The sequence below is a fragment of the Staurois parvus genome, unplaced genomic scaffold, assembly GCF_062004578.1.
Source record: "Staurois parvus isolate SC_StPar_1 unplaced genomic scaffold, SC_StPar_1.0 ptg000374l, whole genome shotgun sequence".
NCBI classification, from domain to species: domain Eukaryota; kingdom Metazoa; phylum Chordata; class Amphibia; order Anura; family Ranidae; genus Staurois; species Staurois parvus.
In genome coordinates this window covers 1,118,816-1,262,994 of record NW_028318170.1, presented here as the reverse complement: position 1 = coordinate 1,262,994, position 144,179 = coordinate 1,118,816, and the positions used below count along the sequence as shown (strand labels likewise).

The 144,179-nt window shown below is 44.3% G+C and overlaps 2 protein-coding genes and 1 pseudogene across 3 annotated transcripts; all 3 read left to right on the top strand.

The window, feature by feature from the left end:
* Window positions 1–29,271: 29,271 nt before the first annotated feature.
* LOC149456155 (NACHT, LRR and PYD domains-containing protein 3-like) lies at window positions 29,272–38,503 on the top strand. 2 transcript variants are annotated; one of them, XM_089685387.1, is made up of 3 exons: window positions 29,272–29,307; window positions 31,324–33,055; window positions 38,197–38,503. In XM_089685387.1, exons 1-3 carry the CDS (start codon window positions 29,286–29,288, stop codon window positions 38,321–38,323), a joined length of 1,881 nt encoding a protein of 626 aa, XP_089541513.1. In that variant the 5' UTR covers window positions 29,272–29,285; the 3' UTR covers window positions 38,324–38,503. The 2 variants fall into 2 exon arrangements, with proteins under 2 accessions (XP_089541513.1, XP_089541512.1); XM_089685386.1 differs by lacking the exon at window positions 38,197–38,503 and having other exon boundaries at window positions 29,277–29,307; window positions 31,324–33,059.
* A 7,347-nt stretch (window positions 38,504–45,850) lies between these two features.
* Window positions 45,851–107,677, top strand: LOC149456154 (NACHT, LRR and PYD domains-containing protein 3-like). Its single transcript, XM_089685370.1, has 8 exons — window positions 45,851–45,903; window positions 47,158–47,328; window positions 64,460–64,630; window positions 89,521–89,691; window positions 92,213–92,401; window positions 102,007–102,061; window positions 106,904–106,958; window positions 107,583–107,677. Exons 1-8 carry the CDS (start codon window positions 45,851–45,853, stop codon window positions 107,675–107,677), a joined length of 960 nt encoding a protein of 319 aa, XP_089541496.1.
* Window positions 107,678–135,263: 27,586 nt separating this feature from the next.
* On the top strand, window positions 135,264–136,833 carry LOC149456153 (E3 ubiquitin-protein ligase TRIM39-like; annotated as a pseudogene).
* The last annotated feature ends 7,346 nt before the right edge of the window (window positions 136,834–144,179 follow it).

The window sequence follows — 144,179 nt, the reverse complement described above, 5'->3', positions numbered from 1 at the left end:
TTAGTGGCTAATTTGCCAGGAAAAGGTGTAAAGTACACTTTAATGGGTAGGATATATGTGCGTTCCTTCAGCAAACTCTATCTCTGTCTGTCTGTCCCTCCGTCTATCTATTATGCTTCGCACACGGGGACAAGTAGTTGCCACTGGTCCCTTGTTGTTGCCCCAACCTTACAAGCCTCCCAACCCTTCTGACACACTCTAGTTTCAGACATATTCAGCACAGACAACAGCACCTCTATAATGGATGAGAAGGACAAATTATTATACAACAAATACTGTACTGAACAAACATTGAACAAATGGTTCAGGATGAGTTTCACGACAACTCACAAATCTCCCTCAAAGAATCATTTTGAAACTCATTTTTTATCTATTACTCAGGTATTTCACATCACAGCCCCCATATCACAGCTCCCTCCTCTCACCTCACAGCCCCCTATATCACAGCTCCCTCCTCTCACATCACAGCCCCCCATATCACAGCTCCCTCCTCTCACAGTCCCCATATCACATTCCCTTCCTCTCACCTCACAGCCCCCCATATCACAGCTCCCTCCTCTCACATCACAGCCCCCCATATCACAGCTCCCTCCTCTCACAGCCCCCCATATCACATTCCCTTCCTCTCACCTCACAGCCCCCCATATCACAGCTCCCTCCTCTCACATCACAGCCCCCCATATCACAGCTCCCTCCTCTCACCTCACAGCCCCCATATCACAGCTCCCTCCTCTCACCTCACAGTCACCATATCACAGCTCCCTCCTCTCACCTCACAGCCCCCATATCACAGCTCCCTCCTCTCACCTCACAGCCTCCCATATCACAGCTCCCTCCTCTCACCTCACAGCCTACCTTATCACAGCTCCCTCCTCTCACCTCACAGTCCTCATATCACAGCTCCCTCCTCTCACCTCACAGCCCCCCATATCACAGCTCCCTCCTCTCACCTCACAGCCCCCATATCACAGCTCCCTCCTCTCACCTCACAGCCCCCCATATCACAGCTCCCTCCTCTCACCTCACAGCCCCCCATATCACAGCTCCCTCCTCTCACCTCACAGCTCCCCATATCACAGCTCCCTCCTCTCACCTCACAGCCCCTCATATCACAGCTCCCTCCTCTCACCTCACAGCCCCCCATATCACAGCTCCCTCCTCTCACCTCACAGCCCCTCATATCAAAGCTCCCTCCTCTCACCTCACAGCCCCCCATATCACATCCCTCTCCTTTCACAGCCCCCCATATCACATCTCCCCCTCTCACCTCACAGTCCCCCATATCACAGCTCCCTCCTCTCACCTCACAGCCCCCCATATCACAGCTCCCTCCTCTCACCTCACAGCCCCCCATATCACAGCTCCCTCCTCTCACCTCACAGCCCCCCAAATCACAGCTCCCTCCTCTTAACCTCACAGCCCCCCATATCATAGCTCCCTCTTCTCACATCACAGCCCCCCATATCACAGCTCTCCTCACATCACAGCCCCCTATATCACAGCTCCCCCTCTAACATCACAGCCCCCCATATCACAGCTCCTGTCAGGAATCTGGGTATGACCAGAAATGTGTGGACTGACACAGGGAAACGCAGACTTCAGGTATGATATAATAACAATATAATTATTATTAGCCACCCAGATATATAACGCACAGTGAACAAACCAACCTTCCACTAATCTTAGTATGTGCAGGAACACAGGTGTAGTCAGGGCTGGAGAGGTGGAAGGGTCAGGCCGGCCGTAGGGTTCAGTAACGACCGTCTGGTGGTACCTCTAGCGGTCCCCAGGGCAGCATTCCTCAGGGCGCGGAGTCTAAGTCCCAGTCTGCTTATTCACCAGGGCCCTTGATGGTGGGGATGGACTTGGAGCAGACAGGAACCAGGTCACGGCCCCTGAGTACACCTGCTCGTGGTAGAGGGATCCGTCAGGAGGTGTGTGCAGGTAGAAAGCCTGATGTGAAGAGGCAGAAGGTGTGAGTAGGGACGGCTGGATCCGTGCAGGATGGATGGATGGCAGAATAGTTAGCGTGGTCAGGCGGGCCAGGTCAGCAACGTGCGGGCAGCAAGGTACCGAAGGAGCAGGTAGAGAATGGTCAGGGTCACAAGCTGGGTTCAGTAACTCACGGGCAGCGCGGTACAGAGGATCAGGAAGAGAATGGTCAGGGTCACAAGCCAGGTTCAGTAACTCACGGGCAGCACGGTACAGAGGATCAGGCAGCAGGATGGTCAGGCAAGCCAGGGGTTAAACAGGAGACGGTAAGCAGAGGTCAGGATCAGGCAGGGTCGGCAACAAATCAGACAGGCGGAGGACCAGGAACACAGGATACAAGATACAGGGGCTCATGGGAAACATACACCAAGGCACTGACTGCAGGTCTAGCCATTCCTTAAATACACCTCCTGCAGTCAGCTTCAGGTGTTTGGCTGATTGCAGGAGTGAGCCTCTGGTTGCTGAGAGCACCCGCTGGCCAGCCCGGGTACTGCAGCCCACAAGGCAGGTGAGTCCCACCACCATTGGCCGAGTCCATTCCTGACAGCTCCCTCCTCTCACCTCACAGCCGCCCATATCACAGCTCCCCCTCTAACATCACTGCCCCTCATATCACAGCTCCCCCTCTAACATCACAGCCACCCATATCACAGCTCCCTCCTCTCACCTCACAGCCCCCCATATCACAGCTCCCTCCTCTCACCTCACAGCCCCCCATATCACAGCTCCCTCATCTCACCTCACAGCCCCCCATATCACAGCTCCCCCTCTAACATCACTGCCCTCCATATCACAGCTCCCCCTCTAACATCACAGCCCCCATATCACAGCTCCCTCCTCTCACCTCACAGCCGCCCATATCACAGCTCCCCCTCTAACATCACTGCCCCTCATATCACAGCTCCCTCCTCTCACCTCACAGCCGCCCATATCACAGCTCCCCCTCTAACATCACAGCCCCTCATATCACAGCTCCCTCCTCTCACCTCACAGCCGCCCATATCACAGCTCCCCCTCAAACATCACAGCCACCCATATCACAGCTCCCTCCTCTCACCTTACAGCTCCCCATATCACAGCTCCCTCCTCTCACCTCACAGCGCCCCATATCACAGCTCCCTCATCTTACCTCACAGCCCCCATATCACAGCTCCCCCTCTAACATCACAGCCCCCATATCACAGCTCTCTCCTCTCACCTCACATCCCCCCATATCACAGCTCCTTCCTCTCACCTCACAGCCCCCCATATCACAGCCCCCTCCTCTCAGCTCACAGCCCCCCATATCACAGCTCCCTCCTGTCACCTCACAGCCCCCCATATCACAGCCCCCTCCTCTCACCTCACAGCTCCCCATATCACAGCTCCCTCCTCTCACCTCACATCCCCCCATATCACAGCTCCCTCCTCTCACCTCACAGCCCCCCATATCACAGCTCCCTCCTCTCACCTCACAGGCCTAATATCACAGCCCCCCATATCACAGCTCCCTCCTCTCACATCACAGCCCCCCATATCACAGCTCCCTCCTCTCACCTCACAGCCCCCCATATCACAGCTCCCTCCTCTCACCTCACAGTCCCCCATATCACAGCTCCCTCCTCTCACATCACAGCCCCCCATATCACAGCTCCCTCCTCTCACCTCACAGCCCCCCATATCACAGCTCCCTCCTCTCACCTCTCACTCCCCCATATCACAGCTCCCTCCTCTCACCTCACAGCCCCCCATATCACAGCTCTCCTCACATTACAGCACCCCAGTATTATATATCCCCGTCTCAAATCACAACAACCTCCTATCACAGCCCCCCACTTCACAGCTCCTCCCCCTCATGTCACAGCCCTCCATTTCTCAGCCCCTCAATTCACAGCTCCTCCCTCCCACTTCCCCATACCTAAACACATTGTGGAGGGCAGGGGGGTGCCAGGGTGGACACTGTGTTGTCTTTGCCGCTGCTATTGAGATCACAGTGGGGGTGGGGGAGGTTGGAGGCAGGAACTCCTCTTCTGGATGTTCTGGGTTGCCTCCGCTGAGCTCAGAGATTGGATGAGAAGCATAGGGGGTTTCCACTGAGGGTGGAAGCTGCCCAACTTTTCCTGGTAAAAAGGAGTGACCAGGTGCATTCAGGTGGTGGGTCCTTCTTTCCATTCCTCCTGCCCTCTTCCCTGCTGGGGTTCAGCAGCGGCCATGGCGGAGGAGTGCATGCAGGACGGGGGTGGTGGGAGGAGGGAAGTCCACTAAGGCTGCTGGGTGATTTGGCCGCGGTTCGGACAGGACTGTCACTTGGTCCATGTTCGGACCGTGGTCCACCATTTGGTGATGCCTGCTCTATAGTCTAGCTGAGATGAAAAATGGGAGCTTGCATAATTCCAACAGTCCTGAAGTGCTCGGGATGCTCATGGATTTCTGACAGTTGTCAGAGGCTGAGTCCCAGAAATTAGGATTCATCACGGACAGCTGAGCTTTTGGTTTTGTAACCATGCAGGATGGCTGGCTAACTGCCGCTGGTAACAACAGTACCACTGGGTGAGGCCATGGGGCATAATTCTGTCCACAGTGATGATCCCCTACCTCCTCCCACCTCCTCCAGCTCAGGACTTCTAAATGATTTGATGCCAGGAAATCTTGTAATGCCCACCTCTTTCCGTGATTGGTCGGTACTCTGGGGGGACATGGCCTGTCAAGGGGTGATCGCGGCAGCCCTCCTTTAGCTGTTGTCATCAGAAGGTACCAGCTGACAGAGTGCTTTCTCCTGACGATCGATGACAGGGACCAGACAGCTCCTGCAGGGACCATGCATGTTTTCCTCCACAGTGTGCTGCACTGACACTTGATGAGTAGCCATAGACAGAGAGCAGCTGGAAGATGATAGGGTTCTGCCTGTATGTCAGAGCCAAGTAAACACTGTCTCTGTGCCTCCATCCTGTCTCAGAGCTGTCAATGCATGTTGGAAGTTGTAGTCCCATAGGCTAATCTACCTGAGTAAAAAATAGTGTGAGCTTGTGAGCTGTTATGTGAATGATAAATCTTACCGAGTGCTAATTGTGAATGGCCTGCACCTAACACATACTCATCCTAGTGTGCCAACAAATCTAAATACCTCAATGTGCCGCGCTTCACTTACAATGACATGATGTGTGTATCCAATTGCTGCTATTTCTAATGTATATCCAAATAAATTGAATGAAATAAAATCAGGATAAATGATTCAACCAATATGTGCACCCAATTGCTGCTAATTATAATACATATCTAAATAAATGAAAAAGTGAATCAACCAACAATTTCCAACAGCAATGTCCATATAATTGTTACAATGGTCCAAAGAAAAGTCCATATATGGATTCCTTCAAACGCGCATATTTCACTTTAAAGTATAATATCTTGTGCTTAAAAAATATTATGTGTGAAAAACGTGCATGAACGCGCTCCCCCACCCCCACTGGTGGTGCACTCACCTCAAATATATGACCAAACCATTAAGTAAGGTCATAGAACACTTGTGTCCCTTTAAATGGGCCAGAGTGTGGATGGGATGGTATCCTGCTGTTTGGGGTCCTCCTCCACTCCAATGATAAGCTCCCCTTCCAGGGTGGTTAATGTAGAGGAATACACAAGTGATCTCCTCCGCCGTGCCTTTTATAGAGAATACACAGGAACGGTGGAGGAGATCACCGCACTAAGATCACTTGTGTATGATTTTGAACCTGGTGGAACTGCTCCAAGTCCACGGGTTGGTCAGACGTGTGTATTTACCAGCAGATGAAGACCGTGGAAAAGGAAGAATAGTTATTATTGGTGGAGCTGATCCTGGTTGGTGCTTCTCTGATGCTCACATTATAAATATGGGAGGTTCCAGGGGCATTTCACACTTAGGGGAGGGGCTTTGATGTCACAAGGCTCGATGGTTCCACACTGACACCAGCTGGCAATCTTAGGGTTTTCACCTGGGAAAAAAATCTGGAGGACGCATTTTGTGCACAAAGCGGTTTATATACAGAGTATATGTCAGTGCATTACTTTTATTAATAAAACAGTTTTTAAAGGATAATACACTATGATTTGATTCATTCCTCTACATTACCACCATGGAAGGGGAGCTTATCATTGCAGTGGAGGAGGACCCCAAACAGCAGGATACCATCCCATCAACACTCTGGCCCATTTAAAGGGACACAAGCAAAAGGGCGCATGCGTGGCCGGCTCCTGGATGTACGCTCTGCACTGAGAGCTCCGTCCACCCGCCAGCAATAACGCGGCACATACCGGCCCAGGGAGACAACAACCCCACAGTGACCTCCCTAAAGGGTGCCCGCACCTCTCCGGACATGCCCCGCAGGAGGAAAGCCACGGGGCAGCCGGGGAAACTCACTCAATTCTTCCCGGCCGTCAGGCTGGGAATCCAAGACGGCGCCAGCTGCAGCATCCAGGGAGACAGCAGGAGACCTGAGGGGGACTACACTGCCCAGCAAGCAGATACCAGGCTGTGGCAATCCCTATATCCAGGGGACCCTGTGAGTTGTCACCCCCATTATCCCCCACAACTAGCAGCCCAGCCAAGTCTCGACCACGACTTGACCAGGACCCTGACCCCTCATTCCAGGCCCTAAACCTCCCACCTCAGCCACTTCACACAGTATTGCCTGACATAGATTAATTTCCTGTGTCAGACCAGCCGCTGATGGAAATTTTCATGAAAAATATGCTGACCTCACTGCGACAAACCTTACATAACGACATCTCCACATCGCTAAGTCAAATCACTAATGCGGTACAACGACAGGAACGCAGAATACATCACATTGAAATTAACATGGGAGATGTAATAACAGCACATAATGATTTGATTGATGCTCACGCGGATCATTCATCTGACATCGAACAAATCAACCTAAAATTAGCTGACTTGGAAGATCGATCGTGCTGTAACAACATCAAATTCAGAGGAATCCCTGAATCAGTTACTAGCGAGACGCTGTTACCTTACTTACAGCAATATATCAAACTCCTTATCCCATCAATTCCTGACCTGGAGCTGGCGATTGATCGAGCCCACCGGCTACCAAAACCTTCATTTTTGTCAGCATCTATTCCAAGAGATGTATTGGCCCGCATACATTTCTACTACATTAAAGAAAAAATCATGACGGCTGCCAGGAATCCACCTCCGCTCCCTCCATCACATGCAAATCTCCGACTGTATGCGGATCTATCCAAAGCCACACTCCTCAACAGGAAAAAAATGATTTCCATTACCAAAGCTCTGAGAAACCACGGTAAACCACGGTATATCGTACCAATGGGGTTTCCCCACAAAGCTAACAGTACGGCAACAAGGCAGGATCTTTACGATCAAAACCCTGGAAGCAGGCCTGGATCTACTCAAAGCCTGGAACATCCTACCCGCGGATGCACAGGAAACTGCACCTACCTCCACCCAACACATGGAGGCATCATAATCATTAAAGCGACATACTCCATGCTCAGGCATACCCATACCTCCCCCCAGAGGCCACTTTTCAGCACACCATTTTCTGGCGATCGGCCAAAACCCGATGATACTTGTTCTACATTTTTTCAGTTAGCATGACCCCTTCAGTGGTCAAAGCCCGTTCAAACCCCCCAGTTCTCAAGTAGCAGTGGAAGCTACTTGGTCTACTTGCATTTTCCGCAAGTGTTTTTTTATTGTTCTCTGTGTCCCTACCTTCCCCCTGCCAAGGCACCGCCAGCTACCCACCTACACCCCAAGATTCGAAAACCTTGCATATCTCTGGAATACTCACTCTAACTCTCTAATCGAGCCTAACCCATACTACAACAATTTCACCACTTTCCCTCTCAAAGAGACACCTACTGAACCATGATTCCTTCAAACAACAACCCAACTAATTCTATACCTGGAAAAAGTACGTTCCAATGATTAATATCACATCTCTTAATGTACGAGGCCTAAACTCTCCGTTCAAGAGATCGATGCTTGCCAAAGAAGCCTGGAAATCCCAAGCCGACATACTTTTTATACAAGAATCCCACTTCGCTACAGAAAAAAAACCCAAATTATATCTCCACCGCTTCACCCAAATATTTATGGCAACCAACATCAAGAAAAAGAATGGAGTTAGTACTGCCATTAATGACTATTTCATTCCGCCTCATTTCAAAAACAGCCGATCCAAAAGGACGCTACCACATCCTAGTATGCCAGATAAATGACAAAACCTACACCTTAGTGAACGTCTACGTCCCGAACAGCAAACAGATGCATTTCTACCACAAGCTTTACAAGGTCGTTGCACGCCACAAACAAGGCAGACTTATTATTGGTGGAGACTTTAACGTCATGAACAACCCACTTCTAGATTCATCCTCCAGCCAAAGACCCACCAAACTTAACTTCAATCACTTCCTGCATGACCGTGATCTGTACGACATCTGGAGATGCCAACATGGCACTGAGAGAGACTATACATACTACTCCCCTCCTCATCTTTCATACTTGAGAATCAACTTTTTCGTTACTGACAAATGGACCCTACAACATGTAACGTCGTCAAAAATTGGCACTATAACTTGGTCTGACCACGCTCCAATCAACATATCCTTAGACAGCAATCAACGCTCGGCAATCCTGCCCATATGGAGACTAAATTCTCCAATCCTGAAAAATACAGAGAATCAGAAACATCTACTAGAAGCCCATAATCTTTTCTTTGACATAAATTCCACCCCTGATATCTCTATTACTACACTTTGGTCAACAAACAAAGCTTACATGAGAGGTATCCTCATACAACTAAACTCCCTTATTAACAGACAACGCTCCCAACAAATTGACCAATTACTGACTTCCATCCAATTAAACGAAGAGATCAACAAAAAAAAACCAAATCCCTCCACATCCGCGGCCCTAAACCTAGACAGAAACAAATTACGCACCATCTTACTCCACAACTACGATATTAACCTCCAAAAAACAAAATCCAAATTTTACGCTCTTAGTAACAAGGTAAACTCACTTTTAACTAAAACCATTAAACAAAAACGACTCAAGACCAAAATCCTCACAATCCAACACCCCACAACACACCCCACTAACAAACCCACAGGATATAGCCAACGCTTTTGCATCGTATTACCAAACACTATATAATATAAAAGATGACCCAAATACAACCCAACCAACAAATTTGTCCATTGAGAATTTTCTATCTAACACCAACTTACCCCAAATTACCCAGTCTCAACTCAAATCTCTCTCCGAGCCAATTTCTCTCATGGAAATTGAAAAAAACATAAAAACCCTCCCCTTAAACAAATCACCAGGGAATGATGGCTTTACAAACTAATTTTACAAAACGTTTGTACCCAACCTTACGCCACATCTATCTGCCCTATACAATCATGTTGCCTCTAAAGGGGAATTTCCCTCCGACATGCTCCAATCAATAATCACCACTATCCCAAAACCGGGCAAAGATCCCCAACTGGTCCAGAACTACAGACCGATCTCACTTCTCAACACAGACATAAAAATATACGCCAAAATAATCGCTCAACGACTGCTCCCTCATTTACCTACACTGATCCACCCAGATCAGGTGGGATTTATACCAGGTAGACAAGCCCCAGATGCTACTAGATGAATTATATTCCTTCTACACCATCTCAAATCTAATAAGCGACCCTCCCTCCTCCTATCGTTAGATGCGTAAAAAGCATTCGACAGAATACATTGGCAATTTATGACACTTACACTCCAAAAATTTGGAATAACGGATTGGATGCTATCGGCAATTCTATCCCTCTACTCCTATCCTTCTGCCAAAGTCCTAACCAACGGCACACTCTCACAACCTTTCTCTATATCTAACGGAACCAGACAGGGTTGTCCACTATCCCCCATAATTTTTGCCTTACTTATTGAACCATTAGCATCCAACCTTAGAAATGACCCGAATTTCACGGGATTCACTCTTCTCCAAAAGGAACACAAAATTAGTCTCTTCGCAGGCGACATTATCCTAATGGTCACAAATCCCTATAAGTCGCTTCAATCAATACGTACCCATATCCATAAATATACGGCAGTCTCATATTACAAACTCAACAAACCCATAATCTATATTGAACCTTTATACACCTACTGTAACCCAAAACTTTCTCTCTATACATTTCCCGTTCACATGGGAAACACACAGCATCCCTTATCTGGGGATCAAAGTCACCGCTTCTACCAATCAGCTTTACACCAATAACTTCAAACCATTACTTGAAACTATCCCACAGGAGCTCAAAAACCTTCGCACAACCACTTTATCTACACTAGGCAGAATAGCAACCTTAAAAATGTGCATACTTCCCAAAATACTCTACATTTTCCGTACACTCCCTATCCCGGTTCCCTGCACCTTCTTTTCTAAACTACAAGCAACACTAAACAAATTCTTATGGAACTCAAAAAGACCCAGATGTACCACGAATCTCCTCATAAGTCCACCCTCCTGGGGAGAAGCTGGACTCCCACACCTAAAATCGTATTATCAAGCTGTCCTATTGGACCAGATTTTTTTCTGGTGGCACCCTACCACTGAGAAAACTTGGTCCACTATGGAAATGTCCCTGTTTCTACCACACAAAATAACAGACATGTTATTCATACCCCAAACAGCTCAACCTAAACCTCTACACAAACACCCCTGCATACAAGCCTCCTTAATTGCCTGGCTTGACTTTTTAACTCACAACCAGCTAAACAAAAACACCCTGCAAATCCCTACCCCACTATCTTCCCTACACTCCATCATTCCTCAACTAAACCTAACAATGTGGAAAGCTTCTGGTTTACTTCATATCCAGGACATCTACACTAAACATAAACTAGACTCATTCCCTACTATTCAAAAGAAATCCCATGTCCCAGACAAAGAACAATTTACATACATGTGAATAGCCCACGTACTACATAAAACAAATTTACCATTTGAAGTAAAAATCCCTGTAACTGCACACCAATTCTTTCATAAGTCAAACCACCCAAAGAAAGGAATCTCAACTTTCTACACAACTATAATTGGAACACTAATCACCACATACACCACTTCAATAACCAACTGGGAAAAAAATCTTCTCCAATCAACAACTCCACACACCTGGGAAAAAGCATTCACCACCACCTTCAAAGCCTCGAAATGTAGCTCCCACTGGGAGACATTCCTGAAAATCCTTCACCAATGGTACCTAACTCCTGCCAAATTATCCTTATACTACCCTCAACATTCACAAGCCTGTTGGAGACACTGCGGAGAAACAGGTTCACTTCTTCACCTACTCTGGGCATGAAAGTCCCTCAAATCCTATTGGAACAAGGTTTTTCAGATAGTCTCCTCAATCACAGAAACACAGGTAACCCCAAATCCAGCACTAGCTCTCCTTCACATCGGAATTGATAAATACCCCACAAACTCACGCATCATCATTATCCACACTCTAGCAAAAATTAATATTACCAAATTATGGCGATCCACCACCACTCCCCTTCTGTCACACCTCATATCCGACCTTAATCTCCAATGTGAGATGGAAAGAAGAATAGCCCTTCACAACTCCTCCTACCACAAATTTACGATTCAATGGTCTCGATGGTTAAAAAACCCCAATTGCTCAATACATTGATGGCTAATAAATACCGCTCTAACATCCCCTATACCCACTGAAATGGTGCCTCCCCCCCCACCCTGTGTTTTCTCTCTACCTACATTTTACTAATGCACCAACATGGTTTACATTACACCAAGCATACCTCTCATGTATATAAGAAGAGGACCCCTAGGTCCCCGGCCAAATAGTGGGGATCTTCCATCTTTTCTCTTTCATGCAATGCTCTTCCCAAATGTGAACCTTCTCATGTTGATGTTTGTATACCCTCACTTGTATGTTAAAATCCTTCAATAAAAATATTTGAATATAAAGGGACACAAGCATTCTATGACCTTACTTAACGGTTTGGTCATATATTTGAGGCAAGCTCACAACCGGTGGGGGTGGGGGAGCGCGTTCATGCAAGTTTTTCGCACTAAATATGTTTTAAGAAGCACGGAATATTATACTTTAAAGTGAAATATGCGCGTTTGAAGGAATCCATATATGGACTTTTCTTTGGACCGTTTTAACAATCGTATGGACATTGCTGTTGGAAATTGTTATTGGTTGATTCACTTTTTCATTTATTTTTATATGTGTTATAATTAGTAGCAATTGGATGCACATATTGGTTGATTCATTTATCCTGATTTTATTTTATTCAATTTATTTGGATATGCATTAGAAAGAGCAGCAATTGGATATACATATCATTTCATAATAAGTGAAGCGCGGCACATTGAGGTATTTAGGCCAATCTACGTGGTTGTTCATGTTAAGGAATGCAGTCCATATGACTGCTGAGGGGGGAGGGTGATGTGACGACCATACAGCTGCTGAGGGGGGAGGGTGATGTGAGGACCATACAGCTGCTGAGGGGGGAGGGTGATGTGAGGACCATACAGCTGCTGAGGGGGGAGGGTGATGTGAGGACCATACAGCTGCTGAGGGGGGAGGGTGATGTGAGGACCATACAGCTGCTGAGGGGGGAGGGTGATGTGACGACCATACAGCTGCTGAGGGGGAAGGGTGATGTGAGGACCATACAGCTGCTGAGGGGGGAGGGTGATGTGAGGACCATACAGCTGCTGAGGGGGGAGGGTGATGTGAGGACCATACAGCTGCTGAGGGGGGGAGGGTGATGTGAGGACCATACAGCTGCTGAGGGGGGAAGGGTGATGTGAGGACCATACAGCTGCTGAGGGGGGAGGGTGATGTGAGGACCATACAGCTGCTGAGGGGGGGAAGGGTGATGTGAGGACCATACAACTGCTGAGGGGGGAGGGTGATGTGAGGACCATACAGCTGCTGAGGATGGCTCTCCTGCAGACCACTGCAAGTAGCGGCGTGCAGGCAACTGATTTAGAGTTTCCCACCATATAATACCTTCTCACTTTATTACACAGGACTTCTGCCACCAACAAACCCTTCAGGCTATTATATGACCGGTCAATGTCACATAGAATTTTACACATATTTTATGTATTTTCAGCGTCTGGCCTCATTCATTCACACGGTACTCATCAATGTGTACCCCATGTGAGGGCCATGTCCCTGCTGACAGCTGAACATATAAAGAACTGCAGGCATTGCGCAGCAATTAAAAATAAAAAGAGAAATGCATGCCCCCCCATTCATACCAAGCCCTTTAGGTCTGGTATGGATTTTGAGGGGAACCCCCTCAAAAAAGGGGCCCCCCAGATCCCGACCCTCCCTATGGGAATGAGTATGGGGTACATGGTACCGCTACTCATTTACAAGAAAAAAAAGTGTAGTATAAAAATGACAGAAGACCTGCATTGGTGCAGTAAAAGCTTCTTTCTGGCACTTTGACCAAACAGTTCATTTTTGTTCAAGTATCACCGTATTGTACTCCTTAAAAACAACCACACCATCTTTTTCCAAAGCAGCCTGTATTTCTTTTGAGGTTTCCTGTGGGTTTTTCTTTGAATCCCAGGCAATTCTTCTGTCATTTATGGGTACAATCTTTCTTGGTCTACCTGACCTTGGCTTGGTATCATGAGATCCCCGAACATTTCACTTCTTAATAGGCGATTGAACAGTACTGATTGGCATATTCAAGGCTTTGGACATCTTTATATGTCCTTTTCCATTTTTATAAAGTTCTATTACCTTGTTACACAGGACTTTTGACAGTTCTTTTCTGATCCCCATGGCTCAGTATCTAGCCCAGTCAGTGCTTCCATGTAAGAGCTAACACACTCATTGACTATTTATATGCTGACACTAATTGCAATTTAAAAAGCCACAGATGTGGGACATTAACCTCTAATTGGCATTTTAACCCGTGTGTGTCACCTTGTGTGTCTGTACCAAGGCCGAACATTACAGGGGAGGGAAACTTCTGATCCGGGGGCGGAGACTTCTGATCGGGGGCGGAGACTTCTGATCCGGGCCATTTGGGTGATCTCTGTTATCATTATGATTTAAAAAGGAGCCAAACTATTTGATAATAAACGGCTTTATATGATTATCATCCTTCAGTAAAAGAACATTTTTTGGCATGATCAGTCATATTTTCAATATCAATGCCAAAATTTCACAATTTCTGTCAAGGTATGTAAACTTTTGAGCACAACTGAAACTGTTTGAACAGCCAATGGACCAACCTGCCCACCAGATGTTACTCTAAGACTAGATGTCCTTATGTTAGGTCTTCTGGGAATAAAATACTTTTATTCAATGCAATCCTATAGGAGATACCTCAGTTTTATCCTGAGATTAACTTAAATGTTATTTTCCGTTTAGGATTGTGACATGGGGGTAGTTAGCTCCCGTGGTAGATGCGTTTGTACAGTGAGTCCACAGCAGACAGTAACTATAGTTGAGGGGCTGGCAGCACACTTTTATTACAGAAGTCCAACCAAGAGTCCAACCTACAGTCCATCCTACAGTCCAACCTACAGTCCATCCCACAGTCCAACCCAGAGTCCAACCTAGAGTCCATCCTAGGGTTATTCACCAGCAACAATACAAATGGAAATGCTAGCCCACCTTGTGTATAAAACTGACCAGCAGACTCCTGCCTGTCAGGTGGAAGCATTCGGGGGCTGCACTGCCATCCAATTGCTTCCACACATCTCTGATAATGGTGCTTACCCCCACGCATGCTCCCACCATGTGTCCCAGGCTCTGTCCATCTGTGGACCCTAGACCCACATAGAGGGTGTCGCCAGGTAGAGGGGAGGGTGGGCAGTGAAAACATATCCACTCTCCTTACCTCCTTGTTGCTGACCCGGAAAGCAGCGTGTATGACATCACTTCCGGTTCCCCCTGTCCCTTTCCCCAGTTACGTAGCCGGGAAGGAATGTATTACAATATGATGTGGGGCACAGAGGAGACATGCAGGGTCATTTATTGCATTTGCCCTAAAATTCACTTTTTTTTTACTGAAATTTTGGTTTCCTAGACCTTTCCGATAATATCGTGTGACATAAAAAAATTGTAGCTACCACTATTTTATTCTCCAGGGTGTCTGCTTTCAGAAAATATATAATATTTGGGATTATATCTAGACTTCAGGCCTAGCATGATTTTTGAAACGTGTGCAAAATTGGCAAAAACGGCTCTGGCACAGACAAGGTGAAGCTGGTGACCCAGACCACAGGTTCTCCAATGTAAACGGCTTCACTCTGCAGCACACGGCTCCTCGGGCCTTCGTCTTCAGGTCTTTGTCTCTGGTAGACCATCATGCTCCGGCTGCCCCATGCAGCCTCTCTGACTCCTGCAGAGGGATTGGATCAGGATTGGACGGGAGACCTCCTGTCTCTCTTGGGTGGAGCACTGACCTCTGATTCTGACTCTAAGAAGCCAGCTCACACTGGTGAGCCATCAGTGTGCAAATTTCTGCAAAACCCGGCCTAGACTCCCATCTTGCACAGTGGCATGTCCTCGCCCTTCCAGAGGGTATATACAGTAGTTATATTCCTGGGGTGTGTGTGCCATTATTTATATTAATCTTTGGTGTATTATAGGGTTGTCACCTCATCCCTTTAACCCCTCCCCCTCCAGAGGATCCCCCCCTTTCTGACCAGGCCATTTTTTGCAATACGGCGCTGCATTACTTTAACTGACAATTGCGCGGTCATGGAACGCTGCACCCAAATAAAATGTATGTCCTTTTTCCCAAAAATAGAGCTTTCTTTTGTTGGTATTCCATTGCCTGTGCATTTTTACTTTTTGCGCTCGAAACAAAAAAAACGACAATTTAAAAAAAAACACAATATTTTTTTTTTTTGCTATAAAACATGTCCAGTAAAAAAAATATATAAATCAAATTATGTCATAAATTTAGGCCAAAATGTATTCTGCTCCGTGTCTTTGCTAAAAAAATCCCAAAATGTGCAAATGAATTGGTTTACGTGAAAGTTATAGTGTTTGCAAATGGCGGTATATATACTGGAATGTTTTTTAAAACATTTTATACTAGTAATAAAGGCAATTAACAACTTACAGCGGGACTGTGGTAAGCATTTTGACAATGGGGGGGGAACTGACTGTCACTGACATCCGCAGTGACACCAATACAGTGATCAATGCTAAAAAAAAGCCCTGACACTGTACTATTAGCTCTGGGCAGGATGGGATTAACATCTGGGGCCATCAAAGGGTTAACTGTGTGCTGGGAGTGTTTTACTAGGGGGACATTCTATGCAGAGCAAAACAAAGCAGCATGCTGGAGCTGACAGGGGAGAGATCTGTGTTGTTTACATACAGCCCTCTCCCCTGTCACTGTTCCCCGGCAATCACTGGGTGCCGGTGGGGAATCTCTGGCTGGGATCTGGTGATAGACAGCCATAGCCACCAATGGCAGCACATGTAGGGCAGTGCATGCACGTGTCCCCTACCCATAAATGCAAAATATATGGAATTTTGCACAGCCCTGCCGCCCTGTAGCAGTATTTGTGCTATAGGGTGGGGGGGGAGTGGTACTGAACACATGAATTACACGGGTTCTGTGGCTGATTAAGGTGGTAATCTCACCTGGTGCCTTATCTGAATGAAATGATCCTCAGAACCCGTGTAATAATGATGTGTCCGGGTTGGGTGCAGGGATGAGGTGGTAACCCTCCTGTATTATCATCTTCACTGGTTTCTGCCTACCCACAGTACATTTACTGGGGGAGCTCCGCACCAGGAGGCTGGATCTCGTACATGTATGTCATCTAGCCTGTTCTGGGTTGTCAGTGGCTACAATGGGATTCTCTCAGCAGGTCTGGCTGTAGCCAATCACAGCACAGAGTCCTGTGGTTACAAACACACAGAACTCTGTGCACCGATCAGCAGTGTGGCTGTTACAGGCAGATCTGTAAGTCAAAGCAGCACATAGGAAGCACATTATACCTGGTAGGCACACAGTAAACCCTTTTGATTGGCCCTTGCTGTTAACCCCTTCCCAGTCAGTGACATTAGTACAGTGATAGTGTACAGTACTGTATCTGATCACTGTTTCAGTGTCACTAGTGATGTCAGTGTCAGTTATTGTACCTCTGGTGTTATGGGAGGACCATTCTAACCCATTGTGTGCTGGAGTCAATGTGTCCTTGTAACTAATTGCTTTCCTTTCACAGCCGACTCTCAGGGTCTGTTTAGATTTAATATGTGTAACATGTGGGGGACATATCCGTATACTGTACCGTATACTCTGGGCTGCAGGTATACACACAGATCCCACCCATTAAAGTGTACTGAACACCTTTTCCTGAAAAAGTGGCCACTGAAGTGCCAAGAGACATGATGATGATGATGTCTTAACCTGTTTTTACGATCAGTAAATACCGACCTTCCTGAAGAATCCACTTGGCTATAAATGGTACAGATTTGTGACACCTAAAAGTACGAGTCTGTATAAATTGTGGCCCTAAACAGGGTAAAATTCTGTGACCCTGATATACCAATCAGATGAATGCCTACTGAGCTCCTAGTTTTCCCCCCACCCCGCACCCCCCCACCCTCTCTATCATGACCAACAATGCCACCATCAGTCCCACCCCGCAAGCCAAAGTCCTAGGTGTCACTCTAGACTCAGACCTGTCCTTCCAACCCCATGTCCAATCACTGGCAAACTCATGCAGGCTCCACCTCCGTAATATCTCCAAGATACGTTCGCTCCTAACCCCAGACACTACTCAACAACTCCTTCACTCCCTTATTATCTCACATCTGGACTACTGCAACTCCTTCCTCACCGGCCTACCTCATCGCAGACTATCCCCGCTTCAGTCTATCCTGAACTCAGCTGCCAGACTCATCCACCTTACCAACCGCTCCGCTTCTGCCATCCCCCTCTGTCATTCCCTCCACTGGCCTCCACCCCCCTCTGTCATTCCCTCCACTGGCCTCCACTCAGTGTCCTCCACCCCCCTCTGTCATTCCCTCCACTCAGTGTCCTCCACCCCCCTCTGTCATTCCCTCCACTGGCCTCCACCCCCTCTGTCATTCCCTCCACTGGCTCCCGATTGCCCAACGCATTAAGTTCAAACTACTAATACTGACATACAAAGCCATTCATGACGATGTCCCAAACTACCTCACTGACCTGATACCCAAATACCACCCAACCCGTAATCTTCGCTCCTCACAAGACCTCCTACTTTTTAGTTCCCTTGTCTCCACCTACCACACCCGACTGCAGGACTTCTCCAGGACTTCCCCCATCCACTGGAACTCACTACCCCAATCCATCAGTCTGTCACCTACCCTCCTCACCTTTAGGCGCACCCGGAAAACCCACCTCTTCAGGAAAGCCTACCCCACCCTCACCTAACAACTGATCTCCTCCACTCCATCCCCCACAGCCACTTCCTCCTGTACCACTATCCCCTCCCTCCTAGATTGTAAGCTCGAAAGAGCAGGGCCCTCGATCCCCTCGTGTATTGTATTGTTACTGTATTGTCTCATGTACTGTCCCCACTATAATGTACAGTGCTCAGCAAACCTTTCTGGAGCTATATAAATACTGTATAATAATAATAATAATGTTAGGATGAAGGTTCTGATTGACCTTCAGAGTTATGGGTTGTAAATGACAGAAGTCCATCCAGTTCAGATCTTCTCTGATTGGACAACCAGGTAGCCAATCGTTATTCACATAAGAGAACAAATTCCTTCTTATTGGTTCTGTTCATCGCACCACAAATTAGTTTATGATTGTTTATGCTCCTTCCAGGTGATATCATCTCGGGTCATCTCCTGATGTCATGGCGACCTCATCCTCCTCCTCACAAGGTATGACTGCTGATCCTGACAATCCTTTCCAATGGTTTCCTCCATCTCACATCTCCAGAGATTGGAATTAGATGATCGAACATCTTATGTCTCTGTAGTCTGGACATTTCCTGTAGACATCTGGTCAGTCCTCCCATTAGAAGAGTTCAGGAACTTTCATCAATTCCACAATCACATTCCTGTGTCTTCAGATTTTATTTATCATTGATGGAAATGATCTTCTGAGATGGCCCAGTGATCCATAATGACTGGATGACCCCAAATGTTTTTCCCCAAAGAGGAATTCTTTGTCTATAATCCTAAGGAGGACACAGCCCCGTATTTCATGGCACATAATTCTGGGAGATTTGGGGTAATCGGAGTTCTTAGTTCACACTGATCAGAAACATTTTTATGGTGGTAGCATATTTTTAAAGGATGTATGCATTCTTTTTGTTTACTATAGAAAAATCAATAAACGTGATGTTTAAAATGGTCATCCCTACATATACTGTACATTAGGTGGTCTATATATAAAATATGTATACTGAGTTTGTGTCATTTGCACAGCCATCACTAATAATCCCCATAATGTGTCTAATAGGTTTACTTCCTATGATCATCAGCTCCATCTAGTGGCCATATTACAGTATTTGCTTGAAATGCCTTAACTAGTAAGATATGACATTTTGGCCACTCGATGGAGCTGATGATGAAAGTGTAGCGATCCCCCCGAAGGGGCTGCTTAAGTTTGTTCACTCGGCCACTCTGCCTCCCAACCCCAAGAACTGTCTCAGCCCCAACTGACACACCTGACAATAGTGAAGTACAAGGACCAATGAAAAGCACACACGGTATAATAAAACACAGAGATCAGCTTTACTGTAAGACCTCTATGGGAAGTAATAAAAATTAACAACAGGTATACGTTCGGTGAATCAAGAGAACAGCAAATACTGAGACCAAAAGCAATATAACTCACCTTTTACACTCAGGCTGCTTTCAGAGGATTCCAACCGTGAATAACCCCAAGAGCAGAGACAACACTTAAATGGCGCCCTCAAAGTGTATTTAACTCCTCTACATAAACTCAGCTCTATGATGTCCAAGCAGGAGGAGAGCAGAATGACTCTCTGTTGTGTCAGACTTCTCCCTTCTAACCCCCGACACCACAAGCCCAATAGGCAAACACTGCGCCCAAATGATGCTTAATAGCTACTTTCCAAGGTAAACTATTCTCTCCCACACACCATGCAATATAGAGGCCTGACTACGCATGCGTGTGCCCGTATGGCACCAGTAACTTCAGTCTCTTGGTAACAGGATGAATCTTGGGATCTTCAGCGAGACACTTTCATTGGTGCACTTAAACTCCTTACACACTTAAAGTATAATTGTAATCCCGCGGCAGGATTTGTATAGCAAAGCGAATACTGTGTCTGTTCAGCAGGTCCATCTACACAACCCAGTGCCTGGTGCATATGGGAGAAGTGTAATATCTCTGTATGTGTGCAGTGTTCCTGTCATCTGCCAGTGGGCAAAATCCCTCTCACCAGATCCTGTGGCTAAGGCCCAAACCATGGTCCTGGAGATGACCGACCCCTGTGGTCACCTCACAATAAGCACTTCACACTGCAAGGGTGGGCATTGTACTGTAGGCCACTTCTCTCAGTTTGGATGTTCCCTTGGCTGGTGCAGATCACCAAGCACGCAGTGCACTGCCCATAAGCACTTCTTTGCCAGGTCCCATCTCTCTCCTGCCACATGCAATCTCCTCTCCTCAGGAGAACCCCAAGATGGACCACTTCACTCTGCTCTCTCCAAGCATGATGGCTTTCGTAGTTCTTTTGTAATTCTATCTCCATATCAGCCTATAAGGCCCTTTCTGTTCAAGACTGCATCTTCCACAATCCTTTGCAGCGGCACTTCCTGTTTGAGAAAGTCCCTGTCATTGGCTCCTTTAATGGCTCTTATGATTGGCTCTCTCTATTACAGTCTGAGAGGAGGAGGGGGGCTGAAATCCCTCACTGCTTCATCTGTGTCAGGGCAAGTGTCAGGTTACACAGGAGAGGCCAGTCAGCAGATCACAGCCATGAGATAGGATTCATCTTTCCTGCTACAAAAGGAAATAAACATATTTGACATAATGGGGATTATTCATGGAGGTGATTTCTTTTTTATAAATAGACCCCTAGGATTTGTGTTCAATATTCATCCATCTGAGAGGTAACACACCATCCTGGAAGAGGTCATGTGACATTATCACAGCCAATCCCTCCATAGGATAATGTACATACTGTATATACATATTGGGGGGGATTTCCTTCCTCTTCTATATGCTCTTTATAACATTACCACCTGCCAGTATAGACTTATCAGCTGTCATGTGTCAGAAATCATCCAATCAGGATGAATGTTTATGGTTGCTGATTGTCCTCTCTGCAGGGTCGGCTCCTGATATTGGAGGAAAGTGGAAACAAACCCCCGAGGATCTTCTCATATATTCTCTGGAGGATCTGAAAGGATGTGACTTCAAGAGATTTAGGGACAAATTGTCTGATTTCTACTATGGAGGTAAACTTCCCATCCCCCGAGGAAAACTAGAAAATGCCGACTGCATCTCCACCAAGAACATCCTGATAGACACATATGGAGAAGAAGGGGCTCTGGATGTCACCTTTGAAGTCTTTACACTGATCGGTCTGATGGGACCCGCAAATGACCTCCAGGAGAGGAAAGCCAAGAATGGTGAGTTACCATCTATAATGACCATTTCCTACCAATTTCTGATCAATATCTGTGTGAGGAAGAACTAGGAATGTCATCCATGGAAAGCCAGCGACCAGTCAGGAGGTTCCAAATGGATGAACCCATTCCTGCTGACAGTGCGCACATATGGGGCCTCACAGAAGTGGGTCTTTATCCTGGGGGCCTTATATCTGTGTACCTCTCTTTGTGCTGGGAGCGCTGCACAGAGACTAGGATCTCGCCAAGAGCCCCAGGTATCGTACTAATGATCGGGGCCCGGGACTCCCACTTCCCAGTCACCTGATCACTGTGAAAGCTTCTGATTGGCAGCCACAGTGATCAGTCATTTGCAGCCCGCCCCATGTTATTTCTTTATGAATGGAGAGAAAGATACATTGTATACATACAGGATCCATCATATAATACATTGTATACATACGGGACCCATTATATCATACATTGTATACATACGGGACCCATTATATCATACATTGTATACATACGGGACACATTATATCATACATTGTATACATACGGGACACATTATGTAATACATTGTATACATACAGGATCCATTATATAATACATTGTATACATACGGGATCCATTATATAATACATTGTATACATACAGGATCCATTATATCACACATTGTATACATACAGGACACATTATATCATACATTGTATACATACAGGATCCATTATATCATACATTGTATACATACGGGACACATTATATAATACATTGTATACATACGGGATCCATTATATAATACATTGTATACATACAGGACACATTATATAATACATTGTATACATACGGGACACATTATATAATACATTGTATACATACGGGACACATTATATAATACATTGTATACATACGGGATCCATTATATCATACATTGTATACATACGGGACACATTATATCATACATTGTATACATACGGGACACATTATGTAATACATTGTATACATACGGGATCCATTATATAATACATTGTATACATACGGGATCCATTATATCATACATTGTATACATACGGGATCCATTATATCATACATTGTATACATACAGGATCCATTATATCATACATTGTATACATACAGGATCCATTATATCATACATTGTATACATACAGGATCCATTATATAATACATTGTATACATACAGGATCCATTATATCATACATTGTATACATACGGGACACATTATATCATACATTGTATACATACGGGACACATTATATCATACATTGTATACATACGGGATCCATTATATCATACATTGTATACATACAGGATCCATTATATCATACATTGTATACATACAGGATCCATTATATCATACATTGTATACATACAGGATCCATTATATCATACATTGTATACATACAGGATCCATTATATCATACATTGTATACATACAGGATCCATTATATAATACATTGTATTCATACGAGATACATTATATAATACATTGTATACATACAGGATCCATTATATCATACATTGTATACATACGGGATCCATTATATCATACATTGTATACATACGGGATCCATTATATCATACATTGTATACATACGGGATCCATTATATCATACATTGTATACATACAGGATCCATTATATCTATCACGTACCGGTTGGGGAGCCTGACGTGGAGAGGAGGCATCCTCTTTCTACTCCCGCTCGGAGCCCCTGATAGTGGGAACAGAGGACGGAGAGCCAGGAGTGGCACGAGTGCTGGGTAGGTCTCGAGCTGGCGGCAGGAAAGTGAAGACCCAGGAGATCCAGGTGAGGCCAGGTGCAGATGCAGGAACGTAGGTGCAGCAGCAGGCAGATATGGTGACAATCAGGATGCAGACTGGGACTGGACACAGGAGCAGGTATGTATGGTGGTGACCAGGATGCAGGCCAGGTGCAGGACCGTGGGTGAAGCAGCAGGTAACTATGGCAGCCGTTAGGATGCAAGCCAGGTACAGGTAAGTAGGTGCAGCAGAGTCAGACAAGCCGGGTCAGTATTAAATGAGCAAATCAAGTACAAGGGAGCAGGCAGGCAGATAGTCAGGGATAGTCGGGGTCGGTGCAGACGGAGTTCTTTCTTAGTCAGGTCAGATCAGAATACGGGCAACAGAATAAGGTAATAGAGTGCAGGGACGTTATAGACCAGAAGGCATTGATTTCACCATATTTCAGATTTAAATAGCCCGCCTTGCGGTGACGTGTATGCTACTGCGCATGCGCGCACTTCTGCGCATGAATGCCTGCACACTCCCATGCATGCACACCACCACGGCCCAAGGGGATCCTTCACCGTCACACGGCGACAGGATCCCTGACAATATCATACATTGTATACATACGGGATCCATTATATCATACATTGTATACATACGGGATCCATTATATTATGCATTGTATACATACAGGACACATTATATCATACATTGTATACATACAGGATCCATTATATCACACATTGTATACATACAGGATCCATTATATCACACATTGTATACATACAGGACACATTATATCATACATTGTATACATACAGGATCCATTATATCACACATTGTATACATACAGGACACATTATATCATACATTGTATACATACAGGATCCATTATATCATACATTGTATACATACAGGATCCATTATATAATACAATGTATACATACAGGATCCATTATATCATACATTGTATACATACAGGACACATTATATCATACATTGTATACATACAGGATCCATTATATCATACATTGTATACATACAGGATCCATTATATAATACATTGTATACATACAGGATCCATTATATAATACATTGTATACATACAGGATCCATTATATCATACATTGTATACATACAGGATCCATTATATCATACATTGTATACATACAGGACACATTATATCATACATTGTATACATACAGGACACATTATATCATACATTGTATACATACAGGACACATTATATCATACATTGTATACATACAAGATCCATTATATCATACATTGTATACATACAGGATCCATTATATCATACATTGTATACATACAGGATCCATTATATCTATCACGTACCTGGTTGGGGAGCCTGACGTGGAGAGGAGGCATCCTCTTTCTACTCCCGCTCGGAGCCCCTGATAGTGGGAACAGAGGACGGAGAGCCAGGAGTGGCACGAGTGCTGGGTAGGTCTCGAGCTGGCGGCAGGAAAGTGAAGACCCAGGAGATCCAGGTGAGGCCAGGTGCAGATGCAGGAATGTAGGTGCAGCAGCAGGCAGATATGGTGACAATCAGGATGCAGACTGGGACTGGACACAGGAGCAGGTATGTATGGTGGTGACCAGGATGCAGGCCAGGTGCAGGACCGTGGGTGAAGCAGCAGGTAACTATGGCAGCCGTTAGGATGCAAGCCAGGTACAGGTAAGTAGGTGCAGCAGAGTCAGACAAGCCGGGTCAGTATTAAATGAGCAAATCAAGTACAAGGGAGCAGGCAGGCAGATAGTCAGGGATAGTCGGGGTCGGTGCAGACGGAGTTCTTTCTTAGTCAGGTCAGATCAGAATACGGGCAACAGAATCAGGTAATAGAGTGCAGGGACGTTATAGACCAGAAGGCATTGATTTCACCATATTTCAGATTTAAATAGCCCGCCTTGCGGTGACGTGTATGCTACTGCGCATGCGCGCACTTCTGCGCATGAATGCCTGCACACTCCCATGCATGCACACCACCACGGCCCAAGGGGATCCTTCACCGTCACACGGCGACAGGATCCCTGACAATATCATACATTGTATACATACAGGATCCATTATATCATACATTGTATACATACGGGATCCATTATATTATGCATTGTATACATACGGGACACATTATATCATACATTGTATACATACGGGATCCATTATATCACACATTGTATACATACAGGATCCATTATATCACACATTGTATACATACAGGATCCATTATATCATACATTGTATACATACAGGACACATTATATCATACATTGTATACATACAGGATCCATTATATCATACATTGTATACATACAGGATCCATTATATAATACATTGTATACATACAGGATCCATTATATCATACATTGTATACATACAGGATCCATTATATCATACATTGTATACATACAGGATCCATTATATCATACATTGTATACATACAGGACACATTATATCATACATTGTATACATACAAGATCCATTATATCATACATTGTATACATACAGGACACATTATATAATACATTGTATACATACAGGATACATTATATAATACATTGTATACATACAGGACACATTATATAATACATTGTATACATACAGGACACATTATATAATACATTGTATACATACAGGATCCATTATATAATACATTGTATACATACAGGACACATTATATCATACATTGTATACATACAGGATACATTATATAATACATTGTATACATACAGGATACATTATATAATACATTATATACATACAGGATCCATTATATCATACATTGTATACATACAGGATCCATTATATAATACATTGTATACATACAGGACACATTATATAATGCATTGTATACATACAGGATCCATTATATCATACATTGTATACATACAGGATCCATTATATCATACATTGTATACATACAGGATCCATTATATCATACATTGTATACATACAGGACACATTATATCATACATTGTATACATACAGGACACGTTATATCATACATTGTATACATACAGGATACATTATATAATACATTGTATACATACAGGATCCATTATACCATACACTGTATACATACAGGATCCATTATATCATACATTGTATACATACAGGACCCATTATATCATACATTGTATACATACAGGACACATTATATAATACATTGTATACATACAGGATACATTATATAATACATTATATACATACAGGATCCATTATATAATACATTGTATACATACAGGACACATTATATAATGCATTGTATACATACAGGATCCATTATATCATACATTGTATACATACAGGATCCATTATATCATACATTGTATACATACAGGATCCATTATATCATACATTGTATACATACAGGACACGTTATATCATACATTGTATACATACAGGACACGTTATATCATACATTGTATACATACAGGATACATTATATAATACATTGTATGCATACAGGATCCATTTATATCACACATTGTATACATACAGGATCCATTATATCATACATTGTATCTTTGTGTCCTTGCAGGCGAGAAAGCTGGAAAAAAACAAAATTTTGTAAAAAAACAAAATGTAAAAACGTTTAAAATAATAATATGTGAATGAAGATTTGTTCCAAGGTTAGTGTTAGGGTGAAGTTAAGGGTGAAAGGTCGGGGGTCAGTGTTCCTTTGACAATAAAAAAAATCAGTAGATTGTCACCATTTCCCATTAAATGAAGCCCAGTGTCCTGAAAACAATCCAGTGTAATCCACCTGGATACACAATGTAGTTGAGATGATTTGTACAGATTTACTAACACGGGTCAGAGTTGCAAAATTGTGTTCAGACATTACCCCCCTGGTGGTATTCCCGAGTGTAGCTCGGGGTTAACTTTCAGTACCAGAAGCAGTAGCCTCGAGCTACACTCGGGAATACCCTGCAGCGCTTCTCCAGCAATCCCTGCAAAACGTACCTTGTCCTGCACTCCTGCGATGTCCCCCCTGCAGTGTCCCCTGTAATGTCCTCCGGCCGATGCCGGCATCCGTCTACTGTGTTCTGTTCCCTGCGACGTCAGGACATACGGGACGCACGGGGGACGGAACTGGCGGGAAATTCAAAAATGTTAAAAAGTGACATTCACTAAATACCCTAAAATCACATCATATAACATTCCTGTATCAAATCATTTCACATACATTGTGTCCCGAGTGCTTTGTCCTGCGCCCTGCCTGCATTTTTACTGTTCTTTCTGCCTGGAAACTGAGAAACGTCCATGGCGTCCAAAAAGCGTCCCTTTAGGTCAGACGCGGTTTTAGACCGGCTAGAGAACAGCGATAGTAAATCAGAACCACTTGCAGAATTGAGTGATAATGATTCGTGGGGGAAATTCCTCATCAGACACTGAAAACGATTCTGCGACTGAGCTCAGCGATGTGTGAACTTGGCGCTATATTTCACATTTCAGTGTTTTTGGTTTGATTACATTATTGAATTCAATGTATTATTATTATTTTTTATGAATATTTATTCTATTATAATTTATGATTTTGTGTTTCAAATTGTATCCTCCCCAGGATGTATACTAGATGTCACAAGTTAGCCTGCAGCCTCTTGTTTATTCTTACCTCCTTGCTGCTCCTGATCCCTTCTCATGTGTGTTTGTCTGTGCTTCTATGGGCGTTGTCTGCTGTCCTCTGGGTTTTATTTCCTTCCCTTTCATCACTTCCTGTCCCACCTCCTTGTCTGCCTGTCTATATAAGATGTGCTCTGACTAGACCACTCTGCCTGATCTACTTCGTGTTGTTGGAGTTCCCTTGTGGTTCTGCTGTGAATCCTATATTGTCTAGCTGTGTACCGACCCCGGCTTCGTTCCTTACCTTGCTTGTTTTCTGCCTGTCCTGACCTCGGCTTGCCCATTGGATTCCCTGTGTCTTCTCCCGTTGTACTCTGCTCCCACTAGCGGTCTCCTCCACCTCAGCTGGGTGTACCTGGGGGCTGCGACCTGGTCCCAGCCTGCTGCAAGTCCATCCCCACCACCAGGGGCCCTGGTGAACAAGCAGGCTGGGGCTTAGACTCCATGCCCTGGGGAACCCCAAGATATGGATCTATAGAGTTCGCTACCATAGGTGTTGACACTAGACTCTTGTTCGGACAGATTTCAGTGAGTTATTCCTAAGAATTACAGGCCTACAATAAAATAACATATTTCCATGCTAAAAAAATTACCGATTTGAGCACAGAAATACTGACATAATAAGACCGCTAGGGAGGTTAACATTTGTTTTACCCTCAGTCATTAAGGGGTTAACTAATCTTTACTGAGGGGGTTTACAGAATAAAATAAATTTGGGTATTAAAATTGTGGATGAAGAAAGAGTATGGAGTTCAGGAACATTCTGAAAGGGACACAGTGTAACAATTCTCCAGGATGCTGGCAGTCAGTCCCCATAACACAATGACATCACTCAGCTTGCCGAGCAGAGCAATACAATTGCAGCCACTTGCCTATTATACAGACCCTCCATATTTATAGCTGTATTACGGGGAGACCCTCATGACTGTTTGGTGTTCTGAGCCTTGTGCCCAAGGCATCCACCTGAACCTCCATCAGAAAGAGGAGTCACAGCTCCAGATTCCAGGCCTGTGCATGTAAACCCTGCATAGAGAATTGGGGGGGTTCTGGTCCCCCCACCATGGTCACATGTCACTGCAATGTGCTGAGATGTTACCAGGCAGACATAGACACTCCCCATCACCTGCATGGAGGAGAGACTCCAGTCTACAGAGGGTTGGTGGGATGATGGTGTCGGGGAGGATCTGCTACACTAATAACTCTCTTAATTATTATTTTATACATTTCAGAGGTTTGTCAGGACTAATCACTTCCCTCATCTTATTTCCAGCCAAACTGAAGAAGATGACACACGACAGATTATCAGGTTAGTAGGACATCAACTTTTCATATGGAATCTCTTCTGGATGAACATTTTGTTCTGTTGTAGTCTGGATCAGTGGTGGAACTACCATGGTCATAGATTGTACAAGACGCTGGAGTCGCATTGATTAGGATGGCACCCACTGAAATAAATGTAGAAACATTAGTGCAAAATATATATATATATCTATTCTCAATATCAAAAAATATCAAAATTATGTGCAAAACTATTTTTTAGTGCATAAGTAATTTAAATAATTCTATTTGTGAATATAAAAAAATGTCCAATTCTGAATTTCTTTAAATGTCCAAACAAATCCTTTTCAAATTCAGGTGCTCTCAAAGAAATTGTGCCAAAATCCACCACCAAAGTAAAGTTGGGTAACTCACCAGAGCTCCATGCTGATCAATCTCTGGATCAGCAAAAAAAGCTTTTTGCTCTGGGAGCAGATGCAATGAATCAACTTCTCAGGTGTGATGATCAATAGCTACACAATCATCCATAAGGTAGGTATCCACCACTCAATATAACGGTTCCAGGAGCATTATATCACTCTCTCTTTTTATATCTCTCCACCGAGGTCATGTTTGGGAATGAAAGAAAAAAATCATGGTGCAGCCAGTTTTTTTATAAAAGTATCCAACAATTTAATAAAGATTTACACTCACAAAAAGGGTGTCTTCACCGACACCAGTATAGCAGCATAAAACAGCAAATGGTATAACAGTCTCCTGTTCCCCGCACACTCACTACAGCGCTCGTGACTCAATTTTCTCCACAGACGTCAGCATCCAGGAAGGCTTCCTGAATGCTGACGTCTGTGGAGAAAATTGAGTCACGAGCGCTGTAGTGAGTGTGCGGGGAACAGGAGACTGTTATACCATTTGCTGTTTTATGCTGTTATACTGGTGTCGGTGAAGACACCCTTTTTGTGAGTGTAAATCTTTATTAAATTGTTGGATACTTTTATAAAAAAAACTGGCTGCACCATGATTTTTTTCTTTCATTCCCAAACATGACCTCGGTGGAGAGATATAAAAAGAGAGAGTGATATAATGCTCCTGGAACCGTTATATTGAGTGGTGGATACCTACCTTATGGATGATTGTGTAGCTATTGATCATCACACCTGAGAAGTTGATTCATTGCATCTGCTCCCAGAGCAAAAAGCTTTTTTTGCTGATCCAGAGATTGATCAGCATGGAGCTCTGGTGAGTTACCCAACTTTACTTTGGTGGTGGATTTTGGCACAATTTCTTTGAGAGCACCTGAATTTGAAAAGGATTTGTTTGGACATTTGAAGAAATTCAGAATTGGACATTTTTTTATATTCACAAATTGAATTATTTAAATTACTTATGCACTAAAAAATAGTTTTGCACATAATTTTGATATTTTTTTATATTAATTGAGAATATATATATATATATATATATATATATATATATATATATAATTTTTTTTTTTTTTTTTTTTTTTTTTTTTACTAATGTTTCTACACTAAATTAGGAATAGTTTGTGGTTTTAGCGCATTCCTTTATTTAAGTTATAGCACTAAGAAATTTATTTGGTTTCTTTGAGGTGGAAATTGCTGCTTTAAAGTATTAAGGGTGTGGCGCTTTTATTACACTTGTGATACTGAAATAAATGTGTTATGATTTGTCATGTGACTTTGTGTCGTAGGTCACACAAGTGGAAGCAGTGTGAACCAGGGCTTATAAAAGGCCCCGTAATGGAAGTAAGTGGGAAGGGCCCCAGGACCAGTGGAAAGGGTCCCAGGACCCTTGGAAAGGGCCCCAGTGGTCAGGGGGACCCTTCATGGTTTATCTTTGCTCTTCTGCTCTGTATGGTGAGTCCATAGTTTGGATGCTTCCACAATCCTCAAGTATTTCATGAGATATCTTCTGTTAGGGTTCCATTCTTCGGGTTTATAGTAGAATATAATATTTCCAACTCTGTCTTATAAATACTATTTCATGTGTGTATGAGGAATAAAATATTTTCCTTTCTCTCATAAAGACTTCAGAAAGGAACACAAAGTGTCTATGAAAGAGGCATTCCAGAAGATTAAAGAATATAATTCCTGTAGGGGGGAGACTGTTCATCTACAGAAAAGATACATCAAGTTACCAATGAGAAAAGGACCCCAGAAAAAAGAGGGAAAAGAACAAGAATTAAGGAGTTCAGGCAAAAGACATCAACAGACCATGGAGAAAAGACCTTCTGCTGGAACCTCCCCAATCACAATCCTGGCCCTCTTTGACCCTGATGAAGCTGGTTGCATCCCTAAGATTGTGGTGTTAGAAGGACCTGCTGGGATTGGTAAAACAATGACCTCCAAGAAGATCATGCTGGACTGGGCCTCTGGGAATCTCTACCAAGACAAGTTTGACTTTCTGTTTTATCTGAGCTGTAGAGAAATCAACACCATCCCTGGAAACATAAGCCTTGTGGGACTTGTATCCAGAGCCTGCGGACTAGAGAGTTCATATGACCTGGTGTCTCTTCTAGAGGATCCTGAAAGTCAAAGAAAACTTCTCTTTCTAGTTGATGGGTTTGATGAGCTGAGTTGGACTCTGGAGGAGAAATCTGAGGTTTTTCATGACGTTTTAAAAGAAAACCACAAGGAAATAATTCTCCAAAGATTGCTCAGGAGACAGGTTCTCCCACAATCTTCTCTGATCATCACCACGAGGTCACTGGCCATGGAGAAACTTAACACATTCATTGATGATCCTCACAATGTGGAAATCCAGGGATTTACAAGGGAAGATCGAGAGGAATATGTCCATCAATTCTTTGGAAATAAGGAAGATGCAGACAAGGTTCTCAGTATAATAAAAGACAATGAAGTTCTGTACACCATGTGTGCCGTCCCCATCACATGCTGGATTGTCTGCACTGTAATGAAACAAGAAATAGAAAAAGATTTGGGTGTAATTCAGTGTAAAACGACAACTTCAATTTACCTTCTCTACCTGGAGGTTCTAATAACCCATCACAGCAAGGAGCAGTCTGTACGCAGGAAACAAACCTGTCTGAAGAAGCTGTGTGCTCTGGCCAATCAGGGAGTTCTGCAGCAACAAATCTTATTTGAGGAGAAAGATCTAGAAAGACATGGACTTTCTCTGTCTGAGGTGGAGTCTGTATTTCTGAATGAGAACATCTTTCATTGGGACATCCGCACCCAGACCTGCTACAGCTTCATCCACCTGAGTGTACAGGAGTTCCTTGCTGCTCTGTATTATGGGCTGGATGATGGGTCTGGGTCTATGGAAGGTACTTTCCTCCCGGAGGTCTGTGAAGGGAAATCACTCCGTGACTTCAGTTTCCATCACTCACATTTATCATTAGCTGTACAATTCCTGTTTGGTCTCCTAAATGAAGATCCGGTGAAGACATTCTCAGAGATCACAGGAATCAACATCTCACTCCGAGCCAGACCTGCCATGATGGAATGGGCCATGAAGGACATTGATCGGGATCTCTATACTCAGACCATCTTCTGTCTGTATGAGACTCAGGATGAGGACTTCATTAGGAGCGTCATGTCTGGTTGTTCACGTCTGAAGCTGCGGGGCTCATATACTGATCGCTTCTTGAAGAAAAGTAATTATCCCAAGGAGCTGAGCTATTGCTTGAAGGCTTTGAAGAGAGAAACTTTACAGTTTTTATCTTTTGAATGGCTCATTGTGGATCCGGAGTGCCAGAAACTCCTGTCTCCATTCCTACACAGGTGTCAGGAGGTCAGGTAAGTGAGTGTGAGGATATCCTAACTGATTATCAGACATATTCTCCATCTACCACACGTGTTAGAAGTCCTGGGAACTCATTCTTTCCTCAGTCCTCTGCCCTGGGTCACACTGGTGGGATCTTTCCAGCGACATTCTGGTGACATGTAAAGTCGCAGGTGAAATGAAAACAAGCAGATTTTATGGGGTTCTCTCTTAATTGCTGCGCCTCGAGTCGCTGCAACAACAAAAAATACTTCTTGTTCTACTTTTGGGTGATTCTTGAGTTGCACGCCTCCCATAGACTTCAATGTAAAATCACCAGCAAGTCATACATCATACACACCAGCAAGTCATCACATCTTTGTGACTTTGCTGCGACTTCTGAGGCAGTGCTTTATTTACCCCTCACCTCTCCTCCCTGGTCATCCTTGTTGCCTAAAAATGTCCTCCCAAGCACATCCCATTCACACCTGAGCGTAGCAGAAATGCATGTGCCCGCTCACATTTTTCTGAGGATTGTGGCAAAACACATCAAAAACGCACCGGAGCACACATATCCCCTTCTAAATTGAAGAAAAAGAGAGAAGGGAAAACTAACTGGAATGTATAAAAAAAGTATCAGAACGCGTTAAAAAGTATGCATTTTTGATGCGTTTTGCGGCATTCCAGTGCAGTTCTGTACAGAAGAGATGCGGCGTGTTCTGCTTTTTTCTGTGGCTGGAACGCACTGGAACTGCAAGCGCTGATGTGAACTATGACATTGACCACCATGTAACCTACTTTCTGTGCGTTTTGGATGGAGATGAAAAGTAACTGAAATGCATGGAGTGTGAACCGGCCCTCAATCTGCTTCCTTTCTGTTCTTCTTTCTTCACAGCTCATCTCTGCAACCCTGCCTGCCCATTGGCTAGTGTGGCATCGGTGTCATGCGTTTCCATGACACTGGCGACCTGCCACCACCTTGTCCTGCTTGGTGCTGACGTCATGCATTTCCATGACAACGATGACCTGCCTCTGCCTTGTTCTGCCCACTGCTGACATCATGTGTTTCCATGACACACTCTGCCTCATCCTGCCCGGTGCTGACATCATGCGTTTCCATGACAACGGTGGCCGGTGCAGGAATGACTTTGAGCGCATGCGTGAGCAGTAAACTGGCATGGTGCATGAGCAGGTGACATGCGTTGCCATGACTCTGTCGGCGGCTGCACCAATAGGACCACTGTAGGTGTGTTCTCCTTGCAGGTCACGTGACAATAGGAGACCCCTCCCCCCACATCTCTCAGCAACAGCTTTCAGCTTCTGTCGGGGACATTTCTGCTGCTGGTCGTTGTTTCCATAATCCAGCGCTGCTTTCAGCTGACACTTTGCTCCAATCCGGGGAGGACTCTGATATCATGTGACCACAATGTCTATATCCCGGGAATGCAGGTGATGTCCTCTGATTATTGCTTTATGCTTGATTGATTTTCATAGTTTAACGCCTCCCCCTTCAGAGGATCTCCCCCCCTCCCCCTCCACAGGATTCCCCCCCCCTCCAGAGGATCCCCCCTCCACCTCAAAATGATTCCCCATCTCCCTCTTTAGAGGATTCCCCCCCCCCCCTTCCTGACCAGGCCATTTTTTGTGTTGCTTTACTTTAACTGACAATTGCGCGGTCATGCAGCGCTGCACCCAGATGAAATTTCTGTCCTTTTTTCCCTACAATTTGAGCTTTATTTCGGTGGTATTTGATCTTCTGTGCAGTTTTTATTTTTTTGCACTATAAGCAAAAAAATTAACATTTTGAGAAAAAAACATTATTTTTTTACTTTTTGGTATAAAACATGTCCAGTAAAAAAAATTTTAAAAATCAAATTGTGTCATAAATTTACACCAAAATGTCCCCCGCTCCGTGTCCCCCCGCTCCGTGTCCCCCCGCTCCGTGTCTCCCCGCTCCGTGTCTCCCCGCTCCGTGTCTTCCCGCTCCGTGTCTTTGCTGAGAAATCCCGATACATGTAAATTAATTGGTTTATGTGAAAGTTATAGCGCCTACAAATGGCGGGATAGATACGGGGATATTATATTTTTACTGGTAATGGCGGCAATCAGTGACTTATAGCGGGACTGCGGCAGACATTCGGACACTGGGGGGGGACTGACTTGGTGTCACTGACATCCCCAGTGACACCAATACAGTGATCAGTGCTAATAAAAAGCCCCAACACTGTACTAATGGCACTGGGCAGGAAGGGGTTAACATGAGGGGTGATCAAAGGGCTAACTGTGCTGGAAGTGTGTTACTAGGGGTTGGGGGTGTTACTAGGGGGTGGGGTGTTACTAGGGGGTGGGGTGTGTTGCTATGGGGTGGGGGATGTAACTAGGGGGTTACATCATTTGTAACGCAGGAACGTGTGCATTTGGATTGGACACTCACATTCTGAAAAAACATGCCACACCCCATGACTGAAATGTTCTAGAGTGACTTTGGAGCGTTTGTTGCACGCAGGGCGGCCCATTCAGGTGAAGGCCATGTGTGTTTATTTTTGAAAACACTCCAAACATGCAAGTGAGAACACGCGTGTCTGCTATGCTCAGCTGTGAATGGAATGTGCTTGGGAAGAAGTTATTTGGCATGACCAGGGAGGAGAGGTGAGGGTTAAACAACAACCCTGACCCATCAAAGTCACTTGGGAAGGCTTCTTCTCAGTAAAGTGGCCCTGAAGTGGCCCCTGGTCACCGGGAAGTTGGAGAGCAAAGTGGAGCTGGAAGTCGCTGCGACTTTCATGTCAGGAGAGTGAGAACCAGAGCTAAATGGTGGATCCACAGATATCACCTGATACAGGACTTCTGGGAGAATCCCACCATTTACATCGGATTAACCCTTTCCATGCCCCTCCCCCAATTATACCATTCAACACACACATGATCACATGTCACCCACATGTACCCCATCCCCCAAAACTCTACATGTACTTGTAGCAGAGGATCTGAAGGAGAAAAAGATGGTCTTTGTGTGAAGGATTTACAATTTGTGCCGAAGTCACCAAAATTCCCGGCAATGTTTGTAATATGTGTGAGATGTCAGCTTCCATCTGTGGCCTTTCACAGGGTGAATGTAACATTCCCTGACATTCCATCCTAAGAGAACATCATCCTAAAAACATTCGACCAGAAGAGCGAATAATGTGTGGAAGAGCTGAGCTCCGTGTATGGAGATTCCTGAGCTCCCTACTGGCAGTGTCATGGATCCCATACTGCAGAGGGGACCGCCATACCGAATCCAGGAGATCGATCTCTGTACATTGTGTGTCCTGTATAGGAGATCGATCTCTGTACATTGTATGTCCTGTATAGGAGATCGATCTCTGTACATTGTATGTCCTGTATAGGAGATTGATCTCTGTACATTGTGTGTCCTGTATAGGAGATCGATCTCTGTACATTGTATGTTCTGTATAGGAGATCGATCTCTGTACATTGTATGTTCTGTATAGGAGATCAATCTCTGTACATTGCATGTCCTGTATAGGAGATCGATCTCTGTACATTGCATGTCCTGTATAGGAGATCGATCTCTGTACATTGTATGTTCTGTATAGGAGATCGATCTCTGTACATTGTATGTCCTGTATAGGAGATCGATCTCTGTACATTGTATGTCCTGTATAGGAGATCGATCTCTGTACATTGTATGTTCTGTATAGGAGATCGATCTCTGTACATTGTATGTCCTGTATAGGAGATCGATCTCTGTACATTGTATGTTCTGTATAGGAGATCGATCTCTGTACATTGTATGTCCTGTATAGGAGATCGATCTCTGTACATTGTATGTTCTGTGTAGGAGATCGATCTCTGTACATTGTATGTTCTGTATCGGAGATCGATCTCTGTACATTGTATGTCCTGTATAGGAGATCGATCTCTGTAGTAGACAATTCAGTACATTTAATATTTGTCTTCTGACCATCAGCTCCATCTAGTGGCCATAATGCAGTATTTTCCTGATTCACTCTCTTCTTATGACTGGAGATAAAATCTTCTCTAACTCTTCAGGTTGAATGTAATTGGGACGATTTTCTCTTCTGATCGAATGTTAGGGAATGTCACATTCACCCTATAAAAGGCAACATTTCACACAGATTCCACACATCACAGAGATGATTTGTGACTTTTGTGTGAATATTGAGCCATTCACAGGGCCCTTCTATAAATCGCCCCGACAATGATTTCTAGGGCACACACACCATCCAATCTCCAATCTCTCCATTAAATCCAGTATAAAGGACGAGGCTGTGTGGAGATAATAAATCACAAATCTGTCCAAAGGTCGATCTCTTGTGAAATGGTGAGAAACTCGGCCGGAAGGTTCCCTCTTCATTCCCCCTTTTCCTATCTTCCAATATACAGCACAGACCCCCAACATGAAAGGATGATAGCGGGGGTCTTGTTATTATCAGGACACATATAGAGGGTTCCCCTAAACCTGTATGGGGGGAGATGAGTGGGGGAGGGGAATGATGACTGCAATCCCTCCCATCTCACTTCATAGCCCCCAGTATTGGGATATTATGTCCCATCAATAGATTCTATGACCTCCCCAGTGTGTCTGCACCTCGTAGAGGTTGTCCAGTGTTCAGCAGTGGTGCCGACTGACCTATCGCCCGCCTCCTGCCGCGTCAGGTGTGAGCTGCCAGTCATTCATTGGTGGACAGGAATGGGTGTGTCCAGCCAATGGAGGGAAAGCTTAGTGTTCAGAGATCTGGGGGAGGGAAATGATTCCAGGGGTGTGACATCATCACCCCAACATTGGAGGGACCAATTGTCTGCAGAAGTGGGCGGAGATGGGAATGTCTGGACTGCATTGTATATGTTAACCAAAGTGGTGTTCCAGGATTTCCCAGAATGTGTTGATGAATGGAACCTCTTGTGTAGGTAGTCCGGAGATCCTGTATATACAGTACATATATATATATATCAGGGACATCGAACGTTTTGTCTAGAGTGTGACTTCAAAGATCGGTCATAGCCACCAATGACATCAGGACCAGCATGAGAGTGTAGAGCCGGAGGGAAGGCAGCCATGTGGGAGGGAAATGTTGGGTGTTACATTGTTGTCGTGTTGTCAGAGGTCATACATTCCTGGTGGTAATTATTGTCTCATTGTTGAGTTTAGGTTTTGGGGTTGTACTATTTCCAGTAAAGTTTGTCCGGGAGAGGACAGAGCAGAAGAAGATGAATTGGGTCCTCCTGATGTTTCCTTTCTGATGAACCCGGAGAGTAACATTCAGACATTACGGTAAGTGAGATCTGTGATCCTGCAGTGATCGGGAAATGTGACGTCTTGTGATTGTTCCCGTCTCTCGGTGTTTCCTGATATCTCTGGGTGTCCTCCATCCTCACCGATGTAGAATCTTCCATCACCTTCCTCTTCTCATGTCTTCTCCTCTCTGAGGGAATCTTTCTCTCTGTGATCTCATCCATGGGATTTGGGGTTCTCCTTGAAGTAGACCTGTGAGCAGGCTTTGTACATATGGAATGAACATCCCTATCCATAACAAGCAGGAAATGGGATCCAATACAAACCCTTAGGGCTCGTTCTCACGTGTGATTCTGAAGGAGGAAGCAATGCTCACTAACACTCCTGTGACGGAAGCGTAGGCAGGACAGAACACGCAAAGAACATGGGGAACACACAAAGCTTTATTGAACCATGAAAGATACTCAACCAGGACAGTTCAAGGCACTCCGCGACATGCGGCTTGTAGGGATACCCACGGTAAGCGGGCTCACAGGGACTCAACGGAACTTGGGCTCTGGCCTCAACATCATGCTAGGGACAACATCAGGCTCACAGGGACTCAACGGGTAGCGATGGCTCAAGCACTCAGTGGCATCACAGGTAGCTATACTCCGGGCACACCATGGGTGGTCAAGTAAGGGTAGTCTGGACATGCAATAGGGGCAGTTCAAGACACGGGTGGTTGGTGCGCACACCAGGGACAATTCAGGACATGGGTGGTCAGTGCGCACACCAGGGACAGTCCAGGACACGGGTGGTCGGTGCGCACACCAGGGACACTCATGATAGGCGACCTGCGGACGCTCAGCAGCAGGCAGCTTCCAGGAACAAAGCGGTCAGCAGGCAAGATGGCTTCCCAGGGGCCCAGCAATCAGCAGACAGGGTGGCTTCTCAGGGCCCCCCAGCGATCAGCAGACAGGACGGCTTCCCAGGGCCCCCCAGCGATCGGCAGACAGGACGGCTTCCCAGGGGCCCAGCAATCAGCAGACAGGATGGCTTCCCAGGGACCCTCCACAATGGACGGCGGCCCTCACAGCGGCCAGCTTCTCCAGGGGCCCAACGATCAGCAGGCAGGGGCCCTTGCAGCAGCTAGGAACAGAAGCGGGAGTCATGGCTGTGGGGTCTGACCTTTGAGGAGGGGGCTCATGCAGAGCGCTCAGCGGGGATGGCTGCGGAGGCTCCCACCCTGGGGCATTCAGTGGAGGGCAGCGGGTACTCCCAACCCTGAGGTATTGCAGAGGGCTACAGTCCTGACCTTTTGGGGGTCTGCAGAGTGCGCAGCGGGGATGGCTGCGGAGGCTTGGCCCCCCCCCACCAGAGCCTCCCACCGGCATTCAGAGAAGTAGATGATTCCAGCAGCGTGCACAGGAACAAAGAGGACGGCTTCTTCCCGTGCCGACCTTTTTAAAGCTGTGCGGGACGCTGCTGGGTTGCCTCGGCAAAGGCCGGCCCAGCACCGCGTTGCCAGGGCAACGAGGCTCGCCTCCCTCACTCCGGCCACGCGGGGGGCAGAGCGGCCTTTGTCCCCAGCTGCTTTGCCCTTTCATGTAAGCTGTGCAGGACAGAGGAATCTTCAAGGGGGAGGGAGGGGTGGAGGGAAATGGCCGAGGGACAGCAGGCAAAGGGGGGTGGGGAAGGCCCGGGCACTCTATGACAACTCCTATGGCATGATGACGTCTTTTCATTGTGTTTATGAATGCTGGATAAATAAATCACACTCAGTATTGCCGTGTCGTCGCTCTCCCTATCGCCGTGTCCTCGCTCTCGCTATCGCCGCGTCGTCGCTCTCGCCACGTCGTCGCTATCGCTGTCGTCGCTCTCCCTATCGCCGCGTCGTCGCTCTCCCTATCGCCGCATCGTCGCTCTCCCTATCGCCGCGTCGTCGCTCTCCCTATCGCCGCGTCGTCGCGCTCTCTATCGCCGCGTCGTCGCTCTCTCTATCGCCGCGTCCTCGCTCTCTCTATCGCCGTGTCCTCGCTCTCTCTATCGCCGTGTCCTCGCTCTCACTATCGCTGTGATATCGCTCTCACTATCGCCGCGTCCTCGCTCTCTCTATCGCCGTGTCCTCGCTCTCACTATCGCCGTGTGGTCGCTCTCACTATCGCCGTGATGTCGCTCTCTCTATCGCCGTGTCCTCGCTCTCTCTATCGCCGTGTCCTCGCTCTCACTATCGCCGTGTCCTCGCTCTCACTATCGCCGTGTCCTCGCTCTCACTATCGCCGTGATGTCGCTCTCACTATCGCCGTGATGTCGCTCTCACTATCGCCGTGATGTCGCTCTCACTATCGCCGTGATGTCGCTCTCACTATCGCCGCGTCATCGCTCTCTCTATCGCCGTGTCGTCGCTCTCGCCATTGCCGTGTCATTGCTCTCACCATTGCTGCGTCGTCCCTCGGCTCTCCTCGTGTATCTGACAGGCGTGATGACGTCTCCACCTTACACGTTACATCCTAGGCTGGGCTTCATCATGTCTATTTGTGCTGAAACACATGTTGTTTGTTTAGGTTTGGAGAGTCTCACTTCTAGTGTTGCACAGCTATCTTTACATCTTTCCTGTAAGGAAGGTGTCACTGCACATCACCAATCATAACTAGCCGACCACAAGGTAGGTTTTTTTGCATGTGTCTAGGTTGCTAAAGTTTGGGTGGTCTCACTTATCATGCTGCAATATCAATCACTTTGAAGATATCTCGTCTATATTGTTTTTATAACATTGTAATATTCCTGTATATTTGTTAAACACACATTGATTGTTTAACCGCTCCACCTCCGAAAGCTTTTACCCCCTTCCTGACCAGGCCATATTTTGCTATTCATCACTGTGCTACTTTACCTGGTAATTCCACGGTCATGTAACGCTGTACCCAAATTAAATTTATATCATTTTTTCAGACAAATAGAGCTTTCTTTTGGTGGTATTTCATCTCCACTGGGTTTTTTATTTTTTGTGATATAGATTAAAAAAATCTGAAAATTAAAAAAATATATATATTTTCTAATTTCTGTTATTAAAAAAATCCAATAAACTAAAATTTGTCATACATTTTGGCCAGAATATACTCTGCTGCATGACTTTGATACAATAACTCCCAGTAAGTGTATATTAATTGGTTTGTGTGAAGTTATAGCGTCTACAGACTGTGGTATACATACTGGAATTTACACAGCTTTTACTTACTGACTGCCCATCACATTTCTTGAGGTGCTAAAATGCCAGGCAGTACAAACACCCCCAAATGACCCCTTTTCAGAAAGTAGACACCCCAAGATATTTGCTGAGAGGCATGTTGAGTCCATGGAAGATATCATTTTTTCCACAAGTTTTTGGAAAATTAAAATTTTTCTACTTTTTACACAAAGTTGTCACTTAACTGATATATTAAGAACATTATATTAATAGATAAGAATTGTGCTGTGCTGCCCCTAGTGACCAAAATATAAACTAATAATAAATAAATCCCCCCTGAGCATCAAACACAATGTGTAAATGAATGAATCTGTGAAACAAATCAGTCAATAGTAAATAAGAAAACTGTCTGAGCCACTAAACCCAAATGATATGTGAAACATAATAAACACCCGGCCGAGCTATAATAAACACCAGGCCGAGCTATAATAAATGAGGAAGTGTTGGCCATGAAGTGGAGGGACAAGAGAGATGTTTATGTCCTGTCCACCATCCACAATGACTACTCGGTGGAAATTCTTGGAAAGACGCGGTCCCATCCAATAACCTGAATGCATCCACGATTATAGTCAGTTCATGGGGGGGGGGGGGGGGATTTAAATGATCAGATTCTACAGCCCCATTTTTCAGCAAGAAAGTCCCTCTTCTGGTATGACAAAGTGGCAGTTTATTTTTCCCATTCGGCCATTTGCAATGCGTTTGTCATCTACCAAAAGTCAATGGAAAGACCCACCACCTTCCTCAGATATATAGAAGAAATGATCACTGCCCTGATCTACCAGCAAGGATCCCCCCAGAAAACATTCGCTCTGATTGTGTGAGCAGACTTCACCAGCAACATTTACCAGAAAACATTCCACCCGCAGAATCAGGAAGAAGACGCCAAACAAAAGTTGGGTATGCAACAGAAGAGGAGTTAGGAGACCCCAGTGTTCATTGTCCCCAATGTCCCTCCCAACCGGGCTTATACATCGGAGATTGCTTCCGACAATATCACACGTCACTAAAATATTAGTTCCCCTTATTTTTACCATCCTGCCATTGCCTAGTTTCTAAAATCCATGCAGATCATTTGTCTGCAGCCTTGATAGACCATCCCTCTGCCTTCCACATTGACTGACCCTGGCCTGGTCACTGACTATGCCTCTGCCTGCCATCTGCATTGTTTCTAAACCACGTTTCTGCCTTCCACCTGCACTGACCTCGGCCTGTTAATGGACCATGTTTTTGCCTGCCGCTTGAACTGATGTTTTGCCCTACTACTGTAGTAGTGGGTACAAGATAACTCCGGGGTCCCACATATGTGAGGGGCTTCAGAGTAGAGAGAACCAGTTTTTGGTTGTCACCGGTGATAGGACTGATGTCTGTCTGTAGCCAACCTGTCCTCGCTCCTCTTTAGCACCGGATCCGGGGAGATAAAGCCATTGACACAGAAGTGTTGTAAGCCGTATTTCTGAAGTGTAATCCGATGTGTTCGGGGTAATATACAGAAACAAAATAGACGTCTCTTAGTCAGGATATCCAACAAAGCATTACACTCTTATCAGTATAGTTACGTGAAAACAAACTACAGAAGCTGAGGGGCCCCATATAAGATATTTCCGTTTACACAGAAATGAGAGCAAATTCCTGAGAATCAAAACTTAAGCTGTTCCATATCTAACATGGAGGCATTATATAGAATGGATTCCAGTTTAAATATACATCTCCTTATAACCGGGCTTGTAATTCCCATCAGGGTCTGTTAGTCCTGAGGCTTCGAAGTGATTGGTTGTGATAAAGCCTCTACCTCTGTGGCCAGGTCTTACCTGACTGAGGCCTTAAGAATGATGTTCCTTCCTGCTGCCTGAACCAATACTGTGCTGCCTGTATGGACCCAGGACTTTTTATAGACCATGCTCCTGCCTGCTACCTGAACCAGTAATTTGGCTGTGCTGACCATATCTCTGCCTGCTGCCTGTATGGACCCAGGACTTTTTATAGACCATGTTCCTTGCCTGCTACCTGAACCAGTAATTTGGCTGTGCTGACCATATCTCTACCTGCTGCCTGTAATGGATTTTTTTTGGACTATGTTCTGCCTGCTGCCTGGACACCAAGTCACAAACTATCTTGCCACTGCTCCCCATGTAGTCTGGGCATCCTGGGGTCTCTGTGACAATCTTTTCCCTCGTAATTCTGAAAATGACATGTATAGCCTGTTGCCATCTCACAGGTCTTCTACATATTGGAAGCATCTGTGGACCAACATGGCTGCTATTTATTTATTTTAGTAATGTCCATCTTGAGGGTTAGGCCTAAAAAAAAATGTAAGCTTGGAAACCGTAATAGGTTTTCATGCTAATCATCTGGCAAGGTTTGAATTTGAGTCGGCAGCGATGTACTGGTCAGCATATAAATTTCTTTGGTCCACAATTCATCCATACAGATCTTCTGGGATTAAAACACCAAAAATCAAGGGGAGAAGTTACATTTACTGTTTCTACCTGAATTCCGGGTTGAGCATTGAATGGGGGAAGTACGGGGGCTGCAGAATTTGTGGGCTGCTAGTCAGGATTTGCAAGCACATCTGGAAGGACACTAGGGGCTCTACGGGCCTGTGTGCAAATTCTTGGTGGTTGCGGGACAATACTTGCGCTTGCCACCGCACCAGCTTGTACTGCACTTATGGGACTCACCAGGTCACCAAGTCATACTGCAGTGCTGGTATGTAAAAGACCAGGATGTACTAGGTCGCTGGTGCTCGCCAGTCCACCAAAAGGTAAAGCGGCACTAGTACCTGTTCTCTTCTGCATATGAGAGTGCAACTCTAACACCTCAGCAACCTCGGAACGGGTCGGGTATGCCTGACCTTAGCAGGGACCTCTACTCCATCATCTGAGCTGTCAGGGTGCTGCTGCTTTCCACAGGTTCATATTCTGAGGTGGATTCTGGCAATGAGATTTCCCCTTCGCTCTCACGTGACATCCTCAGAATCCTGTATGCCTATTCACTAGAGTACCTTTCTTTGGACATTTTGGCCACTAAACTTATAGGTACCTAGTGTGACTCATGGGAAAAAGAGCACCTGGCTGCCAGGGACTGCTTGAACCACTACAAATAATATTTACCTGCTAGTGCTAGTAGAGATCAGGCCTGATCTTGCTAACGCTGCAGTTTTTTGTAATGTAAGTGACAGTGCATCTGTGTGCTCCAGGTAAACAACAGGTTAAATGTGATAGTGATAGTGTGGAGGGCAATCTGATGCTATCTGGGAAGGACATGAGCTAACGCTATCTGTAGTCACCCGTGACACTAATACAGTGATCAGGAAAATTCTGTACACTGTAATAATGACTCTGGTGACAGAGCAGTAAAAGGGTTACCTGGGGGGGGGGGGGGATAATGGGGATAAAATGTGTCTAACTATGTGTCTGAGTGTAAAGTGTGCTGCTGTGACTCAGATCTGCTCTCTTCTCTCTCTGGAACAGAAAAGGTCTCCAGCAGAGAAGATTGGGTTAGTTCCTGTGTCTGTGTTCTGTAGACACCGGCACAGGATGAGATCTGATTGGCCAAACCTCATTGTCCTGGATCTGGTGACTGATCGGTGCAGTACCTAATCACAGCACCACCAGCCTGGGAACACGCAGGGAGCGCGGATCACGTGTATACATGTGATTTTGTGCCGGGTGGGCAGTAAAGCTACAGGAGGCGGTCACCAAGTGAATAACAACATAAAACATTTATATTTTAGGTATAAGGAGTCTCACTTCTAGCGCTGCACAGTTATCTTTCTATCTATTTGGTGTATTCTGGGATACTGGAGCCTCCGCTGTGTCTCACCCAATACCCAGGTAACACGTAATAAATGATTTACTAACACACCATAAATGCCCTCGGGGCTGATAAAGAAGAACTTTGCTCTTTCCCCTCCCCCCATTCCCCCTGCTTACCTGTTACTGTGTTCTGCCCAGTAACCATACTCACCTAGCCAGTGGATCCAGCATTGAGCTGCTGGGATCCTCCTCTCTGCAGCCGCTGCACGGGTTCAGCACCGCCATGTTGCCTCTAACAGATGATGGCTCTTCCAGGAGCTGGTAGGCCACCCCTCCCCCTTACTGAATGGGATTGCACATCATATATCCCAGGAGGCATCGGGGCAGACCGCCATTGACCTAGACTTATTCCAGAAGTCAGGGAGGGGGGTGGCCGACCATATGTAACCAAACAAACAAAATCTGATATAGATGCAGAGGGGGGATGGGGAGGAGGAAAGTATCATGGGAGGGTGAAGCCCCAATGCTACTGCTCCTGTGTGAACAGCTCTGTGTGGTACCATTGTAATATTCATGGAAGGCAATGATGGGCAGTTATGAGGATTTAGAAATGCTGAATAAATGGCACATAAACACAAGGTATTGGCACACATGTGAACGAGACCTTGCTGACCCCTGTAGCTACAGACACCATGGATCAATTCATCCTCATTTTTCACATAATATCCAGTGGGGTCCTTCAGGTGGGTTTCAGTAATCTGCTCCCCCCTCTCCTCTCACTCCTCTGAGTCGATCAGTTGTGAGTGGAAATTACAGCTTGAGCTACTGAGCTCTGGAAATAACATGGTTTGTACAGTGATCCAGGAAGGACAGGCGGGCAAACATGTGGAAATGTGATTTCAGCTCCACCTGCTGGCTTGAAATGTAAATACAAATTATTTATATACAATATTTCATATTTACAAAAGGCCGTCCCATCACCAATGCAACTCATACTCCCGAAATGTCATCTGTCATTGTCTTCCTTCTGCAGGATAGTAATTGTTCAATCCTGGAAAGTTACCCATCCCCCATCACTACAAGAAATGATGAACATCCCTAACTCCCATCCCCTTTATGAGTCCTTGTCTGCCATACAAAGTCCCCAGGCTTCCTCTGTCCTGACTCTGGGCAGTGAGTGCCCATCCCCCCTCTCTGCTCCTGGTGGGGGTTCTGTTCAGGTATGAAGGTGGTATCCTATGGACATCACCCCCCCGGAGTCCCTCCACAACCACATATTATACTATGTAGAGCTGGGCAGTCGGCTTCATCTTCTTGTATTTTGTTCCTTTCTGTTTGGTTTCCTCATTATAAACGATTTCTCCATAAAATGAGTAGAGCTCTCCTCTGGTGAGGATCGTCCTCCTTATATTCTCCATCTGGAGGGTTTGGACAATTTTTGAATTCCAGGTTTTCTGGGTGAAATCAACAAGAAAGTGGACTTTGTGTGTCATGTCTGTCTGTGCTATGAATTCTATCTGCAGATGTGTGACTTCACCAAAGACTTCTGGATCATCTCCTGACCAAGTTCCCCCTGAGTCCCCCTATGTCAGGCCTTGTCTGCTCCTGTTCAGTATCTGCTCATCATTTCTCTGTGTGATCTCAGTAATGATATGGGAGACATTCTACTCCAGAGACAAGCTTCCTACAGAGTGAATGGACTGCTGGAGAGATTTACACCCCTCCCCCTTCCATGGATCATCAGAAGGGGATTTACTGACTTTTCTCCTTTGATGATGGGACCCCATTATCTTCTTCCTTCTTTCTTTTCTATGAGTTTTATGATGACCATACCCTAAGAGTTGTTGGTTCTTTCCCTAATATACTCTCATGTGTCTGTATTTGTCTCTGCAGGTTGGATGGATGTGATCTGACTTCCTCCTGCTGTGATGTTCTCCGCTCCATTCTTGTCACTAACCAATCCCTCACCATCCTGGATTTATCACGTAATTATCTCCAAGACTCTGGAATGAGACTTCTGTGTGAGGGACTCCGACATCCTGGCTGTACTCTGCAGGAGATGAGGTGAGAATTCTACTATAAATGATCTCCAATTCTGCAGGACTCTGATATATATCTTCTATGTGAGGGACTCCGAGATCCAGGAGACGAGGGGGGAATTCTACTATAAATGATCTCATATTCTGCAGGACTCTGATATAAATCTTCTATATGAGGGACTCTGAGATCCAGGAGATGAGGGGGGAATTCTACTATAAATGATCTCATATTCTGCTGGATTTTGGGATAAAACCTTTTGTGGGGGATCCAGACACGTTCCCTAGAACATCAAATGTGTACTGACTAGTAGGGATGAGTGACTCTGCTCGGGTTCAATACCCTGCTGGGTCGTGATAAGTCCAATTGAAGGGGGAAGAGTGAGCACCCCCAAACCATACTAGGCCACATGCCTTCAACCAGGGGGTGCTTTTTGGCAAGGGAGCTTCCCTCCAAAGCCCATTGTCTTCATGTTGATGGAGACAAGGGCCTCTTCCCCACAACTCTTGCCCATTGGTTGTGGAGGGGGCCTATAGAAATCTGGAAGTCCTTTAACAAAGGGGCTCCCAGGTCCCGCCCTCCATGTGATTGAGTATGGGGTTCAGAGTAATAATACTGTAATATTAATTTTCAATATCTACATTTTAATTCAGTCTCCAGTAAGTTCTGATATATGTCTGGCCAGGATATGTGTTCCCTCTACTTGGATGTGAATGGGAGAAGGTTTTGAGCTGAGTAGTAACAGATGTGAATTATTTGTGTCTGGAGTCGGGTAATTACAGAAGGCAAAGTCTAGCTTACTGAAGTTTATGTTTTCTTAAAGCAGACCTATGTGATGTATACTTTGTTATGATTTCATCTAATGAGTCTGAGAGTTTACATTGTAATCCAGAAGTCACAGTTGTTCAGACAGCTGTATTCTACTATGTAACATATGACTCCAGTTTTACTGCCTACCGAGTTACTTGGTAATCATGTTAATTAGTCTAGTTGAAGCTACCAAGAACACATTACAGGAGCTTAAGTTACAGTGGGAGGTGAAAAGAAAAGGAGTTAATGAGCCCCCAAATTTGAAACAAAAGACTGTGGGAGGGCGTGGTTTCTGGAGCCATTTTAAGCACATGCTTACACATAGGACACTCACCTGCACACAAAGGACACTCACCTGCACACAATTGACACTCACACTTACACAAAGGACACTCACACTTCCACAAAGGACTCTCACCTGCACACAAAGGACACTCACCTGCACACAAAGGACACTCACACTTCCACAAAGGACACTCACCTGCACACAAAGGACACTCACCTGCACACAAAGGACACTCACCTGCACACAAAGGACTCTCACCTGCACACATGCTTTAACACAAAGAAACTATATATTTTGCTTTCATTCAAGGAACAAACAACATATATTCTTTATTTTTATTTTATTTTATTTTAAGCTACATTTCTTTTTGTATTTGAAATTGTTACTTTTGTAGTGACTTTGTATCTTTTGTGTGTGATCACATAAAGTCACACTGTTTTTTTCTTAACTGGCTCTGAAAAGGATTTATTCCTACAATCACCTACAGACACAGGAATACTAATAGAGTTTTTTTTTCACAATTAAATAAAAATATCAGTTTGGTCCCACATGATTAAAAAAACTACTGCCTGTAGCAATCATGCACACCGCGATGGACACGGTCATCCATCTTGTTAAGAATCTTCCATGTTATAACATCTCCCTCCCAAAACAGGCTTCCTCCTCCAATTTCCCCCACTCCCTCAGGAATGTGGTCGGTGTGTGTGTGCAGAGATCACAGGCAACACTCATTGGGAAGGCATCATGGCTATAGACCTCACTAGCTAGGTGCCCCCCTTGTCTATGAAACTCTTGCTAGAGGAGGGCTTTTAGAGCCATAAACCAAGTCCTTCACTGAGTTCAAAGACATTCAAGATCAGTCGTACACCAGACACCACATTCAACATCCATTTTCCCCTATGATTACATATCTTGGATTATGAAAGACTTACACAAACATGGAGCACATATTCGGACGGCTCACTTTCAGCCCAGTCTCCTGGTATATTACACCCCCAATCTGACATACACAGGAGAGCAGAAAATGATATCTCCTTAACCATTCAAGCAGTTATCTCAGAAACAATTGAGTCCTGTCCATGATACTTTTTTTTATTTGCACTAACATACGTTTTAGCAGAATGTTAGAAGAGATGAGAAAAAAAAGGCTAAAGATAAGATACAGCAAAAGCAGAGGGGGGGGGGCACTCACACAGAGGGGGTTAAGTTAGAGCTGATAGTCATAAAACTGTTGGATAATGAGTGAGGAATCCCATGTCCAAATTCAGGCCGTTATCTCTTGTGTCAAATAGAATTATCATTCTTAGTTCAAAAGTTTTTCTTTCCTGAATTAAATTTCCTTTAAGAACTAAAACATTGAGGTCTCCCATTGTGTGGTCTGGTTGTGTGAAGTGCCCAACAGGTGTGCAGAGGTCATCTTCTTTATGTTCCTTGATGGTACGTCTGTGCAGATTCATCCTTGTTTGCACCTTCTGTCCTGTTTCACCAACATAAGATCCTTTGTCACATTTTCTGCACTGGATAAGGTACACAACATTACTGGAGGTGCAGCTGTATGATCCGGAGATATTGAAGATCCCTTTTGAGTGTCTGACACTTTTTGATGGATTGTGTCAGGGATCCCGGGTCCTCAGCGGCGCGCGCATGCGCAGACCGCTGATCCGTCCCAGCCGGCGAGTGCAGAGTCCTCGGCAATCGCGGCGGCCGCGCATGTGCAGTAGCGATCGCGGCCGCACCAATGGGAAAGCAGGGCGCTCTATTTAAAGCTGCCCTGTGCATCTCCAGGTTGCCGCAAGGTCTTGTTCCTGTCCTGTAAGTACGCTTCCTTGTTGCCAAACTCTGCCTGTTCTGTTTATGCTGACCTTCTCCTGCTCTGACCCCGGCTCGTTCCTGACCATCCCTCTGCCTGACCCTCTGTACCACGCTGCCCGCTACCTGCTGAACCTGGCTTGTGACCCCGACCATTCTCCGCTTACTCCCCCTGTACCACGTTGCCCGCACAATACCGACCCGGCTAGTCTGACCTCGCCTACTCCTGATAGTTGCCCATCCATCCCGCTCGGATCGGGATCTGTCATCCCATCCATCCCGCTCAGATCGGGATCTGTCATCCCCTTCACAGCAGGCTCAACCCGGGCGCATACCCTCAGCGGGACCCCCCTCTGCCACCGCCGGGGGTGCCCAGGGACGCGACCTGGTTTCAGTCTTGCACCAAGTCCATCCCCACCATCAGGGGCCCTGGTGAAAAGGTAGACTGGGACTTAGACTCCGCGTCCTGGGAAACCCCGTGCCGTGGACCACTAGAGATCCCGTTGGGCGGAGCCTGACAGTACCTTGCGGCCATGACTGAGCCTGGAAGGGGAACTTCCCCTCTGGACGACATCTGCCAACAGATGGAGACCCTTACACTGGGAATTAGGGGCCTACAGGAAGGTTATACGGTATTGGACAGTCGCATGCAGACCTTAGCTACCTCTACCAGGGGGTCTGGGGAACCCACTAGGGAGACTCCGGGGTTGTTTCCCGCACCAGAACCCCGTGTCCCCACACCGGAATGATTTTCCGGAGACCGAAGTAGATTCAGGGCCTTTTGTAACTCCTGTCAGCTATACTTTGACCTCCAGCCTCGGACCTTTTCCTCCGAATCGGTGAGGGTAGGGTTCATTATTTCCCTACTACAGGGGGGACCCCAAGACTGGGCCCACCGGCTCCTAGAGAAGCGAGACCCACTGTTGAAATCAGTGACGGTACTTTTTGAGGCTATGGCCCTCTTGTATGACGACCCGCTGCGCACCGCAACGGCCGAGAGGGCCCTATATACACTCAGGCAGGGTCACCGGACAGTGGAGGACTATGCCGCCGAATTCAGGCGTTGGCATAGTGACAGCCAATGGAACGAGGCGGCTCTGCACCATCAGTTCCGCGTAGGGTTAGCTGAATCCCTGAAGGACGAATTGGCCCGAATAGACATACCTAGCACTTTGGAGGCCTTGATAGCTTTGACTATTCGAATTGACCGCCGGTTGCGGGAGCGCAGGCAGGAAAGGTGCAACCAAGGACAAGGACCAACTGGAACACCCCCTCAGGCCTCAACCCAGTTACAGCCGGCAAGCCAGAATCAGGATGCTATGGATACACCCGAGACCGGGCCATCGGGAAGATTCCGGCCAACACTTACGCCTGAGGAACGCCAGAGGCGCCTTACCAACCATCTCTGCCTCTACTGTGGGGGAGCAGGCCATGTGGTACGTACCTGTCCAGCCAAGAGGGGTAAGTGTTCCGCTGTTTTCTCTACGGTCACTTCTAACAGTGTTGGCAACACTAGTTATCTAGCGGTACCTGTGTCACTTCAGCTGCCGGGGAGAACAGTGGTGACCACAGCTATTGTGGATTCCGGGGCGTGTAGTTGCTTCATAGATTTAGACTTTGCAGTTCAGCAACAAATTCCCCTACAAACCAAGGAGGTGGGATTGAATTCTTTTTCTAGCAGATGGATCACGTATTAAGTCAGGGGTGGTGGACCACGAGACCCCACCTATCCGTACTACCGTATCGACCCATCATGAAGAACTCCTTCGGTTAGACGCCATAGCATCCCCACTATTTCCAATTATTCTGGGGCTCCCGTGGTTACGAGCCCATAATCCCCAGGTGGACTGGAAGTCGGGTTCTATGCAGTTCCTCTCCCCATACTGCCAGCAGCATTGCCTCCCTAAGATCTCCCCGATTCCACCGACTTTGTTGTGTCTAGAGACAGATGCGGAGCTGGCGCAAGTCATTCCGTCAGTCTACCATAGTTTTCTGGATGTGTTTAGCAAGCGGGGGGCGGACACTCTCCCCCCACACCGAGCTTATGACTGCCCAATTGATCTCCTCCCGGGGTCGGAAATCCCATTTGGGCGGATATTCCCCTTGTCCGAGCGGGAGTTAGGGGTACTAAAAGAATATATCGACGAAAACCTCCATAAGGGGTTTATTAGACCCTCCACGTCATCAGCCGGGGCGGGCATTTTCTTTGTGGAAAAAAAGGACAAGTCCCTCCGGCCCTGCGTAGATTACCGGGACTTGAATAAGGTCACAGTAAAGAACCGTTACCCGCTACCACTAGTCCCCGAGCTTTTTCAGAGGCTGAAGTCAGCATCTGTCTTCACTAAACTAGACTTGAGAGGTGCCTATAATTTAGTTCGTATCAGAGAGGGGGACGAGTGGAAGACAGCATTCCGTACCAGATTCGGACACTTTGAATATTTGGTTATGCCCTTCGGCCTATGCAACGCCCCTGCCACCTTCCAGCATTTCATAAACGATGTGTTCAGGGACTACCTAGATATCTTCGTCATCATATACCTGGACGATATCCTTGTCTTTTCCCCAACCTTGGAGGACCATAGAGGTCACGTGAGGCGCGTGTTAGAACGGCTCCGCCAACACAGCTTATATGCCAAGGCAGACAAGTGCTGCTTTGAACAGAGTAGCATTTTGTTTCTGGGTCTAACCATCTCTCCCACGGGAATAGCCAAGGATCCCCAAAAGGTCTCGGCCATTTTAGATTGGCCAGCCCCCACCGATAAGAAAGCGGTCCAACACTTCATCGGCTTCGCAAACTTCTATAGAAAGTTCATTAAGAACTTTTCGGGCCTAGTGTCCCCTATCACCCAGCTGACCAGGCAGGGGGTTCGCTTCCAATGGACACCTGAGGCACAGAAGGCTTTCGAAGCCTTAAAGGAATTGTTTACGGCAGCTCCTATTCTGAGCCACCCTGATTCATCCTTGCCATATATCTTGGAGGTGGACGCTTCCGAGAATGCGGTCGGGGCGATCCTGTCCCAGAGGAAGGGCATCAAAGAACTCATGCACCCGGTGGCTTTCTTCTCCAGGAAACTAACTCCTGCGGAAAGGAATTATGATATTGGGGATCGGGAGCTCTTGGCGATTAAGGTGGCACTAGAGGAATGGAGATACTTGTTAGAGGGGGCGGTACACCCAATATTGATTTTTACGGATCATAAGAACCTAGAATATCTGAGGACAGCTAAACGTCTGAGGCCACGTCAAGCCAGGTGGGCGCTGTTCTTTTCACGGTTCTTTTTCCATATAACCTATAGGCCAGGGTCTAAGAACACAAAACCAGATGCGCTCTCCCGCATGTTTGGGGATCCCGAAGAGAATCCCAAGCCAGACACTATCCTGTCCCCAGGAAATTTCTTAGTTCTCCAATCGGAGCTCCATTCTCAACTGCAGACCGCGTCCGTAGGAATGCAAGGTCCACCTGGTGTCCCCTTACTAAATAGGGAAGGACTTTTTTGGAAGGAGGATCAGATTGTGGTCCCTGAGGAGGCCCGTACATTGGTGTTAGGATACTGCCACGATCACCCACTGGCCGGGCACTTTGGGGTACGTAAGACCTTGGAGCTGCTGCAGCGTACTTTCTGGTGGCCTAATATGGCCAGAGAGTGCGAAACCTACATTAAGACCTGTCCCGTTTGTCAGAGAAACAAACCCACTAGGAATAAAGCTTGGGGTCTCTTGCGCCCATTACCCATACCCGACAGGCCATGGACCATGATTTCCATTGACTTTATCGTGGAACTTCCACCCTCTCAGGACCACACAGCAATCTTCGTGATTGTAGACCGCCTGTCCAAGATGGCCCATTTTGTACCTCTAAAGGACACACCTATGGCCCTTGAGACAGCACGTTTGTTTATTAAGGAAGTGGTAAGGCTCCACGGAATTCCCAGGGACATTGTATCTGACAGAGGGGTTCAGTTTACATCCAGGTTCTGGAAAGCTCTATGTGAAACCCTGGGAATTAAGTTATCGTTCTCCTCAGCTTATCACCCACAGACCAATGGCCAGACGGAGCGTACAAACCAGACCCTAGAGCAGTACCTCAGGTGCTATACCACCTTCCTCCAAGATGACTGGGTTACTCTCCTGCTGCTTGCGGAATTCGCATATAATAATGCAAGTCACTCTGCTACTAGACAGTCCCCGTTTTTCGCGAACTATGGGTTCCACCCTGTATTCCTGCCAGATCTAATCCCGGAGGTCGCAGTTCCAGCCACGCAGGATATGTTGACCTTTCTGTCAACCAATAGCAAGGTATTGCAGGAAGCAATGGCAAAGGCCCAGGATGACAATAAGAGGGCATTTGATAGGAAAAGAAGAGGGGAATTGAGTTTGCGGCCAGAGGACCAGGTTTGGTTGTCCACCGCAAATTTAAAAATGTCCTGCCCTTCGAAGAAATTGGCTCCCAAGTTCTTGGGGCCTTTCCGGGTCAAACGTAAGATCAACGAGGTGGCATACGAGCTGGCACTGCCCGAATCTATGAAGGTTCATCCGGTCTTCCATGTGTCCCTGTTGAAACCAGCAACTCCAGACCCCTTCCCGGATCGAAGGTCTAAACCACCGGAGGCAGTAGACGTGGATGGGGAGGAGGAATTTGAAGTTGAAGCTATCTTAGATTGCAGGAAGAGGGGAGGCCAAACTCAGTTTCTGGTTAAATGGAAAGGATACGGGGCGGAGGAAAATTCATGGGAGCCGGCCCAAAATGTGCACGCCCCAAGGCTTGTGCGGGAATTTTTTCGGAACCGGCCGTTGAGTAGGGGTCGGTTGGGCATCCGGAGGTTGCCCGTAGGGGGGGGGTAATGTCAGGGATCCCGGGTCCTCGGTGGCGTGCGCATGCGCAGACCGCCGATCCATCCCAGCCGGCGAGTGCAGAGTCCTCGGCAATCGCGGCGGCCGCGCATATGCGCAGTAGCGATCGCGGCCGCACCAATGGGAAAGCAGGGCGCTCTATTTAAAGCTGCCCTGTGCATCTCCAGGTTGCCGCAAGGTCTTGTTCCTGTCCTGTAAGTACGCTTCCTTGTTGCCAAACTTTGCCTATTCTGTTTATGCTGACCTTCTCCTGCTCTGACCCCGGCTCGTTCCTGACCATCCCTCTGCCTGACCCTCTGTACCACGCTGCCCGCTACCTGCTGAACCTGGCTTGTGACCCCGACCATTCTCCGCTTACTCCCCCTATACCACGCTGCCCGCACAATACCGACCCGGCTAGTCTGACCTTGCCTACTCCTGATAGTTTCCCATCCATCCCGCTCGGATCGGGATCTGTCATCCCATCCATCCCGCTCGGATCAGGATCTGTCATCCCCTTCACAGCAGGCTCAACCCGGGCACATACCCTCAGCGGGACCCCTCTGCCACCGCCGGGGGTGCCCAGGGACGCGACCTGGTTTCAGTCTTGCACCAAGTCCATCCCCACCATCAGGGGCCCTGGTGAAAAGGCAGACTGGGACTTAGACTCCGCGTCCTGGGAAACCCCGTGCCGTGGACCACTAGAGATCCCGTTGGGCGGAGCCTGACAGATTGATTTGGTTGCACAGTGTGCAGCGTTTCTTATTGCAGGGTTTGCTTCCATTATTTGTGACCTCATAATCAGAAGGAAGTTTCCTACTGATTAGTTTATTTCTGAGGTTGGGGGGTTTGTCTGAAGGCCACTATTGGGGGGTTGTCTGAAGGCCACTATTGGGGGGTTGTCTGAAAGCCAGTATTGGGGGTTGCTGGAATATTTCTTTCAGAGTTCCATCCTCTGTTATGATGGGTTGTAAATCTTTGATTATTTTTCTTCTTCCTTCTAGTGCCGGGTTGTATGTGGTTACTAGAGGTACACAGTTGTTTGTTTTTTTTTCTCTTTGTACTGAAGTAGGTTTTCTCTTCGGGTTCTCAAGGCTGTGTTTATGCCGGTGTTGATAGTTTTGTCCTTGTAACCTTTCTTATGGAAGGAGTCTGCTAGTGTCCCGAGATGTGTATCTCTGTCTCTTGGGTCAGAACATATTTGGTGGTATCTGTCATGGAGTGCCAGTGTCTCTCCCATCCCCCGCCATATCCCTCTACCCCTCCCTCCCCCCTTGCACATTCGGATGTCCATGTAGCTTCCATGAATGGTGGTGGTACGTCCGTTGAAGAGGCAACCCGGCAGCGTCCCACATGGTTTTTTAAATAGACTTGCACAGGAAGCAGCCCTCCTCTTTGATCCTGTCCATGCTGCTGGAATCATCTTGCTCCCGGAAAGACGCTGGGAGGCTCGGATGAGGGGGACTGAGCCTCCCCAGCCATCCCCGCTGTGCACTCTGTAGATCCCCAAAAGGTCAGGACTGTAGCCCTCTGCAATACCCCAGGGTTGGGAGTCTCCACAGCTCTGCATGAGCCTTCTCCTCAAAGGTCAGACCCCACAGCTGAGACCCTGCCAGACCCTGCAAGCCTGTCTACTGAGCACCCTTGAACCCTGTCCACTGCTGAGTGCCCTGAGAGCTGCTGCTGAGGGACCCTGTATGTTGTCCATGGCTGCATGTCCCTGGAAACTGTCTGCTGCTGAGTGTCCTGGGAGCTGCCACTGAGGGACCCTGCACACTGTCCATGTCTGCGTGTCCCTGGAGCCTGTCTGCTGCTGAGTGCCCGGGGAGCTGCTGCTGAGGGACCCTGCACACTGTCCATGGCTGCGTGTCCCTGGAAGCCGTCCGCTGCTGAGTGCCCGGGGAGCTTCTGCTGATCGCTGGTTGTCCCTGAAATGCTGACCACTGGTCGTCCCTGTCTGGAGCCTCTTGCCACTGAGGATCTGCAAGCTGCTTACCGTGAGTGTCCTGAACTGTCCCCACTGTGTGCACCAAACCCTGTGTTCTGAACTGTCCCCGCTGTGTGCACCGACCCCCCCCCCCTCCGTGTTCTGAACTGTCCCCGCTGTGTGCACCGACCACCCGTGTTCTGAACTGTCCATGCTGTGTGCACCGACCACCCGTGTTCTGAACTGCACCGCTGTGTTCACTGACCACCCGTGTTCTGAACTGTCCCCGTTCTGTGCACCGACCACCCATGTTCTGAGCTGGCGCTGTTGTGCGCACAGACTACCCGTGTCCTGAACTGTCCCAGTGACACTGATGTCCCTGGGAAGCTGGGTGGGAGCTGTGCTAGGCCAGACTCCACAGCTGGAGTCCTGTTGAGTCCCCGTTACCCCGATGTCCCTAGAAAGCTGGGTGGGAGCGGTGCTAGGCCAGACTCCACAGCTGGAGTCCCGTTGAGTCCCCGTGAGCCCACTTACTGTGGGTGTCCCTACGAGCCGCATGTTGCGCAGTGCCATGAACTGTTCTGATTGAGTGTCTTTCAGAGTTCAATAAAGCTTTGTGTGTTCCCCATCTTCTTCGTGTGTTCTGTCCTGCCTACGCTTCTGTTACAGTATCTAATGGCCTGACTGTGTATGATGGCACGTTTCGTGTGTTGGGGGTGGAAGCTGGAACTGTGGAGGTAGTTGCATCTGTCGGTGGGTTTCCTGTATATTGAGGTGTGAAGCGTATCATCCCTGATGTATACTGTGGTGTCTATTTTCTACAAAGCCTGAGATTCGTTCGGTGAGTGTGTTCTGTTTTGGCGGTTTTCCTTACCCCACTTATTCACTTGGTTCTATACAGATTACAAATGCAATAAGTGATTATAACCTTTTGTCTATACCTGGATTTAGCCAATGGTGTTAATATTAAAGGATAACAACTGTGCACAAATAAAGATCTAATTTATTTACACAGAAAAAGAAAGTGGCTGTTAATCAATTACAACAAAATATAATGTAACCAGTATAACGTAAAAAGTAGTAATATTACTATGATATACAGATTGTTACCAATACAAAGACTACAAGAAAGAGATAGTTACAAGAAAAAGACAGAGCAATGGTGATACATTACATCCTGATGTTGTTAGGTCTCGCTCCGGAAGGCACATGGCACAAAAAGGGAATTCCTCTTTTGTATTTGCTCTTTTATACACTTTAGAAAAGACCATCCCTAGATCCACCCACCCAAGTAAATTCACACCTCAAATGGGTGGGCTTCAGAGCAATGGCCAGTTCAGTTAAAAGAAAAACAGGAAATTCCAGTTGCCTCCCATCCCCCCAACTCAATTGAGTCTTAAGTGTAATCCCTCTCCCCCCACCACAGCCACAATAACCTTCATGGAGGTGTGTTGAGGTGATACAACAGATGGTAAATATGTTACATAAATTGAGACCCTGAACAGAAGTTGACAATAATATTAAAATTATTATAGGCCCAAAATAGCCACCACAGTTCATACCTGTTATGATGGGTCTGCCTGGATTTCCTGGCTTGTGTTTTTTGGGCAGCATGTAGAAGTCCCCGATTTCTGGATGATCCGGAATTGCATTCATAAGTTCTGAATGTAGGTGGGCTGGAAGTGTTTTGAGACTTTTTAATTGCTTTGTAAAGTTCTGGGTCGGATCATAATCCAGTTTCTTATAGTAGATGGCATTTTCCAGCTGCCTCTGGCCTTCTTGTATGTATTTGTTTGTATCCATCACAACAACTGCTCCCCCTTTATCCGCTGGTTTCATGGTGATGGCCTGATTATTGCACAAATCATGTATAGCCCTTCGCTCTAGTGGTGAAAGATTGTACAGAATTTTCTTTTGCTGGGTGGATATCAGGGATGTAGCTCACAATCTGAAGCTATTAATATAGGTGTCCAGTTTGGGGTTGGGTCCTTGTGGAGGTGTGAAGCAGCTGTTCTTTTTCTTTGTGTCGCACTCCATTGTCCTAGGATTCCTTTCATTATTGTGGAAATATTCTTTGAGCCTTAGTCTCCTGAAGAAATCCTCCATATCTGACATCACCATCAAACCAGCAGATAAAGGGGGAGCAGTTGTTGTGATGGATACAAACAAATACATACAAGAAGGCCAGAGGCAGCTGGAAAATGCCATCTACTATAAGAATCTGGATTATGCTCCGACCCAGAACTTTACAAAGCAATTAAAAGGTCTCAAAACACTTACAGCCCACATACATTCAGAACTTATGAATGCAATTCCGGATCATCCAGAAATCGGGGACTTCTACATGTTGCCCAAAGTCCACAAGCCAGGAAATCCAGGCAGACCCATCATAACAGGTATGAATACACTCACCGAACAAATCTCAGGCTTTGTAGAAAATATTTCAAAAACCGTTAGTCAAGACTACTGCTAGTTTCCTGCAAGACACAACTGACTTTCTGAACAAGATCAGCAACATCCAGCAATTACCATCTAATACTCTTCTAGTGACTATGGATGTAGTATCCCTGTATAGTAATATCCCTCACATGGATGGATTAGCTGCATGTCACAGATCCTTTTCATCCTCACCAAACCACAAATACACTGCTGAGGATGTTACACAGCTCATTGAATTCATACTTACACACAACTACTTTGCCTTCAATAAAGACATTTATCCTCAATGTATGGGCACTGCGATGGGAAGTAAAATGGCCCCCCAATATGCCAATTTATTTATGGCTTACCTGGAGGAACAATTCCTGAACAGCACGGAACAAAAACCATACAGATCCTATCACTATATTGATGATATTTTCATCATATGGACAGAAGGTGAAGAAAACCTAAAACAATTTTACTCATTGATCAACACTTTTCATCCAATAATCAAACTAAAAATGGAATACTCAAACACACACGTCACCTTCCTAGACACCACAGTATACATCAGGGATGATACGCTTCACACCTCAATATACAGGAAACCCACCAACAGATGCAACTACCTCCACAGTTCCAGCTTCCACCCCCAACACACAAAACGTGCCATCATACACAGTCAGGCCATTAGATACCACCGAGTATGTTCTGACCCAAGAGACAGAGATAAACATCTCAGGACACTAGCAGACTCCTTCCATAAGAAAGGTTACAAGGACAAAACTATCAACACCGGCATAAACACAGCCTTGAGAACCCGAAGGGAAAATCTACTTCAGTACAAAGAGAAAAAAACAAACAACCTTGTACCTCTAGTAACCACATACAGCCCAGCACTAGAAGGAAGAAGAAAAATAATCAAAGATTTACAACCCATCATAACAGAGGATGGAACTCTGAAAGAAATATTCCAGCAACCCCCAATACTGGCCTTCAGACAACCCCCCAATACTGGCCTTCAGACAACCCCCAATACTGGCCTTCAGACAACCCCCCAATAGTGGCTTTCAGACAACCCCCCAACCTCAGACATAAACTAATCAGTAGGAAACGTCCTTCTGATGATGATGTCACAAATAATGGAAGCAAACCCTGCAATAAAAAATGCTGCAAGCTGTGCAACCAAATCAATCCATCAAAAAGTGTCAGACACTCAAAAGGGATCTTCAGTATCTCCGGATCATACAGCTGCACCTCCAGTCATGTTGTGTACCTTATCCAGTGCAGAAAATGCAGCAAAGGATCTTATGTTGGTAAAACAGGACAGAAGTTACAAACAAGGATGAATCTGCACAGACATACCATCAAGGAACATAAAGAAGATGACCTCTGCACACCTGTGGGACACTTCACCCAACCAGACCACAATATGGAAGACCTCAATGTTTTAGTTCTTAAAGGACATTTCAAATCTATTCAGGAAAGAAAAACTTTTGAACTAAGAATGATAATTCTATTTGACACAAGAGATAACGGCCTGAATTTGGATATGGGATTCCTCACTCATTATCCAACAGTTTTATGACTATCAGCTCTAACTTAACTCCCTCTGTGTGAGTGTCCCCCCCCCCCCCTCTGCTTTTGCTGTATCTTATCTTTAGCCTGTTTTTTTTTTTTCTCATCTCTTCTAACATTCTGCTAAAACTTTGTGATTTGTATAGTACTACTCATACCTTGAAGAAGGGGACACTCCCCGAAAGCATGTCCTCCAAATTGTATGTTAGTACAAATAAAAAAAGTATCACGGACAGGACTCAATTGTTTCTGTCACAAATGCACTAATACGGCTACAATCACCTCAAGCAAAAAGCAGGTATCTCATATTTCATATGTAGACATTCAGCCGGTGATTCTGAGCATTAATCTACTAGTGGCCAGGCTGCTAAATGCACTGAGGAAAAGTTATGAACCATGACATCAAATGTGAGGATTTTTGGTCATACCATGGGTCTCCACCTGCCACACCTGACCAAATGAGGCAATTGGTTTACTGCTCCAGGGAGACACCCTGTGGAGTTGCTAGAAAGCTAATCTGAGTTGAGCAGAGTTGAAGAATCTCCTTTTGTAACATCGGAACTAACAGTGGGAGATAAGAAATCCTTTTACTCTGAAACCTGATCTGCTTAACCCAGGATGTCTGGCAAGTACTTTAACCCTCAAAATTTCTCTCTGTTTTCTCTTTGCTGTGCTATTGTTCTCTGTATATTTATATATATATATATATATATATATATATATATATTGGCTACATCTTTTTCTGTAAATATTTTTATTGCACCCTTTTGACCTTTTTAGTAATAAATCTTGCTTTCTGAAAGTGTTGAAGTGTTTCTAAAACTCTTTAATGCAAACTACGAATTCCTGCCTGTGAAGAGCGCTACTGTGTGTATTTAACCCTCTGTATAACCTGCCTGCGGTGACAGTGGTATACAGACAGTTATCCAACCATCATAGTGTTATTGCTGGTATTGCCGAGTTTCCTCTTTCTCTGTACAAAAAGGAGGTGGTGGCAGTGTGAACGGTTAATTGTGTAATTACCCTGACCCAGTAACAATCTCTCTCAGGCTGCAAGTACACCGACTGTGGTCCATTAGCTGGAAAATCTCTGTGCAGGGTGCAGCTGGGCATGACATTGTTATGCACGTGACAGCGTGGTTTTAGATTAGCTAGTCCTTTGGTCATGAGTTTGGTGAGAGGGGCTGGGGTCTGACACCACAATCGTCACACTGCCCACCAAACATGACTGGTCCTGTCCAGAAACACTGCCAACTCACCGGTAAATGTGGGTCGGGGGATACTTGGTGACATCACTGGGTGACCCCGCTTCCATATCTACTTGTCATTGGGTGAATGCAATTCTTGAAAAAATATAAACATGGGGGTGGAGTTACTTGCCCAGTGCATATTGATTGGTTTGTGTGAAAGTTATATCATCTAGAAACTATGGGATATATATTGGAATTTTTTTTCTAAATACTACTTATGGTGGCAATAAGCAACTTATAATAGGACTCTGATAGGCAGGAAATCTGACACTAAATTTACAGGTACCTGTTGCAACTCACAGGAAAAAGAGCATCTGGCTGTCAAGGACTGCTTGAACCTCTACAAAAAATGTACCTGATAGTGCTAGTAGAGATCAGGCCTGATCCTGCTAACGCTGCAGTTTTGTGTATAATGTATCAATATAGAGATCTACTGACACTAACAGCTGCCGGCTCTTCCAGGTGCAGGTGCTGCTAGGCCGCCCCTCCCCCTTACTGAATGGAACTGCACGTCATATATCCCTGGAGGCACCGGGGCAGCCCGCCATTCACCTAGACTTATTCCAGAAGTCAGAGAGGGGGGTGGTCAACCATATGTAACCAAACAAACAAAATCTGATATCGATGAAGAGGGGGGATGGGGAGGAGGAACGTGCCCTGGGAGGGTGAAGGTCCACTTTAAGGTTCAGGTATTGGACATCACCATTGAAATCAATGGAGGCAGCTGAAAAATGTTGATGCCTCATGAAAGTAACATGCTGCTACATTTTTACCAGGACATGACCCAACGCTACTGCTCCTGTGTGAACAGCACTGTGTGGTACCATTGTAATATTCATGGCAGGCATTGACAGGCAGTTATGAGGATTTATAAATGCAGCATAAACACAGGGTATTGAAACACATGTGACCGAGACTTTGCTGAACTCTGTACCTACAGGCACCATGGATCAATTCATCATCAATTTTCACAGAATATCCAGTGAGATCCCTCAGGTGGGTTTCAGTAATCTGCTCCCTCCTCTCCTCTCACTTCTCTGAGTCAATCAGTTGTGAGTGGAAATTACAGCTTGAGTTACTGAGCTCTGGAAATAACATGGTTTGTACAGTGATCCAGGAGGGACAAGCTGGCAAACATGTGAAAATGTGATTTCAGCTCCACCTGCTGGCTTGAAATGTAAATACAAATTATTTATATACAATATTTCATATTTACAAATCTATGAATGTAATGTTTTGTCCTGACCATAATAAAGACAGAAAACTCTATACATTCCTCTGAAGGCAAAGACATCAGACAGTTCTCACTTCTGTACAAAAGGCCGTCCCATCACCAATACAACTCATACTCCCGAAATGTCATCTGTCATTGTCTCCCTTCTGCAGGATAGTAATTGTTCAATCCTGGAAAGTTACCCATCCCCCATCACTACAAGAAATGATGAACATCCCTAACTCCCATCCCCTTTATGAGTCCTTCTCTGCCATACAAAGTCCCCAGGCTTCCTCTGTCCTGGCTCTTGGCAGTGAGTGCCCATCCCCCCTCTCTGCTCCTGGTGGGGGTTCTGTTCAGGTATGAAGGTGGTATCCTATGGACATGACCCCTCCGGAGTCCCTCCACAACCACATATTATACTATGTAGAGCTGGGCAGTCGGCTTCATCTTCTTGTATTTTGTTCCTTTCTGTTTGGTTTCCTCATTACAAACGATTTCTCCATAAAATGAGTAGAGCTCTCCTCTGGTGAGGATTGTCCTCCTTATATTCTCCATCTGGAGGGTTTGGCCAATTTTTGAATTTCAGTTTTTCTGGGTGATATCAACAAGAAAGTGGACTTTGTGTGTCATGTGTGTCTGTGCTATGAATTCTATCTGCAGATGTGTGACTTCACCAAAGACTTCTGGATCATCTCCTGACCAAGTTCCCCCTGAGTCCCCCTATGTCAGGCCTTGTCTGCTCCTGTTCAGTATCTGCTCATCATTTCTCTGTGTGATCTCAGTAATGATATGGGAGACATTCTACTCCAGAGACAAGCTTCCTACAGAGTGAATGGACTGCTGGAGAGATCTACACCCCTCCCCCTTCCATGGATCATCAGAAGGGGATTTACTGACTTTTCTCACCTTGATGATGGGACCCCATTATCTTCTTCCTTCTTTCTTTTCTATGAGTTTTATGATGACCATACCCTAAGAGTTGTTGGTTCTTTCTCTAATATACTCTCATGTGTCTGTATTTGTCTCTGCAGGTTGGAGAGATGTGGTCTGACTTCCTCCTGCTGTGATGATCTCCGCTCCATTCTGATCACTAACCGATCCCTCACCACCCTGGATTTATCAGATAATGATCTCCAAGACTCTGGAATGAGACTTCTGTGTGAGGGACTCCGACATCCTGGCTGTACTCTGCAGGAGCTGAGGTGAGAATTCTACTATAAATGATCTCATATTCTGCTGGATTTTGGGATAAAACCTTTTGTGGGGGATCCAGACACATTCCCTAGAACATCAGATGTGTACTGACTAGTAGGGATGAGTGACTCTGCTCGGGTTCAATACCCTGCAGGGTCGTGATAAGTCCAATTGAAGGGGGAAGAGTGAGCACCCCCAAACCATACTAGGCCACATGCCTTCAACCAGGGGGTGCTTTTTGGCAAGGGGGCTTCCCTCCAAAGCCCATTGTCTTCATGTTGACACAAAGGACACTCACCCTTACACACAAAGGACACTCACATGCACACAAAGGACACTCACCTGCACACATGCTCTAACACATTCATTCAAGGAACAAACAACTTATATTCTTTATTTTTAATTTTATTTTAAGTTACATTTCTTTTTGTATTTGAAATTGTTACTTTTGTAGTGACTTTGTATCTTTTGTGTGTGATCAAATAAAGTCACACTGTTTTTTTCTTAACTGGCTCTGAAAAGGATTTATTCCTACAATCACCTACAGACACAGGAATACTAATAGAGTTTTGTTTTTCACAATTAAATAAAAATATCAGTTTGGTCCCACATGATTAAATAAGCTGCCTGTAGCAATCATGCACACCGCGATGGACACGGTCATCCATCTTGTTAAGAATCTTCCATGTTATAACATCTCTCTCCCAAAACAGGCTTCCTCCTCCAATTTCCCCCACTCCCTCAGGAATGTGGTCGGTGTGTGTGTGCAGAGATCACAGGCAACAGACTCATTGGGAGGGCATCATGGCTATAGACCTCACTAGCTAGGTGCCCCCCCTGTCTACAAACCTCTTGCTAGAGGAGGGCTTTTAGAGCCATAAACCAAGTCCTTCACTGAGTTCAAAGACCTTCAAGATCAGTCATACACCAGACACCACATTCAACATCCATTTTCCCCTATGATTACATATCTTGGATTATGAAAGACTTACACAAACATGGAGCACATATTCGGACGGCTCACTTTGAGCCCAGTCTCCTGGTATTACACCCCCAATCTGACATACACAGGAGAGCAGAAAATTATATCTCCTTAACCATTCAAGCAGTTATCTCAGAAACAATTGAGTCCTGTCTGTGATACTTTTTTTTATTTGCACTAACATACAATTTTGAGGACAATCTTTCGGGGAGTGTCCCCTTCTTCAAGGGCCGAGTAGTACTATACAAATCACAAAGTTTTAGCAGAATGTTAGAAGAGATGAGAAAAAAAAAAGGCTAAAGATAAGATACAGCAAAAGCAGGGGGGGGGGGGACACTCACACAGAGGGAGTTAAGTTAGAGCTGATAGTCATAAAACTGTTGGATAATGATTGAGGAATCCCATGTCCTAGTTAAGGCCGTTATCTCTTGTGTCAAATAGAATTATCATTCTTAGTTCAAAAGTTTTTCTTTCCTGAATTAAATTTCCTTTAAGAACTAAAACATTGAGGTCTCCCATTGTGTGGTCTGGTTGGGTGAAGTGTCCCAAAGGTGTGCAGAAGTCATCTTCTTTATGTTCCTTGATGGTATGTCTGTGCAGATTCATCCTTGTTTGCACCTTCTGTCCTGTTTTACCAACATAAGATCCTTTGTTACATTTTCTGCACTGGATAAGGTACACAACATGACTGGAGGTGCAGCTGTATGATCCGGAGATACTGAAGATCCCTTTTCAGTGTCGGACACTTTTGATGGATTGATTTGGTTGCACAGTTTGCAGCGTTTCTTATTGCAGGGTTTGCTTCCATTATTTGTGACATCATCATCAGAAGGAAGTTTCCTACTGATTAGTTTATTTCTGAGGTTGGGGGGTTTGTCTGAAAGTCACTATTGGGGGGGTTGTCTGAAGGCCAGTATTGGGGGTTGTCTGAAGGCCAGTATTGGGGGTTGCTGGAATTTTTCTTTCAGAGTTCCATCCTCTGTTATGATGGGTTGTAAATCTTTGATTATTTTTCTTCTTCCTTCTAGTGCTGGGCTGTATGTGGTTACTAGAGGTACAAGGTTGTTTGTTTTTTCTCTTTGTACTGAAGTAGGTTTTCCCTTCGGGTTCTCAAGGCTGTGTTTATGCCGGTGTTGATAGTTTTGTCCTTGTAACCTTTCTTATGGAAGGAGTCTGCTAGTGTCCCGAGATGTGTATCTCTGTCTCTTGGGTCAGAACTAGAGATGAGCGAATCGAAGTATCCGAAGTGGAATTCGAGTCGAATATCAGAAAAATTTTGATTCGTGCCGAATCCGAAAAATAGCCTAATTCGGACGCGCGAATCAAAATTTTTCAGAAAATGGCGGCTGACATGTGCGGCGACGGAGCGGGGATGTCTGGGAAGGCGCGCAGACAAGGCGCGCTGCCCCATAATGCATTCCTCAACGACATGTGATCGCATCAGCCAATCAGCAGCCAGCCAGCCAGCACTGTGTAATGGTCAAGGTATATATAGCGGCCATTTTGGAATTCTTCATTTGCCTGCAGTCATTGAACAGAGGCAGACCGCTCTGTACTAGGGACAGGGACAGAGTTAGGGCCACAGAAACGAGAATTGGGGACAGAAAAAAGTTACTTAGGGACAGAGAACCATTACTCAGGGACACAGACTTGTTAATGAGGGCCACAGAATCGTTATTTAGGGACAAAGAAACGCTAGTTAGGGCCACAGAATTCATACTCAGGGACAGACAGAATTGTTACTCAGTGCCAGAGAATTGTTACTTAGGGCCACAGAAACGTTATTAGGGCCACAGAATTTTTACTCAGGGACAGACAGAATTGTTACTGAGTGCCAGAGAATTGTTACTCAGGGACAGACAGAATTGTTACTGAGTGCCAGAGAATTGTTACTCAGGGCCACAGAATTCATACTCAGGGACAGACAGAATTGTTACTCAGGGACAGACAGAATTGTTACTGAGTGCCAGAGAATTGTTACTCAGGGACAGACAGAATTGTTACTGAGTGCCAGAGAATTGTTACTCAGGGACAGACAGAATTGTTACTGAGTGCCAGAGAATTGTTACTCAGGGACAGACAGAATTGTTACTGAGTGCCAGAGAATTGTTACTCAGGGACAGACAGAATTGTTACTGAGTGCCAGAGAATTGTTACTCAGGGCCACAGAATTCATACTCAGGGACAGACAGAATTGTTACTCAGGGACAGACAGAATTGTTACTGAGTGCCAGAGAATTGTTACTCAGGGACAGACAGAATTGTTACTGAGTGCCAGAGAATTGTTACTCGCACAGACACAAAATTGTTACTCGCACAGACACAGAATTGTTACTCGCACAGACGCAGAATTGTTACTCGCACAGACACAGAATTGTTACTCAGGGCCACAGAATTCATACTCAGGGACAGACAGAATTGTTACTCAGGGACAGACAGAATTGTTACTGAGTGCCAGAGAATTGTTACTCAGGGACAGACAGAATTGTTACTGAGTGCCAGAGAATTGTTACTCGCACAGACACAAAATTGTTACTCGCACAGACACAGAATTGTTGCACAGACACAGAATTGTTACTCAGGGCCACAGAATTCATACTCAGGGACAGACAGAATTGTTACTCAGGGACAGACAGAATTGTTACTGAGTGCCAGAGAATTGTTACTCAGGGACAGACAGAATTGTTACTGAGTGCCAGAGAATTGTTACTCGCACAGACACAAAATTGTTACTCGCACAGACACAAAATTGTTACTCGCACAGACACAGAATTGTTGCACAGACACAGAATTGTTACTCAGGGCCACAGAATTCATACTCAGGGACAGACAGAATTGTTACTCAGGGACAGACAGAATTGTTACTGAGTGCCAGAGAATTGTTACTCAGGGACAGACAGAATTGTTACTGAGTGCCAGAGAATTGTTACTCGCACAGACACAAAATTGTTACTCGCACAGACACAGAATTGTTGCACAGACACAGAATTGTTACTCAGGGCCACAGAATTCATACTCAGGGACAGACAGAATTGTTACTCAGGGACAGACAGAATTGTTACTGAGTGCCAGAGAATTGTTACTCAGGGCCACAGAATTCATACTCAGGGACAGACAGAATTGTTACTCAGGGACAGACAGAATTGTTACTGAGTGCCAGAGAATTGTTACTCAGGGACAGACAGAATTGTTACTGAGTGCCAGAGAATTGTTACTCGCACAGACACAAAATTGTTACTCGCACAGACACAGAATTGTTACTCGCACAGACACAGAATTGTTACTCGCACAGACACAGAATTGTTACTCAGGGCCACAGAATTCATACTCAGGGACAGACAGAATTGTTACTCAGGGACAGACAGAATTGTTACTGAGTGCCAGAGAATTGTTACTCAGGGACAGACAGAATTGTTACTGAGTGCCAGAGAATTGTTACTCGCACAGACACAAAATTGTTACTCGCACAGACACAGAATTGTTGCACAGACACATAATTGTTTCTCGCACAGACACAGAATTGTTACTCAGGGCCACAGAATTCATACTCAGGGACAGACAGAATTGTTACTCAGGGACAGACAGAATTGTTACTGAGTGCCAGAGAATTGTTACTCAGGGCAACAGAATTCATACTCAGGGACAGACAGAATTGTTACTCAGGGACAGACAGAATTGTTACTGAGTGCCAGAGAATTGTTACTCAGGGACAGACAGAATTGTTACTGAGTGCCAGAGAATTGTTACTCGCACAGACACAAAATTGTTACTCGCACAGACACAGAATTGTTACTCGCACAGACACAGAATTGTTACTCAGGGCCACAGAATTCATACTCAGGGACAGACAGAATTGTTACTCAGGGACAGACAGAATTGTTACTGAGTGCCAGAGAATTGTTACTCAGGGACAGACAGAATAGTTACTGAGTGCCAGAGAATTGTTACTCGCACAGACACAAAATTGTTACTCGCACAGACACAGAATTGTTGCACAGACACAGAATTGTTACTCGCACAGACACAGAATTGTTACTCAGGGCCACAGAATTCATACTCAGGGACAGACAGAATTGTTACTCAGGGACAGACAGAATTGTTACTGAGTGCCAGAGAATTGTTACTCAGGGACAGACAGAATTGTTACTGAGTGCCAGAGAATTGTTACTCAGGGCCACAGAATTCATACTCAGGGACAGACAGAATTGTTACTCAGGGACAGACAGAATTGTTACTGAGTGCCAGAGAATTGTTACTCAGGGACAGACAGAATTGTTACTGAGTGCCAGAGAATTCATACTCAGGGACAGACAGAATTGTTACTGAGTGCCAGAGAATTGTTACTCAGGGACAGACAGAATTGTTACTGAGTGCCAGAGAATTGTTACTCGCACAGACACAAAATTGTTACTCGCACAGACACAGAATTGTTACTCAGGGCCACAGAATTCATACTCAGGGACAGACAGAATTGTTACTCAGGGACAGACAGAATTGTTACTGAGTGCCAGAGAATTGTTACTCAGGGACAGACAGAATTGTTACTGAGTGCCAGAGAATTGTTACTCAGGGACAGACAGAATTGTTACTGAGTGCCAGAGAATTGTTACTCAGGGACAGACAGAATTGTTACTGAGTGCCAGAGAATTGTTACTCGCACAGACACAAAATTGTTACTCGCACAGACACAGAATTGTTACTCAGGGCCACAGAATTCATACTCAGGGACAGACAGAATTGTTACTCAGGGACAGACAGAATTGTTACTGAGTGCCAGAGAATTGTTACTCAGGGACAGACAGAATTGTTACTGAGTGCCAGAGAATTGTTACTCAGGGCCACAGAATTCATACTCAGGGACAGACAGAATTGTTACTCAGGGACAGACAGAATTGTTACTGAGTGCCAGAGAATTGTTACTCAGGGACAGACAGAATTGTTACTGAGTGCCAGAGAATTGTTACTCAGGGACAGACAGAATTGTTACTGAGTGCCAGAGAATTGTTACTCAGGGACAGACAGAATTGTTACTGAGTGCCAGAGAATTGTTACTCGCACAGACACAAAATTGTTACTCGCACAGACACAGAATTGTTACTCAGGGCCACAGAATTCATACTCAGGGACAGACAGAATTGTTACTCAGGGACAGACAGAATTGTTACTGAGTGCCAGAGAATTGTTACTCAGGGACAGACAGAATTGTTACTGAGTGCCAGAGAATTGTTACTCAGGGACAGACAGAATTGTTACTGAGTGCCAGAGAATTGTTACTCAGGGACAGACAGAATTGTTACTGAGTGCCAGAGAATTGTTACTCGCACAGACACAAAATTGTTACTCGCACAGACACAGAATTGTTACTCAGGGCCACAGAATTCATACTCAGGGACAGACAGAATTGTTACTCAGGGACAGACAGAATTGTTACTGAGTGCCAGAGAATTGTTACTCAGGGACAGACAGAATTGTTACTGAGTGCCAGAGAATTGTTACTCAGGGACAGACAGAATTGTTACTGAGTGCCAGAGAATTGTTACTCAGGGACAGACAGAATTGTTACTGAGTGCCAGAGAATTGTTACTCAGGGACAGACAGAATTGTTACTAAGTGCCAGAGAATTGTTACTCAGGGACAGACAGAATTGTTACTGAGTGCCAGAGAATTGTTACTCGCACAGACACAAAATTGTTACTCGCACAGACACAGAATTGTTACTCGCACAGACACAGAATTGTTACTCAGGGCCACAGAATTCATACTCAGGGACAGACAGAATTGTTACTCAGGGACAGACAGAATTGTTACTGAGTGCCAGAGAATTGTTACTCAGGGACAGACAGAATAGTTACTGAGTGCCAGAGAATTGTTACTCGCACAGACACAAAATTGTTACTCGCACAGACACAGAATTGTTGCACAGACACAGAATTGTTACTCGCACAGACACAGAATTGTTACTCAGGGCCACAGAATTCATACTCAGGGACAGACAGAATTGTTACTCAGGGACAGACAGAATTGTTACTGAGTGCCAGAGAATTGTTACTCAGGGACAGACAGAATTGTTACTGAGTGCCAGAGAATTGTTACTCAGGGCCACAGAATTCATACTCAGGGACAGACAGAATTGTTACTCAGGGACAGACAGAATTGTTACTGAGTGCCAGAGAATTGTTACTCAGGGACAGACAGAATTGTTACTGAGTGCCAGAGAATTGTTACTCAGGGACAGACAGAATTGTTACTGAGTGCCAGAGAATTGTTACTCAGGGACAGACAGAATTGTTACTGAGTGCCAGAGAATTGTTACTCGCACAGACACAAAATTGTTACTCGCACAGACACAGAATTGTTACTCAGGGCCACAGAATTCATACTCAGGGACAGACAGAATTGTTACTCAGGGACAGACAGAATTGTTACTGAGTGCCAGAGAATTGTTACTCAGGGACAGACAGAATTGTTACTGAGTGCCAGAGAATTGTTACTCAGGGACAGACAGAATTGTTACTGAGTGCCAGAGAATTGTTACTCAGGGACAGACAGAATTGTTACTGAGTGCCAGAGAATTGTTACTCGCACAGACACAAAATTGTTACTCGCACAGACACAGAATTGTTACTCAGGGCCACAGAATTCATACTCAGGGACAGACAGAATTGTTACTCAGGGACAGACAGAATTGTTACTGAGTGCCAGAGAATTGTTACTCAGGGACAGACAGAATTGTTACTGAGTGCCAGAGAATTGTTACTCAGGGCCACAGAATTCATACTCAGGGACAGACAGAATTGTTACTCAGGGACAGACAGAATTGTTACTGAGTGCCAGAGAATTGTTACTCAGGGACAGACAGAATTGTTACTGAGTGCCAGAGAATTGTTACTCAGGGACAGACAGAATTGTTACTGAGTGCCAGAGAATTGTTACTCAGGGACAGACAGAATTGTTACTGAGTGCCAGAGAATTGTTACTCGCACAGACACAAAATTGTTACTCGCACAGACACAGAATTGTTACTCAGGGCCACAGAATTCATACTCAGGGACAGACAGAATTGTTACTCAGGGACAGACAGAATTGTTACTGAGTGCCAGAGAATTGTTACTCAGGGACAGACAGAATTGTTACTGAGTGCCAGAGAATTGTTACTCAGGGACAGACAGAATTGTTACTGAGTGCCAGAGAATTGTTACTCAGGGACAGACAGAATTGTTACTGAGTGCCAGAGAATTGTTACTCGCACAGACACAAAATTGTTACTCGCACAGACACAGAATTGTTACTCAGGGCCACAGAATTCATACTCAGGGACAGACAGAATTGTTACTCAGGGACAGACAGAATTGTTACTGAGTGCCAGAGAATTGTTACTCAGGGACAGACAGAATTGTTACTGAGTGCCAGAGAATTGTTACTCAGGGACAGACAGAATTGTTACTGAGTGCCAGAGAATTGTTACTCAGGGACAGACAGAATTGTTACTGAGTGCCAGAGAATTGTTACTCAGGGACAGACAGAATTGTTACTAAGTGCCAGAGAATTGTTACTCAGGGACAGACAGAATTGTTACTGAGTGCCAGAGAATTGTTACTCGCACAGACACAAAATTGTTACTCGCACAGACACAGAATTGTTACTGAAGGCCACAGAACTGTTACTTAGGGCCACAGAATTGTTACTCGCACAGACACAGAATTGTTACTCGCACAGACACAGAACTGTTACTGAGGGCCACAGAACTGTTACTTAGGGCCACAGAATTGTTACTCGCACAGACACAGAATTGTTACTCAGGGACACAGAATTGTTACTCAGGGACACCTAATCGTTGAATTAAAGAGTATGTCAGACAACATGCAGAGGAGTGGCAGAGGAGGCAATGTTTTAGGAGCGAGCAGACGTGGCAGCAGAGGAAGGGTTCGAGGCAGCAGTATTCGCAGCCAGAGGCCAGTGCTCCCGGTGTCATCCAGCGGTCGTGTCTCCACCGACAACCCTGCCGTCATTGATTGGTTGGCTCGGTCGTCTTCCTCTTCCCAGGTCACCTCTGACACCTACAGCCAACGGTCGGTGGGTACGTCAGACACAACCGTTAGTTGGCATGGCCCGGGAGCAAGCCCACTGAAATCACGTGTCCTCTACCTGCCCCTGTCCTTTGCTGTTCCCTCACCAAGCGAAGTATCGCATGCTGTGGGCTCAGCCCCACTGTACAGTGAGGAAGAGCTAACAGAGGGCGGTCAGGAACGGGGGGAGACATCGGCCTTTTCAGCAGCCAAGCGAACAAGTACTGGCGAGGAGAGTGGCTCGGTAGCCGGTCTAGAGACAGGTCTGTCTCCTGACCCAGACGCAGCCGAGGGGGCTAGTAGTGAGGCGGAGACCGTACTTGATGATGAGGAGGTTGATCGCACTTGGCTGCCTCGTCGTCATCAGGCAATTTCTTCCGCATCATCAGGAGAAGAGGGTGCCAGCTTGGCAGCGAGCGAAACAGTCGGTGGGTTGCCCAGGAGGCAGCAGGGTCGCATCAGTGTCAGTGGAGCCAAACGTCCACGGAGTAGAGCACCAGCTCCACTGCAGCCTACCACCACGGCCAGTAGTGGTGCCGGTGCGCACGGAGGAAGTAGCAGTCAGCCAGTGAAGAGTAGCGGGGGCAAAGTTTCCTACTCGGTGGTGTGGCAATTTTTCGTCAAGCCGCCCGAGGAAGTAAACGTAGCCGTATGTCGACTATGTGGCCAGAAATGCAAGCGTGGCCAGGGGGCCCATGTTGGGACTACAGCGTTGCGTCAGCATATGCAGCGTCACCATTCGGTGGCCTGGGAAAACCGTGATAAAGATACGGAGGTTCTGCCTGCCCCAGCCCCCGCTCCATCACCCGCTCCGTTACTTGCTCCGTCACCCGACGTCGTCAATCACCCTCTATCAGCCAGTCAAGGCTCCAACACCTCTGCTGAGGGGAGTTGTCGCTCCTTGGCATCTTCAGCTCGTTCAGATGCTCCTTCTCCTGCTACTCCTCTTCTCGGATTCCGTCAACAGTCTTTCTTGGAATCCGTATCCAAGAGACAACAGTTTGCGAGCACGCACCCGACGGTGCAAAAGCTGAACGTCCTCCTGTCCAAGTTGCTGGTGCTGCAGTCCCTCCCTTTCCAACTGGTGGACTCAGCACCTTTCCGAGAAATGATGGCTTGTGCCGCGCCGCGGTGGAGAGTGCCAAGCCGTCATTTCTTTGCCCAAAAGGCAGTGCCAGCCCTGCATTCACATGTAGAAGAGATGGTGGGCCAGTCTTTGAGCATGTCGGTCTCTGCCAAAGTGCACGGCAGCGCCGACGTGTGGAGCTGTAACTACGGTCAGGGACAGTACATGTCATTTACGGCCCACTGGGTGAACGTGGTGCCGGCACAGCCGCACCAGCAACTTGGACAGGTCACGACGCTTTTGCCTCCACGTTTGCACGTCCTTGGTCCAGCAAGCATGTCCGCCTCTACCACCTCTTTTTCCACCGTGTCCTCAGCCGCCACCCCCGTGCCAAGTCCCATTACCCGACCGGCATATCACATGTGCAGGGCGCAACGGTGTCACGCTGTGCTGCACCTGGTATGCCTTGGCGAACGTAGTCACACAGGGGAGGAACTTCTGAGTGTAATGAACAGAGAAATCGACAGATGGCTGTCTCCACGCAAACTGAAAATCGGAACCATGTTGACTGACAACGGAAAGAACATGGTGTCTGCTCTGCGTCAAGGAAGGTTGTGCCATGCGCCATGCATGGCTCACGTGTTCAATCTGGTTGTCAAGCGGTTCCTAAAATCCACCATCCCACTGCAAGACATCCTTAAAATGTCACGTAAACTGTGCATGCATTTCAGCCATTCCTACACCGCAAAGAACACCCTCATTGAGCTGCAGCGGCAGAACGGAATTCCACAGCATCGCCTGATCTGCGACGTTGCAACAAGGTGGAATTCAACCCTACACATGTTAGACCGCCTTTACGAGCAGCGAAAGGCCATCACCGATTTCCTGATGTTACAAGCGGATAAAGGTACTCCCCTGTGTAACTTAGATGTCAGCCATTGGCAGCTCATGCGTGACACCTGCCGCTTGCTCAGGCCCTTTGAGGAGGCCACGCTATTCGTGAGTCGGCAGGACTATGGGATGAACGACGTCATTCCTCTGTTGCACGTCCTGGAACAAATGCTGTTAACAATGGCTGGTCAGGGTGCGGTAGACGTGGCGCACAGATCTCAACGCCACATGACCCCTGTGGGGGCAGGACAGGAAGAAGAGGAGGAGGTAGAGGAGGACATTTGTGCTCAGGAATTATTGAGTGAAATGGGTGGTTTTTCCACTCAGCGGACAGGAGTGGAGGAGCAGGAGCATCTGGGAGAGGAGGAGGAGGAGGAGACAGAGGACCCAGACGCACCGTGGCAGTATGCTGTGGAGATGGAGGCAGGGAGTCCCTCGCATTCCTTGGCACAAATGGCCCATAGCATGCTCGGTTGCTTGCGTAGCGACAGCCGAATAATAACCATCAGACAGAGGGAGGACTTTTGGCTGTCCACCTTGTTGGACCCTCGCTACCGGTCCAAAATGGTGGCCTTTTTCACACCTGCTGAGAGGGAGGCCAAAATTACGTACTATAAAAACCACCTATGTAGTCAGTTGGTCTCTGCCTTTGTGCGCCAACGTCCATCCTCAGACACTGTGGGCCCTGTGCGCTCGCGTTCCGCTGGCATGGCAGCAGGGGAGGGGTGGGGTGGTAGGAGCAGTGGCAGCTCCACCAGCAGCGGCTGCCTCAGTCTGCAGTCGATGATGAGTAGCTTTCTTCACCAGCGCAGTGAGGAAACTACTAACCAGCCGCAGCAGCAGCAGCAGCATCAGGTGGACCTGGAGCAGGAGCTCAAACAACAGGCTTGGGCCTACTTGGACAGCACCCTGCCAACCGAGGTAGACAATCCCCTTGACTACTGGGCAACGAAACTTGACCTTTGGCCCCAACTAGCTGAATTTGCCCTTGAAAGGCTGTCATGCCCGGCCAGTAGCGTGGCATCGGAGCGCGTGTTTAGTGCGGCAGGAGGTATTGTAACTCCGCGGAGGACACGACTGTCCACCCAAAGTGTGGAGAGACTCACGTTTGTGAAAATGAATCAGGCGTGGATTAGTCTGGATTTCAAACCACCAGTTCCTGACACAACTGACTAAATCCGCCATGAATCATGCCTCAAACAAGTGCCACTTTCAGGTCTCCTCACACTGCTGGTGTGTTGAATTTTTTGACATAGGGTGCTGGCAGATTACGGGCCTCCTATAGCTGCTGCCAGGCCCCTAATCTGCCATAGGCCCCTATATACCACCTCCTCCTGCTGCTGCCAGGTCCAGAGTCTCTCATGGGTCCCTGTACGGCCTCCCATTGCTGCTGTCTCCATCGCCACACTCTGCTGCCATGTGCCACTTTCAGGTCTCTTCACACTGCTGGTGTGTTTAATTTTTTTAAAATAGGGTGCTGCAAGATAACGGGCCTCACATAGCTGCTGCCAGGCCCCTAATCTGCCATGGGCCCCTATATACCGCCTCCTCATGCTGCTGCCAAGTCTAGAGTCTCTCATGGGTCCCTGTACGGCCTCCCATTGCTGCTGTCTCCATCGCCACACTCTGCTGCCATGTGCCACTTTCAGGTCTCTTCACACTGCTGGTGTGTTTAATTTTTTGACATAGGGTGCAGGCAGATTACGGGCCTCACATAGCTGCTGCCAGGCCCCTAATCTGCCATGGGCCCCTATATACCGCCTCCTCATGCTGCTGCCAAGTCTAGAGTCTCTCATGGGTCCCTGTACGGCCTCCCATTGCTGCTGTCTCCATCGCCACACTCTGCTGCCATGTGCCACTTTCAGGTCTCTTCACACTGCTGGTGTGTTTAATTTTTTTAAAATAGGGTGCTGCAAGATAACGGGCCTCACATAGCTGCTGCCAGGCCCCTAATCTGCCATGGGCCCCTATATACCGCCTCCTCATGCTGCTGCCAAGTCTAGAGTCTCTCATGGGTCCCTGTACGGCCTCCCATTGCTGCTGTCTCCATCGCCACACTCTGCTGCCATGTGCCACTTTCAGGTCTCTTCACACTGCTGGTGTGTTTAATTTTTTGACATAGGGTGCAGGCAGATTACGGGCCTCACATAGCTGCTGCCAGGCCCCTAATCTGCCATGGGCCCCTATATACCGCCTCCTCATGCTGCTGCCAAGTCTAGAGTCTCTCATGGGTCCCTGTACGGCCTCCCATTGCTGCTGTCTCCATCACCACACTCTGCTGCCATGTGCCACTTTCAGGTCTCTTCACACTGCTGGTGTGTTTAATTTTTTGACATAGGGTGCAGGCAGATTACGGGCCTCACATAGCTGCTGCCAGGCCCCTAATCTGCCATGGGCCCCTATATACCGCCTCCTCATGCTGCTGCCAAGTCTAGAGTCTCTCATGGGTCCCTGTACGGCCTCCCATTGCTGCTGTCTCCATCGCCACACTCTGCTGCCATGTGCCACTTTCAGGTCTCTTCACACTGCTGGTGTGTTTAATTTTTTGACATAGGGTGCAGGCAGATTACGGGCCTCACATAGCTGCTGCCAGGCCCCTAATCTGCCATGGGCCCCTATATACCGCCTCCTCATGCTGCTGCCAAGTCTAGAGTCTCTCATGGGTCCCTGTACGGCCTCCCATTGCTGCTGTCTCCATCGCCACACTCTGCTGCCATGTGCCACTTTCAGGTCTCTTCACACTGCTGGTGTGTTTAATTTTTTTAAAATAGGGTGCTGCAAGATAACGGGCCTCACATAGCTGCTGCCAGGCCCCTAATCTGCCATGGGCCCCTATATACCGCCTCCTCATGCTGCTGCCAAGTCTAGAGTCTCTCATGGGTCCCTGTACGGCCTCCCATTGCTGCTGTCTCCATCGCCACACTCTGCCATGTGCCACTTTCAGGTCTCCTCACACTGCTGGTGTGTTGAATTTTTTGACATAGGGTGCTGGCAGATTACGGGCCTCCCATAGCTGCTGCCAGGCCCCTAATCTGCCATGGGCCCCTGTACCGCCTCCTCATGCTGCTGCCAGGTCCACAGTCTCTCATGCCATGTGCCACTTTCCGGTCTCCTCACACTGCTGGTGTGTTGAATTTTTTGACATAGGGTGCTGGCAGATTACGGGCCTCCCATAGCTGCTGCCAGGCCCCTAATCTGCCATAGGCCCCTATATACCGCCTCCTCATGCTGCTGCTAGGTCCAGAGTCTCTCATGGGTCCCTGTACGGCCTCCCATTGCTGCTGTCTCCATCGCCACACTCTGCCATGTGCCACTTTCAGGTCTCCTCACACTGCTGGTGTGTTGAATTTTTTGACATAGGGTGCTGCAAGATAACGGGCCTCCTATAGCTGCTGCCAGGCCTCTTATCTGCCATGGGCCCCTATATACCGCCTCCTCATGCTGCTGCTAGGTCCAGAGTCTCTCATGGGTCCCTGTACGGCCTCCCATTGCTGCTGTCTCCATCGCCACACTCTGCCATGTGCCACTTTCAGGTCTCCTCACACTGCTGGTGTGTTGAATTTTTTGACATAGGGTGCTGGCAGATTACGGGCCTCCCATTGCTGCTGCCAGGCACGTAATCTGCCATGGGCCCCCGTACTGACTCCTCATGCTGTGACGTTGCAACAAGGTGTAATTCAACCCTACATATGTTAGACCGCCTTTACGAACAGCTAAAGGCCATCACAGATTTCCTGATGTTAAAAGCGGATAAAGGTACTCCCTGTGTAACTTAGATGTCAGCCATTGTCATCTCATGCGTGACACCTGCGCTTGCTCAGGCCCTTTGAGGAGGCCACGCTATTCGTGAGTCGGCAGGACTATGGGATGAATGAGGTCAAATCGGCCATGGGCCCCCGTACCGCCTGGTCACGCTGCTGCTGAGCCCACAGTGTGACCTGGGTCCCTGTACGGCCTCCCATTGCTTCCACTCTGCCATGTGCCACTTTGAAATCTCCTCACACTACTGCGGTTGTCCATTTTGTCATAGGTTGCTGGCAGATTAGCGGCCTCCCATAGGTGCCGCCAGGCCCCATATCGGCCATGGGCCCCCGTACCTCCTGGTCACGCTGCTGCTGAGCCCACAGTGTGACCTGGGTCCCTGTACGGCCTCCCATTGCTTCCACTTTGCCATGTGCCACTTTGAAATCTCCTCACACTCCTGCGGTTGTCCATTTTGTCATAGGTTGCTGGCAGATTAGCGGCCTCCCATAGGTGCCGCCAGGCCCCATATCGGCCATGGGCCCCCGTACCTCCTGGTCACGCTGCTGCTGAGCCCACAGTGTGACCTGGGTCCCTGTACGGCCTCCCATTGCTTACACTCTGCCATGTGCCACTTTGAGGTCTCCTTACACTACTGCGCTTGTCCATTTTGACATAGGTTGCTGGCAGATTCCAGGACTTCATAGGTTCCGCCAGGCCCCATATCGGCCATGGGCCCCCGTACCGCCTGGTCACGCTGCTGCTGGTCCCACAGTGTGACCTGGGTCTCTGTACCGCCTCCCATTGCTCCCACTCTGCCATGTGCCACTTTCAGGTCTCCTCACACTCCTGCTGGTTTCCATTTTGTCATAGGTTGCTGGCAGATTACAGGCCTTCTATTGATGCCGCCAGGCCCCATATCGGCCATGGGCCCCCGTACCTCCTGGTCACGCTGCTGCTGAGCTCACAGTGTGACCTGGGTCCCTGTACGGCCTCCCATTGCTTACACTCTGCCATGTGCCACTTTGAGGTCTCCTTACACTCCTGCGGTTTTCCATTTTGTCATAGGTTGCTGGCAGATTAGCGGCCTCCCATAGGTGCCGCCAGGCCCCATATCGGCCATGGGCCCCCGTACCGCCTGGTCACGCTGCTGCTGGGCCCACAGTGTGACCTGGGTCCCTGTACAGCCTCCCATTGCTTCCACTCTGCCATGTGCCACTTTGAAATCTCTTCACACTCCTGCAGTTGTCCATTTTGTCATAGGTTGCTGGCAGATTAGCGGCCTCCCATAGGTGCCGCCAGGCCCCATATCGGCCATGGGCCCCCGTACCTCCTGGTCACGCTGCTGCTGAGCCCACAGTGTGACCTGGGTCCCTGTACCGCCTCCCATTGCTTCCACTCTGCCATGTGCCACTTTGAAATCTCCTCACACTCCTGCGGTTGTCCATTTTGTCATAGGTTGCTGGCAGATTACAGGCCTTCCATAGGTGCCACCAAGCCCCATATCGGCCATGGGCCCCCGTACCGCCTGGTCACGCTGCTGCTGGGCCCACAGTGTGACCTGGGTCCCTGTACCGCCTCCCATTGCTCCCACTCTGCCATGTGCCACTTTCAGGTCTCCTCACGCTCCTGCTGGTTTCCATTTTGTCATAGGTTGCTGTATGGCCTCCCATTGCTGCTGGCTCCACCGCCACACTGTGGCTCCAAACACTGGTTTTGGCCCCGTGACTGGCCAAAGGAGTGAAGTGTGCAGTGATTCTAAGATCGACGGCACTCATCTGCATGTCATACTGACTGACAGTATTATTTCTCTTCCCCAGCAGACTCCAAGGGCATTTAAATTAAAGGTACAGTGTTCTGCACTAATATTAAGTCTCTCTGAAGCCTAGAAACACCCTTTTTTAAGTTAAATTCACAGCGAATTTATTCGACTCGAATCGAATATTGTCCACGAATTCGCCGAATCAGTCGAATCGAATTTTTCATTTCTTCGCTCATCTCTAGTCAGAACATATTTGGTGGTATCTGTCATGGAGTGCCAGTGTCTCTCCCATCCCCCGCCATATCCCTCCACCCCTCCCTCCCCCCTTGCACATTCGGATGTCCATGTAGCTTCCATGAATGGTGGTGGGCCGTCTGTTGCCGAGGCAACCCGGCAGCGTCCCACATGGTTTTTTAAATAGACTTGCACAGGAAGCAGCCCTCCTCTTTGATCCTGTCCATGCTGCTGGAATCATCTTGCTCCCGGAAAGACGCTGGAAGGCTCGGATGAGGGAGACTGAGCCTCCCCAGTCATCCCCGCTGTGCACTCTGTAGATCCCCAAAAGGTCAGGACTGTAGCCCTCTGCAATACCCCAGGGTTGGGAGTCTCCACAGCTCTGCATGAGCCTTCTCCTCAAAGGTCAGACCCCACAGCTGAGACCCTGCCAGACCCTGCAAGCCTGTCTACTGAGCACCCTTGAACCCTGTCCACTGCTGAGTGCCCTGAGAGCTTCTGCTGAGGGACCCTGCATGTTGTCCATGGCTGCATGTCCCTGGAAGCTGTCTGCTGCTGAGTGCCCTGGGAGCTGCCACTGAGGGACCCTGCACACTGTCCATGTCTGCGTGCCCCTGGAGCCTGTCTGCTGCTGAGTGCCCAGGGAGCTGCTGCTGAGGGACCCTGCACACTATCCGTGGCTGCGTGTCCCTGGAAGCCGTCTACTGCTGAGTGCCCGGGGAGCTTCTGCTGATCGCTGGTTGTCCCTGAAATGCTGACCACTGGTCGTCCCTGTCTGGAGCCTCCTGCCACTGAGGGTCTGCAAGGTGCTTACCGTGAGTGTCCTGAACTGTCCCCACTGTGTGCACCGACCCCCCGTGTTCTGAACTGTCCCCACTGTGTGAACCGACCCCCCGTGTTCTGAACTGTCCCCGCTGTGTGCACCGACCACCCGTGTCCTGAACTGTCCATGCTGTGTGCACCGACCACCCGTGTTCTGAACTGCACCGCTGTGTGCACTGACCACCCGTGTTCTGAACTGTCCCCGTTGTGTGCACCGACCACCTGTGTTTTGAACTGTCCCTGCTGTGTGCACTGACCACCCATGTCCTGAGCTGGCGCTGTTGTGCGCACAGACTACCCGTGTCCTGAACTGTCCCAGTGACACTGATGTTCCTGGGAAGCTGGGTGGGAGCTGTGCTAGGCCAGACTCCACAGCTGGAGTCCTGTTGAGTCCCCGTTACCCCAATGTCCTTAGAAAGCTGGGTGGGAGCCGTGCTAGGCCAGACTCCACAGCTGGAGTCCCGTTGAGTCCCCGTGAGCCCACTTACTGTGGGTGTCCCTACGAGCCGCATGTCGCGGAGTGCCATGAACTGTTCTGACTGAGTGTCTTTCAGAGTTCAATAAAGCTTTGTGTGTTCCCCATCTTCTTCATGTGTTCTGTCCTGCCTACGCTTCTGTTACAGTATCTAATGGCCTGACTGTGTATGATGGCACGTTTCGTGTGTTGGGGGTGGAAGCTGGAACTATGGAGGTAGTGGCATCTGTCAGTGGGTTTCCCGTATATTGAGGTGTGAAGCGTATCATCCCTGATGTATACTGTGGTGTCTATTTTCTACAAAGCCTGAGATTCGTTCGGTGAGTGTGTTCTGTTTTGGCGGTTTTCCTTACCCCACTTATTCACTTGGTTCTATACAGATTACAAATGCAATAAGTGATTATAACCTTTTGTCTATACCTGAATTTAGCCAATGGTGTTAATATTAAAGGATAACAACTGTGAACAAATAAAGATCTAATTTATTTACACAGAAAAAGAAAGTGGCTGTTAATCAATTACAACAAAATATAATGTAGCCAGTATAACATAAAAAGTAGTACTATTACTATGATATACAGATTGTTACCAATACAAAGACTACAAGAAAGAGATAGTTACAAGAAAAAGACAGAGCAATGATGACACATTACATCCTGATGTTGTGAGGTCTCGCTCCGGAAGGCACATGGCACAAAAAGGGAATTCATCTTTTGTATTTGCTCTTTTATACACTTTAGAAAAGACCATCCCTAGATCCACCCACCCAAGTAAATTCACACCTCAAATGGGTGGGCTTCAGAGCAATGGCCAGTTCAGTTAAAAGAAAAACAGGAAATTCCAGTTGCCTCCCATCCCCCCAACTCAATTGAGTCTTTTAAGTGTAATCTCCCCCCACCACAGCCACAATAACCTTCATGGAGGTGTGTTGAGGTGATACAACAGATGGTAAATATGTTACATAAATTGAGACCCTGAACAGAAGTTCACAATAATATTAAAATTATTATAGGCCCAACATAGCCACCACAGTTCATACCTGTTATGATGGGTCTGCCTGGATTTCCTGGCTTGTGGACTTTGGGCAGCATGTAGAAGTCCCCGATTTCTGGATGATCCGGAATCACATTCATAAGTTCTGAATGTAGGTGGGCTGGAAGTGTTTTAATGAGACATTTAAATTGCTTTGTAAAGTTCTGGGTCGGATCATAATCCAGTTTTATAGTAGATGGCATTTTCCAGCTGCCTCTGGCCTTCTTGTATGTATTTGTTTGTATCCATCACAACAACTGCTCCCCCTTTATCTGCTGGTTTCATGGTGATGTCCTGATTATTGCACAAATCATGTATAGCCCTTCGCTCTAGTGGAAATATTGTACAGAATTTTCTTTTGCTGGGTGGATATCAGGGATGTAGCTCACAATCTGAAGCTATTAATATAGGTGTCCAGTTTGGGGTTGTGTCCTTGTGGAGGTGTGAAGCAGCTGTTCTTTTTCTTTGTGTCGCACTCCATTGTCCTAGGATTCCTTTCATTATTGTGGAAATATTCTTTGAGCCTTAGTCTCCTGAAGAAATCCTCCATATCTGACATCACCATCAAACCAGCAGATAAAGGGGGAGCAGTTGTTGTGATGGATACAAACAAATACATACAAGAAGGCCAGAGGCAGCTGGAAAATGCCATCTACTATAAGAAACTGGATTATCATCCGACCCAGAACTTTACAAAGCAATTAAAAGGTCTCATTAAAACACTTCCAGCCCACCTACATTCAGAACTTATGAATGCAATTCCGGATCATCCAGAAATCGGGGACTTCTACATGTTGCCCAAAGTCCACAAGCCAGGAAATCCAGGCAGACCCATCATAACAGGTATGAATACACTCACCGAACAAATCTCAGGCTTTGTAGAAAATATTTCAAAAACCGTTAGTCAAGACTACTGCTAGTTTCCTGCAAGACACAACTGACTTTCTGAACAAGATCAGCAACATCCAGCAATTACCATCTAATACTCTTCTAGTGACTATGGATGTAGTATCCCTGTATAGTAATATCCCTCACAAGGATGGATGAGCTGCATGTCACAGATCCTTATCATCCTCACCAAACCACAAATACACTGCTGAGGATGTTACACAGCTCATTGAATTCATACTTACACACAACTACTTTGCCTTCAATAAAGACATCTATCCTCAATGTATGGGTACTGCGATGGGAAGTAAAATGGCACCCCAATATGCCAATTTATTTATGGCTGACCTGGAGGAACAATTCCTGAACAGCATGGAACAAAAACCATACAGATCCTATCACTATATTGATGATATTTTCATCATATGGACAGAAGATGAAGAAAACCTAAAACAATTTTACTCATTGATCAACACTTTTCATCCATCAATCAAACTAAAAATGGAATACTCAAAACACACAAGTCAACTTCCTAGACACCACAGTATACATCAGGGATGATACGCTTCACACCTCAATATACAGGAAACCCACTGACAGATGCCACTACCTCCACAGTTCCAGCTTCCACCCCCAACACACGAAACGTGCCATCATACACAGTCAGGCCATTAGATACCACCGAGTATGTTCTGACCCAAGAGACAGAGATAAACATCTCAGGACACTAGCAGACGCCTTCCATAAGTAAAAAAAAACAACTGTGTACCTCTAGTAACCACATACAGCCCAGCACTAGAAGGAAGAAGAAAAATAATCAAAGATTTACAACCCATCATAACAGAGGATGGAACTCTGAAAGAAATATTCCAGCAACCCCCAATACTGGCCTTCAGACAACCCCCAATACTGGCCTTCAGACAACCCCCCAATAGTGGCTTTCAGACAAGCCCCCAACCTCAGAAATAAACAAATCAGTAGGAAACTTCCTTCTGATGATGATGTCACAAATAATGGAAGCAAACCCTGCAATAAGAAACGCTGCAAACTGTGCAACCAAATCAATCCATCAAAAAGTGTCAGACACTCAAGAGGGATCTTCAGTATCTCCGGATCATACAGCTGCACCTCCAGTCATGTTGTGTACCTTATCCAGTGCAGAAAATGTAACAAAGGATCCTATGTTGGTAAAACAGGACAGAAGTTACAAACAAGGATGAATTTGCACAGACATACCATCAAGGAACATAAAGAGGATGACCTTTGCACACCTGTTAGACACCACTTCACCCAACCAGACCACACAATGGGAGACCTCCAATATTTTAGTTCTTAAAGGACATTTCAAATCCATTCAGGAAAGAAAAACTTTTGAACTAAGAATGATAATTCTATTTGACACAAGAGATAACGGCCTGAATTTGGACATGGGATTCCTCAATCATTAACCAACAGTTTTATGACTATCAGCTCTAACTTAACTCCCTCTGTGTGAGTGTCCCCCCCCCCCCTCTGCTTTTGCTGTATCTTATCTTTAGCCTGCTTTTTTTTTCTTATCTCTTCTAACATTCTGCTAAAACTTTGTGATTTGCATAGTACTACTCGGACCTTGAAGAAGGGGACACTCCCCGAAAGCATGTCCTCCAAATTGTATGTTAGTACAAATACAAAAAGTATCACGGACAGGACTCAATTGTTTCTGTCACAAATGCACTAATACGGCTACAATCACCTCAAGCAAAAAGCAGTTATCTCATATTTCATATGTAGACATTCAGCCGGTGATTCTGAGTATTAATCTACTAGTGGCCAGGCTGCTAAATGCACTGAGGAAAAGTTATGAACCATGACATCAAATGTGAGGATTTTTGGTCATACCATGGGTCTCCACCTGCCACACCTGCCCAAATGAGGCAATTGGTTTACTGCTCCAGGGAGACACCCTGTGGAGTTGCTAGAAAGCTAAGCTGAGTTGAGCAGAGTTGAAGAATCTCCTTTTGTAACATCGGAACTAACAGTGGGAGATAAGAAATTATTTTACTCTGAAACCTGATCTGCTTAACCCAGGACGTCTGGCAAGTACTTTAACCCTCTAAATTTCTCTCTGTTTTCTCTTTGCTGTGCTATTGTTCTCTGTATATATATATATATATATATATATATATATATATATATATATATATATATATATATATATTGGCTACATCTTTTTCTGTAAATATTTTTATTGCACCCTTTTGACCTTTTTAGTAATAAATCTTGCTTTCTGAAAGTGTTGAAGTGTTTCTAAAACTCTTTAATGCAAACTACGAATTCCTGCCTGTGAAGAGCGCTACTGTGTGTATTTAACCCTCTGTATAACCTGCCTGCGGTGACAGTGGTATACAGACAGTTATCCAACCATCATAGTGTTATTGCTGGTATTGCCGAGTTTCCTCTTTCTCTGTACAAAAAGGAGGTGGTGGCAGTGTGAACGGTTAATTGTGTAATTACCCTGACCCAGTAACAATCTCTCTCAGGCTGCAAGTACACCGACTGTGGTCCATTAGCTGGAAAATCTCTGTGCAGGGTGCAGCTGGGCATGACATTGTTACGCACGTGACAGCGTGGTTTTAGATTAGCTAGTCCTTTGGTCATGAGTTTGGTGAGAAGGGCTGGGGTCTGACACCGCAATCATCACACTGCCCACCAAACATGACTGGTCCTGTCCAGAAACACTGCCAACTCACTGGTAAATGGGGGATACTTGGTGACATCACTGGGTGACCCCGCTTCCATATCTACTTGTCATTGGGTGAATGCAATTCTTGAAAAAAATATAAACATGGTGGTGGAGTTACTTGCCCAGTGCGTATTGATTGGTTTGTGTGAAAGTTATATCATCTAGAAACTATGGGATATATATTGGAATTTTTTTTCTAAATACTACTTATGGCGGCAATCAGCAACTTATAATAGGACTCTGATAGGCAGGAAATCTGACACTAAATTTACAGGTACCTGTTGCAACTCACAGGAAAAAGAGCATCTGGCTGTCAAGGACTGCTTGAACCTCTACAAAAAATGTACCTGATAGTGCTAGTAGAGATCAGGCCTGATCCTGCTAACGCTGCAGTTTTGTGTATAATGTATCAATATAGAGATCTACTGACACTAACAGCTGCCGGCTCTTCCAGGTGCAGGTGCTGCTAGGCCGCCCCTCCCCCTTACTGAATGGGACTGCACGTCATATATCCCTGGAGGCACCGGGGCATCCCGCCATTCACCTAGACTTATTCCAGAAGTCAGAGAGGGGGGTGGTCAACCATATGTAACCAAACAAACAAGATCTGATATCGATGAAGAGGGGGGATGGGGAGGAGGAACGTGCCCTGGGAGGGTGAAGGTCCACTTTAAGGTTCAGGTATTGGACATCACCATTGAAATCAATGGAGGCAGCTGAAAAATGTTGATGCCTCATGAAAGTGACATGCTGCTTCATTTTTACCAGGACATGACCCAACGCTACTGCTCCTGTGTGAACAGCACTGTGTGGTACCATTGTAATATTCATGGCAGGCATTGACAGGCAGTTATCAGGATTTATAAATGCAGCATAAACACAGGGTATTGGCACACATGTGACCGAGACTTTGCTGAACTCTGTACCTACAGGCACCATGGATCAATATCCAGTGAGATCCCTCAGGTGGGTTTCAGTAATCTACTCCCTCCTCTCCTCTCACTTCTCTGAGTCAATCAGTTGTGAGTGGAAATTACAGCTTGAGCTACTGAGCTCTGGAAATAACATGGTTTGTATAGTGATCCAGGAGGGACAGGTGGGCAAACATGTGGAAATGTGATTTCAGCTCCACCTGCTGGCTTGAAATGTAAATACAAATTATTTATATACAATATTTCATATTTACAAATCTATGAATGTAATGTTTTGTCCTGACCATAATAAAGACAGAAAACTCTATACATTCCTCTGAAGGCAAAGACATCAGACAGTTCTCACTTCTGTACAAAAGGCCGTCCCATCACCTATACAACTCATACTCCCGAAATATCATCTGTCATTGTCTCCCTTCTGCAGGATAGTAATTGTTCAATCCTGGAAAGTTACCCATCCCCCATCACTACAAGAAATGATGAACATCCCTAACTCCCATCCCCTTTATGAGTCCTTGTCTGCCATACAAAGTCCCCAGGCTTCCTCTGTCCTGGCTCTTGGCAGTGAGTGCCCATCCCCCCTCTCTGCTCCTGGTGGGGGTTGTGTTCAGGTATGAAGGTGGTATCCTATGGACATAACCCCTCCGGAGTCCCTCCACAACCACATATTATACTATGTAGAGCTGGGCAGTCGGCTTCATCTTCTTGTATTTTGTTCCTTTCTGTTTGGTTTCCTCATTACAAACGATTTCTCCATAAAATGAGTAGAGCTCTCCTCTGGTGAGGATTGTCCTCCTTATATTCTCCATCTGGAGGGTTTGGCCGATTTTTGAATTTCAGTTTTTCTGGGTGAAATCAACAAGAAAGTGGACTTTGTGTGTCATGTGTGTCTGTGCTATGAATTCTATCTGCAGATGTGTGACTTCACCAAAGACTTCTGGATCATCTCCTGACCAAGTTCCCCCTGAGTCCCCCTATGTCAGGCCTTGTCTGCTCCTGTTCAGTATCTGCTCATCATTTCTCTGTGTGATCTCAGTAATGATATGGGAGACATTCTACTCCAGAGACAAGCTTCCTACAGAGTGAATGGACTGCTGGAGAGATTTACACCCCTCCCCCTTCCATGGATCATCAGAAGGGGATTTACTGACTTTTCTCACCTTGATGATGGGACCCCATTATCTTCTTCCTTCTTTCTTTTCTATGAGTTTTATGATGACCATACCCTAAGAGTTGTTGGTTCTTTCCCTAATATACTCTCATGTGTCTGTATTTGTCTATGCAGGTTGTATATGTGTGATCTGACTTCCTCCTGCTGTGATGATCTCCGCTCCATTCTTATCACTAACCCATCCCTCACCAGACTGAATTTATCATATAATAATCTCCAAGACTCTGGAATGAGACTTCTGTGTGAGGGACTCCGACATCCTGGCTGTACTCTGCAGGAGCTCAGGTGAGAATTCTACTATAAATGATCTCATATTCTGCAGGACTCTGATATATATCTTCTATGTGAGGGACTCCAAGATCCAGGAGCTGAGGTGAGAATTCTACTATAAATGATCTCATATTCTGCAGGACTCTGATATATATCTTCTATGTGAGGGACTCCGAGATCCAGGAGATGAGGGGGGAATTCTACTATAAATGATCTCATATTCTGCTGGATTTTGGGATAAATCCTTTGTGAGGGATCCAGACACGTTCCCTAGATGACAGTTATACAAAGACAGACTTCTTGGCAGGTTACACTGGGAGACGCCATCATAGTCCTTCAGGTCACTGGCTGTTATTGTCTTTCCTCCATTCCACCCTCCACTGACTATCAGAGATCAGACTTTATGTCTGTCGAGGTGGATTGTTGTTTGGATGATATAAAACACAATGAAGTTTATTTGGCCCATAGAGACTGAGTGATGACATTTCTTATCCAATAAAACACGTCCAGATCTATCCATCTACCAGACAAATGTTTCTTGTTTGTAGAACTTAGAACATCAGATGTGTACTGACTAGTAGGGATGAGTGACTCTGCCCGGGTTCAGTTCCCTGCAGGGTCCCACTGAAGGGGGAAGAGTGAGCACCCCCGAACCATACCAGGCCACTTGCCTTCAACTGGGGGGGGTGCTTTTGGACAGGGGACTTCCTCCCAAATCAGCTTGTCCTCATATTGATGGGAACAAGAGCCTCTTCCCCACAACTCTTGCCCAATGGTTGTGGGGGTCTGCAGGTGGGGGGCTTATAGGAATCTGGAAACCCCCTTCAAAGGGGGCTCCCAGATCCCAACAACCTCATGTGAATGAGTATGGGGTGCATAGTAACTCTACTCAAAAGAGAAAAAAAAAATCCAACCTGCGTGAGTAAAAAAAATAATAATAATAATAATTCACCAAAAAAAGTGTCAAAAGCGAAGTAAAAACACAAGCCTAGTTTTTAAAAAAAAAAACTGCTGCCCATCAGACACATCTGACTGACCTGTTAGTGATCACAGCTCTGTGTTGTTTACATTCACAGAGCCCATCACCGGGTCCTGGCAGTCAATCATTGGCCGGGACCCAGTAATCGGCATGTTCTGTGACGAATCAAAGCACAGTGGTGGGGGCGGGTGCATGGATCATGTACTAGGTATGTGATCCTGTGCAGGAGAGCCTCTCTGCCACCATATAACTACATGATACGCTCGGCACGCGGATATTGCACAGACAAGCTACTTGTGACCAGAGGAAAGTGTTCCCACAACCCCAGTGTTACTATACGGCTGTGTAATGTACAACCAGCCAAGCGCCTGATCCCGATCCACATAATAATGACACAACAAACATTAGAATACAAAGCAAATGCTACATACACTATATGGCTGCTACTACCACAACCTCAGTGCTGGGAAATGTGTTGCAGCCAAATGAATTGATATCAATACACTTTATGCAGAAAACAGACCACTTTATACAGGTCATTGATCCCAAATCCCCGGTGCTGTCACTAGCCAGTAGTACCCCAAATCCAGTGCTGCAAACACCTGTTACAAACTAACACATGACTATTACGCTGCGTGTAAGAAACAAGAACTATTTTCAGGTAATTGATGCCACAACCCCAGTGCTGCAAATGAACTTATTTTGCTGCAAATAAATTGGTATTAATACACTTTATATAAAGAACACAGAACTATATACAGGTCATTGATACCAAAGCACCAGTGCTGCGTCTGGCTGGTAATAACACAACCCCGGTGCTGTGCTTCTCTCCCCTCTGGGGGCTCAATGGGCCCGGGGGACTCCCCATAAGACCAGCTGTCACCAGGGTGGGTTCCCTTTAAGGGATCTGCTGCCTCCTGATTGGCTGGATAGAGAACTCCAAACAAAACACAAATGTCCCCAATACTGAAGTACGTCCTTCAAAACAATTGTCTCTTTATTTACAATAAATGCTCTGACAAGCAATAATATGTCCGCCTATCAAGCACCCGATTGGGCAGGAGATAATATCGCTCACCAGCACCACTTCCTGTGTCAGTTCCTGGCAGGAAATGACATCACTTGGCTCCGCCCGAGGGTGGGCGGCCCAATTGATTCCTCGATATGCCGGCATATTATCATTGCTTGTCAGGGCATCTAGCAATCCTCATGGATTTTGCTGCATGGAGACGCAGGTCAAGTAGAAGTCCCATTATTTCCTATGTGGCCGGTTCCCATCTATGTGCCGCAGGGAATCTATATGGAGCCATTCCCCCTCCAATGTGTGCATCACCACGTATGCTCCAATGTGTCCATCCACACTAAGACTTCTCAGGTGGGTGACAACTCCCCTCCATCTCACAGGGGAGGTCCAACCAATATTCCATGAGATCATCCATCCAAATGGGCCAACATTTCATCTTCTAAGACCCCGCCCACTGATTATCCATTGGAATGTGTCTACTTCTGCCCGTCACTGGAGAACATCTCACCTCTCTTTCCTGCTTCTCCCACCAGATTATTTAGGTGTAAAGTGACATTCTCGTGCTGGGATGATCTCTGCTCCGTGATCTCCACAAACCGAACTCTGACCAGACTGGAGGTGACATTGGATGAGAAGGAGGAGGATGGTGAGAAGATGTCGGACTCAGAAGTGGGTCGTCGTTGTCAGGTCCTCCGGAATGCCGGCTTCACTGTGAATAGAAGGTAAGATCTGTTCTATTGGGGGGAACACACATACTGGGGGGATTTACTAAAGCTGGTTCCCTCAGAATCTGGTGCAGCTGTGCATGGCAGCCAATCAGCTTCTCCCCTCAGCTTGTCCAATGAAGCTTTAGCAATAAAAGCAGTAAGCTGATTGGTTCCCTCACAGAAGTGCATGAGATTCTGAGGGATCCAGCTTTAGTAAATACACCCCACTAAGCCTGATGATGGCGGTCACACAGGACAGGTACAGGAGCCCCAGCAACTGTACTGTATGATCATCATGATGGCGGTCACACAGGACAGGTACAGGAGCCCCAGCAACTGTTCTGTATGATCATCATGATGGCAGTCACACCCACACAGGACAGGTACAGGAGCCCCAGCAACTGTTCTGTATGATCATCATGATGGCGGTCACACAGGACAGCTACAGGAGCCCCAGCAACTGTACTGTGTGATCATCATGACAGAGGTCACAATCACACAGGAAAGGTACAGGAGCCCCAGCAACTGTACTGTGCGATCATCATGATGGTGGCCACACTCACACAGGACAGGTACAGGATCCCCAGCAACTGTACTGTGCGATAATCATGATGGCAGTCACACTCACACAGGGCAGATACAGGAGCCCCAGCAACTGTACAATATAATCATGATGGCAATCACACAGGACAGGTACAGGAGCCCCAGCAACTGTACAATATAATCATGATGGCAATCACACAGGACAGGTACAGGAGCCCCAGCAACTGTACAATATAATCATGATGGCGGTCACACAGGACAGGTACAGGAGCCCCAGCAACTGTACTATAGGACCATCATGGTGATGATGATGATCATTGAAGGAAAGACAGTGAAATGTAAGCTGGCCACAGATGGTTCAGATCTCGGCCAGTTCAGCGAGGACCAGCTGATATTTGAACCATGTATGGGCAGGCTGATTGTACCCAAGTCAATGGTTGAATGACTTGTGTACTCCAGCCTGTGGGATTTTACATGTGATTATTGCTAGCAGCTAGTATGGCCACCAGCAGTAATCATTGTGTTGTCCAGGCAGGGATGGTTCCCCCCGAGATGTTTACCATCGTAAGTTATACAGTCGCTCGGCAAGCAGGTAGACACAGACAGAGCATGCACTGCTCTATGGGCGGTTGGGTGTAAATGGACTCCGCTGGTCATTACTCCCGACTGCCCTCCAATTTGATGGAGGAGGACGGATCCACTTTCCTTTTTTCGCTGACCGGACCAGATTGGAGGTAAGCGGGTGTAAGCAGACACAAGTCCCTCTACATCTGCCACTCCATAGAGGTGAATGGAGGGTCCACCTGAAAAACGGACAAGCAGATCCAATCTGACCGATCGTGTGAAAGGGGCCTTAGGCCTCATTTACACTTGTGTTTAGGGGTATGGTAGAATTGTGCAGCTCAGCTGTGAATTTTTACCGCCCCCAAATGCTCCTGAATATACTGCAAAGCAGTGGAGGGGGGGGGAGTAGTATACACCATGGCCCTGATGATTTATTATCACCGCTGTTCTGTTGGCCCTCAGCCCGCTCCTGTTTTCCCAGGCTGTCCTGCTGTACGTGGATGAGTTGGCAACATACAGAGTGGGGGGAGGGGAACATCCGTGTCTCCCCCCCCCCCCCCCCCCCCTGTGATGAATGAAGCCGGAAGCTACAAAGATTATGTCACTTCTGGGTTTAATTCTGTGTTTACCTGGCTTGTACCGGCCAGAAATGCAGCCAATCAAACCGATCTGTGTATGATCAGGTGCCTTAGAGGGCAGGGGAGGGGTCAGGGGTCTGATAGACCCCATATCTCTCCATAAAGAAGACCTGTCACTGCCCCATCTATCACAAGGGATGTCATTCATCACCTGTCATAGCAATAAAATTGAACAAAAAATTCCCGTAAAAAAGCAATAATTCTGCCACCAGACCTCCTGCCTAACTGTAAACTGGTAACCTGTAAAGGCTATTAAAGCGCCCCCTATGGACAATGTTAGGTACGGTACTTTGTCACCATTTACCAGATGTGCACAATATTCCATCTTGGCAAGTTTGGTATCTATTTACTCAACACATCATAAGCTGTACTATTGCTGGGAAGACTGCAAATGCTAAACATAGAATATTTCAAACCAACACATTGCCAGAAATACAATTCTGCTACTCAAGGGGATTTATGGAGAAAAGGCCTGGGGGCTTAGGTGGTTAAAGAAACACTTTGCCATTCTCCTCTTCCTCCGTGTGGAAATGTTTGTGTAACCCCCCCTCTTACTGTGCTGGTGTATCCACAATGACCATACATGCCCAGCAATTCCAGCATTGTTCTGATTGGCTGCCCCACTGCCACTTGCCAGGTCTTGTGTTGCCGCCTTCTTTTCTCTTTTTTGCAGCCAGCACCTGATGATACACCGCTGTATGTCCCTGCTGCCGCAGTCTCCTGGGATATGTGACGGGTTACATCCCAGGAGGCTACAGGAGCCGGGAAATGTCATATTTGTCTAGGGAAGAAAACCACAGAAAAGGAAAATGACTTTACAGCTAAGAAATGTCTTAAAGTCATTGGAAAGAATTTTTTTTTTTAACCACTTCCAGCCCGCCCTACCCACACCGCCATTTGTGGCCGTGGCTGTCAATCACCAGGTCCCAGCCAGTAATTACTCATCAGCTCCCAGTGATTCCCAAGAATCTCCAACAGGGAGGACGATTGTTTTGTTTACTAACAGTCATCCTCTCTGTCAGCTCGGGCACACTGCACAGCACAGCCATCCAGAGCAGTGTGAGAACAGTGAAGCACACACCCCACCCCTAGTAACACACACCGCCCCCTAGTAAAACACACACCGCCCCCTAGTAACACACACCATCCCCTAGTAACACACACCGTCCCCTAGTAACACACACCGTCCCCTAGTAACACACACCGCCCCCTAGTAAAACACTCCCAGCACACAGTTAACCCTTTGATCGCCCCTCATGCTAACCCCTTATTGCCCAGAGCCATTAGTACAGTGTCGGGGCTTTTTTTTTTTTTAGCACTGATCACTGTATTGGTGTCACTGGGGATGTCAGTGACACCAAGTCAGTCCCCCGCCCCCCCCCCCCCCCCCAGTGTCAGAATACCTGCTGCAGTCCTGCTATAAGTCACTGTTCACTGCCATTACTAGTAAAAATTACAAAAAAAATTGTAAAAAATCCCAATATCTATACCGCCATTTGTAAACGCTATAACTTTCACGTAAACCAATTAATTTACAGGTATTGGGATTTTTTTCTAGCAAAGACATGGAGAAGAATAGATTTTGGCCAAAATTTGATTTTTTTTTATTTTTTACTGGACATGTTTAATAGCAAAAAGTCAGAAATATTGTTTTTTTCACAAAAATTACTCAGGAGGGCAAGTGGTTAATTAAAATAACAGATACATTATACTGACCTGTTCTGTGTAATGGTTTTGAACAAAGCAGCTCTGATGAGTGGGTGGGGGTGGGGCTTGAGGCCCCCCTTCTGGTAGGTTGCACGGGGCCCCATGATTTCTAGCAGCGGCCCTGATAACACCACATACAATGTAACATTTAATATGCACTCTTCTTCCCGAGGTTCATGTAAACAAATCATTGTGAACAGTTCTTTTGTCCTTTGTTCAATCTAGACATGGACTCATCCATTCACCTTACCACTTGGTGTCATGTCTAGTCTTTATCTCGTAGCCGTCTGATCCCACCATACCTCCCCCAGATTTATAACCTGGGAACATAAGCTGTAACCACCTTGGAATGTTCTTAGAATCTGTGTTCAGAAACCATGAAATAGAATATACAGAACAAAATGGCTTCCAGCATGTCCATGTAGAGATGAGTTCAGGCCTTCCTGTTTCATTCTGTGAGCCCAGAACAGTTCCCACATTTCTGTAGAACCCATTGGAGGTCTCTGGAGTTATACAGATAATGAGAGAGATGATTGAGATGTCCTGTGCCAGTCACAGATTTCCCAGATGATGGAGAATGTCTTCCTCATCCCAAGTTGTATCATTACAGATGGGTGGATGAGGAATATCAGATCCACCACTAATAATCTTAGTCGGGTCCTACAATCTTCCACAAGGTTTTACCTTTAAAGAAAAAGAACTTTCATTAAAAATCCCCCCATCCCCCGCTGTCTATCCAATGTGTCAGTATAACTGAGCCAATCAGATGTGTCCTCAGCCTGTACACATGACAGCCCAGCACACCAGGCGTACAGTCTGATATCCCAATGGTTGGATGGCCATGGGTGTGTGGGCCCCTGCCATGGTGAGGGCCCCTCGGTATTAGGTGGGTAGTTTAGAAGGTGGTGGGGCCCTATGAATGGGGGACACTTATCAAACCCCTAAAGTGTGTGTGAGGACAGAGGGGATGGTTTGGTGTATTTGCATACTGGGGTCAGTTATGAAGAGATGAGATGCCACATCCCACCATCTACATCCAATCTACGTCAGATCTCCTCCCAGCATAGGAGACCACTGATGTACATTGTACGGCTGCAGATTTGTACATTACACATCGCACACATTTCCAGGAAGACAGAAGAATACTTCCCATTAGTGTGTATAAAAATGTCCATCATTACATTTCCTCCTCTAACACTCTCATTGTATTCTTCATAGCTGGGATGTACCATGGTGGATTGTATCTATACACAGAAGAAGATAATAAAATGGTCTGTGGGAAGTCCTCCCCTCCCCCTCAGGTAATACATGGATCCTGATATGAAGAGAATGTCCAGAATGGAATTATATCAGATTCTCCTGTTCATGGCACTGATTATTCATCATTTTCCTTTTCTTCACATTCAGATGATGATGATTCTTCTGACTGATATCTGCTGACCGTTATTCCGGAAGGATCTGAGCGGGGATCTGTCCTTCCTCCCATTCCTCCATTGTATATTGTATTGTTACTCCTCAATGTATTTATTACTACAAAATAAAAATGTGACTTTTGGATCTTCACACCAAAACTGTCTCCACTGGTGAGACCAGCACGCTGGGAAATTCCTGTTCATGACATGAAGATTCCTCCTACACAAGTAGAAGACACTGAACACACGGTGACAGTGCGGTGCGGACAGTGGGGGGCGCTCTCCATAACATATAAAGAAACAATGGGTGGACAGGAGAGTCCGTACCACAAGGACAGAGGTTACCTTCAGAGACTAAGTGGCAAAAATACAGAATATTTTTGTTATAGAAATATTTTTTTTTTGTGTAAAAATGACTTTTTTCCAATATAAAACCACAGAAATAAAAAACACATTTATCCCCATTAACCCAAGACAGTGTTGTCTCCCCACATGACTTCAGACATCCAGATGTGGCCACATCAAATGGGTGGTTTGGCTAGACAGTGGGGTGACCCCCTACTGTACCGGCTTCCCCTCCCCCCATGTAATAAATGACCTCTTGGGAAAACAACAACTGCTATATAAGGCCAGCTGAGGCTACGCTATAGAGAGTGTTTATGAGCTGCAACAAGTAACAGACAAAAACAAAGCAATCCATGTATAAAGGAACACATCTAGTGTCATCTTCCAGGATTACAATAAGAATTGTCTCTGATATTGTTCCATCTGCAGATAAGGAGACTAAAGCCGACAGGGAGCAGAGTCCATATGAAAGTCCAGCCGGTGCAGTGTCCCCCTTTTCAGTGCATTTGTGTACAGTGCGTTTGCAAACAATGCATTAGAGTATTCAGTGCGTTAGTGTACAATGTGTTAGTGTACAGTGTGTTAGTGTACAGTGTGTTAGTGTACAGTGTGTTAGTGTACAATGCGTTATTATACAATGTGTTAGTGTACAGTGCGTTAGTGTACAGTGCGTTAGTGTACAGTGTGTTAGTGTACAGTGCGTTAGTGTACATTGTTAGTGTACAGTGCGTTAGTGTACAGTGCGTTAGTGTACAGTGTGTTAGTGTACAGTGCATTAGTGTACAGTGTGTTAGTGTACAGTGCGTTAGTGTACATTGTTAGTGTACAATGCGTTAGTGTACAGTGCGTTAGTGTACAGTGTGTTAGTGTACAGTGCGTTAGTGTACATTGTTAGTGTACAATGCGTTAGTGTACAGTGTGTTAGTGTACAGTGTGTTAGTGTACAATGCGTTAGAGTTGTCTTGGAAATTCGATTTCAACAAATCTCTCCTTACCGTGAATATCCGCAGTTGGATGCACAGCAATCCCCCATAAAGCTGTGCGAACTTCGCTTACCACAACTGCAGCTCATCTCCACGATTCCTGCGCCTCCAACTGGTATGCAAAGGTTTAGTTCTTTTGAAAAGTGGGAGAAATGGAGCTCCCGTGACCCAGGAATGATCAGACGATACTCTTTGGTTGCAGTTTGAATTCACTCTGTGTCCGGCTCTAACCCCAGACTCTTGTTTATTCACTTACAAAAAAACACACACGAGGGGGGGGGGGGGGTCAGGCCAATCCCCTCCCACAGAACAATGTATAGGGGACGTCCATACATTTCCTCTTATCTATACTGAAAACCAGTTAAACCAGTCCTCCCCTCCCCCATGAGCTCTCTGTGGAGAGCAAGCTTCCCATCCTTTACATGCTATCAGCTCCTAGCAGTATGTTCACTCTCTGTACACGCATCCCTTAGATTAAACAGTGCCAGTCTGTATCTGAATGGGCCTGATACGATCTTTATTAAAACACATCCATCCAGATACAGTTCAGGTCGGTAGTGGTTTGTAGATATATACATGAGCCTACATGTGGAGTTTGCACTACCCGGCGCCTGGCCATACGAAGTCCATGTGGTACTATGCTGCTGATATGTGGATACAGGCCCGTGTCCTACCGCCGGCGACATTCGCATCGAATGCCGTGGTGGCATACATGCCGGTCTATAAGCGCAGATCTGCCATCTCATCCATTACCGAGCTGAGTACTGTAATACATACATTGTACATGCGCATGGCCCAATTGCAGCCTTCAGAGCATTAATTAAGCCACACGAGAGACATATGAATAACACTCATATATGACACATTTAAAGTTCAACCTGTAAATACAAAATTTCCATGACATTCCCTTCTGTTTTATCATATTCTCCTCGTGTCCCTTCTTGATCTTCTTCAGCTTGATGGGTGTAGTCTCAAAACCTTAAAGAGTTGATCTTAGACCTCAGTTCCTGTAGTTGTCCCTGAGAATAAAGCTCCACGGGGTACCTGAAACAACAAGACCCGACGCAGACTCGACGCAAACAGGCTTGATTGAAGCGATGATCCTCAAGAGCGTTGGAACCTTCACTACAGGAAGGCTCTTGTAAATACCACAAACAGACTTCTGGTATGAATAAGGCTTGTGATCCCACTGTGGTCCGGGGAGATCCAGCAGCAGATTCTCAAATTGCCCCTGCAGACGGGGCCACACAAGGCTGGTCTCGACGCAGACGGTTTTCCAAAACGCAGACACAAACAATGATGAGGCTTGAAGCTTGCTTGGAGGTCTTGGAGAATGTGGTCTTCAGGGAGATGAATTAGAGGGAAGCCAGGACGTAACCTACAGAGAAGGTGTAAAAAAACAAAACCTCAGCGCTCAGGACTTCCTATTTACCATATAAAACCCCGTGAGATGCTGCTGTGCACAGGTACAAAAGACCAAAAACTTTTAACAATGAAAACCAGCGCAAACCCACATGATCAATTACATTACTCAGTGTAAAAAAACATTAATGTGCTAATAAAATTATATATAATAAATTATATATAAATTATGTTGATACAAAAATATATCTATAAAATTATGAGTCCAGTGAAAAAACAAAGTGACAAAAAATCAGAAAAATCCCAGAAAGTATATATATATAAATAATTAAAGTCCCGTGACAAAATTAATCAAATTAATTTATAATATATTTTCCATATGATTCTTCCGTGTTACGGATCCCTTCACCATCCACCAGTGCAGAAATCAACATTAACCGCACTCACCAGATAATGGTGAGTCACACGCCTTTCAGGATTGTTAAGGGCTCCTGGACCCCCTTTACTTTCTCTGAGACCTCCAAGTGCTGTTTCCTCTCATGTCTAGGTACCTCTTCTGCTTACTCCTCTCACCGAATCCCCCAAAGGAAAATCAGGAAGAAGAAAAGACCATAGCGTGATACCGCAGTAACTTCTCCTCAAATTAATCTCTCCAGACCACTCACATTCTTTTGCGGGATATAGCCCGCTTTTTATTCAAAACAACAGCGATTCTCTTCAAAATTGATCCACTTTTCATGTACACCGATTATATAAGGATTATATAAGGACCCCACAGTTTAGTGTGCAGCAGGATGGCAGACCTCAGCTACAGACTCTTCTCCTTAGACTAAGATGGCCCCTTGGAACGCACCGCTCGGCGTGCGCTCCACTCACCGGAAATGACGTCAGACGACGGACCAGGCAACCGGAAGTGCGTCAACGCGTTTCGCCCCACCCACAGGGCGTTATCAAGACGCTCATTACCACTTCCTAGCCGCTTATAAAGCTTTGGGAGATCCCTCCCACTAATTCCTCTGGCACAAAAACCTGGATACAAGCATATCAATCACCACCATCCATCTGCACACCCATGTGGGATCCCTGTACATCGGAGGCCATTTCAAAAAATACATTACTTAAAAAATACATTGCTTCAAAAACATACTTTACTTAGAAAATATTCTTTAATATAAAAATAAATATAAAAATAAAAATAAAAATAAATAAAATAAAATAAAAATAAAAATAAAAATAAAATAAAATAAAATAAAAATAAAAAATAAAAAATAAAAATAAAAATAAAAATAAAAATAAAAATAAATATAAATAAAAATAAAAATAAAAAATAAATAAATAAATAAATCAATAAATAAATAAAATAAAATAAAAAATATATAAAATAAAATAAAATAAAATAAAAATAAAAATAAAAATAAAAATAAAATAAAATAAAAATAAAAATAAAAATAAAAATAAGATTAAAAATAAAAATAAAAATAAAATTAAAAATAAAAATAAAAATAAAAATAAAATAAAATAAGAAAAAAATATATAAATAAAAATAAAAATAAAAATAAATATAAAAATAAAAATAAATAAAAATAAAAATAATTAAATTTAATCATGAACACGCACTACGGACATACAACTGAATATTACCAATTCGACAAGAAACAATTTATATCAATATCTGCATTCAACCCATTAGGATGCAATGTACCCATTTGGTAAATCCACTTCGTTTCATTTTGGGACACATTTATTACCATATTGCCTCCCCTCCATGGGACTTCTACTCTATCTATCCCACAAAATTTCAACGATGCCGGATCTCTATTATGATATCTTCTAAAATGGTATGATAAACTATGATGTTTGAACCCCTTCTTTATGTTCCTAATGTGTTCTCCCAATCTGGTGGCAAGTTTCCTAGTTGTTCTCCCTATATACTGGAGCTTGCAAGGGCACTCCAGCAAATAGGTCACATGCGTACTATCACATGATATGAATTTATTGATCTTATGGGATCCTCCATTATAACAGGATTGAAAAACCTTTATTTGCTTCTTTTTATCCCCTTTCAGGGTTCTACAAACCAAACACCTCCCACATTTGAAAAAACCAACCCTATCCAAGAAGGTAACCAATTTTTTAGGTACATCTGGAACATTTTTAACAAGTCTAGACCTTAAAGTAGTTGGTTTTTTATATATAAACAAGGGCTTACTAGGTAACACTTTCTCAAGCGTTTCATCCCTCATCAAAATAGGCCAATATTTTTTGATTATGTTTTCAACTAATTTGTAATGCTTAGAATATCCTGTGATAAAAGCCACATCCCCCAACTTGTTTTTACTTGCTTTTTTCTTAAGAAGTTCATCTCTACTAATCTTATTAACCTGTTCTAATGACATAGCCAAATTTTCTTCTCTATATCCTTTCTCCCTAAACTTTTGCAATAACACTTCAGCCTGTTCCAAAAAAACACCTTCATCATCACAATTACGTTTGATCCTAATAAGCTGACTCTTAGGAATGGATTTTAGCCAATTTTCATGGTGACAACTAAAACTTGGGATATATCCATTCCTGTCTACTTGCTTGAAATATGTCTTAGTATAAAACCTGTCATCTTTCTTGTAAATTGTCAGATCCAAAAAATCAACTGCCACCTCACTAATATTTTTAGTAAATGATATGTTATAAGAATTAATCCCCATTTTTTGGATAAACTCCTCCAGTGTCTCTCTTGTACCTCTCCAGATTATAAAGATGTCATCGATAAATCTTCTATACACCAGCAACTCTGTGGTTTGTTTCTTAAAAATAGCTTCACTTTCCCACCTACTCATGAATAAGTTAGCCACCGATGGTGCATACTTGGCCCCCATGGCCACGCCTCTTGCCTGCCTATAATATTTCCCAGAGTACCAAAAGTAATTATGTGACATAGCTAAATTTAGACTATTAAGTAAAAATTCAGTTTGTTGTGGTTTTAAACCTGCCTTAGCCTCCAAGGCCCATCTAACAGATCCTAATGCATCCGTATGCCTTATGTTAGTGTACAGGGAATTGACATCCACACTCGCCATCACACATTTCCCCTCTTCCCTAATTCCCTTAATCAGATTAATCAAATCTCCACTATCCCTCAGGTACGCTGGAAACACTGGAACTAGAGGCTGTAGAAATTTATCCACATATTCACCCAATCTACAAAACAATGAATCTACCCCACTCACAATGGGTCTCCCAGGGGGTTTTTTAAGATCTTTGTGAATTTTTGGTAACTGGTAGATCACAGGTGTTATTGGAGCAGAGGGTACCAGATATTTAGTCTCTTTTTTGTTAAGTATACCTTTTCTACCCCCTTCTTTGACATGTTTTACTAACAAACTCTTATATTTATTGATAGGGTTACCCCTTAACAACTCATATGTTTCAACATCATCTACCAATCTACTTAGTTCTGTATAATAATCCACCTTATTTAGTACTACCAGGCCACCACCCTTGTCGGCTGGCCTTATAACAATATTTTTATTTTCCTCCAGCCTTTTTATACCAATATCTAAATCTTGTTTCTTCCTCATAAAGGGAATGGCTAAATCCTCCAGATCATGTTCCACCATTTTTTTAAACGTTTCTACACAACAGTTGTTGGAAATTTTCGGATTAAACACCGATTTATTCCTCAACTGTGTATGCAGAAAATAATCATCTCCTTTTGCACTATTATACTCAAAATTAGTTTTATTCGCCCAATACTTCTTTAAATTTATTTTCCTTACAAACTTATGTATATCAATATAGGTTTCCAGTTTATTCAGTTTTTTGTCCGGTGCGTATTTCAATCCTAATGCTAAAACTTTTAACTCTTCTTCATTTAAAACAGAATCACTCAAATTAAAGATCCCTTGATTTAAGTTGACCTCTTTCTTTTTCCTTGTCCCCCCTCTGCATCCCCTCCTTTTTGCCAGTAGGGTTCTTGTTGGTTCATAGGAGGTCTCCACCCTCCTCCTCCCCTCCTCGGTGGATAAAAAGGTCCACCTCTTCCCCTCATCTGAAAAGACCCTCTTCCTCCTCCCCCTCTCCACGGGGGTCCCCCATACCCCCCCTCTGAAAATCCTCCCTCATTGGAGGGAAACCATATTCCTGAGGTGCTAGATTGCCCCAATTGTTAAATGGCTCAAACCTATTATATACTGGCACATTATATTTTGGTGTCCCATTTTGTCCCTTATTTTTTATGGGGGATTTTCTTTTATCCTGAGGGGATTTATTTTTGACCATAGGTGATTTCCCTGTCGTCCTCTCATTTCCTGTTCCTGGTGAGGAGCTCCTAGATTCACTATTATTAATTGTAACATCTTCCTGCCACTTATAAACATTATTATTTTTATAATCCTGCATATCCCGATAGTATTTCTTAATTTTCTTTTTCTGTGTATCTTCATCCACTTTTTTAACATATTCCTGAATTTGTTTAACCTTATCTCCAAACTCACTAGAAGTATTGAAAGGTGTCATTTTATCTTTTAATTCTTGGATTTTATCATCCAACAATTTAAGTTTCCTTTTCCTTCTCTGTACAATAAGTTCCATTAATTTCATTTCCACATTATTAAAGAAAGAAAACCATTCCTCATCCAATTCTTTACTTGTCAAACCATCATTGGGTCCCACCTCCCACCTTAACCTTCTAGGCGTGATCCCCTCTTTAATATATTTTTCTAAAGTGACTACATCCCACCATGCTCTAATCTGTTTATCCAATGAATTCTTAAGGTGCCTAAAATCTTTAGTTAAATCCATATGCTCATAATTCTGTGAAAAAACATCCTCTATATTAACTCTTTTCTGAGATGCAAAATTAAAAATATCCATAGCTGCTAAGTTTCAAAGATGTGATAACACCTCAAATATGTAAAAAAACAAAACCTCAGCGCTCAGGACTTCCTATTTACCATATAAAACCCCGTGAGATGCTGCTGTGCACAGGTACAAAAGACCAAAAACTTTTAACAATGAAAACCAGCGCAAACCCACATGATCAATTACATTACTCAGTGTAAAAAAACATTAATGTGCTAATAAAATTATATATAATAAATTATATATAAATTATGTTGATACAAAAATATATCTATAAAATTATGAGTCCAGTGAAAAAACAAAGTGACAAAAAATCAGAAAAATCCCAGAAAGTATATATATATAAATAATTAAAGTCCCGTGACAAAATTAATCAAATTAATTTATAATATATTTTCCATATGATTCTTCCGTGTTACGGATCCCTTCACCATCCACCAGTGCAGAAATCAACATTAACCGCACTCACCAGATAATGGTGAGTCACACGCCTTTCAGGATTGTTAAGGGCTCCTGGACCCCCTTTACTTTCTCTGAGACCTCCAAGTGCTGTTTCCTCTCATGTCTAGGTACCTCTTCTGCTTACTCCTCTCACCGAATCCCCCAAAGGAAAATCAGGAAGAAGAAAAGACCATAGCGTGATACCGCAGTAACTTCTCCTCAAATTAATCTCTCCAGACCACTCACATTCTTTTGCGGGATATAGCCCGCTTTTTATTCAAAACAACAGCGATTCTCTTCAAAATTGATCCACTTTTCATGTACACCGATTATATAAGGATTATATAAGGACCCCACAGTTTAGTGTGCAGCAGGATGGCAGACCTCAGCTACAGACTCTTCTCCTTAGACTAAGATGGCCCCTTGGAACGCACCGCTCGGCGTGCGCTCCACTCACCGGAAATGACGTCAGACGACGGACCAGGCAACCGGAAGTGCGTCAACGCGTTTCGCCCCACCCACAGGGCGTTATCAAGACGCTCATTACCACTTCCTAGCCGCTTATAAAGCTTTGGGAGATCCCTCCCACTAATTCCTCTGGCACAAAAACCTGGATACAAGCATATCAATCACCACCATCCATCTGCACACCCATGTGGGATCCCTGTACATCGGAGGCCATTTCAAAAAATACATTACTTAAAAAATACATTGCTTCAAAAACATACTTTACTTAGAAAATATTCTTTAATATAAAAATAAATATAAAAATAAAAATAAAAATAAATAAAATAAAATAAAAATAAAAATAAAAATAAAATAAAATAAAATAAAAATAAAAAATAAAAAATAAAAATAAAAATAAAAATAAAAATAAAAATAAAAATAAATATAAATAAAAATAAAAATAAAAAATAAATAAATAAATAAATCAATAAATAAATAAAATAAAATAAAAAATATATAAAATAAAATAAAATAAAATAAAAATAAAAATAAAAATAAAAATAAAAATAAAATAAAATAAAAGTAAAAATAAAAATAAAAATAAAAATAAGATTAAAAATAAAAATAAAAATAAAATTAAAAATAAAAATAAAAATAAAAATAAAATAAAATAAGAAAAAAATATATAAATAAAAATAAAAATAAAAATAAATATAAAAATAAAAATAAATAAAAATAAAAATAATTAAATTTAATCATGAACACGCACTACGGACATACAACTGAATATTACCAATTCGACAAGAAACAATTTATATCAATATCTGCATTCAACCCATTAGGATGCAATGTACCCATTTGGTAAATCCACTTCGTTTCATTTTGGGACACATTTATTACCATATTGCCTCCCCTCCATGGGACTTCTACTCTATCTATCCCACAAAATTTCAACGATGCCGGATCTCTATTATGATATCTTCTAAAATGGTATGATAAACTATGATGTTTGAACCCCTTCTTTATGTTCCTAATGTGTTCTCCCAATCTGGTGGCAAGTTTCCTAGTTGTTCTCCCTATATACTGGAGCTTGCAAGGGCACTCCAGCAAATAGGTCACATGCGTACTATCACATGATATGAATTTATTGATCTTATGGGATCCTCCATTATAACAGGATTGAAAAACCTTTATTTGCTTCTTTTTATCCCCTTTCAGGGTTCTACAAACCAAACACCTCCCACATTTGAAAAAACCAACCCTATCCAAGAAGGTAACCAATTTTTTAGGTACATCTGGAACATTTTTAACAAGTCTAGACCTTAAAGTAGTTGGTTTTTTATATATAAACAAGGGCTTACTAGGTAACACTTTCTCAAGCGTTTCATCCCTCATCAAAATAGGCCAATATTTTTTGATTATGTTTTCAACTAATTTGTAATGCTTAGAATATCCTGTGATAAAAGCCACATCCCCCAACTTGTTTTTACTTGCTTTTTTCTTAAGAAGTTCATCTCTACTAATCTTATTAACCTGTTCTAATGACATAGCCAAATTTTCTTCTCTATATCCTTTCTCCCTAAACTTTTGCAATAACACTTCAGCCTGTTCCAAAAAAACACCTTCATCATCACAATTACGTTTGATCCTAATAAGCTGACTCTTAGGAATGGATTTTAGCCAATTTTCATGGTGACAACTAAAACTTGGGATATATCCATTCCTGTCTACTTGCTTGAAATATGTCTTAGTATAAAACCTGTCATCTTTCTTGTAAATTGTCAGATCCAAAAAATCAACTGCCACCTCACTAATATTTTTAGTAAATGATATGTTATAAGAATTAATCCCCATTTTTTGGATAAACTCCTCCAGTGTCTCTCTTGTACCTCTCCAGATTATAAAGATGTCATCGATAAATCTTCTATACACCAGCAACTCTGTGGTTTGTTTCTTAAAAATAGCTTCACTTTCCCACCTACTCATGAATAAGTTAGCCACCGATGGTGCATACTTGGCCCCCATGGCCACGCCTCTTGCCTGCCTATAATATTTCCCAGAGTACCAAAAGTAATTATGTGACATAGCTAAATTTAGACTATTAAGTAAAAATTCAGTTTGTTGTGGTTTTAAACCTGCCTTAGCCTCCAAGGCCCATCTAACAGATCCTAATGCATCCGTATGCCTTATGTTAGTGTACAGGGAATTGACATCCACACTCGCCATCACACATTTCCCCTCTTCCCTAATTCCCTTAATCAGATTAATCAAATCTCCACTATCCCTCAGGTACGCTGGAAACACTGGAACTAGAGGCTGTAGAAATTTATCCACATATTCACCCAATCTACAAAACAATGAATCTACCCCACTCACAATGGGTCTCCCAGGGGGTTTTTTAAGATCTTTGTGAATTTTTGGTAACTGGTAGATCACAGGTGTTATTGGAGCAGAGGGTACCAGATATTTAGTCTCTTTTTTGTTAAGTATACCTTTTCTACCCCCTTCTTTGACATGTTTTACTAACAAACTCTTATATTTATTGATAGGGTTACCCCTTAACAACTCATATGTTTCAACATCATCTACCAATCTACTTAGTTCTGTATAATAATCCACCTTATTTAGTACTACCAGGCCACCACCCTTGTCGGCTGGCCTTATAACAATATTTTTATTTTCCTCCAGCCTTTTTATACCAATATCTAAATCTTGTTTCTTCCTCATAAAGGGAATGGCTAAATCCTCCAGATCATGTTCCACCATTTTTTTAAACGTTTCTACACAACAGTTGTTGGAAATTTTCGGATTAAACACCGATTTATTCCTCAACTGTGTATGCAGAAAATAATCATCTCCTTTTGCACTATTATACTCAAAATTAGTTTTATTCGCCCAATACTTCTTTAAATTTATTTTCCTTACAAACTTATGTATATCAATATAGGTTTCCAGTTTATTCAGTTTTTTGTCCGGTGCGTATTTCAATCCTAATGCTAAAACTTTTAACTCTTCTTCATTTAAAACAGAATCACTCAAATTAAAGATCCCTTGATTTAAGTTGACCTCTTTCTTTTTCCTTGTCCCCCCTCTGCATCCCCTCCTTTTTGCCAGTAGGGTTCTTGTTGGTTCATAGGAGGTCTCCACCCTCCTCCTCCCCTCCTCGGTGGATAAAAAGGTCCACCTCTTCCCCTCATCTGAAAAGACCCTCTTCCTCCTCCCCCTCTCCACGGGGGTCCCCCATACCCCCCCCTCTGAAAATCCTCCCTCATTGGAGGGAAACCATATTCCTGAGGTGCTAGATTGCCCCAATTGTTAAATGGCTCAAACCTATTATATACTGGCACATTATATTTTGGTGTCCCATTTTGTCCCTTATTTTTTATGGGGGATTTTCTTTTATCCTGAGGGGATTTATTTTTGACCATAGGTGATTTCCCTGTCGTCCTCTCATTTCCTGTTCCTGGTGAGGAGCTCCTAGATTCACTATTATTAATTGTAACATCTTCCTGCCACTTATAAACATTATTATTTTTATAATCCTGCATATCCCGATAGTATTTCTTAATTTTCTTTTTCTGTGTATCTTCATCCACTTTTTTAACATATTCCTGAATTTGTTTAACCTTATCTCCAATATATATATATTAAAGAGGGGATCACGCCTAGAAGGTTAAGGTGGGAGGTGGGACCCAATGATGGTTTGACAAGTAAAGAATTGGATGAGGAATGGTTTTCTTTCTTTAATAATGTGGAAATGAAATTAATGGAACTTATTGTACAGAGAAGGAAAAGGAAACTTAAATTGTTGGATGATAAAATCCAAGAATTAAAAGATAAAATGACACCTTTCAATACTTCTAGTGAGTTTGGAGATAAGGTTAAACAAATTCAGGAATATGTTAAAAAAGTGGATGAAGATACACAGAAAAAGAAAATTAAGAAATACTATCGGGATATGCAGGATTATAAAAATAATAATGTTTATAAGTGGCAGGAAGATGTTACAATTAATAATAGTGAATCTAGGAGCTCCTCACCAGGAACAGGAAATGAGAGGACGACAGGGAAATCACCTATGGTCAAAAATAAATCCCCTCAGGATAAAAGAAAATCCCCCATAAAAAATAAGGGACAAAATGGGACACCAAAATATAATGTGCCAGTATATAATAGGTTTGAGCCATTTAACAATTGGGGCAATCTAGCACCTCAGGAATATGGTTTCCCTCCAATGAGGGAGGATTTTCAGAGGGGGGGGTATGGGGGACCCCCGTGGAGAGGGGGAGGAGGAAGAGGGTCTTTTCAGATGAGGGGAAGAGGTGGACCTTTTTATCCACCGAGGAGGGGAGGAGGAGGGTGGAGACCTCCTATGAACCAACAAGAACCCTACTGGCAAAAAGGAGGGGATGCAGAGGGGGGACAAGGAAAAAGAAAGAGGTCAACTTAAATCAAGGGATCTTTAATTTGAGTGATTCTGTTTTAAATGAAGAAGAGTTAAAAGTTTTAGCATTAGGATTGAAATACGCACCGGACAAAAAACTGAATAAACTGGAAACCTATATTGATATACATAAGTTTGTAAGGAAAATAAATTTAAAGAAGTATTGGGCGAATAAAACTAATTTTGAGTATAATAGTGCAAAAGGAGATGATTATTTTCTGCATACACAGTTGAGGAATAAATCGGTGTTTAATCCGAAAATTTCCAACAACTGTTGTGTAGAAACGTTTAAAAAAATGGTGGAACATGATCTGGAGGATTTAGCCATTCCCTTTATGAGGAAGAAACAAGATTTAGATATTGGTATAAAAAGGCTGGAGGAAAATAAAAATATTGTTATAAGGCCAGCCGACAAGGGTGGTGGCCTGGTAGTACTAAATAAGGTGGATTATTATACAGAACTAAGTAGATTGGTAGATGATGTTGAAACATATGAGTTGTTAAGGGGTAACCCTATCAATAAATATAAGAGTTTGTTAGTAAAACATGTCAAAGAAGGGGGTAGAAAAGGTATACTTAACAAAAAAGAGACTAAATATCTGGTACCCTCTGCTCCAATAACACCTGTGATCTACCAGTTACCAAAAATTCACAAAGATCTTAAAAAACCCCCTGGGAGACCCATTGTGAGTGGGGTAGATTCATTGTTTTGTAGATTGGGTGAATATGTGGATAAATTTCTACAGCCTCTAGTTCCAGTGTTTCCAGCGTACCTGAGGGATAGTGGAGATTTGATTAATCTGATTAAGGGAATTAGGGAAGAGGGGAAATGTGTGATGGCGAGTGTGGATGTCAATTCCCTGTACACTAACATAAGGCATACGGATGCATTAGGATCTGTTAGATGGGCCTTGGAGGCTAAGGCAGGTTTAAAACCACAACAAACTGAATTTTTACTTAATAGTCTAAATTTAGCTATGTCACATAATTACTTTTGGTACTCTGGGAAATATTATAGGCAGGCAAGAGGCGTGGCCATGGGGGCCAAGTATGCACCATCGGTGGCTAACTTATTCATGAGTAGGTGGGAAAGTGAAGCTATTTTTAAGAAACAAACCACAGAGTTGCTGGTGTATAGAAGATTTATCGATGACATCTTTATAATCTGGAGAGGTACAAGAGAGACACTGGAGGAGTTTATCCAAAAAATGGGGATTAATTCTTATAACATATCATTTACTAAAAATATTAGTGAGGTGGCAGTTGATTTTTTGGATCTGACAATTTACAAGAAAGATGACAGGTTTTATACTAAGACATATTTCAAGCAAGTAGACAGGAATGGATATATCCCAAGTTTTAGTTGTCACCATGAAAATTGGCTAAAATCCATTCCTAAGAGTCAGCTTATTAGGATCAAACGTAATTGTGATGATGAAGGTGTTTTTTTGGAACAGGCTGAAGTGTTATTGCAAAAGTTTAGGGAGAAAGGATATAGAGAAGAAAATTTGGCTATGTCATTAGAACAGGTTAATAAGATTAGTAGAGATGAACTTCTTAAGAAAAAAGCAAGTAAAAACAAGTTGGGGGATGTGGCTTTTATCACAGGATATTCTAAGCATTACAAATTAGTTGAAAACATAATCAAAAAATATTGGCCTATTTTGATGAGGGATGAAACGCTTGAGAAAGTGTTACCTAGTAAGCCCTTGTTTATATATAAAAAACCAACTACTTTAAGGTCTAGACTTGTTAAAAATGTTCCAGATGTACCTAAAAAATTGGTTACCTTCTTGGATAGGGTTGGTTTTTTCAAATGTGGGAGGTGTTTGGTTTGTAGAACCCTGAAAGGGGATAAAAAGAAGCAAATAAAGGTTTTTCAATCCTGTTATAATGGAGGATCCCATAAGATCAATAAATTCATATCATGTGATAGTACGCATGTGACCTATTTGCTGGAGTGCCCTTGCAAGCTCCAGTATATAGGGAGAACAACTAGGAAACTTGCCACCAGATTGGGAGAACACATTAGGAACATAAAGAAGGGGTTCAAACATCATAGTTTATCATACCATTTTAGAAGATATCATAATAGAGATCCGGCATCGTTGAAATTTTGTGGGATAGATAGAGTAGAAGTCCCATGGAGGGGAGGCAATATGGTAATAAATGTGTCCCAAAATGAAACGAAGTGGATTTACCAAATGGGTACATTGCATCCTAATGGGTTGAATGCAGATATTGATATAAATTGTTTCTTGTCGAATTGGTAATATTCAGTTGTATGTCCGTAGTGCGTGTTCATGATTAAATTTAATTATTTTTATTTTTATTTATTTTTATTTTTATATTTATTTTTATTTTTATTTTTATTTATATATTTTTTTCTTATTTTATTTTATTTTTATTTTTATTTTTATTTTTAATTTTATTTTTATTTTTATTTTTAATCTTATTTTTATTTTTATTTTTATTTTTATTTTTATTTTTATTTTATTTTATTTTTATTTTTATTTTTATTTTTATTTTATTTTATTTTATTTTATATATTTTTTATTTTATTTTATTTATTTATTGATTTATTTATTTATTTATTTTTTATTTTTATTTTTATTTATATTTATTTTTATTTTTATTTTTATTTTTATTTTTATTTTTTATTTTTTATTTTTATTTTATTTTATTTTATTTTTATTTTTATTTTTATTTTATTTTATTTATTTTTATTTTTATTTTTATATTTATTTTTATATTAAAGAATATTTTCTAAGTAAAGTATGTTTTTGAAGCAATGTATTTTTTAAGTAATGTATTTTTTGAAATGGCCTCCGATGTACAGGGATCCCACATGGGTGTGCAGATGGATGGTGGTGATTGATATGCTTGTATCCAGGTTTTTGTGCCAGAGGAATTAGTGGGAGGGATCTCCCAAAGCTTTATAAGCGGCTAGGAAGTGGTAATGAGCGTCTTGATAACGCCCTGTGGGTGGGGCGAAACGCGTTGACGCACTTCCGGTTGCCTGGTCCGTCGTCTGACGTCATTTCCGGTGAGTGGAGCGCACGCCGAGCGGTGCGTTCCAAGGGGCCATCTTAGTCTAAGGAGAAGAGTCTGTAGCTGAGGTCTGCCATCCTGCTGCACACTAAACTGTGGGGTCCTTATATAATCCTTATATAATCGGTGTACATGAAAAGTGGATCAATTTTGAAGAGAATCGCTGTTGTTTTGAATAAAAAGCGGGCTATATCCCGCAAAAGAATGTGAGTGGTCTGGAGAGATTAATTTGAGGAGAAGTTACTGCGGTATCACGCTATGGTCTTTTCTTCTTCCTGATTTTCCTTTGGGGGATTCGGTGAGAGGAGTAAGCAGAAGAGGTACCTAGACATGAGAGGAAACAGCACTTGGAGGTCTCAGAGAAAGTAAAGGGGGTCCAGGAGCCCTTAACAATCCTGAAAGGCGTGTGACTCACCATTATCTGGTGAGTGCGGTTAATGTTGATTTCTGCACTGGTGGATGGTGAAGGGATCCGTAACACGGAAGAATCATATGGAAAATATATTATAAATTAATTTGATTAATTTTGTCACGGGACTTTAATTATTTATATATATATACTTTCTGGGATTTTTCTGATTTTTTGTCACTTTGTTTTTTCACTGGACTCATAATTTTATAGATATATTTTTGTATCAACATAATTTATATATAATTTATTATATATAATTTTATTAGCACATTAATGTTTTTTTACACTGAGTAATGTAATTGATCATGTGGGTTTGCGCTGGTTTTCATTGTTAAAAGTTTTTGGTCTTTTGTACCTGTGCACAGCAGCATCTCACGGGGTTTTATATGGTAAATAGGAAGTCCTGAGCGCTGAGGTTTTGTTTTTTTACATATTTGAGGTGTTATCACATCTTTGAAACTTAGCAGCTATGGATATTTTTAATTTTGCATCTCAGAAAAGAGTTAATATAGAGGATGTTTTTTCACAGAATTATGAGCATATGGATTTAACTAAAGATTTTAGGCACCTTAAGAATTCATTGGATAAACAGATTAGAGCATGGTGGGATGTAGTCACTTTAGAAAAATATATTAAAGAGGGGATCACGCCTAGAAGGTTAAGGTGGGAGGTGGGACCCAATGATGGTTTGACAAGTAAAGAATTGGATGAGGAATGGTTTTCTTTCTTTAATAATGTGGAAATGAAATTAATGGAACTTATTGTACAGAGAAGGAAAAGGAAACTTAAATTGTTGGATGATAAAATCCAAGAATTAAAAGATAAAATGACACCTTTCAATACTTCTAGTGAGTTTGGAGATAAGGTTAAACAAATTCAGGAATATGTTAAAAAAGTGGATGAAGATACACAGAAAAAGAAAATTAAGAAATACTATCGGGATATGCAGGATTATAAAAATAATAATGTTTATAAGTGGCAGGAAGATGTTACAATTAATAATAGTGAATCTAGGAGCTCCTCACCAGGAACAGGAAATGAGAGGACGACAGGGAAATCACCTATGGTCAAAAATAAATCCCCTCAGGATAAAAGAAAATCCCCCATAAAAAATAAGGGACAAAATGGGACACCAAAATATAATGTGCCAGTATATAATAGGTTTGAGCCATTTAACAATTGGGGCAATCTAGCACCTCAGGAATATGGTTTCCCTCCAATGAGGGAGGATTTTCAGAGGGGGGGGTATGGGGGACCCCCGTGGAGAGGGGGAGGAGGAAGAGGGTCTTTTCAGATGAGGGGAAGAGGTGGACCTTTTTATCCACCGAGGAGGGGAGGAGGAGGGTGGAGACCTCCTATGAACCAACAAGAACCCTACTGGCAAAAAGGAGGGGATGCAGAGGGGGGACAAGGAAAAAGAAAGAGGTCAACTTAAATCAAGGGATCTTTAATTTGAGTGATTCTGTTTTAAATGAAGAAGAGTTAAAAGTTTTAGCATTAGGATTGAAATACGCACCGGACAAAAAACTGAATAAACTGGAAACCTATATTGATATACATAAGTTTGTAAGGAAAATAAATTTAAAGAAGTATTGGGCGAATAAAACTAATTTTGAGTATAATAGTGCAAAAGGAGATGATTATTTTCTGCATACACAGTTGAGGAATAAATCGGTGTTTAATCCGAAAATTTCCAACAACTGTTGTGTAGAAACGTTTAAAAAAATGGTGGAACATGATCTGGAGGATTTAGCCATTCCCTTTATGAGGAAGAAACAAGATTTAGATATTGGTATAAAAAGGCTGGAGGAAAATAAAAATATTGTTATAAGGCCAGCCGACAAGGGTGGTGGCCTGGTAGTACTAAATAAGGTGGATTATTATACAGAACTAAGTAGATTGGTAGATGATGTTGAAACATATGAGTTGTTAAGGGGTAACCCTATCAATAAATATAAGAGTTTGTTAGTAAAACATGTCAAAGAAGGGGGTAGAAAAGGTATACTTAACAAAAAAGAGACTAAATATCTGGTACCCTCTGCTCCAATAACACCTGTGATCTACCAGTTACCAAAAATTCACAAAGATCTTAAAAAACCCCCTGGGAGACCCATTGTGAGTGGGGTAGATTCATTGTTTTGTAGATTGGGTGAATATGTGGATAAATTTCTACAGCCTCTAGTTCCAGTGTTTCCAGCGTACCTGAGGGATAGTGGAGATTTGATTAATCTGATTAAGGGAATTAGGGAAGAGGGGAAATGTGTGATGGCGAGTGTGGATGTCAATTCCCTGTACACTAACATAAGGCATACGGATGCATTAGGATCTGTTAGATGGGCCTTGGAGGCTAAGGCAGGTTTAAAACCACAACAAACTGAATTTTTACTTAATAGTCTAAATTTAGCTATGTCACATAATTACTTTTGGTACTCTGGGAAATATTATAGGCAGGCAAGAGGCGTGGCCATGGGGGCCAAGTATGCACCATCGGTGGCTAACTTATTCATGAGTAGGTGGGAAAGTGAAGCTATTTTTAAGAAACAAACCACAGAGTTGCTGGTGTATAGAAGATTTATCGATGACATCTTTATAATCTGGAGAGGTACAAGAGAGACACTGGAGGAGTTTATCCAAAAAATGGGGATTAATTCTTATAACATATCATTTACTAAAAATATTAGTGAGGTGGCAGTTGATTTTTTGGATCTGACAATTTACAAGAAAGATGACAGGTTTTATACTAAGACATATTTCAAGCAAGTAGACAGGAATGGATATATCCCAAGTTTTAGTTGTCACCATGAAAATTGGCTAAAATCCATTCCTAAGAGTCAGCTTATTAGGATCAAACGTAATTGTGATGATGAAGGTGTTTTTTTGGAACAGGCTGAAGTGTTATTGCAAAAGTTTAGGGAGAAAGGATATAGAGAAGAAAATTTGGCTATGTCATTAGAACAGGTTAATAAGATTAGTAGAGATGAACTTCTTAAGAAAAAAGCAAGTAAAAACAAGTTGGGGGATGTGGCTTTTATCACAGGATATTCTAAGCATTACAAATTAGTTGAAAACATAATCAAAAAATATTGGCCTATTTTGATGAGGGATGAAACGCTTGAGAAAGTGTTACCTAGTAAGCCCTTGTTTATATATAAAAAACCAACTACTTTAAGGTCTAGACTTGTTAAAAATGTTCCAGATGTACCTAAAAAATTGGTTACCTTCTTGGATAGGGTTGGTTTTTTCAAATGTGGGAGGTGTTTGGTTTGTAGAACCCTGAAAGGGGATAAAAAGAAGCAAATAAAGGTTTTTCAATCCTGTTATAATGGAGGATCCCATAAGATCAATAAATTCATATCATGTGATAGTACGCATGTGACCTATTTGCTGGAGTGCCCTTGCAAGCTCCAGTATATAGGGAGAACAACTAGGAAACTTGCCACCAGATTGGGAGAACACATTAGGAACATAAAGAAGGGGTTCAAACATCATAGTTTATCATACCATTTTAGAAGATATCATAATAGAGATCCGGCATCGTTGAAATTTTGTGGGATAGATAGAGTAGAAGTCCCATGGAGGGGAGGCAATATGGTAATAAATGTGTCCCAAAATGAAACGAAGTGGATTTACCAAATGGGTACATTGCATCCTAATGGGTTGAATGCAGATATTGATATAAATTGTTTCTTGTCGAATTGGTAATATTCAGTTGTATGTCCGTAGTGCGTGTTCATGATTAAATTTAATTATTTTTATTTTTATTTATTTTTATTTTTATATTTATTTTTATTTTTATTTTTATTTATATATTTTTTTCTTATTTTATTTTATTTTTATTTTTATTTTTATTTTTAATTTTATTTTTATTTTTATTTTTAATCTTATTTTTATTTTTATTTTTATTTTTATTTTTATTTTATTTTATTTTTATTTTTATTTTTATTTTTATTTTTATTTTATTTTATTTTATTTTATATATTTTTTATTTTATTTTATTTATTTATTGATTTATTTATTTATTTATTTTTTATTTTTATTTTTATTTATATTTATTTTTATTTTTATTTTTATTTTTATTTTTATTTTTATTTTTTATTTTTTATTTTTATTTTATTTTATTTTATTTTTATTTTTATTTTTATTTTATTTTATTTATTTTTATTTTTATTTTTATATTTATTTTTATATTAAAGAATATTTTCTAAGTAAAGTATGTTTTTGAAGCAATGTATTTTTTAAGTAATGTATTTTTTGAAATGGCCTCCGATGTACAGGGATCCCACATGGGTGTGCAGATGGATGGTGGTGATTGATATGCTTGTATCCAGGTTTTTGTGCCAGAGGAATTAGTGGGAGGGATCTCCCAAAGCTTTATAAGCGGCTAGGAAGTGGTAATGAGCGTCTTGATAACGCCCTGTGGGTGGGGCGAAACGCGTTGACGCACTTCCGGTTGCCTGGTCCGTCGTCTGACGTCATTTCCGGTGAGTGGAGCGCACGCCGAGCGGTGCGTTCCAAGGGGCCATCTTAGTCTAAGGAGAAGAGTCTGTAGCTGAGGTCTGCCATCCTGCTGCACACTAAACTGTGGGGTCCTTATATAATCCTTATATAATCGGTGTACATGAAAAGTGGATCAATTTTGAAGAGAATCGCTGTTGTTTTGAATAAAAAGCGGGCTATATCCCGCAAAAGAATGTGAGTGGTCTGGAGAGATTAATTTGAGGAGAAGTTACTGCGGTATCACGCTATGGTCTTTTCTTCTTCCTGATTTTCCTTTGGGGGATTCGGTGAGAGGAGTAAGCAGAAGAGGTACCTAGACATGAGAGGAAACAGCACTTGGAGGTCTCAGAGAAAGTAAAGGGGGTCCAGGAGCCCTTAACAATCCTGAAAGGCGTGTGACTCACCATTATCTGGTGAGTGCGGTTAATGTTGATTTCTGCACTGGTGGATGGTGAAGGGATCCGTAACACGGAAGAATCATATGGAAAATATATTATAAATTAATTTGATTAATTTTGTCACGGGACTTTAATTATTTATATATATATACTTTCTGGGATTTTTCTGATTTTTTGTCACTTTGTTTTTTCACTGGACTCATAATTTTATAGATATATTTTTGTATCAACATAATTTATATATAATTTATTATATATAATTTTATTAGCACATTAATGTTTTTTTACACTGAGTAATGTAATTGATCATGTGGGTTTGCGCTGGTTTTCATTGTTAAAAGTACAGAGAAGGTGGTTGGTTGGTGAGGTCTTCCTCCGATCAGTGGTTGGAGTGGGATCCCAGGAGCGGGCATGGAGATGTGGTCGTCTGCCCGAGCTTGGTTTACACGGTCGATGAGGCAACAGGAACATCTCACCGTGGCATATAAGAGGCAGAGGAAAAAGAGAGGCATCAGGACATACACTCCCACTTCCTTCAACCAAGATATGATGGAGAACAGGAAATCTCCCAATCCTCCCAAACCCTTGAACGGATTCCAACCCTCACTAGCTATATCTCTAGCTTTTCCCTGAAGTTCACTAACTTTGTCCATATGGGCCTGAACCTTTTCATCGGTGTCTTCCTCTCCGATGAACTCGCAGAACCCCCCTTTGGCTGCTAAAAGGTAATCAAGGGCCATCTTCTCCTGAAGCACTAAAATTCCCATCTGCCGTTGTTCTTGGGCAATTTCTCTGACAGCCTCTACGGTCTCGTTAAACATACTATCCACGATGACAGAAAAATCGTTCAGGCGCTTCATAAGTTCTATTCCCCAACCTGTCCATGAGGGGAACCAAGCCCATGCCTGGTCGGCCTCAGAGAACAGTTCCCTGCAAACTCTCCCTGCCATCCCTACCTTCTTGTGGACCATCAACTCTTCATGATCCATCACTACATAGGATGCTGGGACTAGCTTTATGAGGGCACACGAACCTTTTGCGTTCTGGGGAAATGTTCTATAGGCTGCTGAACCACACAGAAAATAGTACGGACCTGTCAGAGCAGAGCAGGAGGAGTTCCTCGTTCGGCCTCTGGCCCTGAGTAACAGTTGCACAGACTGGGGGATTGCTCCCTCAGTCTGCACATCACATCCATCCTTCCAACAAATGTGATCTGGTCGGTCAGTGTGGTTACTCAGAAGGGAAGTCTGGTTAGTCAGATTGACAGTTATACCTCCCTCACAGGTGGTAGTCCCAACAAACTTGTTACCTGTGCCAAAGCTGATGTTAAAGCACACCTGAGGGCTGCCTAGCTGCTCAGTTACCCACAATGGACTGACGAGAGCCCTACAGGAGCTAGAGCTAATGTTGGTACTGAAACTGATGTTACCTGCTAACAATGTGTCATTAAGTTCTACAGACAAATGTCTACGTGGGGGCTGACCAGGGGTCCCTTGCTTTTTCATGCCGACACGGATGTCATATAGGGCATGAACAGCGGCCATTGCGGACATGTGATGACTGGGTGGGGGCTTAGAGCATACCCAACAGTTGGTTTTGTTGGCGGTTCTGGTTAATCACAGATGCATTTTAAAAACACACATGTAGGACATACAAACAAAAAGAAAAAGGAAAATGACACCCCTCATTCTCTGGTGTAGCTGAAAAGCTTCTTGCAGTGGCTTGCGTGCACCCAGTTGTCTCGTCCTTCGAGCTTGAGTGAGGTAGGTGTCGTCAGCTGGACTTGGTATGGTCCGGTGAACCGTGGCTCGAGTCCGGTTCTTTGATGTTTCTTTAGGACGACCCAATCACCTGGCTCAATAGAAAGAACACCCGTTATTGCATTTGGATCGGGGAGCGATTCGCGGACCCGATGGTGTATCTTCTGCAGCTCCCATTGCAGAGATTGCACGTAACCTGTAAGCTGTGAATGCAAAGATGACAACTGTTGAGGAAAGTACAACCCTGTTTTGGGAGGTCCCCCAAAGAACACCTCGTAGGGTGACAGCCCATGTGGTTGCCGAGGGGCATTCCGGATGGAATAGAGGGCAATGGGAAGACACTCAGGCCAAGGTTTTTGGGTATCGGCCATGATTTTGGAGATCCTGTTTTTAAGGATTCCGTTGAGACGTTCGACCATACCGCTACTCTCGGGGTGATACAGGGTGTGTAGCCCTTGGTTGATGTGAAGGGCTTTACATACCTCTGCAAAGATCTGTCCAGTGAAGTGTGACCCCCCCTATCGGACTCGATGGTTTCAGGTAGACCACAGCGGCACACAACCTCAGACAGGATTTTCTTTGCCGTGGTACTAGCGTTGGCACATGTAATGGGCCATGCAACTCACATGCCCTGGCCAGTGCCCACAGATCAGCTTCCTGAGCTGACATATGTGCATTCAAAGAGCCCTTTTCCACAACCAGTGTGTGGCTTACCATCTTGGGTGTAGTACCTGGACCCATCAACAAAAAGATTTTTCGCTTCCGGTAGTGGCGCTTCCTTCACTGGGCTGATCGCCGCTGACTCCAGTTCCATCAAAGAAATGCAGTTGTGTCCTTTGGAAGAGAGATTAGTAGTGGACAAAGAAGACGTGTTAGCAGAAGAGGTGTTAGTATTGTTAGTCGGGTTGCAAAATTCATCACTGTTGTTGCTGTCCTTCCCCTCCTTCTCCTCTTCCGTCACAGGAAGAAGAGAATCTGGGTTAAGAATAGTGCATCGCTTGATAGTGAGGTTAGTAGGGGTTAGGAGGGCTTTCCCCTGAGAGGGGTACTGAAGGGAAATGTATGTCTTTTAGGTCTGTCATTTTGTTTTTCCCACTCCATTTTATATTCTATGTTGATTAATTGTTTTGTATTATAACCAGAATGAGTTAATGAAAATATGCTATGTCAGTTATGTATTACAGAACTATACTCACAACATTCTTCTATCTTTTATCTTAGCTTAGCTTTGGTAGAGACGGTGAAAGTATTCAACTATTTCTTTGTATTAACAAGCACCTGTTTCTGTTATGATACAATTAAATGTCAAATATTTCTGTTCCATGAGAAAATAATTGTTTGTTACTTATAACTAATTACAATGCCTGAGAAAGATCATGTTCACAGCCTTGAAAAGTATCTAGCCAGATTCTATTGTATGTAGCAGATAAGTTTTTATGTAATATTATAGACATTCCTTATTCTTGAAAAAGTTAACACTATATTGTACTATAAAAGAGAGCTTTCGTTGTGGAATAAATTAGAAGTTTTTTGGTTACTTACAAGACGGTGTCATGTGTGATTACTTGTAACCAATGCTTCTCCAGGCCTGAGGACACAGAACGAGTGACAGAGAACTTAGACCAGGGGTCTAAGGGTCAACAGAACCAACAGTTTTGGGGGCTCGTCCGGGATATCGGAATCACCCGCTCAGTGACCATCCACTTGTCCGGTAAGTAGAATTATTTTCTATATAACCTGTACAAGTTGGATATAAGGAAACTGGGAGGCTCTGATTAGTCCGATATCCATTTAAGCCAATATGTGTTCTGGGAACACAACACTCCGGGAGTGTTAGAAAAATTGTCTCAGGGAGACTAAGAAATCTCAGGGAGAAAAATTGTCTCAGGGAGACTAAGCAATCTCAGGGAGATTGCCTATAGTCACTCATTCTGTGTCTAAAGTTTATTATTTTCTACATATAGAAGTATAAGATAATTTGTTTTGTATGAGTAGTAAGTCTGAGGTGGTAAGTGTACAGACCGAAATCACTGAAGACCTATTGTCAGAAGGTGTAAGACGCACCACCCTCTCAGCTAGACCTTATTGGTTGTTGACCTGAGAAAGGTGAACGCATGGTGACACCAACTGGGAGGTCTATGTAATGACATGTACATTGTGTAAATGTGGGTTGCTGATACATTATAAAGGTCGTGATAGTAATAGACATGTTATTGTAGATATTGTAAATAGGCCTTATAACCAAGTCGAGGTATATACCAGAAGGGGTCATTTGTATAAAATTAATTGTCATTTAGCAGTACCACATATTTTTATAGGCCAAACTCTAGGACAATTAAGATATTTTGAGAGAAGACATTTTTGGTAAATGACTTGCAAATATTGTGTCTGTGGGGTGATTTTTCAGAAAGACAGTCAGGGAAAGGACTCTGATCTCATTTTGACAGTATCCCATAAGCCATTTGCAATTTTTAATTTTCCAACAGTCGGTAATATTTTCATAAAGAGGTCAATTTATAGAAAAAATTACCATTTCCAGATACCCGATATATTTCAGGGTCAAACCGTTTACCACTTGAACCTATATATCGAGAATTTGAGGGAATTTTTGTCTGAGACTGGTGATCCTCAAGACATTGAAAACATTACAGAACATACAGTTGTGTCCAAAATTATTCAACCCCCACTGAAATTGAGTGTTTTGGCCAGTTTGACATTGCTTTTGATCATTCAGTCATCTTGCTTACATTTACATTAAAGAGGCACTTGTAGGTCAGACAAATATAACATAACAGTTATAATGAAATAACCACAAATGTCTTTTCTGTGCTCACAGCATTATCAGTTTTATTCAACCCCCAAGTGACATTCAATCTTAGTACTTAGTACAGCATCCTTTTACAGTTATAACAGCTTTTAAACGTGAAGCATAGCTTGACACAAGTGTCTTGCAGCGATCTACGGGTATCTTCGCCCATTCTTCATGGGCAAAGGCCTCCAGTTCAGTCACATTCTTAGGCTTGCGCACTGCAACTGCTTTCTTTAAGTCCCACCAGAGGTTCTCAATCGGATTTAAGTCTGGTGACTGCGATGGCCACTCCAAAATGTTCCAGCCTTTCCTCTGCAACCATGCTCTAGTGGACTTGGAGGTATGCTTGGGATCATTGTCCTGTTGAAAGGTCCAACGTCTCCCAAGCCTCAGGTGTGTGACGGACTGCATCACGTTTCCATCCAATATCTCCTGGTACTGAAGAGAATTCATGGTACCTTGCACACGCTGAAGCTTCCCTGTACCTGCAGAAGCAAAACAGCCCCAAAGCATGATTGACCCTCCACCATGCTTCACAGTAGGCAAGGTGTTCTTTTCATCATAGGCCTTGTTCTTCCTCCTCCAAACATAGCGTTGATCCATGGGCCCAAACAGTTCTAATTTTGTTTCATCAGTCCACAGAACACTATCCCACAACTTTTGTGGTTTGTCCACATGGCTTTTGGCATACTGCAGTCGACTCTTCTTATTCTTTGGAGACAGCAAGGGGGTACGCCTGGGAGTTCTGGCACGGAGGCCTTCATTACGCAGTGTGCGTCTTATTGTCTGGGCTGAAACTTCTGTACCCACATCTGACAAATCTTTTCTCAGTTCCTCAGCAGTCACACGGGGACTTCTCTCCACTCTACGCTTCAGGTAGCGCACAGCAGTCGAAGTCAGCATCTTCTTTCTGCCACGACCAGGTAGCGTTTCAACAGTGCCCTTTGCCTTGAATTTGCGAATGATGCTTCCTAAGGTGTCTCTTGGTATGTTTAACATCTTTGCAATCTTCTTATAGCCATTGCCCTTCCTGTGAAGAGAAATCACCTCTTCTCTTGTCTTCCTGGACCATTCTCTTGCCTTCACCATGTTTGTAACCACACCAGTAAATGTCTAGAAGGAGCTGAGTATCACAGTCATTTTAAAGCTGCCTAATTGGTGCTTATTATGCTTGATTGCTGCTCGGTGACATCCACAGGTGTTTTCAATACCTGATGGAAAGCACCTGTATGAACCTCTGTTCTTCAGAGTGGTAGTCTTTAAGGGGTTGAATAATTGTGGCAATGAAGAAACCACATAAGAACCATTTACTACTGTATTACATAAACAATTGATGTCATTTTAGTTGCATTTGGGTAGTTACAACGTCCTTGTAGGATTTGATTCTGAATACAATTCCAAATGTACACTATAGTCCCTAAACCCCTTTACAGCATTGGGGGTTGAATAATTTTGGACACAACTGTAGGCATATATAGAGCTTTATGGCCTGTACAGACTGCAAAACTAGTCTCATAATACAATACATTACTGAGGATATAGATAAACACATTATAAAACATATTGTTCCCAATCCAGATCCAATCCCTAATTGCAAGGACGGTATACAAGTTTTAGATCATAATCTATATCAGAAACATTTGCCATTTGAGGTTCCTGATTTCTTTGAAGGAAAAACGATAAGGTCCCTAAAACATTTCATAGACGCTTTCTTGGGATTTGTGCACATTTTAAACAATGGGGACCCATCAGTCAAAACCGCCCCCTCCCCCATTCCCCGAGGAGACATGTAAAACATATGTCGCCCGGGTATGTGGGTCCGATTATTACTTGGTAGACCCATTTTCTTCCCACTAATAAACTTGAGAGATTGATTTTACCTATCACTGTGTGTATGTGTATGTCTGTTGTCTTTCTTTTCTGAGATGAAGTCAATCTCCCCGACGCATCCGTACCTGAAACTGACTATAAAGACTGATAGCCAGGGGCTATGGACAACCTTTCATTGAGTCTCCGGGAGACTCAGATAAGGAAAGGTGATTTATGTAGACGGGGTCTACATTTTAAATACCTAGACAGGGTCTAGGTATAATTTACAGAGTCTTAACTAGTCTGTTGGGGGTAACCAACTTTCTTTTCTTTGCTTCTATTATCAAATGCATAGAGTAATAAGATAATTTGTTTATGCAAATAAGTGAACCTGGTTGGTAAGTGAACGGGTCAAAGTTATTGAAATAGAGTCAATATTTAAGTTCTTATTGTCTATCTTTTGTTGAGAGTGATAAGTGGTTATGTGTTACCAGACCTGCTCCGTACTGTCAGCTCCGTACTGTCAGAATATATCTTTCCTTCTCCAAAGAGGACGTGATTTTTTTTATTGCAGCACAGCAGCAAATCCAATCCACAGCTCCATCCCCCGTCCCAGTCCAGGACGCTGTGGAAGACCAACCCGAACCCCCACCCAAGGAATTCCTGATTCCACACAGAATGAGGAAACCTTTTTTGCTGAAGGATTAAAAGAGATATCAGGGTCCTTATTAGTAGACTTGGCAAATAAAGCAGGAATAGATAAAATTTTCTGTCCCGGACCGGCAGGTAGAACCAGATACAAGGTGGTGATATAAACCAAGCAATATCAATTTCTCACTGTAGGAGACACATTAATAATTAAATGTTTAGAAATAGAGGACATTGACTGTGTTACAAAACATTGTTCTGTTGGTGTTTGACATTCCGTATTTTTTACAGCCATACCGTCTGATGCTGAATGTTTTTTAGTAATTGATTTAGCAAATGCATTTTTTAGCGTCCTTGTTGATGCAGAGACACAGCCATTTTTGTTTTCTGTTTAATGTCTCAGGGTTTTTGTAGATTTTTCTGTAGTCTACTCAACTGTTCTCCAAGCCACTCTGAGGGGGTGGACACCGGACTATGGGTCAGTCCTGCTGCAGTACACGGATGTTATCTGTCTCTGCAGTCTCACTAAGGGGGCCGGCCTGAGGGATGGGGAGAGTTTGTTGAAATGTTTCTTTGAAAGTGAATACAAAGTGTCAAAGAAAAAACTACAATGGTGTAAAATAAGTGTTGAATATCTGGGTTTTGTGTTTACAAAAGGAGGAAAGGAAAGTCAGTCCAAAGAGAGCTGTGGCTCTCCTGAAACTTGCCCGCCCACAAACCAAGAAAGACATGCTCTCCTTTCTTGGAGCCATTGGTTACTGCCGCCAGTGGATACCTGACTGTTCCTATTATGATAAGTCACAACCCCAGCAAATATCAGAAATTGTTAAGTGGTCAGATGACATGGTTGATGCACATGTGTATTTGAAAAATGCAATGGTAACTGCCCCAGGCCTTAGCCTTCCTGATTATGTAAAAATGTTTCATGTGTATGCAAGGGACAATTGTAAGACCATGGCTGGTGTACTCGCCCAGGAGCACGGAGGCAGACTTCGCCCTGTAGTTTTTTTTCTCAAAAATGGTGCCAGTTCAGGTCCAAGGCATGCCTGCGTGTCTCAAAGTGATGGCATTTTACGCTATGACTGTGGAGATGTCTATGTCATTCACCTTAGGACACCCTATGATATTGCACAGTACACATAATGTAGCTATTTTACTAAGAAATATACACACTCAGCACATGTCCTCCCAACAACTCAGCGGATATGAGGTTATCTTGATGAGCAACCCCATGTTGCATATCAAGTATAGCGCAAACAACTCAGGTCCAGCCATGATCCTAAAGGCATTGTTGGGTCTCAAATTGTCAAACAATCTAGGACCCGAGGCTCATGACTGCCTCAAATCCATTAAGGCTAATATTTCACCCAGACTGGATTTATCAAAGATTCCAATCCCAAATGCTGATGTTGTTTTCATAGATGGCTCCTGCACTAGACCAAATGACAAATCCCTTTTCAATCAGCCCAAGCTGCTGAATTGATTGTTTTTTACTAAAGCATGTGAACTGTACAAAGATCAGTCTGTCACTATTTACACGGATTCTAATATGCCTATGGAACAGTGTATGACCATGGTGTATTATGGTTTCTCAGAGGCTGCATAGTAGCTGATGGGAAAAGGATTGCCCATTCCCAACTAGTAGCCAATTTGCTCAAGGTTCTCACACTTCCCAAGGAATTTGCTGTCATACACTGCAGAGCACATACCAAAGGGGACGATGATATAATAAAAGGTAATGCTCTAGCAGATTATGAAGCAAAAAAGGTAGCTCAACAATAACTTGCTTTACTGCAGATGCCCACTTTATGTCCCATCCTCCCAAATGATTCCCAATTGATCACAACTTTGTAGCAGTCAGCTTTCACAAAGGAGCTCGAAGACTGGTGCTACCCTATTTTACAGAAGAATCCAAGGACTGGATTAATCTGCAAAGAGGGGAAGCCATGTATTCCCCAAGCCAGTGCACCCATCTACATTGCATAATTTCATGGCATAGGCCACATAGGGTGGAAAATGACAATACAACAACTCAAATCAATGTTCTACATCACAAACATGGAGGGTTTAGTGAAACAATTTGTACAACGGTGCATTACTTGCATAAGAAACAACCCAAACAACCCAACTAGAGTTGCTCATGAACACCTACTCTATCCAACAACACCTTTTACACATTTACAAATTGATTTTACGCATCTCCCAACCCCAAAAGGAGGCACCCAGCCTGTATGTGTAATAATAGACATATTCAGCAGATGGCCAGAAATTTACCCCACCAAAAGGGAAGATGCAGCCACCGTAGCCAATATTCTAACAAGAGAGATAGTCCCACGATGGGGAATCCCCTTGCAGATAAACTCAGATCAAGGGACTGCTTTTACGTCCAAACTGTGTGCAGAGATTGCGAAGATACTGCACATAGAGTGGAAATTCCACATTCCTTATCACCCCCAGAGTTCAGGAATTGTAGAGAGGATGAATAGGACTTTGAAGGATAAGATAAGGAAGGCAACCGGAGGCACTTTTACAGGCTGGAAAAGGTTCCTCCCCGCTATCCTCGCAGAAATGAGGATGACACCTAACAAGAAGACAGGTTATTCCCCTTTTGAAATTCTTTTTGGTAGACCTTTCCCCACCCCTTGGTGTAGGCAAGTGTTTATGACCTCAGACAATCTTGACAATATAAGGGACGAGTATGTGAGGAAACTGGTTCAAAGTTTAGGTGGTATTGAAGATAATGTTACTCGCAAGTGTCCATTCTTTTCTCAACAGGATAACACGCACCCCTTTCAGGAGGGAGACGAAGTGGTAATCAAACTCCATCCGAAAGAAAAAAGACAACAAGATTTCATCTATGGTCCTCCCACCACCATCACTGCGGTAACCAGAACGGCCGTCCTTACTGAGCATAGCCCTTCCTGGGTTCATGCCACTCGTGTGAAACTGGTAAAAAGCCGGCCCGAGGAGGAGGATCCAGAAGCAAGCAAGGAGGTACTAACGGGGGCAGAAAGCCCTGACCTCGAACAGGACAAGGTGCTGTTTATTAAAGGAGGTGAAGCAGGTGATACAAATCCTCGAAGAGTGAGTGAAGCTGGTAACAAAGCCTCTGAAAATAATCAAGATGAGCATTCTATTAGCCAAGGACTCTGGCAAACTATGGATTCTGCTGGGAGTGATTACATTTTTAGTGTTTACCCCAATATGGACAGTGACTAACTGTATATACTCCCCAGAGGATTTGGGTGCTGTTCAGGTTATATGTGGTCACAACAACAATGATAAAAACACCTCAGAAAAACACACATTTGATAAAAACACCTCAGAAAACGCACACCCAATACACACTAGGACCAAAAGAGAAACCAATGTACCAGCACAGAAACCAAAGGTTGCTATTACCAGAGAGGGGAAGATTATTACATTGTGGTTTGACTCTTCTAATACCTATGTTGCTACCTTTTCTTTCACCTATGACGATCTAACAGAAAAAGGGGATGAAGAGAGTAGCAGGAAAAGGGCGCATAAGAGGGAGGGAATAGGTTACATTTGTGTAACTGATGATTATTGGGGGAGTAACTGTGATTATTGGGGAGCAGTGGGATGGAACATAGGAACTGACTGGGGATACAAACCTGACACAGCCATAAATAAGAAGGACAAGAACGGAAAATCCCTCATAAACAGAATGACTCTTACTAAGCCCAATGCCAAATATACGCTTACCATAGAAAATCCCAGCCCTAGTGATTCGGGAATGTATGTATTTGGGTTATACTGGGGAGGAGGTATATCAGGCACAAGGGGGAAATTTAGGATACAAGACATGCATAATAACAATGATTACAATCCCCTGAAGCCACGTATCAGTACAATTAGGGATATGATTGCCATTGCTGATCCTTCTTTCAAAGATACCGTAGCAGCGGAGACGGGATTTTCAGATGTAAATCTTTGGTTAGAATGGATGAGGTACAGTGCCCTGCAGTACAACAAGTCTAATTGTTATGTCTGTGGAGCAGCCAGACCCCATGTGGGAACAGTGCCACTAAACCTTCCTGAAGATGTTGAAGAATGTTTTCTAAGTCTTTTTACAGGAGCACATGACAAGAATGCTTCCTGTGAAACCTGGAAAGCAAAGTATCCCATAGTTACAAAAAACCCCAAACCAGGCGAAGGTTTGCAAATTTACCCAGGGAATTATACCTGCTATAGAGGAGTGGCAAGGAAAAGAAGTTTTGGAAATTTTACAAAAGGTTTTTGTCACACATACAGCAACATCTCATCTAGGCTTTTACAGAATCAGACACAATCTTTAGGTGATATCTACTGGATTTGTGGTGATGGTATGATCAGGTCTAGATTGGAGAAGGAGTGGTCTGGTGAGTGTGCTTTGGCCAAAGCTATTATGCCCCTGCATATTTTTAGTGAAATTCCTTCTGAGATCCCTGAAGATGTAACAGGAGGTACTCAGAGGTACAAGAGGGAGGCCCCGATGGGTAGTTTTGACCCACATGTGTATATAGACGCCATAGGGGTTCCAAGAGGGGTCCCAGATGAGTTTAAGGCCAGGGACCAGGTCAAAGCAGGTTTTGAGTCAATCATTCCAATCATCACCGTCAACAAGAATGTTGATTGGATAAATTATATATATTACAATCAACAGAGGTTTGTCAACTACACCAGGGATGCATTGAAGGGGATAGCGGAGCAGTTGCAGGCTGATTCCACCATGACCTTTCAAAATCGTATGGTCTTAGATATGATGCTTGCAGAAAAGGGTGGTGTGTGTGCAATGATAAAAGGAACAGGTACTTGTTGTACCTACATCCCAGACAACACTGGGCCAAATGGCAAGGTCACTATGGCTATAAAAAAACTGTCTGATCTGTCGGAAGAGTTGAAAAGGAATTCAGGGATCACTGATCCATGGGATCAATATTTTGGATGGCTCAAGGGATGGAAGCAGATGCTAGCACAAATAGGAGTGATTATTGTAGTCACCCTGATACTTCTAGCCCTGATAGTGTGCTGTGTGATTCCGTGTATTAAGAAGCTTATGAACAAAGGAATAGGTATGACTATGTATGAAGAAGTGATCCAAGAACAAACTGCCCCACTGAACCAAAAACCCAAAGAGTACAATAGTTATCTAGCCAAATACAGAGAGAAGCAGAAAAAGAACTATGTTGTATAAGGGAGAATAAAAATCATATATGTAAATAATGATTTTAAGAGGGGATTGAAGGGAAATGTATGTCTTTTAGGTCTGTCATTTTGTTTTTCCCACTCCATTTTATATTCTATGTTGATTAATTGTTTTGTATTATAACCAGAATGAGTTAATGAAAATATGCTATGTCAGTTATGTATTACAGAACTATACTCACAACATTCTTCTATCTTTTATCTTAGCTTAGCTTTGGTAGAGACGGTGAAAGTATCCAATTATTTCTTTGTATTAACAAGCACCTGTTTCTGTTATGATACAATTAAATGTCAAATATTTCTGTTCCATGAGAAAATAATTGTTTGTTACTTATAACTAATTACAATGCCTGAGAAAGATCATGTTCACAGCCTTGAAAAGTATCTAGCCAGATTCTATTGTATGTAGCAGATAAGTTTTTATGTAATATTATAGACATTCCTTATTCTTGAAAAAGTTAACACTATATTGTACTATAAAAGAGAGCTTTCGTTGTGGAATAAATTAGAAGTTTTTTGGTTACTTACAAGACGGTGTCATGTGTGATTACTTGTAACCAATGCTTCTCCAGGCCTGAGGACACAGAACGAGTGACAGAGAACTTAGACCAGGGGTCTAAGGGTCAACAGAACCAACAGGTACCTTGCCTTGGATGTCCTGTTTTCGCAAGACCATTCTGGCTGCGCCGGTGTCGATGAAGCAAGGGAGGGGATATTTTAATTCCTCAAGAAAACGATGGACCTGGGCCGACACCGATTTGTCAACTTCCTATGAGGATTCATAGGAGTTACTTACCATGGTGGTGACAGGGGCGGAGGACTTATCAGGTATGGACTGCCACTGACCTTTAGGTAATTGGGGACAGCTCCTCCTCATGTGCCCCGTTTGGTGGCACTGGAAGCACCTGGGAGGGGGCCTATCCTTCCTATGACCCAGATCCCTTGGTTTTTCGTGTGGGGTCTGGGACATAAGAACTTTGGCCTTGTCCTGTTTTCTCCTATCCATTTCCCTCTCTATTGCCGCAAGAGTGGAAAGGATAGCAGGGATAGACATCTCATTATATTCAGGTCGGGCCAGAACCAGCCTTTCCCGAATTTTAGTATCAATGCCTTCCAAAAATTTGGCCCGCAACAGAATGTGCGTCACGGTCACCTTTACCCCTTCAGTTGGAGCATCAGGTCCAACTTCCAGATCCGCATCCAGTGCCGTTTGCTTGAGACGGCGCCAGAAGCAGGCGCTTTCCTCATTAGGACCCTGGGGGAGCTTCATCATGTCCGTAGTAGAGGTAGCACCATACATTTCTGGAAGCTTTGCCTTTAGCTATGCACAAAACTCTTTGCCTCCTGAAGTCATCTCCTCATGAGTGGTTATAGCGCACCCTGCAATCACTGCACTGGCCACTTCCATGCTCACCTTTGCCCGCAGGATCTGCGCACAATCCGACCCGCTCATATTATAGCTGAACTGGTTTTGTCCAAACATTCTAGCAAATCCTCTCGGATTGACCCGATAATCTGGGAGCTCAGCCAGAATAGTGCGGATCTCTGCCCGGGTGAAGGGGACATGCCAAACTACCCGTTCCCCTAAAGTCCATTCCCCCTGTGCATTGGGAGGACCTTCAAATTGCTGCACCCTGACTGGATAGGCCTTGGTCCTGGAGGAGTGCAACGGCTGACCCTGCTTCATCGTTGGGCTTAGATTAACCACCTCGGTTACTGCACCATCAGGTTTGAGGTCCCTCAGATCAGGGTATAGCTGGGGGGCAGGGGTCTGGTCAGCGGTTCGTAGCGCTTTGATGCAATCCGCCCTGTTTCTTAACCGGGTGTCTATTCCCCTTGATTCGCAGATAGTCTGCAAATCGGTTGTTGAGAAGACTTCGTAGTTGGAAACAGAAGGAGCTGGGGTGAAGCAGGGAGAAGGGAGAGGTAGAGGCATAGATATAGAAGACACGGAAGGTACGTCAAGAGTGACTTCACTAACAGAAGAGACAGGTGCAGTTATACTTATCTCAGCCACTGTTGGTTGTTCGGGAACCCCAGCAGACCCTGATCCTGCCTGCCTTAGTAGAGTCAGCCCTGAAAGATCTTCCTCCACCTCTGACACCGGATCCTCATGTTTTATTCCCTCTGGAGGCCAGGTATACATCACCTGGTTCTTCCGGACAGACACCAGTTTATGTATGCCCTGCTTCCCTAATCGGATTGACCTGTGAAGCCATAGCTGTGTGATCTCTAGTTCTGACGCCTGCATCCGTGGTTCAAATTCAGAGATAAATTTTTCCCACCTCCATGCGTCAAATGTACATTCCCGGGGAATTTCCCATCTGGTACCCTTCGACCATTTATTCCATCTTTTGAGGGGTTCTGTAGACTTCCCCCCCAAACTCACCCTCATCAGTTGTGCAGCTGTCCTTACCCTGAAGAGGGCTGGTTCCCCCTCTCTCTTCATGGACTGACTACTGCCCATCGTGACTAGTCACTGGTTTATATCCCGCGTCCGGGTACTTGTTTACCCCCTGGAGCACTCGGTGGGATCCTACCGAGAGGCCTGATTCCACCACTTTCCCAGCACAGCGTAATTTATGTGATTCTTATCGATCACCCGAAGCGCATCAAGTGGCGGTCAGACTGAGAGCACACCTCCCACTCCCACAGCGCAATTTATGTGATCCTGACCACCCGAAGTGTTTGTGGTAACCAGGCTAAGCGTTACACTTCCCTGGACCGCCCACTCGCACAGCGCAATTTATGTGATCCTGATCACCCGAAGTGTTTGTGGTAACCAGGCTAAGCGTTACACTTGCAAAAAAGAGAGGTTTCTGAAAAGAAATTCACAGAAAAGCGGCTACATTATGAACAGAATGTGATACTCAGAAAAATTTCCAAAAATTATGCTTTATTACATATAAATATTTGACATATGGGCAGTCGCCCTGGTTTACCATCACCTCAGTATGAGACAATACACACACAGACCTGAAATGTGCCGGCATACTTTTTGCTAGTTCATGATGGCTCATTCCCCCCTCGTGCTCGGTTAGCTATCCCAGAATACGCGTTAGTATCCACCAGGCTCGCCAAACTGTCTCGGAAATTTGCTTTAACAAATTTCTCCTTACCGTGAGTACTCGCAGTTGGATGCGCAGAAATCCCCCATAAAGCTGTGCGAATCTCGCTTACCACGACTGCAGCTAAACTACACGATTCCTGCCCATCCAAATGGGTTAGCTTCTGTTGAAATGTGGGTGATTGGAGCTTCGTTGCCCTAGAATCATCACACGACACTCTAAGGCTAGTGTTGGAATTCACATAAGGCCGGCTTCAGACTCAGCCCCCGGTTTTATTACAAACACACACGCCCCCCCACATGAATAAGGTCAATTCCCTCCCACAGAACAATGCAATGGGGAGTGCCTATACACAGGATGTACATTCCGATTGGAGCATAGCCTTTCCTATTATCTGGTCTACTGCCAGCGGCATTCGCATTGAATGCCGTGGTGGTATTCACGCCGGTCTATAAGCGCAGATCTGCCATCTCATCCATTACCGAGCTGAGTACTGTAATACATACATTGTACATGCGCATGGCCCAATTGCAGCCTTCAGAGCTTTAATTAAGCCACACGAGAGACATATGAATAACACGAATATATGACACATTTAAAGTTCGACCAACAATGCAAAATTTCCATGACACAGCTCACTTCATGAATTGAGTTCTTAAAGGAAACTTGGCTCTAATTCTTCACCATCAATCAGGTAAGTGCTAAAACGTCTCCTTTCCCTCACTATTTTTGGTGTGACTACCCTAAGGAACTATTAACCACACTTTGACTCAATTTCTCACAAATTGGGTCCCAACAGGCACGCAGAAGATATTACATAGCTCTTAAGGGGGGCGTTGCCAATTATAACTGAGAATTCTCTTATCTCACATTTAATCCTTGCTAACTAGTTCTGAGGACCCGCAGTGAGCTTATCAGTTCATTTGATAGTCATTCCTGCTCACTGGGGATTAAACAGTCCCCTCAGACTGGAGGCAGTGGATCATTTCATAAAGCAGGCCTGTGAACAGTTCCTGTTGTTTTGTTGTGAATGTCATTACTTTTGCTCACCATTGCCAAGAGTGATCACACTTACTGCCAATACCAGTGTTATTTTGTTATTCCTGTCCTATTCAGTTACCTCCATTTCCAAAATAAACTTCATTTTGGTTTATACTACTCTGTGTGTGACTCCATTTTACAGGTGTGATTTATCGGGATCACTATCACACGGTGGTGTCAGCAGAGGTTGGGCTTTCAACGAAATGTCTAGATTGACAGGGAACATAAAAAAATGACTAAAGCAACCCTTAAGGGGTAGTGCTACATATTATTTTTACTGCTGTGAGAAAAATCCTCCCTCTTCTGTACTTTTCTGTCTGCATCAAATATCACAGATCCAGCCTCACCCTGTGTAGGAGGACGTGACCCTCCCAACTACATTCTTCCCCAAAGTCAGAGACTTTCACTGTCATTTCTCTTCCTGCTGTCAGCGATGGTGTCTGCAGATCTGAGAGTTGAGCTGGAATGTTCCGTCTGTCTGAATATTTATACAGATCCTGTAACCCTGAAATGTGGACACAACTTCTGCCGGGTCTGTATTGATCGTGTGCTGGATACACAGGAGGGGTCTGGAGGGTATTCCTGTCCTCAATGCAGACAGAAGTTTCCGGATCGGCCTTCTCTGCAGAGGAACATAACACTGCGTAATATAATGGAGAAGTTGCTTTCTGCTCAGCCAGATCAAGAGGAGTCCGGGGTCTTCTGTACTTACTGTGTGGACTCTCCTGTACCTGCTGTTAGATCCTGTCTGCTCTGTGAGGTTTCTCTGTGTGATAAACATCTGAGAGTCCACAAAAAGTCCCCAGAACACATCTTAACTGACCCCACTTTGTCCATGGAGAGCAGGAAATGCTCCATCCATAAGAAGATCCTGGAGTATTACTGCACTGAGGATGAGACCTGTATCTGTGCATCCTTCAGTTTGGCCGGAGAACATCGAGGACACCGGGTGGAGATGCTGGATGAGGCTTCTGAGAAGAAGAAGGAGACACTGAGGAATGTTCTGCAGAAACTTCTGACAAAGAGAGAGGAGATGGAGGAAAGAGTCCAGAGTCTGCAGGAACACAGGAGGAAAGTAGAAGAAGAAGCAGCTGGTGACACCGAGAGAGTCACTGCCCTGTTTATAGATCTCAGGAGACGTCTGGAAAACCTGAAAAAAAGTCCGGAGGAAAATTTTCAGGAGGGCAGAGCGGATCTCCATCTTCATCCGGGATCTGGAAATAAAGAAGGAGGAGCTGTCCAGGAAAATGCGTGACATTGAGGAGCTGTGTAACATGACGGATCCACTGACTGTCCTACAGGAATCAGACACAGGTGACTTGTGTGATACTGAGGATGGAGACAATGAGGACAGAGAGAGACATGAGGAACTGCTCCATGATGGAGGGGGGGTGGATGTGGCTGGGGTCTTACACACAGGTTTATCTGATATAATAACAGGGGTAAATATATCCTTCTATATACAGGGAGCTGAGGACATATTACTGGATGGAAACACAGCTCATAATTATCTACATATATCAGATGACAGGAAAACTGTATCCAGGTCAGATATAGACCAGAATCATCCAGAAACACCAGAGAGATTTCAGCGTTATCCTCAGGTGTTGAGCAGACGGAGTTTCTCCTCAGGGAGACATTACTGGGAAGTGGATGTCGGGGGGTCAGGTGACTGGAGAGTCGGGATGTGTTACCCCAGTATAGACAGGAGAGGATGGCAGTCACTAATTGGAAATAATAACAAGTCCTGGGGTTTGTACTGGGATGGTGATCAGTATGGGGTGATACATGACAGGAAAGATACCCTCTTACCCTCCAATCACTCCAGTCCTAGAGTCAGGATATATCTGGATTATGAGGCTGGGCAGATCTCCTTTTATGATCTGTGTGACCAGAGCCGACACCTCCACACCTTCACCACCACCTTCACTGAGCCCCTCCATGCCGGGGTATGTGTATGGGGAGGTTCTATAAAAATCTGTTGGGGGAGTCGGGAGATGTGAGAACTCCACCCAGAGATTGGTGATGTCACAAGGAGGAGAGATGTGATTTGGTGGAATGTTTAGCCAATGGGATAAAGCTGTGGGTGGGGCCTCAGTTGGTGTCCCTCAGGCTTTTCTACTATAAATAATAATAAGTGAGATTTCTCCTCTGTCGCTGATCACTGTGATTGGGTAGAATATCGGTCCAACTACTGGGCTGACATGTTCCTATTGGCCAGTGAGGAGGGATGTGCTATCTATCTATCTATCTATCTATCTATCTATCTATCTATCTATCTATCTATCTATCTATCTATCTATCTATCTCTCCATCCATGCCATGCCATGACAATCTGACATATCACTTTCTCTGTAATTATGACACAGAAAATGATCAGATATGACTTCACAATCTTCCTCCTCCTGCCCCTCCCCCACATGCAGTCACTCTGTGCAGGGTGCAGTGCGGTCACTGTGATTGGACGGGATGGGGTCCCCTCTCCCCTCGTTCCTCCCTCCTATTCCATACAATCTATACTAAGAAATTATTAAACTTGCAGCCGGGACCTTTTTCTAAGTTGTGGATGGGTGAGGGAGGGGTTAGAGCCCCGGTCAGATTTTTATATATTGGCCCTTTTGAAGATTACCTGTTAAATGGTTAAATGTTGTCAGCAGGACGGGAAGTCCCTGATTTACTAATGTGTATAGACGGCCCCTAGGCGCATTTCTGTTGGCTAGCGTCTTCTTTTCATTGGAGTCCATCTACTTTTAGACAGCAAAGACATTTACTAAGGAAAGAGTCTAACAAATAGACGCAAAAGCGAATTTACTAACCAGGCACAATACAGGAATCAGTCTAAAAAAACAGATGTCCTAGAAGCACGTCTAACAGAACAAAAAATCACTGCAGAGACATGTTCACATTGCAATTTTGCTTTCCCAAATATCTGGACTTCACTTTCAACAATATATTACTTTTCCAAAAAAAATTTCTGTGGGTAAAAAATAGTTTTTTTATGCAATTCATGACAGTCTGGAACTAGACACTTTTCCCAAGTCGACGCTGGATAGAAATGAGCATGTGCAGGACACAATTTAGCCGTCTGCTGTGGGTGCTCTCTTTTTAGGCAGTGTCTAATAGTACATCTCAGTGTGGAGTCCTCTGACAGCCGACACTCGATCGCATCTCCTGTGTGTGACAACCAGCATGATTTGTAGCTCGGCAGATCTTTATGTATTCTAATTTGATTTCCTTAGTTCTATTGATTCTGTTTTTGTTTCTTATCGTTTATAATTATTTCTGTAATGGTTTTACATATTTTGAAGATTGAGATAATATATATTTTGGCAGCTGAATCTAAAAAAAAAAATCGGCAATAAAAAAAAAAAACAAACAGATATCACGCATGTGATCCTACCCCATGTGACATCAATGATGTCACATGGGGCGGGGTCACTTAGAAGATGTCCCCGGGTGGCCCAACCCCTTGCATATCTAAGAACTGTCAAACCACCTCAAAGCAGAAGGCTGGAGGCCAGCTTCAAGAGCAGACCGTTTTTCTTTTTTATTCTTTTCTTTGGGGTAGCGGAGGCAGCGGACATTGTGATTGATGTTGGATCTACTGCGGGGGACATTCCTGGAGTTTTTTTAAAATAAAGGACTTATCAAAGACCGTGTCCTGTCTTTTTTCACACTACACTTTTTGCTTTTAGTGAATGAGTGTGGGGTACCATGTACCCCATCCTCATTCACATAAGTAGGGCCAGGATTTGGGGGCCCCCTTGTTAAATGGGACTTCCAGATTCTGATAAGCCCCCTGCCTGCAGACCCCCACAACCACAGCTCAGGGTTGTGGGGAAGAGGCCCTTGTCCCTATCAGTATGGACACAAGGTGTTTTGGAGGGCCCCCCCTGCCCCAAAGCACCCCCCCCATGTTGAAGGCATATGGCCTGGTATGGTTAAGGAGGGGGGGCACTCGCTTGTCCCCCCCCTTTCCTGACCTGCTGGGCTGCATGCTCGGATAAGGGTCTGGTATGGATTTTGGGGGGGACCCCACGCCGTTTTTTTAATGTTAGGGCGGGGTCCCCCCTCCTATCCATACCAAACCCTTCAGGTCTGGTATGGATTTAGAGGGGAAGCCCCATGCCAACATTAAAAAAAATGGCGCGGGGTCCCCCCAAAATCCATACCAGACCCTTATCTGAGCATGCAGCCTGGCAGGTCAGAAAAGGAGGGGGATGAGCGAGTGCCCCCTCCCTCCTGAACCATACCAGGCCACATGCCCTCAACATGGGAGAGGGCTTTGGGGCAGGGGGATCCCCCCCAAAGCACCTTGTCCCATATTGCTGGGGACAAGGGCCTCTTCCCCACAACCCTGGGCTGTGGTTTTGCGGGTCTGTGGGTGGGGGGCTTTTCGGAAACTGAAAGCTACCTTTAACAAATGGGCCCCAGATCACGCCCCACCCCTATGTGAATGAGGATGGGGTACATGGTACCCCATCCTCATTTACAAAAAGCAGAAAGTGTAGTGTGAAAAAAGACAGGACATGGCATTTGACAAGTCCTTTAATAAAGAAAACCTACAAGAATGTCCCTTGCAGTAGATCTAACGTCAATCACAATGTCTGCGGCCTCCGACACCCTGAAAAAAGAAAAAAGGGCTGGTTAACCCTGGATGCGACTTGGCATGTGATTTGCATACCCTGCGACTTGTAAATCGCATACCAAATCGCACCCGATGTGACTGGAGGCTAACACCCCAGTCACATCTAATCCGATTTTGAAGTGGTGTGACTTACAGTGAAGTCACACAATTTCCAAATTTGCTTTGATGTGACCGGGGTGTAAGGTATTTATATGTTTTATTTCCTGAGTGTTTATCAAATTTATGGGAAATCTCGCATACTAGCAAAAGTGAATTGACATTTTCAGTATCACATGTGGGATGTGGTCATGTGACTGCCTTAACTCATGCGATAATCTGGAGGGAATTGTGCCCATAGTGCCAATGCTAATGGACTCATATTGGTGGGGCCTGTATACCAGAATTGATGCACATAAACACATAACAAAGGGTTAACACAGGTGGGAAGAGAATTGGTGCCGGCCAATCAGGTGCAATTACTTTCTCTGACCAAACGAATGACAGTGGTGGTTGTGGTCATCACTTGCAGTGGGGCCTAGTTCAGCATGCTCCAAATCCAACCTATATTATATAAAGGCCTGCAGTAGTGGGTGATTTGGCCTGGTAATAGGCCGGGTTATTTTCAGTAAGTCCTTGTCTGTGGTGATTTGGGGAGGAAGAAGAGATATTGTGGTGAATTGCCCCAGGCCACACTCACGCTGTGTTTTGATGTGGGCTGGAAATTTTTTGCATTTTGTCCTTCTAAGGTGTTTGTGTGTTATTGTACAATGATTGTGTTTATTATCTTTGCATTGTAATCCTAACACATGGCAATTGCTCTGCTCTTCCAAATCTGCACTTGGCTATAGTTTACTTTTTTAAACTGAAATATCTGTGTGGGGGATTTGGGGAGGTGGGAGGTGTTTTTATTTGGGGTGAACTTTGTTTTTTTTATCCTGATTTTTTGATCTGCAGCCTGTTTTCTGGATAGATAATCGTACAAATAATTAGTGGTGTGCGTTAATTTTATGGCTCTGAAAATGTTGCTGGATTCATATTAACCATTTGTTTCCTGCTGTACCCTGTAAAAGCAGTTCATTAGAAGTATCATCTTTAGATTGTAAGCTCTTATGAGCAGGACCATTCTATTTTAGCAACATTCCACCAAGAAATTGAATGTGGAATATGTATTTGATCAATAAATGTTTGGACTATGTACTGTATATTTGGGGGATTATTTCATGTTCCAGTTGAAAGTACTAACACTTCTAACACTTATATTTTCCCATATATATAATATGCCCAAATCTTCCTTGTTAAAGCGCACATATGCAAGTATGTCCAAACTAGCCAACCACAAGCCCCCTATTGCACCACATGACCATGTTATGCAATGAATAGGTCGTGTTCAATGTGCAGCTAGCTATTCTTCTTCTACAATCCTCTTACCAGTAATCAATTAGGCCCTCAATTTATGTTGATTTTGGGCCTTTCCCGCCAAACATCTTCACCAATGCCAGATACTCAATCGATCTGCATGGAAAAATCGCTATGGTGAATAAAGAAATGCCAAAACAGCTGTCAGACTGGAAATACGTCATCATATCTGCAGAAGGACTTTCACACACACCAGGAAGGGGTAGTGGGGAGTGTTAGTGGATGGGAATGTGGTGAGGAGAGTTTGAGATATTGTTAGGAGGACCCTATATTTTTTGGTGGACTATCGGACCACATCTGGACATGGGGAGATCTCTATTCTCCACCGAGGAGATGATCCTCATTTGCAAAGTAAGTGTGGCCATTGCAACTATGTTCATAGCATGTGAGGGGGGAGGGGGGATGTGATAGTTTTAATTATAAATATCCTCCTGCGCTTTTAATGGGTATTTAGTGAACCTATTTATAGCTGCTGCCACCTAACTTAAACCATTAAGTATGTGCTCAAAAAATATATAAATAGGAAAGCGCTATATCAATATATGTTGCCCTAATCCATGATTAATAAATAAATATAAACAACATATTAGTGCTCGGGGAAAATCAAAAAGTATAAATTAATTATAAACAATATAAAGTGAAACAATTTCTGGATGAAGTGAACACTTTGATTATAAGCAATAAAGTGAACAAAAATAGAGTGAACACTCCAAAAGTGATGGTGATATACTAAATAATATCAAATATATTCCATAAAATAATAAACAAAATTCATTATTGAAATATCAACCCATAAAAAGTTAGTGCAAAATGTGTTAGTGCCCACGTGATCTTCACTCTAGTGAAAATAAATGAAAACCCTCTAATGGCAGCAATGCCCGCTCACCTCCACACCCTGACCCACACATGGCCAAAAGGCTATAATTGACAGTGCTAGGTCCTCTAGATTCCACTCCTCATCACAGAGACCATGAGATGTAATGAGCCAATTCCTCCTCTATAAGCCGCACCTTATCCTTTCCATCTCCACTCAGGGCAGTATATATGAGATACAAAGCAAAAAGCCTTGGGACAGCTTTCTTCAAGTGTTTCTCCCTCATTTGTCTGCATGGGAAAAGAAAAATCGGTGTACAAAATGGTGCAGAATCACACGCAGAAATTGTCTCTCACCAGCTCCACGTGTGAAAGCAGCCAAGAAGGTGAAAAATCCTGGGTACAGTTAGTGTACAGAGAAAGACAACAGCCCTCCACCAACTCCGCGCTCCCCTGCCTGACTGCACCACAACCTGCTCCGCCCTCCACACAGGTACAGTTCATTAGTGTACAATGTGTTAGTGTACAGTGCGTTAGTGTACAGTGCGTTAGTGTTCAGTGCGTTAGTGTACAGTGCGTTAGTGTACAGTGCGTTAGTGTACAGTGAGTTAGTGTACAGTGCGTTAGTGTACAGTGCGTTAGTGTACAGTGAGTTAGTGTACAATGTGTTAGTGTACAATGTGTTAGTGTACAGTGCGTTAGTGTGCAGTGCGTTAGTGTGCAGTGCGTTAGTGTGCAGTGTGTTAGTGCGCAGTGCGTTAGTGCGCAGTGCGTTAGTGTACAGTGCGTTAGTGTACGGTGCGTTTAAACCATAAGAAATGCATTCACATTCCGGAGGAGCATACCGCACCATGTATGATGAACATCCAGTAATGTACTTCTTTAGGCACTAGATGGCAGTATCATCCCCAGCAGCATAGACCAGTCCAGGCTCCAAAACGTCACCACACTGTGTAATGCAAGGCAAGGGCCCCTATCATTACTGCCATCTAGTGCCTAAAGAAGGTCATTACTGGATGTTCATCATACATGGTGCGGTATGCACCTCCGGAATGTGACTGCATTTCTTATGGTTTATTGTACAATAAAAGTAATTACAGGATAAAGCACTATGCTGAGCTTTTGTTTGAGGAATTACGGCTGACCCTTAGGTGGTTATCTGGAGGGGCATCCTGGGAGATATTATTCAGCAAGTTGGTCTTCAGAGTACATACGTTTGGGACCAAAATTGCAGTTAGACCAAAACTCTAGGGCGGGCATGAGAGCAGTGCATTAGAGTGTACAATGTGTTTGTGTACAATACGTTAGTATACAGTGTGTTAGTGTACAGTGTGTTAGTGTAATGTGTTAGTGTACAGTGTGTTAGTGTACAGTGCGTTAGTGTGCAGTGCGTTAGTGTGCAGTGCGTTAGAGTGTACAGTGCGTTTGTGTACAATGCATTAGAGTGTACAGTGCGTTTGTGTACAATGCATTAGAGTGTACAGTGCGTTATTGTTCAATGTGTTATAGTACGGTGCGTTTAAACCATAAGAAATGCATTCACATTCCGGAGGAGCATACCGCACCATGTATGATGAACATCCAGTAATGTACTTCTTTAGGCACTAGATGGCAGTATCATCCCCAGCAGCATAGACCAGTCCAGGCTCCAAAACGTCACCACACTGTGTAATGCAAGGCGAGGGCCCGTATCATTACTGCCATCTAGTGCCTAAAGAAGATCATTACTGGATGTTCATCATACATGGTGCGGTATGCACCTCCGGAATGTGAGTGCATTTCTTATGGTTTATTGTACAATAAAAGTAATTACAGGATAAAGCACTATGCTAAGCTTTTGTTTATGAGGAATTACGGCTGACCCTTAGGTGGTTATCTGGAGGGGCATCCTGGGAGATATTATTCATCAAGTTGATCTTCAGAGTCCATACGTTTGGGACCAAAATTGCAGTTAGACCAAAACTCTAGGGTGGGCACGAGAGCAGTGCATTAGAGTGTGCAATGTGTTTGTGTACAATGCGTTAGTGTGTACAATGCGTTAGTGTGCAGTGCGTTAGTGTACAGTGCGTTAGTGTAATGAGTACAATGCGTTTAAACCATTAGAAATGCAGTCACATTCCGGAGGTGCATACCGCACCATGTATGATGAACATCCAGTAATGACCTTCTTTAGACACTAGATGGCAGTAATGATACAGGCCCTTGCCTTGCATTACACAGTGTGGTGACGTTTTGGAGCTTGGATTGGTCTATGCTGCTGGGGATGATACTGCCATCTAGTGCCTAAAGAAGGTCAATACTGGATGTTCATCATACATGGTGCGGTATGCACCTCCGGAATGTGACTGCATTTCTTATGGTTTATTGTACAATAAAAGATTTTAACCACTTGCCGACCAGCCACTGTAAAAAAAACGGAGCCAGGGTGGCACCGCTGCACAAAGTCATGTTTTAAAACATCCTTTTGCAAAACAGGTAGGGGGTGCGTGCCAA

Coding starts and splice junctions, on each gene's coding strand:
- LOC149456155 (XM_089685387.1), top strand. CDS start 29,286: ATGACACACGACAGATTATCAG. Junction 29,308..31,323: donor GACACACGACAGATTATCAG/GTTAGTAGGACA, acceptor TCTCTCATAAAG/ACTTCAGAAAGGAACACAAA. Junction 33,056..38,196: donor CACAGGTGTCAGGAGGTCAG/GTAAGTGAGTGT, acceptor TGTTGAGTTTAG/GTTTTGGGGTTGTACTATTT.
- LOC149456154 (XM_089685370.1), top strand. CDS start 45,851: ATGGGCAGTTATGAGGATTTAGAAATGCTGAATAAATGGCACATAAAC. Junction 92,402..102,006: donor GGCTTCACTGTGAATAGAAG/GTAAGATCTGTT, acceptor ATCCCCTTTCAG/GGTTCTACAAACCAAACACC. Junction 102,062..106,903: donor AACCAACCCTATCCAAGAAG/GTAACCAATTTT, acceptor ATCCCCTTTCAG/GGTTCTACAAACCAAACACC.